Here is a 144,179-nt window from a genome sequence, read left to right as displayed (position 1 = left end):
CTAAAAGCTATCTAACCAAGTCAGGAAGCCAACAATATCACTTAAGAGCGACAAAAGTTGAACAAACTTGGCATAAGACTGGTGACAAAGGTCATATTTTGGGCCACATTATGACCAATCAACCAATCAAATTGCTTATCTCTGCTGATCCTAAACATAAAATGCGCATCTTCGAACTATATCAAGCCATTCACATAATCAAAACCTACATCAATTTTAAAAATTCTACCTCAATTAGAAGAAGAGTTATTGTGTCCCAAATGGCTTGATGAACAGACAGACGAACAGGCCCATTTTAATAGTTCCCTGCTTTCTTCGAAAGGCGGATGACAATAATGTTGATGTCAGCAATAATTATGCACTTGAAAGTATGGCAAAGTTATCAGTACAACAAGGGATTTTAAAATTGAAGAAGACTAAACTTCCTTTAAGGCATTATTCGATTTAAATAAGTAATTCCAGACATAGTTCAATGAGTGAACTGTTTATTGGGTGATTAGCTCTATTCTTTTGAAGAGACAAAATTGGGTCGGAAAGCATATATTATTAATGTAATATGAGTATAAAGTAATATGTTTTATTGTATATTCTAATCAATTGTTAAGCGTGATTGTGAAAGATTGGATAAAGAGCTGACACTTCGCGCTATAATAGTTAAAAATAGATAATGTCAAGAGAATATCACCAAGCATTGTTGAACAGCAGATCAGATTTAAATTTGTGTAAAATCAGACCCATCAGATGTCATCGAGGGTTGATTATGGTCTTGTCATGTTAATACATGTCTAATTAATAGATCATATAACTAATGAAATACCTGCAACAGGCCGATTTAGCTAATGTATAATACATGTTTATTATGTTTGGTGAAATACGCGAACAATTCAAATTGAATGGCAGTCATTTGCGCCTACGATAGTATATTCTACAATGTTTGTTTTGTTCGGTTTTTGACAGTGGTGGGGTGTGTGAAACAGCCATTTTAAATTACTTCCGCATTGTCGATAATGTCTCAGGTGTGTGCTTGTTAAAATTAAAGTATTTATTTATTGTGGACTTATCAATTAGTTTGCGAACAAATTTTCTTATCAACACCCTTTTATTTAACCGAACACAGTTTTTACGGGAAACAATCACAGGTTACTATAGCATACATCAAGCTTGGCAGTACTAGATCCATATTTACAATCGTTAACAATATCATATTATTACGAACAGATAAAAAGCATAATCCAGTTAACGAGGAGACAGAAATGTATGGAACACAATGATGACAATACAAATATTATATCAAAATAATTATCCACTTCGCATACATGTATATATAAATAGAAGTAGCATTGGTGGAATACACAAATCGAATATTGTAATTAATCACAGCTCTAAACTACTTTTGATATCGAGAAAATTGTCATGGGTCGGTATGCCTTCTTTAAGAAGCATCTCTGGTGTTTAATTCGCCCAAAACAGCATCGCAATCCGAAATCCGTGCCTCACTCCACAGTAAATCTAATTTACAATTGGAAATATTTAGGAGCGATCATCCATAATCGAATGGAAATTGATGAAACAAGACTATTAGCCAACAAGAGTATCGCATGTCTGTATGAATGTATTACTTGTGTGTAAATGTATGTGTTTTCTATGTTATATGTATTATTAAATGTATACGTGTTGTCCTAAATAGACGTTTTGATGCAATTAACATCTTATCTTATCTAGCACAAACATCTTGTGAGTATAAGCCAGTCTTGATAGCATTATACGGAAAATAACCTTCCGATTTCGACTTTTTTTTCCGTAAAGATCCATGTAAAGGAGAACACATAAATGTTTCGAATCGTATATGGACTAATTCATAATTTAATTGTCTGCGTTTTTTTAAAACCAGAGAGTTATCAAGTTCTTTACTTCCATACTCAATATATAGAATAAATGGAAAAACTTAACAGTTTTTGCATTTCATTTCCTAGGAATGAGTGATTCGTCGCATAGTTTTTCCGCGTCTCTTTAGGGCAAGCAGAGATAAGAAATTTGATGGGTTGGTTGGTAAATTGGTCATAATGTGGGCCAAAATATGACCTTTGTCACCAGTCTTACGCTAAGTTTGTTCAACTTTTGTCGCTCTTAAGTGATATTGTTGGCTTCCTGACTTGGTTAGATAGCTTTTAGGCTTTGTTTCAGTTATGGACTCTAAATTTTAATTATGGTCACAAATTAGTGCTAATTAATTAGCTCTTAAGTAGCATTGGTACAGCATTTCATGCTCATAAGCAGTCATTTTGTGCAGTGAAACTGATAGAAATGGTGTTAGAAAGAAAAAAAATCCCGGACAAGACAATTTAATCAACGACACACAAACGTCATTATGTGATCTATAATTTGACCTTTGACACCTTTGAACCACTCTTAAGCAAGGTTTGTTCAACTTTTGTCGCTCTTAAGTGATATTTTTGGTTTCCTGACTTGGTTAGCTAGCTTTTAGGCTTTGTTTCAGTTATGGACTCTAAATTTTAATTATGGTCATTCATTAGTGACCTTTGACCTTTGTCACCTTTGAACGAGTCTTAAGCAAGGTTTGTTCAACTTTTGTCGCTCTTAAGCGATATTTTTGGTTTCATGACTTGGTTAGCTAGCTTTTAGGCTTTGTTTCAGTTATGGACTTTAAATTTTAATTATGGTCATTCATTAGTGACCTTTGACCTTTGTCACCTTTGAACGAGTCTTAAGCAAGGTTTGTTCAACTTTTGTCGCTCTTAAGTGATATTTTTGGTTTCATGACTTGGTTAGCTAGCTTTTAGGCTTTGCTTCAGTTATGGACTCTAAATCACTCTTATTGTATACTGAAATGGAATTAAATATCATAGTTTAGTTCCACTATGAAACATGACTTGATACGACCCGGACTGGATCGTTATTCCTTCTCTTCGTCGAATTTCAACTGTCACCGGTTCTTTTTCGATCACGCCAACGTGAATACGGGGAATCGGTTTGACCTACCATCCGAACGAATAGATGATGTGCCTTGTCAATCACTCCGGTCTGCACCACTAACACGGGGAAACCATACTGGAAATTCTCGGAAACCTTCTTGACTGGGATCGAACCCCCGACATCCTTACTCACTTAGCCACCATGGCTTCAAAAAAAATTTAAAATTCTTTATTCTATTTTGTTCTCTTGTAATTCTGGTGATGTCTACGTGTTTCAGGAGGGTGGTTTTCTTCTGGACAGAAAGACAAGAAAGGGAGTCAGGCTCAACAAAAAAGAACAAAGCAATTACAAGATAAGTAAGTAATACTGTATTTGTCATTTTAAGACTGTTTCTTTGCTTTTTTGTTTGTGCAATACGGTTGGGCTTTTCCGTTATATATTCACTCCAGGGAAGCCTACAACTGTCATTCGTAATCTGTACTTTTCGCCCCTTCAGAACGAGAAAATCGAAAAGAAGAAATTACGAATGGTAGTTATAGGCTTTATTAATATTCATACTGTGTGCACTTGCATCGGAACGACATTCGGCTTCAGCCTCATGAAGCGTACACATGAGAAACGAGTTTGAAATATCTTTAGAGATGTCGGCCGGGACGGCGATTCAAACCAAGAAACATTCTAATGGTAAGTCTAAGGTCCTAACTGCACCACAACCAAAAAACTTAAAAATAATACGATGGTTCATTTGGTTAAACTTTTATTATTCAAAAACACTAATCAGGAAAATGAAATGAAATGGGATTTAACGTCCTACTGTTGTGCACCAACCAGGTTAATAAAGACAGGTATGGCCATACAGTGTGTAAAGGAGAAAGTGTTTCCCGGGCGGCAACCATCCTAACGCCTGTACGCTGCCCCTTACCTATTTAGGGTGTTTTCCGGTATTTAGGGTGTTTTCCGGTATTTAGTGTGTTTTCCGGTATTTAGTGTGCTTTCCGGTATTTAGTGTGTTTTCCGGTATTCAGTATAAAATGGTTTTTTCCGGTTGTTTTTCGGTGCCTTCCGGTATATAGAATTGCAGTAAAAACACCCACAGCTATATTATTATAATTATTATCCAGGGTAGATCAGGACCAATGAGCGCCATAAGCACCCCCATACAGGGGCGGATCCAGAGGGGGGGGGGGGGGTCCCCCCTGCTCAGCTACATAATTTTTTTTTTGTAAAACAACCTTTTGTAAAACAACTTTTTTTTTATGAGAAAAGTGTCATAATTGTGCTTTATCCTTTATCGTCAGATAGTGCGACAGGATGGGCACTCAAAGCGCGAGATAATGATATAACATATGTGATATCACAAGTAATGCTTTGCATCAATAATTAAATTGAATCACAATGTCATCGTATTAATTTATAATAAAAATTGACGTCATACAGGATGTTGGATTTCTCTGCTTAAAAAGCTCAATGTGTATGTATATACACCAAAATGACGATAGAGACCATGCATTTCTCAAAACATTTCAAGCCGAGGGTGGGGGGGTATATTTTCTCAGGAACCTTGCAAACCCCCTCCTGCAAAAATTCCTGGATCCGCCCCTGCCATATAGAGAATCTGTAACCTAACAAACACCCATATGTGCAGGAAATACACAAAATTTACTCAGCTCAGATCTGCATAAGAATTTAAGGTACAGAAGAATTATGATTAGCTTTGTTGTTAGGGTTACCGTTTGTTATGATCTGACGCATGCATATCGCTGCACGCAAGAAGAGCCAAATTATATTTTCACCACAATATGCACATTGTAATTAGTCATAATTCATTGCATATTAATCTGAACTAAAACACACTGGTTCCAAATTACGTTTTCTTTCTTATGTCGGATTCTTATTTTTTTTCTCTGATGAATAATGTATCCGTGGTGAATCTAGACTGATATTCGCCATGATAAATCCGAAAACCTAGCTCGCGGAAAATAATTAGTTGCAGGAATTAAATAAAATCGCTTTTAAAATATTAGTTGACATATTGTAAATAGTGTTGTGCTCACCTATTAAGTTGCTCTCAATAATCCAGAAATGAAGTGAAATGAAATGGGGTTTAACGTCCTACTGTTCTGCTCCGACTAGGCTAATGAAGACGGAAAGGGCGTATATACTATATGCATACTGCACGCCATGATTTGATGGTCTCCAACGTAACATGTACTCATGGTGTTCAAACTTGTAGTTTCGATTTCAAGTATGTCCTACTTTGTTCTACTATATGGTATATGATGTATACATCTTTGTCAATTGAAGATTTTCGAAGTTTAGTCAATAATTGTTGATTTGACATGTTTCAAACATACTATAGATTTCAGTTGTATGCAGCAAAACTGTCATCAAATCTGCTCCAAATGTACGAAAATATCAAAATAGGTCATTACATCGAATCGATTATCACATGACTTATTCCCAGTCGAGTATCTGTACAAAGTAATTCGCCATTCTCCGGGAATATCAATCTACCAAGTAACGTAACATGCTATGTTTACTTCATTTGCAGCTTGCCAATGCCGATTCACAAATGAAAATGTTCAGGTATCCTTATTTGTTGCTATTCCACTTACTATATTGAAACAGACATCGCTGGATTGATAGATGCCAAGTAACTCCCAGTAGCATATAAAACACATCAAAACCACTCCCATAAATCCTTTTATAAACGGGCAAATTTGTAAAACAACCTTTTTTATGAGAAAAGTGTCATCATTGTGCTTTATCCTTTATCGTCAGTTGGTGCGACAGGATGGGCACTCAAAGCGCGAGATAATGATATAGACATATCACAATTAATGCTTTGCATCAATAAAATTGAATCACAATGTCATCGTATTAATTCATAATAAAAATTGACGTCAAACAGGATGTTTGATTTCTCTGTTTAAAAAGATCAATGCATGTATATACGCCAAAATGACGATAGAGACCATGTATTTCTCAAAAAATTTCAAGCCGAGGGGGGGGGATACATTTTCTCAGGAACCTGGAAAACTCCCTCCTGCAAAAATTCCTGGATCCGCCCCTGTTCATAGGAATCACAAATGATCAGATCGTGGGTAATTCCGCATTCATACATCGATCAGAAATTAGAGCCAATAACAAATACGTCAATAATAAATAGAGATTTATTTAAGCGGTTCATCAACAAATACTTCAAGTCACTGAAAGATAAATTATCGGTAATTCTAGTTACGTACTGACAATCGACGCAGTAATAAAACCGCATAAAATTGAACACTGTAACCGTATCATGTTTGTTTGTATTTCAAAGCATTAACTTTTTTTGGTTTATCTAATTGACATGTCATTGTTGTCACAATCAAATATCATATTTTTTCTTTTACATCCGAATTTATAAATATTTATGTTCACATCCTATTTGTCTGAGTTTGATCCCCCAAACTCAATTTTAATTGTCTAAGCTGTATCCCCCAAACTCATCTTGATTGTCAACTGCATCTGAGGCATGCAGCATGTGCACAATATGGCTATATAAGCAGATGTGGATGGCACATCAGAGTCAGTCAGTCAGTCAGTCTTTTAGTAAGGTTCGATCAGGCCGAATCGGATCGATTATGTAGGAGGGGCCAATTTAACCTTTCTTCTTTGAATACATAACTGTAGTGAATATCGGACCATGTTTAATTAAATCAGAGGTACATTGGAACTGGGCCACGTTTGATTACGCCCAGTAGGTGAAACTTTTATGTGTGTAGATTATTGTTGGGCAACGTTTGATATGGAGCGGCGTTGGGGCCAAGTTTAGCCGTAGCTGATATCGTGAACAGAACATTTGAGATGATCCCAGAATAGGATCCACAGGCCTATAATTATCTCAACTGTGTTGTGGAGAACTGTGCGGTGTTTAAATGTTTTACGAATAACTTAAATCAGAATAGGTATTGCAGGCCTATGTTTAATGTTTTCGTTGGACGAATAATGTTTTTGTGAATTGATGGTTTGATTCCCACCGGAAGTGACCTATGGACATACTGAACTCTGAAAATTGATTGTTTTACCGATCTGATATAAATATATAAAGTATTAAATTATACTATTAATGCCATTTCGTTTTCTTTATGATTTTGAAGACGCAGCTGGGGGGGGGGGGGGGTAGTTTGCACGAGTGGCAATTGGTCAGGTGCCAAATCGTGACAATGTGACCTTGTTCTATGTCACATTAGCCTTTTCAGAATTTACTAACCACACCCTCGCATAGTTATGAATTTATTGTTTCACTTGACTAAAGAAACATTTTGTAGGAATGTATGCTTTTATAGATTGGACACTTGTTTGCAATATCATTGTCGGTGGAAACTGCCACTATACCTAAAGAATGACTGAACAAATAGCGGAGACGGGGTTTCAGCCGGCTGATTTAAATTATTTCTTTAAATACAGTAAAGCTTGAAATATGTCAGTTTTCACTCTTTAGAATGTTTTTGTAAATAAGTTTTTATTGTAGTTTCCGTGGCGTATTCCCAATAAGCGTTAGAAACAAAGATATACACCCTTAATCCCGGTGCCGATAAATGTTGGGTTGTGTGGAACATGCTAACAAATCTCGGGTACGATATATGTTTGATTCTGGTTGAGAACAGCATGAGAGCAACATGAATGTTTTCATTGGAGATGAGACGCAAATATTCAAAGGGGTCAGACAAACTCTAAACCAACCGCGTTTCCTTTACTGAGTCCCTTCAAATCTGTTAAATTTGTGTGGTAGACAGATTGATATTATTTATATAACGTCTTACCCCAAACAAATTGCAAAAGAAACCATGAAGTTTCTGAGAGCGATATTTCGTAATTAGTGTGCTTTAATGGTGGGAGAATAAATAATTTCTTTTTAAATTTTTCAAACACAAACTGGTCATATATAAAATAGCATTTTCTGACAAGACCAGCGATAATCTCGTAAGATATGACTTTTACTATGTCTATTAAATGGTTTTTCGACGTCTCTTCAAGGTCACCGTCTTGCGCCAAAGTCGTGAAACGCACCGTCGGGGGATTTGTTGGGGCCTGTCTCCCCCAGAAAAATTTCTAGAAATTTCAAGTCGGTCTTGCCTGGCCGTGAATACGGCAACCTGAAAGTGGTCGATTTTAATGTAGACATCTGAACTCCAATCAACAAATCAACCAGGCTGTTGTCGTTGCATTCACATGACACCAGACGTGTCACCGATGAAACAAATATGCCCGAAACAAATGTCGCTGTTAGTGCGACCCATTTGTGACAATTTCAAGGTCCCAAATAATAGTCCTTTTTTACTATTAATAGTAATTCAATCAGTAAGTGCTATTTACCTTATAATAGTCGTCTTGGCTTTTACCCGACATTACACAAAACACCAATGGTAACTGTCGGGTGGTCTCTCCAGTCTTAATGAAGGCGTGGATGGAAAACAGCTGAGACCATGGCTTGTTCACCACCCGAAAAGTTGCATCCATATACCAAGTTTTTGCGCGTGCGAGTAGTTGCATCTGTCTATCAGTACAAAAAATGTGATGGCGCCTTTCCCCAACTTTTACTCTTTTTTGATAAAATCCCGGTGCACTATGATCGATGAAATCTTCGTCAAGCTAAAACAAAAAATAAATAAAAAAGTACATTTAATTACATGTAAATAAATAAAAAAAATTGTACATTTAATTACATGTTAATAAATTCTTATGTACATGGGTATTTAATTGCATGAATACTTACGCTTGACGACACGTCAGTGGGATCTTTTGGTCGCAGAGTCTGTCGGGTTCTTTGTAGCGACCTTACAAGTGCTGCCATGGGTGGTCTGCTATGAATGGGTTCTTCTGCAGAACCGACACTGGATAAAACTCTCTCCGCTATTGAGGAACATGACTTGGTAAAAACATTTCCTTTGGCTTCATGCTTTGCCTGTAATGATAAGATAAAACATATTAAACTACAAATATATTATTGGTTTATTTATATTTTATTTATTTACACACATATATAAATTTTTAATTTAATTGATATATAATTTTTAAACCTACTGTAACTTTTATCTTGTTAGCCGTGTGTATACCGGGTTCTGCTGGGTGAAGATGGAACACCTCCAAATCGTAGTTTTCTTCTCTGTCTAAAATATATTAAATTCATTTATTATTATAGAGTTAACTAGGTTAACTAGAGTTAATTATCTTTACATTTTGTAGCTGAAATACATTTCTATACAAGGTAGTTAACTAGGTAAAATAAATCACCCTACCTTAATTGTATAACTAAACCCTTGGTTGTCAAACAACTTGGACTTGCCACGGGAGGAACCAGCTTCTACCTGCGTATACACCACTACGGGTTCTTCGTCGCAGAAGACACTAACGTCGGCATCGTCTGAGATGGAGGACTCCATGACCGGAACTGGCACATCGTATCGGGTTTCGGCTGTAAACGATTCTTCTACTTCCATAGGTTCAGTTGTTGGGACCTCCATAACTTCTTCTTGTTGTTCGCCCATATCTTCCGTCTGCTTATTAGATTTAAGGTTGTTTTTTTAAACATAAATTAGATTACAATTCAACTAACACAAAAGTGTAAAAAGATTTTTTTCTAGTCTGTGCCCGCGTTTATGTCTACTCTTGGCAAAATCGTTATAATATAAAAAAATCATGAAACAAGAATCAAAATGGCCGCCAATCGGGTCTCCAACGCCAATCCAACCTCCCAAGATATAATTTCAAAACAGATTCTTACCTGCTGGTTCAAGTCGAGCCGTTTCTGCTTTAATCATAATGTGATTCTGTAATGTAAGTATTTGAACAACATCGTAGCGCCGAACAACTAATGTTAATTAAGCATGATTTCAGAAAAATTGAACAGATTTGATAATAACATGCCGAAATTTTTTTCCTGACCGCGCCATATTATAAACATGAACTTCCGGTTTAAATTGTTGGAGTTTTTTTTAAGGAACAAAATACTAACATTATACAGAGAAACAATATCGATGCTAAATTACATACATGGTATTATTTTTTTTATATAAATATTCACAAACCTGCGGTCTTGTATTCTATGTGACCATTAGCTTACATTTGTCAAACATATCACTGCTCCAAAATCATTTCAGCACGTTGTTAAATGTTAAATTAATTGTGTGAAATCACTTCATTTAATGTCCGCTTCCACCGAGATGATATCGCAGACAAAATGTAGCCTATAGTACGTTGATTTTATCAACCAATCACATTCAATAACAGTTTTACTTATTTTCTTGTCAACGCATTTGGAGTCAATTGTTAAAATCACACCGGGCATGAGCGCTCAACAGGCCTTTGATCTACCAGTTTATTGGGCCCAACTTTATTTTAACTACAGACATCTTAACACCAATTAGCATTCAAGTCTGTCTGGCTATATTGTCTGAGTAAAAAATACCTTTCTCTTACTTGTGGACCCCGGATTAAGACTTTGTATGGAGTTCAAATTTAAAAAAATATATATATTTGTTGACGGTACACATTACTTGTGTTAATTATATGGAAAAAACACAAGATTTGTGTTAATGCATTAAAAAGAACACAAGTTTGTGTTAATGCAATGCAAAACAACACATAACTTGTGTAGAATAATTTTCACACAAGTACTTGTGTTGAGATCCAACACAAGTTTTTTTTCAGTGTAATGATACACATTTATATGCTCTAAAACGAGCCGTTTCCAAAATATGGAGGACAGAAAGTCCAATTGGCGGCCATCTTGGATTTATGCTAATTATGAAAAACGCTACAGGGTTTCAGCGGACAATTTTGAGTTGGGAGTCCTTAAGACATCCCTTTACTAGATTCCATTGAAGGAAATTCTTTTGCAATTTGTTCTCGGTACTTGACAAACAGAAATTATATCTCTCCGTCTAGTAGGACGTTAAACCCCATTTCATTTCATTTCATTTACGTTTTACTGAAGAACGCTTTCACTGAAAAACTTCCTTGCTTTGGTTACGATTAGTTTCGGAGTCTCTGTGCATATAGCTGAAAACAAGACTTGCACGCAACATGAGTCACATTATGTTAGGCTATATTACAGCATTATATGCAAAAGAACACATGTAATTCCCTACACGTTTTCAAAACAATAGAATATATTTGGGTATCCAATTTTGGGTATTTGCAGCTTGGTAAATATTTACCAAATTTGTACACGACAATGGGTTAAAGCGGTAATGTTTTGTCGTTTTATACGCTCACATTTTCAAGTGGACGTATATTGTTGTCGTTCCTGTCCGTCCGTCCACAATTTGTTTGTTGACAGTCTACAGTTCACAATTTTTATCCGATTTTGACGAAACTTGAAATTTAGGTTTATCTTCCACAGATCTCGATTCCGTTCGATATTGGCATGTATCGGGCCGTAACTTCATGGATTATGGCCCATGATTATACAAAAAGGTCACACTTTTTATCCGATTTTGAAAACCGTTGCCACATGTAACCGTTACACTATAGTGATGATTGAGTTAGAATTCCGTGAAAATCCGACTAAAACAGCCCTACAAAATCACGCAAATAGTGTAAAAGTATTAATCCAAAGGTTATAGACCTCTAGGAGTCACAATTTGTATCCGATTTTGATGAAGCGTAAAATGTACGTTTATATCTCAAAGACACTGTTTCCTGTACCAAAAACCCATGGAACCTCTCTAGCTGTAACAATTTTTATCCGATTTACAAAGACTCTCGAATTTCGTGAAAATCGGATCGAAACTGCCTGACAGGATGGCCACTCCATGTACGCACTCAGTGTAATGGCAATATTTATTATTTTGACAATCACATTAGCATAGGTTTACATTGAATATACAGATGCTACGAAGGGTAATTAATGGTGGTTTTTTTTCGTTTTTTGTATAATTTTGAAATAAAACACACAAAAAAAACAACATTTGGCGATTTGAATTACCCCGGCTGAATTTGTGGTGTTCCCTAAACCAGAATAATGCCAAACAAGTTGTGTGAGGCTTTCTGAATATAATGGTCCTTTGATACTCAGTAAAAGCACACATCGGACCAGCATCATTCTTTAAATTATACAAGATTTAAAATATCGACATGCAGGCGGGTGTCCCGGGGTTTTGGAGGCTCCCACCGAGTCCAATAGAGTAGGTTAAACGCTGCCCGAAAACACAGCAATCCAAAGCCCGCTGTGTTAACGTTGTAATTCACCATTCCCTGGGAATAAAAAGTAAACGTTACTAGTTTAACAAGTTATTTAGTAAACTGTGTTAGCCATGGAGACGTCATTCGTCGAAAATAAATAGTAGATCAGTTGATATATATCTATAAATATGCGTTCGTGGAAATAGGGAAGTTCGTGGAAACACGGCGTTGTTTCTTTGTGCAAGCTAAGACGTGCCTTGATTGCCAGTCCGACGAATTGATTCGCTCGTTTGTCATATATTTAGTTGTTCCTTCAAAATTAACCGATTTTCTACTAATAGTTTTGTGCATGTAAGTACATCTTTATTTTATGATAAGCCAAAAATATATTTTACAAAGTCTTATGTTACTGGTAGCCAACCTTGACTTCATTTCAAAATAAATAAACTATTCTACTACTATATAATTGGCATCAACGGCAAATTAGGGTATATAATATGTCTATTGAAACCTGTCAAAAAATATAATTTACAAGGTATTATGCTATTGGTAGACAAGTTTATTCCATTTGAAAATTAATTAATTATACTACTATATACAAAGGGCATCAGCAGAAATGATATATATGTCTGATATTATGGCTCACTCTTAGCAGTTTTACAAAATCCCCGTTAAGTTGATAATTTTCCGAGATTTGTTGCCCGAGGTATCGTATGATTCGATAAAATCGGATCGAAACTGCCTGACAGGATGGCCACTCCATGTACGCACTCAGTGTAAAAGCTTGTTTGAACACGCAGTGACCCTGGGTATGTTCCAATTAAATGGTATACAAATAAAATCTTGACGTTTTTACCAGCAGTTGATGAGTTGTACAAAGGGTTTAAAAGTCCCACTAACAATGGCAATATTTATTATTTTGACAATCACATTAGCATAGGTTTACATTGAATATACAGATGCTACGAAGGGTAATTAATGGTGTTTTTTTTTTCGTTTTTTGTATAATTTTGAAATAAAACACACAAAAAAAACAACATTTGGCGATTTGAATTACCCCGACTGAATTTGTGGTGTTCCCTAAACCAGAATAATGCCAAACAAGTTGTGTGAGGCTTTCTGAATATAATGGTCCTTTGATACTCTGTAAAAGCACACATCGGACCAGCATCATTCTTTAAATTATACAAGATTTAAAATATCGACATGCAGGCGGGTGTCCCAGGGTTTTGGAGGCTCCCACCGAGTCCAATAGAGTAGGTTAAACGCTGCCCGAAAACTCCCACCACATCTACGATTGCTCCTTAAAACACAGCAATCCAAAGCCCGCTGTGTTAACGTTGTAATTCACCATTCCCTGGGAATAAAAAGTAAACGTTACTAGTTTAACAAGTTATTTAGTAGCCACGGAGACGTCATTCGTCGAAAATCAATAGTAGATCAGTTGATATATATCTATAAATATGCGTTCGTGGAAATAGGGAAGTTCGTGGAAACACGGCGTTGTTTCTTTGTGCAAGCTAAGACGTGCCTTGATTGCCAGTCCGACGAATTGATTGGCTCGTTTGTCATATATTTAGTTGTTCCTTCAAAATTAACCGATTTTCTACTAATAGTTTTGTGCATGTAAGTACATCTTTATTTTATGATAAGCCAAAAATATATTTTACAAAGTCTTATGTTACTGGTAGCCAACCTTGACTTCATTTCAAAATAAATAAACTATTCTACTACTATATAATTGGCATCAACGGCAAATTAGGGTATATAATATGTCTATTGAAACCTGTCAAAAAATATAGTTTACAAGGTATTATGCTATTGGTAGACAAGTTTATTCCATTTGAAAATTAATTAATTATACTACTATATACAAAGGGCAGCAGCAGAAATGATATATATGTCTGATATTATGGCTCACTCTTAGCAGTTTTACAAAATCCCCGTTAAGTTGATAATTTTCCGAGATTTGTTGCCCGAGGTATCGTATGATTCGATAAATTTTAAACCATTTTCATTCATGGGTCATACAGGGGTTCACAGGAGTATTTTTCTCTTTCAGCTGTCAGGTAGAGCAGCGGAGGACCTGGATCATAAAGAAATGGCGTCATCAAAAAAAGGTAAGCAATATTTTGTCGAATCTTAACTTTATTAAAACTAACCTTATATAAATGAATTAAAATGAAATAGTGTTTAACGCCCTGCTGCTATATGTTCCGTATCAATTGTTGTATTATACAGCTCTAATTTACCCGCTTGCTGGAGGAGTTGGATGGCTGAATGGCTAGCACGTGCGTGTTGTATCATAAAGTCTGTCATTGAGTTAACTGACGTGGTTTCGAATCCCAGATTGTACGTGAAAAGGAGTAGGGTTTTCTCCGGGTCCTCCGGTTTCCTCCCACTGCTAAAGACTCCTACGCGCAAGCGAATTATGGAAATAAAATTGAACAATATGTTAGTCCCAAAATGACCTAGTTGGTGTCGAGTGGACGTTAAACCCCATTTCTCTCTTTCTCTCTACCCGCTGTCTAGTCGTTCGGATGGGACGAAAAACCGAGGTCCCTTGTACAAATTGGCGTGCACGTAAAAAATCCCTTGGCAGTTGGAATTCGATATAAGAGTAGGCCGTAGCGCCGCTGCCCGGGCAAAATTTCCCTCATAGCAGCACACTGTATGGCGTATGTCCGTCTTCATTAGCCCAGGTTAGGAGTAGGACGTTAAACCCCATTTCATTTCATTTCATTTGAATCTGTCTATAAGTTGTTGTATTTACGGTGTTACTGGGCGGGTCTAATAATTTATTACCCTCAAAACCGGTAATGCGAGTTTCTATTTTCGGAATGTATTGATAACTATGCAAGTTATAAATGCAGGCAATTAAAGGCTGCACATGATACATATATCCGGGGGCCGTGATGGCCCAGCAAATACGACACTGGCTCGCTCCAGGAGGTTTTGGGTTCGCTACGGGTTTATCAGTGGTGCAGGGCGGATGGTCATCTACAAAAAGGGTCAAATTGTTTTATTAACAAAAAAGAGATAAAGTTCATACAAAACCCGAATAAGTATATTTATATCTCAGCTTTTGAACCAGTTTGGAACGCACCCTTGGTGTCAAAATATACATTTGAAGGGTCAAGGAATACACTTACACCATTTAGAAAAAAATCAGATTGTTGTTATTAACACACAAAAAACCGAAACGTTTATATATTGAAATTCCTCAAATTCAATATGATTTTAAAGTAGTTTCACTAAAAAAAAACTTCTGTTGAAACATCACGAACTTGTGTTATTTTCAACACAAGTTAGGTGTCTCTATACAACACAAACTTGTGTCAAATGTAGAAACAACACAAAACCTGTGTAAAATTTATCAAACAACACAAACTTGTGTTGAAACTTGTGTGAAAATCTACACATTACTTGTGTTAAAATTTCTGAAACTTGTGTTGAAATTTCTGAAACTTGTGTTGAAATTTCTGGAACTTGTGTTGTTTCATACAAACTTGTGATTAACCACCAACAAAACTTGTGTTGTTGTGTTGTATTTAACCAGTTTATATCCAGTGTAGCAGCCTTTACCATGAAGAGCCTCCCTTTGTTCTGTTTAAACTGTAATGTTTGATAAATGACATAATAATAATTTTGTTTGTTAAATTATTATTTATTCAATAAATGATATGAATAATTAAATTAATGCCAAATTAATATTAATACAGGTTAATAAACAAGTTAATTCCAATACTACTAAAACTGTGTTATACAATGAAAAAATAAAACCCACCCACCCCCCATTCTCAATTATTAAATAAAAAGTAGCTTTTTAAATTGAAAAAAAAACAAGCACTGAGACATTTGGAATATTAATAAACCAAGTTAATTCCAATACTAATAAAATTGTGTTCAATAATAACAATATTCCCGTCCCCCAATCCCAGAATAAAATAAAAAAAAGCTATTTAATTTTTTTTTTACAATTAACCTTAAAAAGAACTGAGAATATAATATAGATGTACACAATATCCATACCCCCATGCTCCCAAAACTTACATTTTAAATATATCTAAATTTTAATATCAACCAAACCAAGCACTAAAGACATTAATTATACACTAAATTGAAATACTTTTAAGAAAAAATATTCCCTTTAACAGATTAGGAATTCAAAATTTTCTACAGTACATAAAAGGAAAATAATAGATAAGGTACATGACAAATAATTACACATAGATAAAATAAATAAAGCATAAAAATCAAATAAAATGGAGAATTTTAAAAATTTGTAAAACAAAAATTGATGAATAAAACCTTTCATATAACAGAGGCATTAACATTCGAAATGTTCACTAAATGTTTAAAACTAAAGGTTGATTTCATCGATATAATTATCGACTGTTACTATTAATTATTGATGATCCCTCTATAATATTTCAAGTTTCAGGCCAAATCCTTAGTGTTTAGGATTACACTTTCCCTTGCTGATGAAATAAAATGGGATTTAACATCCTACTTTTTTATGTTATAAAATGAAATAGGATTTAACATCCTACCTTTCTGGGGTTTTTTTGTTTTTAATGATAAATAGGGCCACCTTTTCAACCTTGTTTTTATTTTTGGAGTGGGGTGGGGGATATGTTGTTGTTATATTATATTATAATTTTAATGGCTATGTTTATTTTATTATTTGTTTTTTTTTGTTTTTGTTTTTTTTTTTTTTTTTTTTTTTTTTTTGGGGGGGGGGGGGTATTTTTTCATTATATCACGATTTTATTAATATTGGATTTACTTTGTTTCTATTACCCATCAAACTGTCTGTTTATTTTTGATTTGGCATTAATTTAATTGTTCATATAATGTTATGAATAAATAATAATTTTATGAATAAATAATAATTTTATGAATAAATAATAATTTATGAATAAATAATAATGTAACAAACAAAATTATTGTCATGTCATTTATCAAACATTACAGTTAAGACAGAACAAAAGGAGGGTCTGCATGGTAAAGGCTGCTATACTGGATATAAATTGGTTAAATACAACACAAGTTTGTATGAAACAACACAAGTTTCATAAATTTTAACACAAGTTTCAGAAATTTCAATACAAGTTTTAGAAATTCCAACACAAGTTTCAGAAATTCCAACACAAGTTTCAGAAATTTTAACACAAGTTATGTGTAGAATTTCACACAAGTCTGTTTTGTTTTATAAATTTTAACACAAGTTTTGTGTTGTTTCAACATTTAACACAAGTTTGTGTTGTTTCAACACAAGTTTGTGTTGTTTCAACACAAGTTTGTGTTGTTTCAACACAGGTTTGTGTTGTTTCAACTCAAGTTTGTGTTGTTAAATTTGCCAAGGTAAAATTACTAAAAGGAATGTTTTTGTCCCTGCTTGGATAATTAGTCCTACACTGTTAGAAAACGTCTGCTAAATTTACATGAAAATTACTGACAGCAAAAGTTGCCAGTAAAATTCCTGTAAATAAACATTCAGCGGTAATATTACAGAGTTTCTGTAATTTGACTTTGTGTGTAACTTTACCTGAAAACAGTAAATGGAAAATAACTATGACTGTAAATTCATCGCAATACTGTAAGTTTGTCTTTTAACTTTTAATTATAACCTAAAAGCAGTAAATGAAAATTTACAGACATATGTTGAAAAACACAATGACTGCAACTTCCGTTTACCGTTTGTTTTCTTTTAGTTAAACAACAATTTGACCGTAATCATATTATTTTAAAGTGAAAGGGAAATAAAATCTCAACTGAATAAGATGCATTGAACACCCGGCTTGTAGCGTAACGAAAACATAAGACTAATCCTGTTTGGTAGACGAGATCAAAATGTCAGCCAAAAGGTAACACAGGTTGAAACTGCCGCTCGTCAGTGATTACGGCGGTTTCAGGCTTTCATATGTAAGCTTGCGGTACTGTCTACTTGCAAGCATTGACACTTTGCTTTAGAGCCAGTCCAGCTAACACTGGCCAATCCGTTTAATTAACCGTCTTCAAGCGAGCTTGATTACGAGATAAATACAACATACTATGAAAGTCAAAGCATTTGTTTAAAAGTTTATGAACATACTTACAATCTGATTTACGTACGATGAATAACAATGCACGTTATAGATCATATAAAATCAAAATCCCAAGAAGGTGACGAAAAAACCTCACACCCGAAGGAAAGGATGGGCGGAAGAGTCCCTATAACAGTTCTGGCAAGTTTGGATCTCAGTGATGCAACCAGTTGCAAACGCCCGAAACGCATCCTGGATTAAAAACTTTTTATCTTCACAGTCTCGTCAAGTTGTTTGCCTGAGATTAAATATACATGACATGCAATATACCAAATTTCACAAAATGCGATTGTCCATATTATGGTTAATAAGTTGGAATGAATACTGTAGGTAGATAATTATTAGGAATAACTACCAATAAGTAAATTTACAAAATAATGTGAATAAACGTAAATCTGTAAAATTACCTTCTGGCATTGCTATTTTCAGTTCAATATTGAAATATGTAATCCTGTATTTTTACCGGATTTTAACGTGCCTTTGATTTCATCAAAGTTCACTACAAAAAAGAATGAAACTTGGTAAATATACATCATTTTGGTAAATATTCCGAACATTTTATGGTAAAGAGAAAATAATTTAACTGCTGTAATTTTACTTATATTTCTAACCTGAAAGTAAATTTACAAATAAGTGTGAATAAACGTAAGATCTGTAATATTACATGCTTGGTGTTATTTATTTTCAATTCAATTTGGAAATATTACATATATGTAAGAAAGTATTTTTACTGATTTTTAAGGTGTCTTTGATTTCATCCCCGTTTATTGTCAAAAAGACACGAAACTCGGTAAACATACACGAAAACTCCGTACAAATACACCAGACTTGGTAAAAGTACTATATTGTGAAGAATATACTACATGTAAGCAACAAAAAAATTCTAACAGTGTAGGTTCGATCCAGGACCTTTCAGCCCAGCATGTAAAACAACATTCGATAATGTAAAGAAATTAAATGAAATGGGGTTTAATGTCCTACTGTTCTGCTCCTTACAATGGAAGGTGGCATGACACCGTCAAAGCAAAATGTCCCACACAACCCAATGTATGACATAAGTCTGCCTTTATTAGCCAGTTCGGTGCATTCAGTCTATTTCTCTAAAATGGATCGACTGCCCACATCAAATTGAGTCGCAATAAGGAAATTTTGGAAATTGAGTTATTGTTATTTGCACTTTCTCCAACTCAATACCTCTAATTTGATGTTTGAATCGGGCAAAAATTGACTCAGCGTGTCCGTTTGAAGCCACCCAACTCACCAAAGTAAGTTTTGAGAAAATTCAAGTCAAAGATTTGGTATGTTTCAAAACAAAATCCTATAGCAACCAGGCCATTTATTTGCTGTTTTGTCGTTGAATACCGTTTTCTAAAGGTTTTCGTGGGTGCTGAAGACGAAAATTGTAGTAAAGTAAAAAATTTGATCCGACAATTTCTGACATCTTCCTTTTGAAAATGGACGCCAAAATGACAAATTTTCGCGTTTTCACAAGTGATGTGTTTATTAATGTCATTGTATGGGTTTTATGGGTACTACATCAAATAATTTACAGTATAAGAATCAATCCGATAATACCCGCCATTTTGTTTTTTCAAAATGGCGACCGAAATGATAATTGTAGTAGTAAAATTTTATCCGACAATATCGACCATTTTGTTTTATCAAAATGGCGACCAAAATGACAATTCTGTTTTGTTTTTTTTCACTGTATATTTCTAACCGTCTGGTGCAATATCACTTTATTGTAGCATCAGGGGTCGACCGGACTGTATCCTCCATCTTGTTTTTCAAAATGGGCACCAAAATGGCAATTATTGGAGTTCTTATACTTGGTACTCTATCGTACTCTTGGTTTTGTGTCGATGCAACAAATATTTATCATTTTACATATTCGATACACCTTAATTGAAAGTACTTGAAGAGCCCCGGGGAAGAACGATCTAAGTCACTTTTTCAACGAACCCCAGTTAATGGCGCCATCTGGCAGCAAATGGTATAAGCTTTCTGTGGAACAATCAATTTCAGATAAAAACGATCGGAGTCACATCAAACCAAGGCCCTTCTGTAATGGCCTTGGTTTGACCTTAATTTGGCTGAAAAGTGGAAGTCAGTTGTTGCACTGGTAATTATGATTCGTATTAAACATCATTTTGAAGTTGTAATTAAACCCACTCGTTGTTCTGTTCGCGTCACGCATTCTCGTCCAAAAGTCTGTTTTGCCTTTTATGCGAAAAGACAAAAATGTGACTTAGATCATTCTTCCCCTGGACTCTTCATTTATTATAGCCATTGTATATACTATGGAGTTTTTCGTATGGCACGGTTACGATACCAGTCTATAGATAACTGTAAACAAACGCTGTTTAAAGTGGATATAATTGCATTACGAGAATTTAATTTATTTATTCATCGGGCAAGGGTGACTGTTTTACGTTCGAAAATGGAAAAGGGCGGTCGCGCGAGCTCTCAGTTAGTTGCAAATGAATTGAATGCACTGAAATCTGCAGTTTTTAGAAAAAGCAAGTTAAAAGTGTCCGTATGTTCTAAAACAATATCACACAGCAACCATGCCATTAAATCATTCGTTATTTTGTCGTTTAATATCAATTTTTTCTTCTTTAGTGGTCAAAGGTCGGGCGGGGGTTGGGGGGTGCGGGGGCGATGTCTATTTGACAGTAAATTTACAATCTTCTGTGAACATAATATTTCAAATGGCATTTCTGGTAATATACAACTCACATAATGTAAACTGACATATGGTTGTAATACTACATTCAATTTGATGTAATATTACATAAGCATTTGTATTCATATGCACTTGTATCGTTTAATTGTTTAAGTTAACAAACCATGTGATTTAACAAATCCGACACTATTTTTGCTATACTTATAATTGTAAATATACATATAATTTTAACAGTGTAAGATATGATGAGCCTGTGTGTTGTAGTCAGTAGCTGCTGTATTATTACTGTACTGTTATAATAAGCTTTATTATTATATCATGGTGTACACACATCAATCTGAAGTCTGTTCCTAAGCTGTAGGGTTATTGTATCTGGCGACAGTTGGTGAACTTCTACAGGTTGTTTCTGACCCCACAAATTAAAGCTTAGTATAATCAAACTTTCAAGATTTATTTACATTCTTATTATTCTGAATAAAGGCGATGGTTCCCACAAGACTGGTGATATGGAAAAACAAATAGAGCAGTTGGAGATTTCACGAAGACGAGCAGCTGAGGACGTTGACCAGAAAGAGGTGGAGGGAATGGTTGTCCCTGAAAAACAAAAAACAGTATCGTGGCTGGGAAGTTTTTTCAACACAATGACTGGACACGTATTTGAAGAAAATAAGTCCGATAGAAACAAACGATTAAGAAGGGAGTTTAAAGAATATCGCGCACAAGAAAGGAGAACCAGGGACCTTAAGAAGTAAGTATATGCCTCTATCTATAAAATCTCAACTTAATCATTCATCTGTATGAACGATATCAAGTTTATTGTTAACCCCTCTTCGTGCCCCATCCCCGGTTATAGATTATTTAGCCATGTGAAGATAAAAACTACGACATGAAATGGGCTTTAGCGTCCTACTTTTTCTGAACCAACTGGGTAAATGAATACAGACATTCATCATGGTGTGTGCTACGCCGCCGACATCCCCGAGCCCACGATCTGATAAGCGAATCAGTTTCTTACTGCTCCACCATGGCTTCCTAAACCCTATGAGATTAGGTAGGCGACCATATCCTCGTCAAACATAAGTGCGTATTCTAAACCGTGTACACATTGGACCACACACGATGTAGATTATTTGCTTGCATAGATCGTCTATTTTTAGCCTCGTCACTGCTATATATTTGGGAGTCAATCACTTCGCCGCAAATATATCATTCGTGTGGGAGTGTCATTAGATAAAGTGTCTAAAGGTTATTTAGTAGACTCCTAGCCTTGTTTGAGAAGATCATACTGTTGTACATTTCAGATATGGTGTCAATCTACTTGGCCCTCACGGTATGTAATTACTAGTTCTTATCATCTTTATAATTTAACCCTTGTGGTGTGCGCCTGTCCAGCCTCGTGGGTTTTCTCCGGATCCTCCGGTTTCCTCCCACTGCTAAAGACCCCTACGCGCAAGCGAATTATTGAAATAAAATTGAACCATGTGTTAGTCCCGAAATGACCTAGTTTGTGTCGAGTGGACGTTAAACCCTATTTCTCTCTCTCTCCCTAGTGGTGTGTTGGCGATTTAAAGAATTTCCCGATTCTTGACCATAATATTAGATCCCCTTTCTAACACGGGACTTTATATCGGCTTTGGAGATCCATTCGTTCGTTTGCTCCGCTTAACACCTATTTCAACAGCGATTGATGGCGGAGACAAAGTTCTGCGGAAACGGGGTTTAATTTTAGCCCCATTCCATTAAATTAAAATCCTCTTTTAGTGTTCTTTATACCAAATGGTTTCAGCGCTGAGGGTACAGCTTTATGATGTACATGCTTGTACATCAACTTAAGAGGTCAACATCCATATTGTACATTGTTCTCTATTTTAGGTGATGTTCGAATTGCTCTACTTGGTAAAACCGGTATAGGCAAAAGCCTTCTTGGTAACAATCTGTTGAAAAGGAAAGTTTTTACATCAACTGTAAGTTTTATATCCGTCACAAAAAAGTGCAAATTTGAGGAGAGGCAACTTGATAAAAATACCACTCTTTTGGTCATTGACACCCCAGGCTTGTTCGATACCAAGGAACCAAATGAGACAACTAGCAAAGAAATAGTACGAAGTATAGCACTTGCTGCTCCTGGTCCACATATCTATATATTTGTCATCGGGGTGGGAAGAGTCACACCAGAAGAATTCAATACTGTGGAAATTCTCCAAGAAGTTTTTGGTGAGCGAGTCATAAAACATGTCATTGTTGTTTTTACACGTAAGGACGAATTGGATGGGGCGCCACCGAAAGATTTCCTTGAAAATGCACCTCCTGAATTGCAAGATCTACTAAAAAAATGTGGACATAGATTCGCCTTCATCAACAACAAGGCAGATGCGGATACCTTACAAGAAGATGTTGACGTCATATTGGATTTGATCTTTAAAACTATTGGCGAAAATCAGGGAGACTACTACACAAACGCCATGTATGAGGAAGCTGAAAAAATTGTTGACGGAAAGAGAAAGGAAATACAACATGAAAAGGAACGCAAACAAGAAAAACTTCTCCAAGAAAAAAATGAAATTCTTAATGCAGTGACAGAATCCTGCGCTGAGGAAATGGATAGACGACTAATTACAGACACTCAAGACACAGAACAGAAACTGGAGAAGAAAAGACGCGAGTTAGAAGAACTTGAAGAGCGGATGCGCAATTAAGAAGAGAACACAAAAGAAGAAGAACTTCGACTCATGACCTTTAACGAAGAACAAAAACGAATTCGTGAACAAGAGGGTATAAGAACTCGAGAGATGCAAAAAGAAGATAGTAGACTAAGAAAGCTAGAAGAGGAAAATAAACGCCTACAAGAAGAAGAGAGAAAAAGAAAACAGGAACTCGCAGAGGAAGAAAAACGTCGTAAGAAGCTAGAGGAAATGGTGCAGAAAAAAATTGAAGAGGACCGGAATTCGGACCTTTCCAAAGCATTAAAAAAAATTGCTGATGTTGAAAACCGGATTTTGGAAAACACACAGATTAATTCCAACAGGCGGGCACTGGAGGAGATTGAATCCAATGACTCATTTCTTGGTCAAATAGGGTCCTCTATCTACAAAGCTGGAGCAGGTACTCTGGGCTGGGTAAAGAGCTGGTTTAGCTAGAGTTTGATATTTGAAACGTTGAAAAGGGTTTCGTGGGTTTGTTGGTGATGTTTAGCTTAGAATTGCAATGCTATAACCTTATAATCAGTTATTACATTAGCTCAACAATTATGATTTTGCCATGTTTAACATATTCATACGTCCTCTTTCCTATTCAAACTGATAGATTAATTAGTAAGCTCATTTATATTTATATAGCCAATATGTAGTGTATGCGCATATAGTCGTCGCTGACGCCCGTCTTCAAGAATTGCTTTTTAACAGTTTCCGACAGAAAACGTTCTTTTTAACGGTATTGAGGCTAGAGTTGTTGAAAGAATATTTTTGAAACATGATATGATCATAAACTCCACGAAAAGATGATTCGCCTCTATTTTCAGTATTCGTTTTAGAGGTATACAGTCCTTGTCACCCAGACAAGGTATTTTTTTTGTTGTGAAGCATTGGAATGAACCGATAGGTATTCCGTGTCTTCTGGAGTTTCCTCAACTTTACTGAAAACATTGTTAATGTCATAGAACAGTTTTTAACATTTAGTGTGTTTCAAATTTGGTGTGATGCATAGCACTTGGGGGGTGGGGCGGGTAGATTAACCGGAAGTAAGAGGATGAAGCTCGTATTGTAGGACGTTGTGTTCCAGGGATATAATATGATTGCAAAAATCTTGTAAACGGAATAAAAATACATATTTTGAATAAGCTGCTGTCTTTGGCTGTATGATAATTATGACAAAACAGCCGTGTGGGCGTATTCCCATGCTTGGCGTGGCTATTTTTCTATCTTATGCAATGTTTTGTTTTAAATAATAATTATAATAATTCAGTCTGTTTGACAGCTCTGTGGCGTTTTACAAACGATATAACATAGACAACAAGCAAACAAACGTAAAACAAAATTATAAGAGATGCACAAACATGACGCGTTTCATGCACAAAATATAACATAAATTTAATTTTGATAATTATAGCGAAAGATATTAGAACGTTTATTGGTGAAGGTTGATATATTGAGGTTATTCTGTACAATTTTGGTATTTTATTCCACCCTTTTTGACCAACTTAAGCGAACGTTCTTTTTCCAAGTTTGGATTTAGGAACAGTACAAACTAATTTAACTGATTAAATTTGATGAACGTAAAGTTCTAGCTGGAACATATTGTGATAATGAATCAGTCAAATAAGCTGGTGCAGAATGTTCGTTGATATAGGTTTTTATCTTAAAATTGATCTTGTGTAGCCAATCTACATCTTTTAAAACGTGTGTAATATGTTCCAATAGTTTAGTACTGGTCACAATTCTGGCACCTTTATTCTGATTTTTTTGTAGTTGATCAAGTAGGTATTTTGGCAGAGAGTATAATAATGAGATATAGTAATCAAAAGATGACATAACAAAAGCATTAATCAGTAATTCTGTGGTCTAAAAATGGTCAAATCTTGCTTTTTTTGCTAATGCTGGACATATGTATATTCGTATTTAGTGCCAATTCATTATATGTCAATTTTTCTAACACAATTAGTTGGTGGTATACTAATGACTATATGATTTAAATTAATGTTGTTGGTGTAGCCAATGCTTGTGCTATCTGTTATCGCTTTCTTATTTAAAGGATTTGTGTGATTAGCTCAAGTTAATATAGAAATTCTTTGATTTAAAATAATATAAACATTCTGTTCAAATGGCGTTTAAGGGTGAATAAAATGAATTTTAACGTCTACTTTTCTGGATCAACCAAGACGGCTGATTCAGAAGGACTCGCAGAAACCTGTCGAAGTAACACATACAGTATATCTACGTTTATTCAGATTGCATGACCAAACAAATAAAATAAAATATATTGTACATGATATAATATCCTATGATTGGCATCGCATATTTTAAATATACAAAATGGTGAACCACACATACCTTTCCGGGAAAGTAGTCTTATCAATCATAGTTTGCTTTTTAATAAAATGTATTTCTTAAGCAAGAATATTTTGTTTAATATCCTTTGTTCCAGACCTGATAAATACTACGAGATGTATTAGTCCAAGGAATATTTTGTATTCGTAGAAATAAGATTGCTGGAATTCGTATAGATTCTGTCAATCAGGAAAAGTGAATGTACAAAATGTAGAGTCGTATTTGATGTATTTTATATTTATAAAACCATGCATGTACATCTTTAGTAATCAAAACAAATTCTGGACGTAATTGTGTCCTGAAGGATTGATAATTTCTAAGGACAAACTTATGTCTAGAATTCGTTGTGATTTTTTTTTAAAGTGGCCGTCATTTTTAATTTTTAAATTCGGTCACTGATTCTAGTGACGTGGTTTCGATTCCCGGCTTGTACGTGACACGGAATAGGATCGTTTGTTCACCAATCAATTATCAGTGAGATTAATACTCGTGTCAGTCCTTGTAGACGGAGAGATATAATTTCTGTTTGTCAATTACCGAGAACAAATTGCAAAAGAATTTCTTTCACTGGAATCTAGTGAAGGGATGTCTTAAGGACTCCCAACTCAAAATTGTCCGCCGAAACCCTGTAGCGTTTTTCATAATTAGCATAAATCCAAGATGGCCGCCAATTGGACTTTCTGGCCTCCATATCTTGGAAACGGCTCGTTTTAGAGCACATAAATGTATATCATTAGATTCAAAAGTGATACCAATGAATCTGAAAAAATGGTTATCACGACGTTATTTTGACGTCAAAACACTTAGTCTGGCAGCACTATATGGCTGAACCGGGAAATTGTATACAAAGTTTTTTTTATGATTGATTTTAGTAGCCTGTGGTGTACTCTTTAAGAATCTGCCGGTTGAACCTGGGTCACCCTTGAGCGTTTTGAGAAATTCAAGATGGCGTCCAAGATGACCGTCATTTCAAATAATCCCCTATAACCCCCATATTATTTTGTCTAGGATGATAATTTTGGTTTCTAACCTATGTGTTTGGGGCCAAGGAATACACTGAAATCATCCATTATGATAGTAAAATGCAAAATACCAGACAATATGACCATTTAACTTCATAGCGGCGACTGGGACAATAATTATTTCACCTAACCAAACTATATATTTCTGGACATAGGAGCATATGATTGATACAATACCACCACATACATGCCTAACAGGGGGTCCAGGGCCATATGGGGCGGTCCTGAAAAGAAGGGCACAAGCTGTGTTTTGAACATTTAAAAAAATAATTTCTACTCGAAAAAATACGAAAATACTCCCATAAAACTAGGTAATATTCAGTTTAATCCTTTAGTCGTGTGTCTGGTTGCAACCTGCGACAGCACAGGTGCAAAATACTATACATTCTAAGCCATCCCTAGTGCAGCTACCAGTGGCGGGGGCAAGGGGGGCCTGTTTGCCCCCCCCCCCCAATAATTTTAAAAAATTTAAAAAAAAGTATTTGTGATACGTTTCGGTAATCAATACCTTCTACAGTGATTAAATCCCACATACCCACTCAGTCATAGACTTGAATGTTGTAGAGCCCGCTGAGTGATTTCTCACCAAGTGATTTCTCACCATCCTGCTGTAAACATACTATAAACAATAACACGTGAATCACTTGAGAACTGCTTTTCATGATCCTCAAAGTTTTTGGGTATATGTTCAACGTACGCGGCTAGAATATGCATTCACTTGATACAGTCACTCCGTTCGTTTGACACCTCCCTCTCTGTTCCGATAAGCTGGAGATTTCGCGACGAACAGTATCTGGTCAGCTCTATTTATATCGACGACCAGTATCTGAAATACTGCCAGACTGCATTTCCCGCAGTCTATTACCAAAAATATTGTAGCGAAAATATTCATTCACTTTGATTCACTCACTCCGTCCGTTTGACACTTTCCTCTCTGGTCGGATAAACTAGTGATCTGGCGACAGGCAGTATCTGGTAAGCTCTATATATCTCGATGATCAGTGCCTGAAATACTGCCAGACTGCATTTCGGGCAGTTTACTTTTCAAATTTTCTGGGTCTTCGTTGAGGTTCGCAAGTCCGTTCATTTGACACTTTCCTCTCTGGGGTCGGATAGATTAGTGATCGGACAACAGGTGGTATCAGACCAGCTCTATTTATCTCGATTATCTGTGCCAAAATACTGTCAGACAGCATTTCCGACAGTCTATTTTTCACAATTTTCTTGGGGAGGTCACCCATACCCCCCACAAGGACTCGCTACTTTGGCGCTCCCTAGGGGACTTCGTTGAGGTTTGCAAGTCCGTTTGTTTGACACTTTGTTTTCTGGTCGGATAAACTAGTGATCAGGCGACGGACAGTATCTGGTAAGATCTATTTATCTCGACGATCGGTGCCTGACTGAATACACAGACAGCATTTCCGGCAGTCTCTTTTTCAAAATTTTCTGGGGGAGGTCACCCATACCCTCCGTAAGGAATCCCTACTTTGGCGCACGTGAGTGGGCTTCGTGGACGTTTGCAAGTCCGTTCGTTTGAGACTTTATCTCAACGATCAGTGCCTGAAATACTGCCAGGCTGCATTTCTGGCAGCCTGTTTTTCAAAAATTTCTGGGGAAGGCTCCCCTACCCCTAGTTGAAGCTCGTGACTTTGCTCCCTTAACCTTAGATTTTGCCCCAGCTTTGTCCCTCCAACCACCAGTGGCTGGCGCCGCCACTGGCAGCTACAAGAGCAAGCGTACTATTTTGGGCGTCACTCGTGCATCCGCATTTGATGAGCCACAGGAGCAATCTTCTCAATTTAGTCTCCTTACCCAGCAATACAGTTCTGGATCAAGTTCCGGTGGATTGCGATCTTCCAGTGAACGCCACTTAACAGCATGGTGGTGACATCTTTTTACTTTCCCTACGAATGCATCATTCGTTGGAGCAAGACTACATGGTTTAAGTGTGGATGATGACGATATATTTTCAGTTTCGGATGCCTATACCCCCCAGCGTGTTTCAGGCGTCGATTTGCAAGAGCTCTGTCCATAACACGCTGACAAGAATCACGTCACAATGGAATCACCAATCAAAGAAAAAACAACCGCTGGCATTGGTCACACTATGGAGAAACACATGTCAATTATCATTGAAATCCGGTCAGCCCATACTCTTACTCGATATGACACGGTTGCATGCTGCTACAGCTTTGGAAGTGGTGAGAGCTTGATTGTATTTTCTTTCTCACTCGTCGGAGTAGTAGAATCGGTGCTTACACGGGCCACTGTATTTATGTCAGCTTGTTATGGACAGAGTTCTAGCAAATCAATGCCTGAAACACGCTGGTGGGTATGGACATCCAAAAGTCATCATTCCCACTCAAACATGGTAGTCTTGCTCAATGAATGATGCATTTACAGGGAACGTAAGAGCTCGTCAACAAGCCATTGTGTGGTGTTCACTGGAAGATGGTAATCCGTCGGAACTTGATCCAGAACTCTATTGCTGGATGAAGGAAACTAAATTGATAACATTACAACCGGCCAACTTGCTCCGGGGTCTGTCATGTGTCTCATCAGATGCGGATGCAAGAATGACACCTCATGAAGTACGCTTGCTTGTAGATGCACTAGGGATGGCTTAGAATGTACAATATTTTGTGCTTGTACTGTTTTAGGTTGCAGGCAGAAATACAACCAAATAAACTGAATATTGTCTAGTTTTGTGGGGGGTATTTTCGTGTTTTGTGGGTAGAATTTGTTTAATTGTTAAAAAAAAAACCAGCTTGTGTCCCCCCCCCCTTTTCAGGGCCGACCCATGTGTCCATGGAGCCCCTAATAGGCATGTATGTGATGTTATCACATCACTCATGAGTCATATGCTCCTTTATCCAGAAATATGTAGTTTGTCTCTAGATATAGTTTGGTTTGGTGAAATAATGGCCCTCAGCCGCCGCTAACGAGTTACAGGGCCATATTGTCTGGCATGTTAGATTTTACTGTCATCAAATCACCCCACAACATAATGAATGATTTCAGTGTATTCCTTGACCAGAATAACATACATTTAGACACCAAAATTATCATCCTAGAATTAAGTTATGGGGGATTATTTGAAATGGTGGCCGTCTTCTTGAATTTCTCAAAACGCTCAAGGGTGACCGAAGTTCACCCGGCAGATTCTGAAAGAGGACACTATAGGCTACTAAAATCAATCATAAAAAAAACTTTGTAGACAATTTCCAGATTCACTCGAAATATGGAGGTTTGACGACCGGACAAACTGCTTTGATACCGAATAAGCGAGTTTGACGTGAGTTCTGATGTCCTAGAGAACTCAGAATAAGCGGACTGTGATCTAGTTTGTTTTTGTGACACTGACTGGTCTGGATTTATGTTAATTATGAAAAACGTTACAGGGTTTCATCGGACAATTTTGAGTTGGGAGTCCTTTAGACATCCCTTTACTAGATTCTAGTGAAAGAAATTCTTTTGCAATTTGTTCTCGGTAGTTTTTTATTTCTCTCCGTCTATTGTTGATATCAACAGAATGACGCAAGAGTAGTTTTAACGTCAAACCCTTTAAACATTCGGCACACCTCGGTAAATTCTATGAATCTTCGGTACAGGATATTACCGGAGTTTAATAATAATAATAATAATAATAAGGGTTCTTATAAAGCGCTAGACCCCAAACAGTACTGTTTGCTCAAAGCGCTAACAAAGTTTACAGGAAACAGTTATAAATATGAACACTGAAACAAGTAAGTTTTGAGTTTTTGTTTGAAGAAGCTTAAAGATGGAGCAGTCCGTAGATGTAGTGGCAGAGAGTTCCGTGATAATATTAGGCCAGCGACTTTGGGTCTAGTGCGAATTTGTGCCAGGGGGAAAATTGGGCCCCTGGTAAATTTGAGCACCTGGTGAATTGGACCCCGGGCAAATTAGGGCCCTTGGCGAAGCCGGGTTTCCTGCTAGTGTTAAATAAGCCCAAAAATTGACAAATATACTGATAGGCGTTTAAGCCCGTTTGGGCTCTTGTTTTCACACCAACAAATCCTTCTCTACATTCAATAGCCTTGCAATCTACAACAATACGTGGGTCATTGAGGTATTCTTTCATTGGAGTTTAGCTGGTTATTCATGCATAAAATTTCCTTGAATTACATCTTCACTGTTAATATAGGGTAGCTTATAACTTGTGTAACAAGTACATCAGTGTCGCTTATTCCCAGGGAATGTAGATTAACCAAAACATGTTACTCCACTTGTTAGGTTGATATTCCCGGAGAATGGTGAATTACATTTTGTACACGTTACCGATATTAGGTCCAATTTAATGGCCCAAAGATATTTTCTCACGATTGGTACAGATAGGGGTGGCATATTGTCTCCATCGGATTTTATTGCACGTGTTGGAATCCTCGACATGGCCATGCTCTGTGCGATGTAGCGGATGATGATGTGTGACTAGAATTAATTATTGTACTCTAAACATTATCTATTGGACAGAATTTGAAAGCACCCCGTTTTTCTTTTGATTTTTAATTGTAAAAACAAAAATCAGCCGCAACGGGGTTATATTGCGAAAGACATAATTATGGTGATTGCAACGAGACGAATTAAACAACATGACAAAATGAAATTAAATAAAATAGAGTTTAACGTCCCACGGCTTTGCTCCTACTTGGCGAATAATAATAATAATGTTATTCCACACAGAGAGTATGTTCAACACGCTTGTGATTCAGTTCTGTAGAATAAAAGTTCAGAGCACCACTAAACATAACGTCTAAATAGATATGTATTCAATAAGGTTTTGAATGTCAATAAGGATGGGCATTTTTTAGGTGGATACGAAGATTGTTCCAGTATATAGTAGCAGTGTATTTAAATAATCGCGCACCAATTGGGAATCGTCATAAGAAATTTGTCATTTGATCGAAGGTTTCTAGATGAAGAATGGTAATGGAAAGTTCTTGTAGGTATGAAGGCGCTGTTCCATTCATTGATTGATATGTCAGACACAGCAATTTTAATTCAATCGGCTCATTTGTAAAGAAGTCAATACAGAAGAAATGTGTTCACGCGGGTTCGTTTTACAGATTATTCTAGCGGCTTTGTGTTGAATTCTTTGTAAACGTTGAGATTGTTCATTTGTTATACCAATTTAAATATTGTTGCAGTAATCAAGTCGGGATATGACCAAACAACAAACCACAGTCGACACAGCATCTTCGGTGATCAGATGGTGCAATGATCCAATATTTCTGAGATCTACAGGTTTTACACAGAGAACAAATTTGGGATTCCATAGAAAGATTATAGTCCATAATCAAACCAAGATTTCTAACTGAAATGAAATGGAGTTTAACGTCCTACTGTTCTGCTCCTAAACTGGGCTAATAACGATGGGCATACACCATACAGTGTGCTATGAGGGAAATTTTCCCCAGACAGCGGCACTACCCTCTACTCTTATATCGAACTCCAACTGTCAAGGGATCTCTTACGTGCACGCCAATGTGTACACGGGGCCCCTTGTCAGGCCCTTCGTCCTGCATCACTGACAAGGGGAAACCCTTGACTGACCATGGTCTGATTTAAAGACGTCGGTGATATGAGAATCATGTGCGTTAAAATGATGGTTCTTATCTTGCCGACTTAAAAGGTTTCCAAGTGGTTTTGTGAACATACAAAATAATATGGAACCAAGCACTGGCCCTTGAGGTACATCACAGTAGAAGGATGCTGATTTAGAGAACGACTTCCTGACAAGATCAGCTTGAGATCTTCCAATTAAGTATGAGGAAAATGAAGACGGGCATACGCCATGCAGTGTACTTTGATGGCAATATTGCCTGGGCAGCGGCACTATGGTCTACTCTTATATCGAATTCCAACTGCCATGGGATATTTTACGTGCACGCCAATGTGTACACGGGACCTCGATTTTTATCCTATCCGACTAGACAGCTGTCCTTGTCAGGCCCTCCTGCACCACTGACAAAGGGAAACTACGCCGGAAAATCCCGATGAGTTTTCTCGGCCAATGCAGGGATCGAACACCCGACCTCCAGGCTAGCGAGCCAGCGTCTTACCCATTTAGCCACGTCATCCCCCGTTTGGATTTGGTCAACTAATATTGTAAGTTAAAATTAGGACTGAAATGCTGATACTTTTTGATGAATTAATAATAGGTTCTACACATAACTGTTTTAAAACATCTCAAATTTGAGGAGTTACAAGATTTTCTCCACGTATGTCGAGTAATCTCCCTTTAATGATCAAAATATCGGATTTACGAATCATATTAGATTTAAATATTGTCATTGTAAAAGGTGACAAATCACAATAAACTATCATAACATGAGAATACTCTGAGCAGAGACAATTAATTGTCAGCTTTACTTATCTAAATTGATTTCATTTATTTATTTCAAAACAAGTTACGATGTTGATGACCGAAAGTGAAAATCGACACAATTTGCAATTATAAATAAATAAATATAGCTATAATATTGAATTGTTTATTGCACTATATATACCATAATATGTTTTATGCATATAATTACTGTTTTAATAAACTATTAATCAATCACTAATTACAATACATTACAACGAAAGTATACATAGTTTCTTGTCAACAAAAATCACATACACGAGTTATCTCTCCCGAACCTCCGATTTGGGCACAAAGCAATGAGGCTTCTTAAACTCAACTAAATTGTTATTTTGTGTTTACACAGTCAACATTTTTGGAGTTACTGGGTGTTGTTTTTGGAGTTTTTGGGTAATTCGACACTCTCTACGTTATCATAATCATGATGCATATATTTGAAATGAATTCAGGTAGTGTTTCAAATATATACACCTACAGCGCCTTCATCTGGCCTGTGGAGGGATCAAAATAGTTATTCGTTACATTATAATGTATTATGCATTTAAAATAAATTAGTTTTGTAAGAGGAATCGGGGGTTTTCGAAGTGAATTCCGGTGATTATATGTAAATTCCGGTGATTACATGTGATTGATTATATGTGAATTCCGGTGATTATATGTGATTCCGGTGATTATGTGTGAATTCCGGTGATTATATGTGAATTCCGGTGATTGTAAATGATTTCCGGTGATTAGTCGGGCGACCAACGCCGGATTAACCACGGGGCACCATGGGGCCCAGGCCCCAGGGCCCCCCACATTAGAGGGCCCCCACAAAAATCTCAGTTGCGCGCCTCGAGCATGGTCGGACCGAGCACTCCATCGGCCAGTGACCTAGTGACGGGGCCCCTCCGATGCTCCGAGATGTTTTCTGAGTGGATCGCCGGAATTCAACGCTATTTACATGCGAATTGTCAAATTCAAATGAGAGTACTGCCTTGTACGTGGTTGAATTTCTGCTCTCATTTTGTTTCAATAGTTTCTTCAAATTATATGCACACAGCCAGAACCCATGTGTAACCGTAGCACAGGGAGTCTGTGCTCAGATGTCACGACACAGGCTCCCTGTGTCGATCAAGCAGCCTGTGTTAAGTACATGTCAGCACTAATTCCCAGTGTCGAGCCGAGTCGAGCGCTACAAAGGGAATAATTTTCCGTCTGAACACTTAGTCCATGTGTCACGCGCTACACAGGGACTATCTCGACACATGGTCGGTGTGCAGTCGTTACACAGGACCCGTGTGCTTTAGTTACACCTGGGTTCTGGGTGTGTATGTTTGTTGTTGTTGTTGTTGTTGATATTTGTTGTGGGTATAAGCTGAATTTGATGAGATGCACATCATGATCACACGAAATATTCAGATTTCTTGATTAAATCTCGTATTACCATTTGGTACTTACAGTGTTAGACGTTCGTCAAAAATCGAGTCCGGCTTGGTCGTAACGTGACGGCCTCCATTCATCAAATCATCGTGGGGGATATAATACGATTCCGAATCAAGTGACCCTGTTATTTATCACTGAGCGGCTTCAAAATTAGGTTTGATGCAGCTCTGCTCACTTACAGTGACGGATTTAACGGGCTCAATGGGCTCCAGCCCCTCCTCTAGAAATGCCATCATTTCATAGCACTCGCATGGATTGGTCCACTGAAATAACGCCAGAATGCGCTAATTTTGTGGCAGAATTTTATTTTTTTCTGGGGGAGCTACTTCTAAATGGCTCCGACACAAGTGCCTGAAATGCCAGGAAATCACGTTTCCGGCCTCCTTCCGGGACTTCGAGCCTTTGGCGATCGCGGTGACCGGCTTAGCCGGCCACAGCTCCGCGATCGATGATCAGGGCCCCCCCCCCACATGTTCCAGGCCCCAGGGGCCCCACCATGGTTAATCCGGCGTTGCGGACGACCCTACGTCTTAATGTCACATTCAAGCGGGGAATCGATACCACGCCACTTGATTCAATGACAGACCTTGTGATTTCACGCGCACGTCAAAATGGCAGCTCCGCTTTACTCAATTATTGTAAACTAAAGCATGTAATACAAAGGCTGTTGACCCTCCAGCGGCCACAATTATTGTCCGAATTAGATGAAACTTAAATTTGTAGTCTGCAGTTGTAAATGTATGCAAAATATGAAATATGTTTGATAGATTGTGGATCCTTCAGAGGTGACAATTTCTGTCCGATTCGGATGAAATTTCTTGGATAAGATCGATTTTGGTACGCATCAGACCCTCCATTCTTATGGACTATAGACTACCCACATAACAATATGATGTTAAATTTACGTAAAGTTTACGTAAAAATGGTCAGTCAGTTTACAATCATTTTGCTCATCTTTTTAACGATAATTGTACGTCAGGAAATGACGGTACAATCTAAAGTAAACTTTGCGTAAATCTAAAGATCAATGTTAACTGGGTATGCATTTTACGCCAAATGTGAAATATGTATGAAGTTTGGTGGTCCTCCAGGAACTACAATATTGTCCGATTTAGATGAAACTTTACAAATCAGTTCGATTTTGGTGCGGATCATAACCCGACCTTTGTTTACAAATGTGTGATGCACCCCCTTTTCCCCATCTATATCTTGCAAAACGTAAGCGCATCTTGTACGCAAGCAAACTATGACATCCAAGAAGAACATTCGCTGTTCGACAACACACAAATTTCAAAATTTCCCGTTTTATCAACTGAGAGTAAATAACATAACAAAACGCAAAATTAAAGGAAAACATTTTATTAAAAACATTACATGTTCCTTAAAGATACATTATGGGAGATAAGATAACGAGATGGCAGTTCTTGCTATAATAGTTAAAAACTAGATAGTGTAAAGGTAATTTGCTAAAAATTTCAGTCAAATTGATCCACTATGAGCCGAGAAAGAAGCTCAATAAATTTTGGCATAGTCTCCGTCATCATTACTTAAATCATTAATATAAACAACAAGTCTCGATTATCCGCTTTTCTTGATTTAATTATCAACGGCCGTTAGCGGCATATAGGAATTTAATCCAGCCAACATCGAAGGCTAGCCTTGACATCGAGAGTTTATTATGGTCTGGATAAGTTAATTAATGTCTAATTGATAATTTAGATAACATTTCAGGCCTAAAGAAAGACTTGTAATAAGCAGATTTTGCTCTTGCATAATGCATGTTTAACTTAAAAGTCAAAAATTAACAATGGTCCATCGTTGTTCCTATATCGTATGTCTTTCTTTTCGTCTAAAATGTTACATAAATTATTATTTAGATATTTATTCACATGTCAAGCCTATAATCAACCCTCTAGACCATCTGGTGGTCGATATATGAATGGATTTGAACACCAAGAAAAATTAACACGCTATGGGTGTGGCATAATAAAATATATTTAATGGATAAACAATCTATAAATGTGGTATAATAGAATATATTTTATTGTTAAACAATCTATGGACGTAGAAATCAATATAATTTATGGATGACAATTCTTGGAATATACAATACAACATATTTAATTATGACTATTTTTTAATTTGTTTTTATGATACAATATATTAATAGTGAGGCTATTCTTTAGATATATGATACAATGTGGCTATTCTTTAGATATATAATACAATATATCATTAGTGAGCCTATTCGTTACATATATAATACAATCTATTAATAGTGAGGTTATTCTTTGGATATATGATACAATATAATATTAATAGTGTAACTATTCATAGATGAAATGAAATGGGGTTTAACGTCCTACTGTTCTGCTCTGAAATGGACTAATGAAGACGGACATACGCTATGCAGTGTGCTATGAGAGAAATTTTGCCCAGACAGCGGCACTATGGCCTACTAATATCGAATTCCAACTGCCAAGGGGTCTTTTACGTGCACGTCAATGTGTATACGGGACCTCATGTTTTTGTCCCATTCGAACGACTAGACAGCTGTCTTTGCCAGGCTCTCCGTCCTGCATCACTGACAAGGGGAATATATGATAAAATATATTAACATCTCACTGCATCATTTAAGTGCAATATGAATCCTTTGTAGAAAAAAAACTATAATGTGAAAGATTATTGGTATTGTATATCAAAAATACTTATTAAGAGATAATACGACTGGTTAAACAAAGTACATTATACTATATTAACAGATGAAAGGACTGGGTGAACAAGACACATCATACTATTATTAAGAGATGAAATCACTGGGTAAACAAGACACATGCTACTATTATTAAGAGATGAAATGACTGGTTAAACAAAGCACATAATACTATATTAAGAGATGAAATGGCTGGTTAAACAAGACACGTGATACTATATTAAGAGATGAAAGGACTGGTTTAACAAAATACATAATACTAAATATACAGATGAAGAAATGACTGTTTGATGGAAACATAATAATATGAGAAGATGAAATAATACCGATGGGATGACTGAAATGGAGATTAAGATATGTGTGTAACAGAGAACCTTAGATTATGACATAGAATGAGAGATTATATTTATTGGTTAATATATTGTTTTCACGATGCTCAGATACTCGATGGTAGGTCTCGTCATCCACATTATTCACAACCAATACACTAGACAACTAGTATACAAGCAGGTCACACGATTTTATTTTCTTACTATTATATCGTCATAGCACTCGGCCGTCATGTGAGAACTTCCTGATAAGTCAACTAGAACTAACAGTAACTGTACCATACAACTCTATAGAACTTACATGTAGTAACTGTACTATACAACTCTATAGAACTTACATGTAGTAACTTTACAATACAACTCTGTGCTGTACAACTCTATAGAATCTACTTGTACGTAACTTAACAAATTATATAGCATTTACTTCGTTAATCGGATCCTAGTCTTTTTTATTTTGATCATTTGTGGAACCCTGTACAAGACGCAATCTCGTGGGTTTTCTCCGTCCGGGTCCTCCACCTAAATACAAGCGACTTATTGAATGAATGAATGAATGAAATGTAGTTTTATGGCACGTCAGCACCAACCGGGCTATATTGCGCCAAACATATGATGAGTTATACGAGACAAACTAAATAATAATCACAACAGTAATCTATATATACATAAATAAAAACAAATATCACAGAGATTATCAATTAAAAACAATTATCACAATACTTTATGTATATAATCAAAATACATCAAATGAAAATTACAAATATATAATTAAAATTTTGTGTAAAAATTTGTCTCTTTTAAAAAGTCTAGCAATCTACAATATAGACCCGGTTGGACAAATAATTGATATTGGTGTAGTGGTTATTTTTATATATTTCAAAATTAGGATATCTAATAGGATCTCATAGCTAACGCCATTCGGGTGCTTTTTGTTGTTCATGTGACAGCCCGTGTTATTCGAAACACCCAACTATACAACCTAAGGTCGACAACCTAGTTCAAATTTCTGCGTTACGGTCTTGTCCAAATATTTGTTCTGACTATTCTCTTACCAGATATTATTGAAGAAGTATTTATAAGGTCGACATATTGTAATCTTTGCATCTTTAAAGATAAGGAACCTAATCTTTTCCATCTTTTGAATCTTTGTTTTAAAACACCAGAGTAAGGCGGTCATATTGTCATTGTCAGTATAATTTACATCGTATCCTGCATCATTCACTAAAACTTTTACTGTGTCTAATGTACCCAGGTAACAGCTATGATGTAGAGGATAACTACATTTACCAGAGTCGTCCTCATCCTTAAAGAAATCTTTATATGTAATCTTTGCATCTTTAAAGATAAGGAACCTAATCTTTTCCATCTTTTGAATCTTTGTTTTAAAACACCAGAGTAAGGCGGTCATATTGTCATTGTCAGTATAATTTACATCGTATCCCGCATTATTGACTAAAACTTTTACTGTGTCTAATGTACCCAGGTAACAGCTGTGATGTAGAGGATGACAACAATTACCAGAGTCGTCCTCATCCTTAAAGAAATCTTTATATGGTCGACAAATTATTATCATAGCACCGTTTGAAATCAGAAAACTGATCTTTTCCATCTTTTGAATCTTTGTTTTAAAACACCATAATAATGGAGTATCATTGTCAAGCGCCTGATTGACATCTAGCCCTTCTTCATTCACTAGATATTCCACAGTTTCAATAGTACCAAATAGACAACTTGACTGAAGTAAAATCACATTAATCAAACTCCCTTTTGATGACAGAATTTTAATTTTTTTGACAGGATCCAAGTTAGACATAGAACAGTGCATACCTGGTGTCACGCCATCATTGTCTTTATGGTTGATATCCAGCCCTATTTCATTCACCAGATATTCAACAGTTTCAACAGTACCATCTCGACAACTAACACCCAGTAAACTCTTATTATTGTTATCTACAGTGTGTAAATTTACCCCTTTTGAAGACAAGAATTTGAGTTTCATGATAGGATTGATGTTAGAAACAGAACAGTACATAGCTGGTGTCCAACCATTATTGTTTTTATGGTTGATATCCAGCCCGATTTCATTCACCAGATATTCAATAGTTTCAAAAATACCCTCTAGACAACTTACATCCAGTAAACTCCTATTAGTGTTATCTACAGCGTGTAAACTTGCCCCTTTTGAAGACAAGAATTTGAGTTTCATGATAGAATGTATATTAGACACAGAACAGCAGAAAGCTGGTGTCCAACCATTATTGTTTGTATGGTTAACATCGAGCCCAATTGCATTCACCAGATATTCAACAGTTTCAACAACACTCCCTTGACAACTAAGATGCAGTAAACTCCTATTATTGTTATCTACATCGTGTAAACTTGCCCCTTTTGAAGACAAGAATTTGAGTTTACTGATAGGATTTATTTTATAACTAGCACAGTGCATAGCTGGTGTCAAATCATTCTTGTCTTTATGGTTGACATTAAGCCCTATGCCATTCACCAGATATTCAACAGTTTTAACAGTACCCATTAGACAACTAAAATGCAGTAAACTCATATTATTGTTATCTACAGTGCGTAAACTTGCCCCTTTTGAAGACAAGAATTTGAGTTTACTGATAGGATTTATGTTAGAACTAGCACAGTACATGGCTGGTGTCAAATCATTATTGTCTTTATGGTTAAAATCCAGTCCTATGTCATTCACCAGATATTCAACAGTTTCAACAGTACCGCGTCGACAACTTACATCCAGTAAACTCCTATTAGTGTTATCTACAGCGTGTAAACTTGCCCCTTTTGAAGACAAGAATTTGAGTTTACTGATAGGATTTATGTCAGAACTAGCACAGTACATGGCTGGTGTGAAACCCTTATTGTCTTTATGGTTAAAATACAGCCCTATTTCATTCACCAGATATTCAACAGTTTCAACAATACCCATTAGACAACTAAAATTCAGTAAACTACTATACTATTCAAAAAAAGTAGGGGATATTTGATTTTTAAGTGTTATTAAAGTCACCTAATGAAACTGACGAAGAAACAAATGACAAAATGAAATGAAGTTCACATTCATCGATTTATTCCAAATGATCGTTAGACTAAGTAAGGCACAGACTGACCATTATAAGGGTAAAATGATACCCGGGGTCAAACAGCAAAGTTACCACAGCATCACAACCAAGTCAGTAACGGATAAATCCTCCTCTGTTTGCCAAACAAGCATTGATCCGACGTGGCATACTCCTAATGAGACGTCTAAGGTCATTTTGGTCCAGATTGTCCCATTCCTCTTGCAACGCAGCAGCAAGTTCTTGGACATTGGCAGGACGTTGTTGACGTTGACGTAACCTCTGTCCAAGCATGTCCCAGACATGCTCGATGGGGGAGAGTTCGGGACTCAGTGCTGGCCAAGGTAATGTGGTGATGTTCTGTTGTTGGAGGTAACCTGTAACGATCCTGGCCCTGTGACATCTTGCGTTGTCATCCTGGAAGATGAAACGGCGGCCATGACGTCGTGCGAACGGCACAACATGGACTGCCAAGATGTTGTCCCGGTATTACTGGCCTGTAACACGCCCAGCAACAACATGTAAAGCCGTTCTTCCAGCAACAGTGATGCCTCCCCCACACCATAACAGAACCACCCCCAAATCGATCATGTCTGATGACGTTAACGTCTTGGAAGCGCTCGTTTCGACGACGCCACACCCTCCTACGTCTGTCCAAAAAATCAACAGTGAACCTTGACTCATCTGAAAACATCACATTGCTCCAGCGTCGATTATCCCAGTGTTGACGATCCCTACACCAACGACGTCTTGCCTGAATGTGATGATCTCTCAAACAAGGGATCACGCGAGGACGTCGGGCGCGAAGGTGACCCCTATGCAGTCGATTCCGAATCGTCTGGCCACTCACTCTCACACCAGTGTCTGTTTGAAGACGAGCGCTGATCTGATTTGCTGTGATGACACGATTTCTCAAGGCCAAGGTACGGATAAATCGATCCTGGGCTTGAGTTGTCGCCCTTGGTCGACCTGAGCGTGGTCTGTCCTGTACAGATTGTGTATCACGGTATCTGGACCATAGCCTGCTTATGACAGACTGAGAAACATTCATCGTCCGCGCCACAACCGCCTGTGTTGTGCCGATCTGTAGCATGCCAAGGGCACGTAACCTTTCATTTTGGGTAAGCCGACGCATATCAAAATTTGTTTTCTGGTCACTAAAACAATTAAACTGATGTTTCCACCCTGGAATTCAATGCCACAATGACTGTAACATTCAAAGTCAGAGTCGTGCAAATCTTGGGTTGGACCCCCATGATGATCCCAAGCATTACCTGCATTCCATGCGGTAGCTATTGGTGCGTTTGGGCGTCACATGTAACTGGAAATGTTTCTTCTGTTAGGTTCTATAGTGACTTTTTTCGTAGTCATTTGCATATTTTAGTATTATGCCCCCAAAATCAAATATCCCCTACTTTTTTTGAATAGTATATTATTGTTATCTACGACGTGTAAACTTGCCCCTTTTGAAGACAAGAATTTGAGTTTACTGATAGGATTTATGTTAGAAATAGAACAGTACATAGTTGGTGTGCAACCAGTATTGTTTTTATGGTTGTCATCCAGCCCTATTGCATTCACCAGATATTCAACAGTTTCAAAAATACCCTCTAGACAACTTACATCCAGTAAACTCCTATTAGTGTTATCTACAGCGTGTAAACTTGCCCCTTTTGAAGACAAGAATTTGAGTTTACTGATAGGATTTATGTTAGAAATAGAACAGTACATAGTTGGTGTCAAACCCTCATTGTCTTTATGGTTGAAATCCAGCCCTATTTCATTCACCAGATATTCAACAGTTTCAACAATACCCATTAGACAACTTACATCCAGTAAACTCCTATTAGTGTTATCTACAGCGTGTAAACTTGCCCCTTTTGAAGACAAGAATTTGAGTTTACTGATAGGATTTATGTTAGAACTAGCACAGTACATAGCTGGTGTCCCACTGTTATTGTCTTTATGGTTAAAATCCAGTCCTATGTCATTCACCAGATATTCAACAGTTTCAACTGTACCGTGTCGACAACTACCGTGCAGTAAACTCCTATTATTGTTATCTACAGCGTGTAAACTTGCCCCTTTTGAAGACAAGAATTTGAGTTTACTGATAGGATTTATGTTAGAACTAGCACAGTACATGGCTGGTGTCAAACCATTATTGTCTTTATGGTTGACATCCAGCCCTCTTTCATTCACCAGATATATCACTGTTTGAAGTATGCCAAAAGTACAACTAAAATGAAGTAAACTACGGTTTCCATCATCAACAACATTTAAGCTACACCCTTCTGACAATAAGAATTTATGTTTTTTGACAGGGTCGATATCCGACCCCACAGAATAAAATACAGGAGTGCGGCCATCATTGTCCTTTTGAGTTATGTTTAATCCTATTTCATTCACCAAATAACGGACTGTGTCAATGGAACCTAATCTACAACTGAGGTGCAGAACACTACGACTATTGCCATCTACTACATTAAAATCCACGCCTTTATTGTGTAAAATTCTCATCTTATCAACAGAAGAACAGCACTTGAATAAAATACTCCCAACTAAATTATTAATATGTATTTCATTTATAGTATTTAAAATAGATCTAAACATGGAGTCATTCATTAACTGTGTTGATTCAAGAAGTATGCTATGGATATACTTGTTCAGGGTATCAACAGACAGCAGCCTGTTAATTAGTAAATCGAAACACTTCCTGTCAACATTAGCTATTACTTTTAGTAATGGAATTCGGCCGAGGTTATCAGCCTCGTGTAATAGTGACCCCGCTTGGATTAACTTATTTAGAACATCGCTTCTACCACCAAATAAGCTGCTAATATTATGAATTGGTAATCTGCCCATATTATCCTTCGCATTAACCTCCGCGCCTTTGCTAATTAAAATTGATACAGTCTGTGGTTTGCCTCGCGCAACAGCCAGGTGAAGTGGCGTATTGCCACTTTCATCTCTAGCATTTACATCGAAAGCTTTGCCTATCAGAAAGTTAATTATTTGACGATTGTCATACTTTGAATCACAAGCATTGTGAAGAACTGTTCTTGACTTAATATCCTGCTTGCTTTTGTCGAAGTTTGTGATATTACTGATATATTCGACAATTTCAAATTTATCTGAGTAAACCGCTAAATGTGGTAAGGCCAAAACGTCTCCAATTTTTTTTTCTTTAAAAAGATTAATTTTTTCGATTGGGTCATGTATCGAAACAGCGGCGAGGCCGATGATATCCCATCCCATATCTGTTTTTTCCTCAACTAATTGAGGAAGCTTTGCATGAAAATAAGAGAGTGCTGCTTCGAGACATCTCATGTCTCCATGAAGTGTAATGTAATGAAGAAAATTGCCACTTTCCTGTATATCACGAATATCTCCCAAATTCATAAATTGTGTGTCGTACAACAAATTGGCTATACCATCCATACCAAGAAAACGTGATAAAAATTTATAGTCAATGAAAGCAGGATGGCTGACGATATCAGCATTCTTATCCCGTAATTCTTTAATAAATCGCTTTAAAAGGTCATCGTAATGAATGTCATCGATTAAAATGCACCGCTCTTCTTGGTGGTTTGTTCTAACCAATGCCATCAATAGTTCAAAAGAACAGTATTGTAAAGCCATTTCCATACATTTATCAGAAAGATGGTGTAAAAATGGAGCCTCAACAAAGTCTCGCAATGAAAATATTTTCATATAATTTTCTTCAATGTATTTGATGAATGTATCCGAAAGTTCATTGAGTTTACTCTTAGCAAATTTCAGTTCAAATTCTTTGCATACTACTTTACAAACTGTCGAAATTACTGACTCGATTCTCTCGGAAGATCTTTGTTTAAGGTCTTTTTCTGAAATCGTATGCAAACAAAATACTAGCAGTAATGTAGCATATATATATTCATTTTCCTCCCAAAACGTTTCTAATTCCAAAAGAAGAAAATCATGCGAACTTATTAAACCCTCCGGTAATTTATCATTCATTAACTTGCCACATAAACTAACAATTGATGGAAAACCGAAGCAGTCAAAAATTTTGGAAATTATCTTTTCAGAAGTTACTCCATAAAAATCTAAAATATGGCCCTTTTCTTCATCGTTTAAAGAAAATTTGCTTTTCTGAAGAAATATTTGAGTTGTCTTTTCTATATCATCCACAAAAAGATCATATTTATCTAATTGGTATTTAGAAGAAAGGTAAATATAATCTCTCATTATATAAATGATAACTAAATTGCCTCTTTCTTTATTAATTCGAAGAGTACCTAAAAGAGTGGGCCATTTATCAATACGTGCCTGTAATTTATTAAATTTACCATACATGTCATCGATGATATAAAGATACTTATCATCTTCAAAGTTCACTTCCTTTAAATCATCAAGGTCATTAATCAACAATGGTTTATATTCTGAATATTCTTCAATGAATTGATTGGCTATCATCATTGATAGCGTCGTTTTACCATCTCCAGCAGCTCCCATTATTCCTAGGATGTGATGACTCTTCAGTATCTTCAAACCTTCACCAAGAGCACGAGTCTTTACATATTCTTTTTCATTAACATCTTGAAGGTTGGTAAGTGCTCTGTCTGAAGAGAAACATTTTAAGTTATTGAAATGATGATTTATAAATGTGAAAAAGATGTCAAATACAGTGCCCTTATAAAGGGGGGGGGGGCGTGAATGCTGATTATCGTTTTCTCATGCTTTAATCACATTTGAAAAAAAAATCTGTAAGGGCAGGGGTGCTGCACCACACACAATAAATTACACAAGATAAACTACGGACACAAGACTCAATATACGGGGCTAGCCGTAAGCGTCTACTGCACTGTACAGTCCAGGGCCTGTAGCGTCAACTGCACTGTACAGTCCAGGGCCTGTAGTGATACAGACTTCACTCAAAATGATAAACGAACTAACAATAAGAGAATATTTCCCAAACGTTGTATAATACCAGTGTGAGTCATGATCTGCTATATGCTACATAAAATATAAATGTTGTCACATTTAAGGAAAATACCTTTACCAATTAGGAAATCGTTAAAGGTTAACAATTAAGGAAAAGATAGGTATTATTCAATTGTATCATTGCTCAAAGTATATACTTGCAAGAAATGTCAAACTTGGTATGTTGAAGAAATGGAAGTTCCGAAATTTCTTTTAGAATATGCAATTTAACATAAATAGATCTTATTCTAGAAAATAAATAGTTCTTTATCGTTACATATTGTTATAATTCCTGTGAATAGAAAACATTATATAGTGTAACATCTGATATGTTACTATAGACTGACGGGTATTTTACAACTTCAAAGCCAGATTTGTCCGTTTTGTCGTAAATACTGCCATTAAATTTCTTCTTATTTATCTTAATATCCAAATCAAGAACAGGTGCAGCTATTGTGCCACGATTTTCTTTATTGAATATTAACAGTTCTGTTATCATTGATAGATGTTATGTCATCAAAATTTTGTAAGGTATAGTTTAGCTTTAGATCTGTTTGTTAAAGCATAGTATATGAAGTAGAAAAGCCAAACGTGTCCCTAGATTTAGCATAAAGTTTATTATTAATTTTCTCTAAAGTGTCCACAATGGATTTGTTGTGATCAATAATGAAAAAAAACAAAAACTTGTTTTTCTTATTTTAACTTCGTCGTCTTGGAAACCTGCGAAGGCACATTAGTGCCAAACACACAAAAGAAAATAATCCGTTGGTATCTCGTCGTCTATGATGAGTAATTCACCATCGTGATTCGCAACAAACCCACCATCAACACCGGTAATCTCTACTCCACCAAACGCATCGTCACCACCAACAGCAGCACACATCTTCAGCATCGAACCGTACCTACATGGGTTATGGACTCTGTTCCCCGTCCATGTCTTACAAATTATTGGTGTATCGTGCATGGCAACCGCTTGACAACTTCGGCTCTTTCTGGTTATAACAATTTTACTTTTAAAAGATCATTGGGTCATTAGTTTTATGGAATATACTTTAACTTGTCTGAACATATATATTGGCATTAGAAAAATGTTTTTTTTTTAATTTGTGTACTTTCTACAAGTAAACCCTACCTTTCATTGCTCTCAATCGTGGACTATCCACACTCCTTTTACCTGAAATAGATGTAAATATTAAACATTCACTTTTTACACGTATATATATCAAAGACAGTGTTAGCTTGTTTGGTTATTCATGGTGCAGTTTTTAATGAATTTGACAAGGATGTCTAAGGGAAAAACTCCATTTGCATCATTGACTCATGCGTATGTTGGGGAGGGGGAATATCCAGCTTTCACTAAACATTTAGGGATACACTCTACAGAAATTTAAGATTTATTTTACGAGTTTCTACGAGGAGTACTATTTTAACACAACTGCAACATAAAATATCTTTCTCTAATACTAAACAATGCCCCTTTGTCAAAATCAGTACATACTGGTCATTTTTTACAAGTAATTTAATTTGTATTTTGTCACTTTGTTGAGTATTGAATGATGGAATTTTGGGATATTGCAACACATTCTTGCTTTGATTGATATGGCTGCAACGACTATAATATGGCAAGAGGATAAGTAGGCTAGACGTTGGGTTTGTTTTGCAAAATTTACAGATTAAATATTAATAAAGAAATTGGTTGGGATAGTTGCTATCCTTACGGTATTAGGAATAAATGATCCAAGATGATCCATTCAGAATTACAATGGGCGTGGTTCTAGCCCTGGGGGTTGGACAAGGACCAATATAAATAGGTACAACATTATGATGGATCATGACTAATTGGACCAAATTCTGTTAATAATTGCAACCTGTAGATTATTTACAGACAAAACATTAACAAAAAATGGGTGTCGCGCCGTCCGATCGGCTCGAATCCTTACCCAAAATCAACCGTTGCCGTCCTTAGGGTATAAGGAATAAATATACAAAGTTCCAAGATAATCCATTCAGAATTGTAGCCTTTAGGTGCTAAACACAAAAATTGCAACCTTTAGATTATTTACAGACAAAATATTAACAAAACGCGGGTGTGGCACAAAAATCAATAGTTGCCATTCTTAGGGTATAAGAAATAAGTATACCAAGTTCCAAGATAATCTATTCGGAAATGTGTCCGTTTGGCGCTAAACACAAAAATTGGACGTGGCTCTTTAACTGGGGATTGTGTAGGCACCACAAATACTAGAGGCGATCCTTGGGGTTTAAGGCATAAGAATGAAAAGTTTTTAAGATGATCTATTAAGAATTGAGTCCTGTAGGTGACACACAGACACGCAAAAGAGAATGTGTGAGTGGCGCTGTCCCTGGGAGTTGGGCATGCACCAAAACCAAAAGGGTATAAGGAATACGTATGCAAAGTTTCAAGACGATCCTTATGAAATGCATCCTGTAGGTGACAAACAGACAAATAGAAAAATGGGCGTGGCTCTGTCCCTGGGGATCGGTCATGCACATAAAACAATAGGGATCATCCTTTGGGTTTAAGGAGTAAATATACTATGTTTAAATACAATCCGTTACACACAATACCCTAAGCCCCACCCCCATCCCAGGGGTGACGGACATCCGCAATATGACGTATACAAAGGTAAATAGATTCTGACCATCGGGTAAAACATGTAGTTCAAATGTTGTGTGAGGCAGGAACAAATGCATCACAAAATCCGTAGAAGCCACTTTTCTGGCCATGCTAAATAACACCGACATTTAATTTACTTACCAAATAAATCTATATGATCTTTCAAGTGATCCATAAACCGAAGAGGGGTTGATCTAAGAAAGCTGTCCTATTAATATAAAATAGTTATAATAACGATAAACTTTTACATTGACGGACGAAAGAGCACATCTATATCAAGTAAAATATAAACCTATGTAATTGTAATCAACAGAATTGATGGATACATGTATTTGGTATGATTTATATGATGTTTAACCGTCCAGGTTTTGGTATATAATGGATGATGGCCGGTGATAAAAATATACCAATCAATACATACCAGCGACCCTGTCAATAATTTATCTGTAGCCATACCTGGTTCGGCTGATCCATCTCCGCCAAAACCTGAGAGTAGAATATATTACATTGTTTATTGAAAGAAAACCTCGATCAGCACATAACAAGCACTCAACACCGTCACTCGAGCACATGTGCGTCCCATGGACATTTTCGTGGAATCAAGTATTTTTCTAGTAACATTGGGCGTTTCCATACCAGATTTGTCATACATTTATTGGAAATAACCACCCGATAAATACTTTCGTGGGAATGCTCCCTTTACGACATTCATACAGGTGTTTTGTTTTCTAGCTAAAAACGTTGAGATATATTGTTTTTAGCTACAATTGGGTGCCTTTAGTTCCAAGTGGCAAACTCAATTTCTTTATTAATGCATGTAACATCTTAAAAATAAGATAATTTTATACTATTATGACGAATTAAACTTACAGAGGCCAATGTAGAGGCACAACTATCGCCTAACTCCAAATATTCACGTTTAAATCAATCTGGTTAAAACACAGATCCTATTTCGTTTCGTTTTTATAGTTCAAAATTTCGTTTTAATTGTCTTTACTACACTTGGATCTGGAAGACTTGTTATTTAACTCGTGTTCTGCTTGAAATCAGGGGTCAGCCAATCAAATGGTCTGTCGAATCGAGTGTTTGACCTTTTTGCCCGGAACTGTGGGTAATCAACTAGTAACATCAATGCTGATTGGTTAATCAAATGTCTGACGTCATAGGTCAAAAGTCGGTCTTTTGACCCCTGACGTGACCTATCGCTATAACTTGTCAGATCTTCATGTAGTGTAGGCCATCGAACGTATAAAACGAAACGAAATATAGATCTGTATTTTAATCAGATTGCGTTTAAATTAATGAAGCGTTGTTTTTATCCGACGTACACCGCCATCGAAGTCCATTCATAGTTACGATGCTTTAGACATGCGCAAACCCTACACGCCCCTTTTACCATAAAGCAAAAACATCCTTCTAGAAATTTATTATCAGGTCCAAAATAATTTCTTCATTTTATTTTCTGAAATGATTCGCGGATAGATTAGAACACGAGGGTTTCATTTTGTTTGTTTACGTTTTCTCCACTTGCGATTGCCTTTTTTGATTGGCTGTTATAAAAGCCTTATATTTAGCTCCGCCTTCATACATCTCATAGCGTCATACGTCTCCCGTTTAAAAATGGCGCCTAGTAACGGCTTAACGCCTCGATTTTATATACGATGATTTATACCCGTTTCAGGTAGGATTATGTGCTTTTATTATAGTTGGATGTGGCAGAAATATTTTAAAAAACAATAATCAATCGTTGTTTTGATGAAAAATATTGTCAATTTTGCTTACCGTGTCCCAATCTGATTCGCGTTGGGATTTGCTATGTGTGGTTAGTGGTTAGTGGTCAAGAGCAAGACATGTTGAAACAACGCGGGTGACATTAGTCACGAGTTGTTGTTTCAATGTATTAGGCAATGTCTTGAGCTCGAGACCACTAGTATAAATAATGTACGCTTGGCACCATTATACGCCAACATTAAATGATGACGTCATATCTGTATTTTAAATAAATATATTGTACATGTACCACTAATTATTATTAAATATTGTTATTACATACTCTGACTGATTTAAACTCGTAGAATCGTAACTAATTTTAATTAATCATAACTAACCTGGTTCCAATCTGAACACAGCATTAAAACATTTGTTTGTATAAAGTGCGTCAAGAAATTTTGTATAACCCGTTTCACCACGGTTTAAAAGAATATCTAACATTTCCCTGGTGGCTGCTATTTTACTACCTTGAGTCATCTCTTCTCTCTTTATTTGTTCCACATCATCCTCACTGATGGCTTTAAAAGTAAACAAACTACACATTACATCCCTATAATCGTTTTTAATTTCGTCCGCGAGGAAATCATAATTGCCTCGGATCTTGCTGTACATATCCTCGGGTGGTTTCCCTTTTTCCACTTTGATATGTAGCTTTTCTGTAACCACCCCTCTCTGTCCGAATCTATCCTCGGGATTCCCATCCTTTGGTTCATGGACTTCTTTCAATTCTTTGTCTGTAATTGAACGTAAATATTTTTTTACCTGTACACTGATCACTGTCACGGTGATCGGTGTCGCAATAATGTTATTACTATTTCGTCGTATTTCATCTATGATCAAATTTATATAACAATAGCAACAAGTCGTGATATTAAATTTATTGTAGATGACAAATTAAACTTTAACTGTAATTAAATATACTAATACGGTTTTATTCTGAACATTTTTGGTTGTGAATTGACATTTAATTTTTAAAAAATCAATTTTATAACAATACAATCAGAACTAACCTAATATTAATCGTCTAGCAGTTTTGGAATAGCCATTTTCTTTCAGTGCATCAATAAATTTTTCATAAGCTGCGTCACCAGAGTTTAGAACAATATGCAACAATTCATCAGCAGCATCGGTTTTACTGCCTTCTTTCTTTATTGTTTTTAGATCATCCTCATCGAAGACACGCTTTTGAAACAATGAACGAGCAAGACCAACAGGGTCATGTTTAATGTCCTCTATAAGATCAGTAGAATTATCCACTATCCTGTAATATTGGTCATCAGGAAGTTTTCCAATTACACGTGGCATTTTGTTTGCGTTTTTCTAATGCACTATAATTATTCTCTCAACATCGATGTTAACTTCAGTTTTAAATAGTTTGGTTTGACCCTTTCTTTTTCTTTGTTTCATTCTATACCTGGAAAGTACCAAAAAAACCTCAAAAAACGTAAAGATGGTAAATAGAAGGTTACATATATATATAAGATAGGGTATCAGGCAACAAAACATACATCAGCTAAGTCGTCCGGAAATTTTATGTGTCGTATTGTGAATCCTAAGGTAAACGTGCAATATCTCTGGCACGCTGAAATCAGTCCATACATAAACAAGGGCAGTAACTCTTTAAGTGAATTATTCTATATATAAATTTAAACATACATTATGCAAGAGCTAAATCTGCCTAATGCAGGTCTTTTAGGCTTGAAATGTTATCTAAATTACTAATTAGACATTAATTAACTTATCCAGACCATAATCAACTCTCGATGGCATCGCTAGCCTGCGACGTTTATTGCATTAGGTTCCGATTTTCTGTTCGACTTCCATTCATAATTAAATCATGAAATGGATAATCGAGACTATGTTTTTTTTTTATCCTACCGAGTTTAGTAATGATGATCGAGGCCAGGCCGAAAATTCAACCGCTAAAATCCCGGTTCATAGTAGATTAATTTGACTGAAATTTTCAGCAAATTCCCTTTACAGTATCTAGTTTTTAACTATACTCTTCACAAAAAGTAGGGGATATTCAGAAACAATACAAAACTGCGGAAATGCACTGCTGTGTTTATTAGAGGTAACCAGTGTATGTTAATAACAGGCCAATTGTCTACATATGATCATAAACAGTTCATATGAGCGGCTTATTATGACGGCCCCATTTCACTCGCAAAGTGATACACTGTCAAAAGTGAAAATGGACGTTTTTGATTTTTGTCTTAATAATGAGTAATTGCTCCACCAATCCTCAGACATATCAGCAATTAGTCGTCGCAAGCTCCTAATCAACCGTCCAAATACGATTTGAGGCAATCTGACTCACTCCTCTTTCAATGCCACGGCAGTGTTGTCGGTTGACGTTGACGAACGCGTCTCCGGATCAAATTAAACGTAATACACTAATATAAATATATGCTAAACAGTAAATCTTATGCAAGAACCGATAGGAAAGCAAACATGTTTAGGATAAACCAGCAACCATGCAGCTAGTTAACATTGATGGTTAGATTTACGTTAAGTTTACGTCAATTTGGTTAGATTTTGGTTAGCGTCCAATAATGGTAAACTTTTACGGTTAAAATTACGTTACTTTTACGTCAGAATGGTTATGGTTACTTTTACGTCAGAAAATGACGTAAATCTAACGTATATTTATGACGGTTTTCTAACCAAGTTTTTTCGCTTTGAAAACTTCTGGATTAAATAACCCTACCAGTGTGTGCATATTCTAACAATTGATAAAAAGTCGTAATTCAGACACAATAATGACATATGTATTATTGGCCATAATACTAACGTTAATCTAACGTAAATTTTAGCGAGCCAGCGTGATCCCCCCGTTAATTTTCTAACGTAAAACAAATGTCAGTTTAATATCAGGGTACTGACAATTAAATTATTGCTAGGTTTTGATTGTTAGTCATCTAACCAAAATGTAAAAATAGTTTTCAAACATGTCAGGATTAATCCAATAAATACTGTTAAGTTACCCAAATTCAAAATTTTAAGCATTCTTGTAGGCAACTTGAACAAAATCTGTTAATAATTCCAACCAGTAGAGTATTACCAGACAAAAAAGTGAGTTTCAGGCCATGCACCAAAATAGATAGTTGCTATTCGTATGGTATAAGGAATAAATAAGCCAAGTTCCAAGATGATCCATTCAGAATTGTAGTCTGTAGACAAAGGACACAAAAATTGTGTGTGCAATTGGAGGTCAGATATGGACCAATATGAATAGGTACAACCCTTTGGTGGGTCATGCCAAAACGGAACAAAATCGGTTAATAACTGCAACCTGTAGACTATTTACAGACAAAAAATTAACAAAAAGTGGATGTGGCACTCTCGGATCATGCTCCAAAATCAATAGTTCCCATCCTTAAGGTATAAAGAATAAGTATACCAAGTTCCAAGACAATACATTCAGAATTGTGGCCTTCAGGCACTGTACACAGAAATTGGGCGTAGCTCTGCCCCTGTGGGTCTTGAATTGCACCAACACCAAGATGATCCATTCACAATTGCGGCCTATATACGATAAAAACAAAAATTGAGCGTGGCTCTGCCCCTCGGGATTGGGACATGCACCAAAATCAATAGTAGCCATCCTTAGGCAACTATTAAGAATTGCGGCCTGTAGGCATAGACACACAAAGAAAATATGGGTGTGGTCAAGGGGGTTGGGCATTCACCAAAACAATACGTCGCCTGTCCATCCTCGTGGGTGTCCTCCCACTGCTTAAGACCCCTACGCGCAGATAATTATTGAACCATGTGTCAGTCCCGAAATGATCTAAGCTAGTTTATGTCAAGTGAATGTTAAACGCCATCTCTCTCTCTCTCTCTCTCTCTTTCTACTCACTGAATCACTGCAGCTCCTTCAGAAAAGGTGGTTGAATCCAAAACAGAAGTTTGCAGAATGTAGGTTTGTTCTCCTGACAACAATGCTTTATACCAAATTTGAAAAAGATCTGTCAACTGTAGCTTCCATTGGAAGATGTGCATATGCAGTGTGCTATGACAGAAATTTTGTCTGGACAGCAAGTGTTCCTTTACGTGCTGACCAACCCGTACAAGAAACTTGCATTTAAACAAGCTAATCCATAACTGAACTAGCCTACTGCAGTTAGGTAAATTAAATTTTATCTTTTTGTGTATGGTTCCGATGATTGGTTGAGGGTGGGTGCATAAAATGAAATGAAATAGGGTTTAATGTCCTACTGTTCTGCTCCGACTAGGCTAATTAAGACAGGCATACATCATACAGTGTGCTACGAGGGAAAGTTTGCCCGGACAGCGGCGCTAAGGCATACTCTTGTATTGAATTCCAATTGCCCGGGGATCTTTTACTTGCATGTCAATGTGTACACGGGACCTGGGTGTTTCGTTCTGTAATGCACAAGGGGAAACCACGTCGGGAAATCCTGATGAACTTTGTCGGCCAACAGAGTGAGCGAACCCACTATCTCTAGGCTAGTGAGCCAGCGTCTTACCCGCTTAGCCACAAAAAAACAAACTCTTGTGCAGTTCACAAACACATTCTCCTTACTATTCCAGGCTGTGGTCCAATAAATAGCATTATTTATCTGGTTTTTCAACAGCAATTAAACCTGTGAGGGAAAACAAATAATGATAATGCATAAAAAAGTGTGTCATACTTAAAGAAAAGTGAATAATCAAGAGTAGGTCTATATAACCACTGTTTATTACTGGAACGCTGATTTTAAATGTCTAAAGTCTGGTGTAGGCTATGCTACAACATAGGTGATTTTTTATGTCGCTGATTACGCCCACATTTTCGAGAGATGGATAGAGAACAAGCTAACAAGAAAGTGATTTTTCCTACAATCACGGGCCATAATTCAGGAAATTACAATTCGATATGCGCGAATATCAAAAGGAACCGAGATCTTTGGGTTATAAATCGCGATTTTTCGTACAATCAGGGGCCATAATTCAGGAAGTTACGGTCCGATATGCGCGGATATCGAAAAGAACCACGATCTTTGGGTTATAAACTTACATTTCAAGTTTCAACAAAATCGGATAAAAATTGTGACCTCTATAGGGTCCACAACCTTGATATACCATATTTTTACGCTATTTGAGAACGAACGGCGCCCATTTTGTCTGTCGATTTTGGGCTGATTTTCACGACATTTGAACTCAGTCCTTAGTGTGTAACGATGATATAATAATACGTTTGTTTAAATCGGATGAAAATTATGACCTCTATAGGGTCCACAAGCAAAAAACGCAATTTTTCGTACAATCAGGGGGCATAATTCAGGAAGTTACGGTCCGATATGCGCGAATATCGAAAGGAACCGAGATCTTTGGATTATCAACTTACATTTCAAGTTTCAACAAAATCGGATAAAAATTGTGACCTCTATAGTGTCCTCAAGCTAAAAACGTGATGTTTCGTACAAACAGGGGCCATAATCCATGAAGCGTCGATCCGATACATGCCAATATCGAAAGGAACCGAGATAAACCTATATTTCACGTTTCGTCAAAATCGGATAAGAATTGTGACCTGTTGAGTGTCCACAAACAAATTGTGGACGGACGGACATTTCAAGTTTCAACACAATCGGATAAAAATTGTGACCTCTATAGTGTCCTCAAGCTAAAAACGTGATGTTTCGTACAAACAGGGGCCATAATCCATGAAGTTTCGATCCGATACATGCCAATATCGAAAGGAACTGAGATCTTTTGGAGATAAACCTATATTTCACGTTTCGTCAAAATCGGATAAGAATTGTGACCTGTAGAGTGTCCACAAACAAATTGTGGACGGACGGACCGACGGACGGACGGACAGGGGCGACGACAATATACGTTCACATGAAAATTTTTTCGTCCTCTCCGAACGACTAGACAGCTGTCCTTGTCAGGCCCTCCTCGACAAATGCCGGAATCGAACACGTGACCTCCAGGCTAGCGAGCCAGCGTCTTACCGACTTAGCGACCACATCAATAAAAATGTATTATTTGGAAGCAGCATAGATCAATAGAATTGAACCAAATTTGACTGATATTCCTATTTGAGGCTTAACTTTCACAACATTGTGGTTTGAAAGGGGTACTGGGGCTACAGTGGCTAAGTTGGTAAGACGCTGGCTCGCTAGCTTGGAGGTCGCGTGTTCGATCCCTGCATTGGTCGAGAAAGTTCATCAAGATTTTCCAACGTGGCTCCCCCTTGTCAGTGGTGCAGGACAGATGGCCTGACAATGACAGCTGTCTAGTCGTTCGTATGGGACGAAAAACCAAGGTTCCATTTGTACATTGGCAGTTGGAATACAATATAATAGTAGAAAATAGTGCCGCTGCCCGCGCAAAAGTTCCCTCATAGCACACTGTATGTCGTATGCTCGTCTTCATTAGCCCAGTTGGAGCAGAACAGTCCCCATTTCATTTCATTTCAGTTTGAAAGTGGTTCTTCTTTTAAGGAATATACTATATTTGTATACTATATACTGTTTATGTTATAGATTTTTTTTATTGTCATATTTTGATTTGGGGTGGGGGTTCCTTTATAGTGCTAATATTCAGTCTATATATGAAACTTCTTTTTATTGATATTACTATTTTAATTTATGGTTTTTTATGCATATGGCTTCTTTATCACAGTGCTAGTATTCTTGTTATTTAAATATTCTTTTATATATGTTGTCAATTCCAACTTTAAGAAGTCAAAGAAAATTAATCTTAATTTTTATTAGTGCTATAAAACTTTTTGTTAGAACCGTTTCTCAATTATCACTATTTCAGGATGTATGAGTGCTGTTAATACTTAAATATATTTTTAAAATAAAATTTAGATAGTATATTGACAGTGTTTGTTGTAATTATATAAGTTTGCAAAGGGATTTGAAAAGGCTATGGGTGAATATCTTTCAGTTATTGGATGGCTGTAGGGATTATTGTTAACATTTAAATGGTTATATTTCCATGACTATGCTCATTAAAGATTTTCAAAAAAGGTGACGTTAATTTAATGTTAGGTTTACATTGAAAGAGAGAGAGGGAGAAATGGGGTTTAACGTCCACTCGACACAAACTAGGCCATTTCGGGACTAACACATGGTTCAATTTTATTTCAATCATTCGCTTGCGCGTAGGGATCTTTAGCAGTGGGAGGAAACCGGAGGACCCGGAGAAAACCCACGAGGTTGGACAGGCGGCCCTACTCCTTGTCACGTACAACCGGGGAATCGAAACCCCCGCCAGTTGACTCAATGACAGACCGTATGATACAGCACGCGCGTGCTAACCATTCGGCCATCCAACCCCCCCTACATTGAAATGAAATGGGTTTTTTAACTGAACCAATGAAGACAGACATGTGCCATGTAGTGTGCTCTGGGGGAAATTTCAAATTCTAACTATTAAGGGTTCTTTTATGTGCACCCCAATGTGTACACGGTACTTACATGTAACTTGGGTTTTTCTTTTATGTGCACCCCAATGTGTACACGGTACTTACATGTAACTTGGGTTTTTCATTCCATCTGAATGACTATACATTGTCGCTTGCCAGGACTGACGGTGGGAAAATCCTGATGAACTTTATCGGCCAACGCAACCGTCAAGCATAGGACTTCCAGGTTAGCAAGCCAATTCGTATTTATTGGGTCACTTTGGCTTCGATTTACATTAAAATCATCATTTTGATTATTGTTTAAAAGTAAGAGTTATATTTACGTAAAATTTACGCAAAAATGTTCGGTCAGTTTACTATCACTTTGCTCTTCTTTTTAACGATAATTTTACGTCAGGAAATGGCGTTAATCTAATGTAAAGTTTACGTCATTTTTACGTTAGATTTACGACATTTTCTGGCGTAAATATAACGTGACGTTTACGTCATTTTCTGACGTAAATCTAAGGTAAATTTTTTTCACGTAAATCTAACGTAAGTGACGTAAACTTAACGCAAAATTTACGTTAGATTTACGTCAGAAAATGACGTAAACTTTACGTTAGATTTATGTCAGAAAATGACGTAAATATAACGTAACAATGACGTAAACTCTACATTAGATTAACGTTATTTCCTGACGTAAAGTTATCGTTCAATAGATGAGCAAAATGATGGTAAACTGACCATTTGTACGTATGTTTTACGTAAATTTAACCTCATGTTGTTATGCGGGTACCAACTCTTTGTCTAATTATTATTATTATTATTATTATTATTACAGCATATTTATAGTGCACCCTTTCATATAACATGTTCAGGAGCACTTTACAAAGTGACAATGTAAATCATACATAAACAACAAGATTATGGACATGTTAACGATTGTATACAGAGTCAGTTAAAAGCCTGATTAAATAAATGTGTTTTAAGTTGTTTTTTAAAAGAATATAGAGATGTACAACATCTTAAACTAAATGGTAGATTATTCCATAAAACAGGTGCTTGATAACTAAAAGAGCGCTGACCATAAGAGACTAGTTGAACAGTTTTGGGCTTTAAAAGTAGTTTATCTGATGTACGTAATGTTCGACCAGATGTATAAAGTTCTAAAAGATCCGAGAGATAAACAGGAGCTAAATTATTTAAACATTTAAAAGTAAGTAATAAAATCTTAAAATCAATTCGATATTTAACAGGTAACCAGTGTAAATTATATAAAACAGGAGTTATGTGGTCACATTTCTTAGTTAAAGTAACAAGTCTAGCCGCAGTATTCTGTACTTTTTGTAATTTATCAAAAGCTTTAAAGGTAAACCAACTAAAAGTGAATTAAAGTTATCTAATCGAGAAGTGACCAGAGAATTAACAAGTGACTTAGTGGCCTCTACAGTTATACATTTACGTATTTTAACTATATTTCTGATATTAAAATAGCACAATTTACAAATATTATTTACTTGAGCTCCCATAAGCATAAAACTATCGAAGATTGCGCCTATATTACGAGCAGAATAAGATGAAAATATATCACAATTATCAATTACAACAGGGGGGTTATCATGTGCAGATTTACTTAATTAATGCCTTGAGCCTAATAACAAATATTCGGTTTTATCATCATTCAATTTTAGAAAGTTCTTTGACATCCATTTTCTAATTTCACTAATACAGTTCTTAAGTTGCAATTTTGATAAATTGAAAGAAGATGGACAATCAGGTGTAAATGAAATATATAATTGAGTATCATCGGCATACAAATGAAAGCTGAGACCATATTTTCTGACAATATCGCCTAATGGTGACGTATGGAGGGTAAATAAAATCGGACCAAGAACAGAACCTTGGGGAACCCCAGATGACAAAACAGATTCAGACGACGATTTGCAATTAACTAAAATACACTGTTTTCTACCCACAAGATAGCTTTCTAAAAGATTTAATGCAGAGCCACAAATACCGAATTTAAATTGAAGTCTACGTAGACGAATGGAAGGGTCCACCGTGTCGAAAGCAGCAGATAAATCTAAAAAAAAAATTAAAAATGTACATTTTCTATTATCAATTTCCATTAAAATATCATTTGAAACCCGGGTTAAAGCTGTTTCCGTACTGTGAAATTGTTTATAAGCACTTTGAAATGGTTCATACAAACAGTTATCATCTAGATGGGCCTTTATCTGAGAAGCAATACATTTCTCCAATATTTTAGAAATAAAACTTAAGTTAGAGACAGGCCTGTAATTTTTAAAAACATTAGGATCTAGTGTAGACTTTTTAATTAAAGGGGTAACATAAGCTCGTTTGAAAACGTTGGGAATAGTAGCGGAGGATATACAAGAATTAATAATATTGGTAAAAACTGGAATAACTTCGTCTAGACAGTCCTTAAGAACAGAAGTCGGAACAGGATCTAATGAACAAGATTTAGGAGCAGACGATTTAATTAGCTTTAAAACAAAAGATTCACTAACCAAGTTAAAATTTTCTAAATAAACAGAATTTTCTAACTTATCAAAATCATGAGCGTTAAAGTCAATAGTTTTATTTAAATCATCAAGTTCAGCTCGTATTTTCAGCTCAGCATTATGGTCCAAAAGGGAATTCACAACTTTATACAGGTCTTTTTGTCTGTTTTCGCCATTTTCTATTTTATCAGAGTAAAATTCAATTTTAGCGTCTTCAATTAATTTATTCACATTGTTTTTTAAAGATTTAAAAATCTGTTTATGGACATGTAGATTTGTTTTCCGCCACAGATGTTCAGCCTTGTTACGGTCCCTTTTGGCTTCTAAAATAGAATCATTAAACCACTGCGTATTGGGACGAATAGTAAATGTTTTCGTTTGAAGAGGAACTAGCGAGTCCAAAATTTCAGCAAGCTTTAAGTGATATTCGGTTGCCTTCTCTTGTATATCTTGAATACGTTGAATGCCATTGAAATTCGAGTTCACTATTTCCGCTTTAAATTTATTAATGTCAAGTGATTTAAACCTTCGATATGTTAAAGTCTTTCTTGTTGGTTGTGGTTTCTGGATCATAAGATTAAAAGTTGCCGGGAAATGATCAGATATAAATCTCCCATAATGTATCTTTAATGGAAATTCAGAAAACTCGATAGGTTTCTTCGGCTCATAACTGGACGGTGCATACTATACATTTTAATCTGGAATTTTTGTCGGTAGCGAGTTTATAAGATTGTCAAAATAGAACAAGGGCCATAATTCAATATGATTCGGCGTCTTATTTCAGTGGAAATGAAACGAAATGGGGTTTAACGTTTTACTTACATGAACAGCGACTAACGACAACTACAAACTATCATACTGTGGAGTTGACACTTATTGTAGTCTTTAACCTGTCAATAACTACGTTTTTGCCCCCCCCCCTCCCGCACACACACACACTCACACACTCTTTGACCACACATGAGAAAAAAGACAATATAACCATTTAAAATTGATGTATGGTACAATATCGCGATAGAACAGTCATTTATTAATGTGATCAACCGAGGACGCACACTATGTTTTAATACCGACAAATTCATGGGGACTTCGTGTATGGTGAACGCCAACAACCGAATATTCATGTCCGAGGACGTTACAAGAAGTGTATGTCAATAATATTCGAGAACGGGCCACCTTTTGACAACAGGAGCTACCCATTGAAAGGAAATTTTAAAAATTAGACGGCCGTAAACACGTTTGCCCTCTTTTTCAGACCTATATGCTCACCCGAATTCCAATCTACCAATCAGTTAGACGGCCGCAAACATAGGCGTACGGGCTAGATGACAGTTAGCGGGGCAGAAACCGAAATGACCGAAAACCGAAAAAATTTCGGGTTACAGACGGCGGCGCCGGTCTTCTGCGAAAGCGGAGGAGCAGAGCTTACCGTGTAGGAACCCCCCAAGGAAATTTTGGAAAATTTGACGGTCGCAAATGCATTTTCCTGCTATTCCAGCCTCTGGATACAGCAACTTTAAAGTGGTCTAATATAGTTACAAAACGAAAATAGAAAATATCAGACCGACAATTATTAATTATCGAAATTACTTAAACGGTAAACAACAGATAGAAAATGAATTAAACGAAACCTTAGTAAATAAATGGGATTATACAATATGATTATTATGCATACCTCTAGTATTCCATTTCTAGTATTCCAATTCCTTGATACCTCTAGCTATTTTTTGTATTTTTTGTTTAGTGTTTAGCTTTTATTTTCTTTGTGAATATATTTGTTCTACTCAATGAAATATAGTATAGCCTTCAACATTAAACCGACGCTATCTGTATGATGTTACACACTATGATTGTAATATGTGAACTATGTACTATGCCGTTATTGATTATTTTGAAATAAAGATTTTGAAAAAAAAAAAAAGATTTAGCTCTTGCATAATGTATGTTTAACCCGTCTGCTCCGAAAAATCGGATTGATCACACCATGGACCTTATAATACAGGTCCATGATCACATGTGTAAAGTAGCTACATGTTGTTCAAAGTTGTTACATTTTTCAGAATGTATAAATGAATTATAAAATGTAAGAAAATAATAATTGCACTACTTATTATCGTAGTCTACCCGCTTTGATTGCTCGTTAGGATATCGGCATATTTCAATGATAAGTTGCCGTCATGCTCTAAAAGGCATGGGGTATTACCCAAATATACTCTTCAAAATAAGTAGGGTATATTCAGAAACAAAACAAAACTGCGGAAATGCACTACTGTTTTTATTAGAGGTAACCAGTGTATGTTAACAACAGGCCAATTGCCTACACATGAACATAAACCGTTCATATGGGCGGCTTATCTGACGACCCCATTTCACTCATTAAGAGATACACCGTCAAAAGTGAAAATGGACGTTTTTGATTTTTGTCTTAATAATGAGTAATTGCTCCACCTATCCTCAGGCATTCAGCAATTCGTCGTGGCATGCTCCTAATCAACCGTCCAATCCCGATTTGGGGCAATCTGACCCACTCCCCTTTTAGTGCCACGGCCAATTCTTGCAGTGTTGTTGGTTGACATTGACGTCGACGAACACGTCTCCCGATGAAAATAAACGTAACACACTAAAGCAAAGATACGCTAAACAGTAAATCTTATGCAAGAACCGATAGGAATGCTAACACATGGATAGATAAACCAGCACGCGGCAGTATTCATCAACCCTCCCTTGAAGTGTCAAATTTGACAATGAACCCCTCCCACGTGTATGGCGCTATTGCGTGTCGCATGTGCAGCTCAGTGGTTCTGTTGGGGCAATAAGTTCTTCCATTCGGCAAACCTCGACAGATTCTACGCATCTAATCTCGGCTGTATGACGAATTCCGCCATATTGGAACTATTTTAAAAATGAAAAACGGCTGTGCCCATGGAGATTTCTGTGGAGAGTGTATTATATCAACAAACGTCAAGTTTGGCATTGGGTTTGGGAAATTACCAGGGAATATCAAACCAGCAGCATTGAGACAATATCTCTGCTCGTTTTTTATATACACTCGACAAAAGACGCCATTTTGGGACTTTTTTGTAAAAGCGGCACGTTTTCCTGTTAAAGTAAACCGGTAGCAGCATCGCAAATGTATGGGCGTAGGTACATATCAATTACGATATAGCCGAGGTTAGATGTAGGGTACCGGAATCTGCCGAGGTTTGCCGAGTGTAAGTTCTTCATCTGTGAACATACTTTCAAAGCATGTCCTAGTCGTTCGGATGGGACGAAAAACCGAGGTCCCGTGTACACATTGGCGTGCACGTAAAAGATCCCTTGGCAGTTGGAATTCGATATAAGAGTAGGCCGTAGTGCCGCTGTCCGGGCAAAATTTCCCTCATAGCACACTGTATGGCGTATGCCCGTCTTCATTAGCCCAGGTTAGGAGCAGAAAAGTAGGACGTTAAACTCCATTTCATTTAATTTCATTTCTCAAAGCATGTCAAGTGTCCATGAATATTTATCATATCACATTTCAATATCCCCTACTTTTTTTGAGGAGTACGTATGGTATAAATAGCATCGGTTGGCGAGCTAATTCTAAGAAAATCTTTTTTATAATGCAAACATTCACGCATACCAACTGGGTCAATCTTGTAAATACATTTTTCAAACAAGAAAAGGTCCTAATCGGGGATTGCATAACCTACCGATTAAAAAAACTAAAGTCATTAGAACCGATGAAATGTAAAACACAACAGTGACATAAATACAATGCTAGCTATATGAACTCTCCAAATGTGCAGTGGTATAAGGTGTTCAGTAAGAAAGTCTCTCGTGGTAAAAAAGATCTAATGTGAAGTAAATCAAAAGGATTATAGGTTAGGTACAATTTGATGACAATTTCAACGTTCTGGGTATCAAAAAGAACCATAATTAGCTACAAAACAATATTGATAAAGAAACGTAACCTAAAATAAAATAGCTTACCGCGGCTTAAAATATAAAACCTGTGATTTTAAAATTCCACGTACTCACAAAATATGTCGTTATGTACACACAATATATTTCTCGTAACTAAATACGCCCACAATCCAGCCAACAGCAAGCAATGCACCGGGGCAGGCTTGTTAGCGGTGAATAAGGATATCTATGGAAGACCAAATGGGATATCTTTTTAACATACATTATGCAAGAGCTAAATCTGCCTATTGCGGGTCTTTCTTTAGGTCTGAAATGTTATCTAAATTATTAATTAGACATTAATTAGATGGCATCGCTAGCCTGCGATATTTACAGGATTAGGATCATACCTGCTGCTCTACGCTCATTAATGATTAAACCAAGAAGTGGATAATCGAGACTATTTGAAAAGTGTTGAATTTTTATAAATTTGTGTCAGATTCAGATATGTTGAGAAATGATTCCTTTAGCGAAAAATAAAGACTCACGGTGAAAAATAGAAGGTAGGGGTTCCAAAATAGCCTGAGAACAGAGGTGGGTGAATTTACCATATTTTCATATTACTGCTATATTGGAAGGGGTAGCAACTGTAAGCGGACATCGTCCGGACAGAGACAGTTCCTAGAGGAACTAGGGGGGTTGGATGGCCGAATGGTTAGCACGTGCGTGTTGTATCATAAGGCCTGTCATTGAGTCAACTGGCGTAGTTTCGAATCCCCGGTTGTACGTGACAAGGAGTAGGGTCGCCTGTCCAACCTCGTGGGTTTTCTCCGGGTCCTCCGGTTTTCTCCCACTGCTAAAGACCTCTATGCGCAAGCGAATTATTGAAATAAAATAGAACCATATGTTAGTCCCGAAATGACCTAGTTTGGGTCGAGTGGACGTTAAACCCCATTCTCTCTCTCTCTCTCTCCTAGAGGAACTACATGTGACATAAAGAAGAGTGACAACTCAAGAGTGGTGCTATATAGTTTTATTACATTGATTTTAACTGCTTTAGATTTTACCCATTAATCAATTTATATACAATACCCGAATTATTGATGTAACAAGTAATGATGAAGCCCGAAAAAAAAATGTCGCCCATAAAGCAGGGTAACTACAGAGTGATACTAAGGTACTGTTTATTAAACCGATTTTCATTTTATTAATCCGATTTTCATCAGTCGATTTAAAGAAAATTACAACTCCCGCAAAAATTGATGAAATAATTAATAATGTTCGATGTCCGAAAAATGTCGCAAAAAATATTTTATCCATAGGCAACCAAGCACTAAATTTGGCTTATTCAAGGAAAAGAAAGTGTATGTGCAGTAAGCTTTATATTTTTTATTTCGAGCGAAAGTTACGGTGGCAACTGCAACTGGCTGCCCCCGCCCGGACCCCCCTCCCCCTCCCAAGCCTCATTTGCATATAAAAGTTGATGCTGTGCGTAACATGCTATGTACTAAGCGTGAAGGACAAATGAGATGCGACAGAACGCAAATGTAAAATGTGATAAGGGAAATGCCAAGAGAGAGGGGGGAAAATGGGGTTTAACTTCCACTCGACACAAACTAGGTCATTTCGGGACTAACATATGGTTTAATTTTATTTCAATAGTTCGCTTGCGCGTAGGCGTCTTTAGCAGTGGGAGGAAACCGGAGAAAACCCACGAGGTTGGACAGACGACCCTATTCCTTGTCACGTACAGCCGGGGAATCGATACCACGCCAGTTGGCTCAATGACAGGACTTATGTATGATACAGCGTGCACGTGCTAACCATTCGGCCATCTAACCCACCTGGAAAATGTCAAATGTAGACACGTCAAAACAGCATTTTCCAATAAAACATTTTACCCATTGCATTTGACGTTTTACATTTAACTTTGGTCTTGGAGATATTTTGACCTGATCATTACCGGTATTAGGACTTTGTACAATGGAAAAGACATTTTAGCAGAGAATTTAATATTGGCAGCTATACTCTTCCCTAGTTTTTATCGTAATCTACCCGCTTAGGTTGCTCGATATATCAGCATATTTCAATGATAAGCTGGCGTCATGCGCTATAGACATGAGGTGTTACCCAAATAGTATAAATCGCACGTAACTAACGTACGAAAATTTAATTGGTGGCTAGCTTTATTTTTCGCACGTATACAGTGAATGGCCATTTTGCTCAGTAATCCCAGCCAGAATTTGGTTATTTTCTAAATTTGCGTTAAAGTTTAAAATATTTGTTTTAGAACTGAAATAAATTAACTATTAGTCAATCCCAACGCTACAAACATCAACAGAATTGATTGTGTATAACTGAAATAGACACGACCGACGCACAAAATAGTGCCAAGATGGCAGCTAGCCTCTATGAACAACCATTCGTGTGCGCTGTCATTGAAGACAACGTCAATTCTATGAGTTGTAGATGTTATTTTTGTGAAAAATCTTTGGAAGAAGAGAGAACATGTTGGGACTGTACGAATTATATAGTCTTTATGGGTGCAAAGGACACAATGCTGAAGATAAACTTATTGTGTACAATGTAGCGGGTTGTTGACCTCATGACCCATTGACGTCAATGTCATGACCTGTGATGTGTAGATCACGTGATATGGATATCATGGCTATTGATTGTATCTGAGATACTTCTCCGCAGGTAGCGTGTCTCAGATGTTCAGAATGAGTATAAATAGCATCGGTTGATGAGCTAATTCTAAGAAAACCTTTTTATAATGCAAACATTTATGCATACCAACTTGGTCAATCTTGTAAATAAAACTATGGATTTAAAAAAGCTAAAGACATTAGAACCGCTGAAATGTAAAACACAACAGTGCCATAAATAAAATACTAGCTATATGCCCTTATGAAAAAGTCCTATAGAAAAAGTACACGTTTCTATAGAAGTTTGTGGGATTCTATAGAATGCTATAGAATGCTGCAGGAAAACGAAATCATTCTGTATTTTTTTTTATATGACTATAGATTCAAAAACATGTACTATAGTTTTGTGTAGGATTGGTAGATGAATATTTTCCAAGTGTAATTTCCTATAGAATTCTATAGAATACTGTAAGAAACTATTGGAAAAAAAATAAACCTACAGATTCATTGGTGCTGCAATAGTTTTCTGTAGAACTAACTTGTATCCTCGAGTCAGATGAGTAATCCTTCAGTTTTCTATAGCCTTTGTGCTAAAAACTATAGTTTGCTATATAACTAACTTGTATTCTCATGTCAGCTGTGATTCCTATAGATTTGGTGGTAAAAACTATAGTTTTGTATAGAACTAACTTATTGTCTCAAGTCAGTAGTATATTCCTATAGTTGTCTATGACATTCTGTTGAAAACTAAGAATTTATATGTATACTGTACTTAAACCATTTTAACAAATAGCCTACTATAGTTTCCTACATAATATTGTAGAAACAATGTTCTATACTACAGATTTCATAAATTGGCGATGTCTTTTATTCATACTATAGTTTACAATAGAATTTAGTGATTCACTTGTGTGAATAATGTAAACTTTTTCAACATAATTTTCCTGGATGCAGTTTTCCTTAATTTATTGTGATACCGAATGACAAACTAAAATAAGCTTTTCACGAAAAATAAAATATAAAGTATAAAATAGTGTATTTAATATGAATGAAATAGTGATACACGTTGACACTCAAAGGAATTCCCCACCCCACCCTCCAAAAAATGCCAGTAAATGTAGATGTTCACAACAAAAATATCAGATAATAAATTATTCTTCAGAAGTCAATGAAATAAAGACACAGTTTATTTAGATTTTAATGACTATAGCAGATTCTGTACTCAGATTCTGTCAACCGCGAATACCTGTCGACAAACCATAATTAACAGCCAATGTACTCTCTTGAAATCTGTTTGGCCATTGGCTGAATTTAAAATTCAAAAATTCAGTGTATAACAACTTTAGTATTAACAAGAAACTGAAGAGAATGGTGGTGTGTTTTCACAGAGTCGATTAAAGATAGAAAGATAAGTATACTTTATTACTTTCTTAACAATAATATTAAATTACTTTTATTAGATAAGATTTATGTGATTTTGTTATTTATTTAACTTTATTACCTATTCTTTTCCCTATATTTCAGTTTTACCAAGAAAAGAATCATCAACAGAATTCAGATTAATCCATGAGAGAAAAAATGAGCTTATCAATTTAGAAGAATCCATGAGAGAAAAATAAGCTTATCAATTTAGAAGAAATCATGGACCAACTATATTTATTCCCAAAATAAGATTTAATAAAAAAAAGTCTATAAAATTCTATAGTACCCATTCCTACAGAAAACTATAGTGGCCCAATTTCCAAACTACAGAACACTACAGTATTCATTCCTATACATAACTGCAGAATTTCCTACAGAAAGTGCAATAAAAAAAACCTATAGAATACTACAGTATTTTCCTATAGAAATTTTGCCATAAATCTGTAGGAAAAACTATAGGATGTGCGCTACAGAAACTGTAGAATATTTGGGGCCGTTATTTCCTACAGGCCCCCAAAATTCTGTAGAATACTATAGAATTTTATCCTATAGAACATGGGACACGCCCCCCAAAAAACTCTATAGATTTTCTATAGAATTCTACACTGCTATTCTGTAGGACTTTTTGCTAAGGGTGAACTCCCCAAATGTGCAGTGGTATAAGGTGTTCAGTAAGAAAGTAGAGTTATTATCGTAGTTTACCCGCTTAGATTGCTCGATATGATATCAGCATATTGCAACATGTAAGCTGGCGTCATGCTCTAAAAGGCATGAGGTATTACCCAAATAATATAAATAGCAACGGTTGGTGAGCTAATTCTTAGAAAACCTTTTTATAATGCAAACATTTATGCATACCAACTTGGTCAATCTTGTAAATAAAACTATGGATTTAAAAAAGCTAAAGACATTAGAACCGATGAAATGTAAAACACAACAGTGACATAAATAAAATGCTAGCTATATGAACTCCCCAAATGTGCAGTGGTATAAGGTGTTCAGTAAGAAGGTAGAGTGTCTCTCGTGGTAAAAAGATCTAATAGGAAGTAAATCAAAAGGATTAAAACGATATATTACAGGTAAAATTTGATGACAATTTCAACGTTCTGGGAATCAAAAAGAACCATAATTAGCTACAAAACAATCTTGATAAAGAAACGTAACCGAAAATAAAATAGCTTACCGCGGCTTAAAATATAAAACTTGTGATTTTAAAATTCCACGTACTCACAAAATATGTCGTCATGTCACACAATGTATTTCTCGTAACTAAATACATGTACAACCCCGAAATCAACCCAGCCAATAAAAAGCAGGGCATGAGTTCAAACTGATCAGCAGTGAATATTCGCTAGGCCGCTTTCGTAGTCCTCTGTGAAACATACATTATGTAAGAGCTAAATCTGCCTACAGGTCTGAAATGTTATCTAAATTATTAATTAGACATTAATTAGACCATAATCAACCCTCGATGTCATCGCTAGCCTGCGATATTTACTGGATTGGGATCATATTTGCTGCTCTACGCTCATTAATGATTAAATCAAGAAGTGGATAATCGAGACTATGTATTTTATTGTACCGACTTTAGTAATGATGATCGAGACTAGGCTCAAAATTCAGTCGCAGACCGCATGTTTATTTAATCGCTAAATTCTACTTGAAAAGTGTTGAATTTTTATAAATTTGTGTCAGATTCAGATATGTTGAGAAATGATATTTTTGCGAAAAATAAAGACTCACCGTGAAAAACAGAAGGTAAGGGTTCCAAAATAGCCTGAGAATTTTCATATTGCTGCTAAGGAACTAGGGGGTTGGGTGGCCGAATAGTTAGCACGTGCGTGCTGTATCATAAGGCCTGTCATTGTGTCAACTGGCGAATCCCCGGTTGTACGTGACAAGAAGTAGCGTCGCCTGTCCAACCTCGTGGGTTTTCTCCGGTTTCCTCCCACTGCTAAAGACCTTTACGCGCAAGCGAATTATTGAAATAAAATTAAACCATATGTTAGTCCCGAAATGACCCAGTTTGTGTCGAGTGGGTGTTAAACCCCATTTCTCTCTCTCTCACTCTCTTCTATCCTTTGTGTAGTCGGCAATGCGAAAATGGTTTTGGAATGTTTTTTTTATCTGTTCTTGATTAAGTGGGGGACAGACGAGCGTATTTTTTCACCCGATCGCAGCGATTTTTAAAATCGCTCGAAAAATACGCCTGTGTGCCCCTTCAAGGCGACGACGATTCTGCTCGGCGAACTATTCGCCGGATCAGTCGCTCGTATCTAGCATGTTAGATATTTTCGGCCGAATATTTTTCGCCGGCGATTAAATTCACTTGTGTGCCCGTGCCCAGCGTATATTATCGGGCGATTCATTTTTATAAGCCAATCATCGACATCGTTTATATCACATGATCTCGAAATGGCTGCCATTTTGATCGACATAATTACTCACAGAGTGGCGTATGCTCTGGAGACGATCGCTACGTGTGCCCGTTTGTTATCGGACGTAAAAAAATACGCTCATCTGTCCATAGCATGAAGAATATTTAACGTCCACTCGACACAAACTAGGTCATTTCGGGACTAACATATGGTTTAATTTTATTTACATAATTCGCTTGCGCGTAGGGGTCTTTAACAGTGGGAGGAAACCGGAGGACCCGGAGAAAACCCACGAGGTTGGACAGGCGACCCTACTCCTTGTCACGTACAACCGGGGATTCGAAACCACGCCAGTCGACTCAATGACAGACTTTATGATACAGCGCGCGAACGCTAACCATTCAGCCATCCAACCCCCCTCCCTCCTAGAGGAACTACACATGTGACATAAAGCAGAGTGACAATCCAAGAGTGATGCTATATAGTTTAATTACACTGATTTTAACTGCTTTAGATTTTACCCATTAATCAATTTATATACAATACCCGAATTATTGATGAAACAATAAAAATGATGAAGCCCGAAAAAAAAAAAATGTCGCAGGTTAACTACAGAGTGATACTAAGGTACTGTTTATTAAACCGATTTTAATTTTTTGCATCAGTCGATTTAAAGAAAATTACAATTCCCGCAAAAATTGATGAAATAATTAATAATGTTCGATGTCCGAAAAATGTCGCAAAAAAATATTTTATCCATAGGCAACCAAGCACTTAATTTGGCTTATTCAAGAAAAAGAAAGTGCATGTGCGGTGTGCTTTATATTTTTTATTTCGAGCGAAAGTTACGGTGGAAACTGCACCTGATCACTGCGCCCATCCCCGTTCAATACCCCCCCCCCAGCCTTTCCCCCTCCCCCCCCCCCTCGATATAAGTACTTTACACGCCTACCCGAAAATCCAAAGTGCAGAAAACTGATGAAAGTTAATATTTAGTTGAACGCTACTATCATTGAAGGGGTGGCATCGGGGCGAGTTGACTCACAGCACACTGCATGTATGGCGTCTGCTCATAATTATGACCATTAGCGCTGTGTTAGACAACTCGACCACCCAAACACCAGCTATTTGAGACAGAAATTGAATTAAATGAAATTGGTCTTAATGTCTTACCATTTGGTGACAGATAAAACCATTGTCGTATATGTCAATTAATATAGACGGAATAGCCTACCCATTTAGTAAAAGAACAAAACGACTGGTGGGCCGAATGAATTTATGCGGCGAAATGCGGGTGCAAGGCACGAGTTGCGTCTTATTCAAGTGGCTCGTGACAATAGTATTATAGATCCTGGTTTCATGATCGCAGGGTGTGAAAGGTTGTTCTGGTTGGAATTAAGTTAAGTTTAAACCGACCATGTAATAACAGCATCGACGATAACAGGCTGTCTAAAGGTAACGTGTCATTAAAATACTTTTGTTGCCGATTAACAAATTATTTCTAGAATATTTTAGATACTTTTATTGAAGTCAACGAAAGGGTAATCCCCTTATATACCGTATTATCTCAAATAAAGTCATCCGTAAGAATACTAAGAAAAACAGGCGTAATATGTACATACCATTGAAATAATTTTATTGTCAATTTACAAATTAGTTCGGACTACACTACGTCCTCTCCGATCAGACACCGTTTAAGGGTAATCCCCTTTATCCATACCGTATTATCTGAAATAAAGTTACCCCATACTAAACTTAAACTGTCTGTCTACATAATTAGCTCCACCTGAGAATAGACACTAAGTAGTTGACCAACATTTTAAATCCTAAATCTGCAATTTTAATCAAAAATCGGAAATGCGAAAAGGGGAATCCCCTTTTACCATACCGTATTATCTGAAATAAAGTCACCCCGTATTAAACTTAAACTGGCTGTCTACATAATTAGCTCCACGTGAGAAGACACTAAGTAGTTGAACAACATTTTAAGAACTAAATCTGCGATTTTAATCGAAAACACTAAATATATTTTAGAATTTTGAGAAGTATCTGCTTTCATTTAATAAAATAGAAAATTAATTATTCTTTTTGTTGCAGATGTGGAGCCATGAGAGTAGGACAGCATTTTGAATAACATGTAGTCAGGTAGCAGGTGTAAGTTAACATTAAGATTCAAGCCTATAAATTAAACATATCAAATTATGTGAAGACAAAAACAGTATACTAATTATTGGATATGGCGGCCATTTAGGGCAGAGATTTATTCTCAAGATAGAGTAGATAGTTCTCTCTGTTGCTCGTACTGACTCTAGTGAGGTAAGCAACGTCATATTTTCTCACTAAAATGTTCTTTTATGCTGTACAGGCGCTCACAGGGACTGACATGCGACCGTTGACCAGTAAAAAGTTGCCCAGTAAAATTTACTGGGGACAGAAAATTTTCCTATAAGGTGTTCACATGTGACCGTTTACCAGTAAAATGTTGCCAGTAAAATTTACTGGGGGCAGAAAAACTTTCGACAAGGAGTCAATAGACTGGTTCCAGAACATACAGTGCGAGTGTAACAGGAACTTTCGTTCAGAGCTGAACTAACCTTGACCTTGATGTTACTGGATAGAAACAAGTTATTCTTCTGTAGGTAGCTTGATCATGTTCTGAGACAGAAAAAGATGAAGTCAGGAACTCATAGAAAATTTAGACGATAATAACTTATTGTAGGATTTTAATGATTTTTTGAATAATGTGTCTTTATACATATTACTTGATTTCAATTTACAGAGTGCTGAGAAGGAGTACCACAGCTATACCAATTACAGTAGGCCTTGTCAGTACTTAGAGTTGGAGAAGTTACAGTAGAGTTGGAGAAGTTACAGTAGGCCTTGCAGGTACTTAGAGATGGAGAAGTTACAGTAGCCCTTGCAGGTATTTAGAATTGGAGAAGTTACAGTAGGCCCTACAGGTACCTGGTACTTACGAGTTTGAGAAGTTACAGTAGGGCCTGCAAATGGGGAAGGCATACCACCATGCTATGTCGATAATAAACCTGAACTGTTACCATGGAAATCTGTAATACAGAAGCGAAGTACCAGATTTGATATTTAAGAGTTCAGTTTAAATGGACAAACTTTTCCTCCATTGAAGACAGGTGATTGCAAAATTAGTCGCAAATCGCTAGTCATTTTTTACTATATATTGACAAAAATATTGAAATAGGCTAAAAATATGAACAAAAATAAAGAAAAATTACTTTGCTCCACCGTTCACGGACGTATGCTCAGGGGTTGGGAGGGGGCCCCTGTTTTCACCCCCTACCCCTCTCCCCAGCTTCTGGATATGCGCCTGCCCAATATGCTTTTAATTCTAAATTTTTAAGTTTTGAAATTTTAAACTAAAGTATAATTATCAAGACCCTGAAGAACAGAAATTTGTTTGACCTTAGCCAATAAAAAGGCTGCTTTCTTAAAGGGACAATAACACTCTTGCTGGCTTGAAAGCTCCAGAAAATAAAAAATATCTCTATCTAAGTACTAGATGTTTAAGTGTCCTACCTGTTGTGTAAATTATCCATTACATCCTATTTTACTTGTCCAGAGGGTTCGAAAATATTTTTAAATCGAAGTTTCATTTGAAAAGGTTTACGTTAGACGTTTCAAACCATTCTGTTGAATTTTTCAAAATTTTTAAATAAGGTGTGTTAAGATGAAATTTGTATCATCAATTAATTGGAATATTGTAAAATAGTACAATTTGTTGACCAGAATAAAGATTGGGGCATATTATTCAGTTACAACAAGAGTGGTATTGAGACTTTAAAGTGGTGTAAGATATAGATAAAGAGCTGATAGTTCTCGTTATAATAATTACAAACTACATAACTTAAACAGAATATGCTGAAAATTTCAGTCAAATGGCTTCACTCTGAACCAAGTATTACCTTTTGAATTTTGGGCTAGCCTGAATCATCATTACTAAGTCAGTACGATAAAAACCAAAGTCTCAATTATCCATTTTTACGTTTAATCATCCTTCACAAAATGTATTCCAATCCGCTAAATATCACAGGCTAGCGATGACATAGAGAGTTGATTATGGTCTGGATAAGTTAATTAATGTCTAATTAATAAGTTAGATAACATTTCAGGCCTAACAGAAAGACCTGCAATAGGCATATTTAGCTCTTGTATAATGTATGTTTAAGATAACTGTTGCAAACTACTACATTTGTGAAAGGTAGATCTCTAATAGGAATATCCATCCAAGAATTGTTCAATTTCAATTTTATTTAGTATGAAACTTTCATTGATCTATACTGCTCGCTATGTAATAAGCCTGGGAACAGAATTGACAGGCCTGTCTTTAATCCAATTGAATCCAAGTTAGGAGATTAGTATTTTGATTTTATTTCTTAATTAAATGTTCTGACAGCTGTCTAGTCATTCGGATGGGATGGAAAACCGAGTTACCGTGTACACATTGGCGTGCACGTAAAAGATCCCTTGACAGTTGGAATTCGATACAAGAGTAGGCTGTAGTGCCGCTCATCCGGGCAGAATTTCACTCCTAGCACACTATGGCATAGGCCTGTCTTTATTAGCCCAGTTCGGAGCAGAACTGTTAAATGTTAAATTATCAGTATATTTTCTTCATTAAAGATACATTATGTAAGATTTAGATAAAGAACTAGCCGTTCTCGCTATAATAGTTCGACAGTAGATGATGTAAAATGAATAATTTAAAAATTTCATTCAAATTACTCTATTGCAAGCAAAGATATTAGCCTTTGAAGGTTTGACAGACGTGTGCAATAATTTCAACCACCGTACTGGTTGATCAAAGCTAAGTCTCGGTCCTCCATATTTGATTAAATCAAAGTATCGCTGAACCATTCTAATCTATTTAATATTGGAGAAATCTGATGCCATCGAGAGTTGATTAAGGCCTGGATCAGTTAATTAATGTCTAATTAATACTTTAGAAAACATTTCAGGCCTAAAGAAAGATCTGCAATAGGTAGTTTTAGCTCTTGCATAATGCATGTTTAAATGTTTATTTATCAATCGGATTATATAATACGTAGATTAAAGAGAAATTTGATATTTTCCGAGAAAATGCAAATCGTGCATCATTAGTTTAAAGCTCAGAAGAGAACAGTCTGATTAAAACACAGATCCAATTTTGTTTCGTTTTTATAGTTCAAAACGTCGATTTTACTTGTCTTTACTACACATGGATGTGGAAGCGTTGTTATTTAACTAGTGTTCTGCCTGAAATGAGGGGTCAGCCAATCAAATGGTCTGTCGAATCGAGCGTTTGACCTTTTTTGCACGGATCTGTGGGGAGACATTAGCGGCAATAGAAATCAAAACAAAGCAAAAGTAGATAAAAAATACATGGCGGTCGCTAATTGGTTAATCGAATGGAATAATACTAGATCATTGTGTCATCTGGAGAATATCTTTTCAAGGTTAGGGTTCGGGTTAGGTTTATAAATTACATGTCAAACGTACAAATTGAAGCTGTAACAACGGTGGATTGTGGCTAAAACTATTCTGAAGGGTTAGGGTTAGAATTGTGGGTATAAACACTGACAGATATTCTACAGATCGGTCAAGATCCAGTAGCGTGCAATCGAATGACTGACATAATCAGGATAAATGTCGCTTGCTTGGTACCTGACGTCATAGAACGTGAACTCCCACTATAACTTGTTAGATCTACATGTAGTGTAGGCCATCGAAAGTATAAAAAAACGAAACGAAATATAGATCTGTAGTTTAATCAGATTGAATTAAGTCTTGTCAATACTTTGGTTATTTTGAGACTAACAAATGTTATTTTTTCTTATTATAAATTCGTACTTTCCACAAAAATGTCCTAGTTATTGGATTGGAGAACTTGATAAAATTTGGTTGGCCATCTCGATATCATTTGGCTAGTCATCTAGATATAATTTGGCTGGACCACTCAATATCATTTGGCTGGACCACTGTATGGCGTATGCCTGTCTTCATTAGCCCAGTATAGGAGCAGAACAGTAGGAAGTTAAACCCCATTTCATTTCATTTTATTTCTAACCAGGGACATACCAACAGATTTTCTTGGGGCTCCCATCAGTAACAGATGACGCCTTGAGAATGAAAAATGAATTAATTTCCCACACACCTATAACATATTATTTTTCTCTGTGGATTATCACATTTTTTATTTAAGTGATTATCATTGTTTTTGATCCTTTGTTTCTGATTGCCTGAATTCAGTGAATAGTTCCCATATCTTTGTAGTCTACAAAGTACGAGCGAATTATTATTTTAATTGTCTCGACATGGTCTTTAGTTCTTTTGTTTTTGCTTTCCTGAATTTCAGTGAATAGTTCCTGAATTCTTGTGTCTTTATGTAGTTTGCAATGTGAAAGTGTTTTTGTCGGTGGATGTTGGCTAGATTTTTTCTTTTTTTTGTGATCTGAAAAAAATAAAATGTATAGAAACCATTTTAGGACTAACACATGGTTCAACTCCATTTCTTGTACGTGGCAAGGAGTAGGGGTTTTCTCTGGGTCCTCCGGTTTCCTCCCACTGCTAAAGACCCCTACGCAAAAGCGAATTATTGAAATAAAATTAAACCATATGTTAGTCCCGAAATGACCTAGTTTGTGTCAAGTGGACTTTGAATTAAACCCAATTTCTCTCTCTCTTCTCTGAACTCCATTTCAATAATTCGCTTGCACGTAGGGGTCTTTAGCAGTGGGAGGAAACCGGAGGACCCGGATAAAACCCACATGGTTGGACAGGCGACCCAAATCCTTGTCACGTACAACCGGTGATTCGAAACCACGCCAGTTGACTCAGTGACAGGCCTTATGATACAGCACACACGTGCTAACCATTGGGCCATCCACCAATCCCCCAAGGCCCTCCCCGACTTATTGGGATTGAATTGAAAGGTCTCCCCCTTGCCTCCCCATGCCTGATTCTGAGGTGTATAATCTTGACTGAAATGAAGCCTGTTTATGGTTGTGGGGGGGGTGTATGGCCGAATGGTTAGCATGTGCACACTGTATCATAAGGTCTGTCATTAAGTAAACTGGCGCGGTTTCGATTCCCCAGTTGTATGTGCCAAAGAGTAGGGCCGCCTGTACAATCTGGTTTTCTCCCACTGCTAAAGTACTTGTTTGTTCCACTCAAATGGTTATTAATCCATTTTGAAAGTTTGATTTCCACAAAATATATGAAAATGGTCACTGCTTCTCGATAATGTATGTAGGTAATTCACGTACCGGTTGTAAGTTTATGTAAAGTTTATATCATTTACTTTAAACAATAAACCTATATTATTGATTTTAAACAATAAGTTTATAACAATAAACTTATATGAATGAATGTAATATATAATAAGCTGGAATCCTGACATTTCCATGTATATATAGAGACTAATTCTCATGTATCTTCACATAGTCAGCTTCAGGCATCTTTTTATCCTTTGTTCTTGATGGGGGGATCATGTGGCTAAGTGGGTAAGACGCTGGCTTGCTAGCCTGGAGGTCGGGTGTTCGATCCCTGCATTGGCCGAGAAAGTTCATCCAGATTATCCGGCGTGGTTCCCCCTTGTCAGTGATGCACGACGGAGGGCTGTCTAGTCGTTTAGATGGGACGAAAAACCAAGGTCCCGTAAAAGATCCCTTGACAGTAGGAATTCAATATAAGAGTAGGCCGTAGTGTCTCTCTGTCCGGGTAAAATTTCCCTCATAGCACACTATATGGTGTATGCCCGTCTTCATTAGCCCAGTTCGGAGTAGGACGTCAAACCCCATTTCATTTAATTTCATTTGTTCTTGATGGGAAAGATTTATTTCAGACTTTCCATACATCTTCAACTGTGAAAAACTTGAGATATGCCAAACAAATAGTTCTTGAGTTTGGAAGATATTTGGAAGAAGTTAATTATCCTACCCGTTTTTCATGTACACATTCAGGCATTTTTTATTCTCTGTAAAAATTAAGAGAGGCCTAAAAATGTTCTTAAAGGTTTATTAACCTGTCAAGTGCATAGGTCGTTATATAACGTCCTGGACAATTGCCACTCACTGTGTGTAGGGCGTAATATAACGCCTTGGAGGTATTTTTCCCAACCTATTCTTGGAACATAGTACATAGTTCTTCGTCACTTCGTCAAATTAATTACACAATAGGGGGTAGTTAGCGTTTTAAAAACTTCACGCTTAACGGGATAAAATTTGTCTCTCAATGTCTACTCTCTGTTTCTCATACAATTAGTGTTGGCCGAGAAAGTTCATAGCGATTTTCCAGCGTGGTTTCTCCCTTGTTGGTGGTGCAGGACAGAGGGTCTCATCATTGTGATGGGAAAAAAACTGAGGTCCCATGTACACATTGACGTGCTCTTAAAAGAAATGAAATGAAATGGGGTTTAACATCCTACTGTTCTGCTCCTAATCTGGGCAAAGTTGAATCAGAAAGTCTGTCATCAAGTCAAGTTGTGTGCATGCGTGCATGTGCGCTGGGGGATGGGAGGGAGACGATTAACGCGTGTAAGTTGAATCAGAAAGTCAAGTTGTGTGGTTTAGATTCCCTGGTTGTTTGTGACAAAGAGTAGGGTCATTTGTCAAACCTCGGAGGTTTTCTCCAGGTCCTCTGGTTTCCTTGCACTGCTAAAGACCCGTACAGTTATTGTATCTGATTTCTTTCTATTTTGGGGGGTTGGATGGCCGAATGGTTAGCACGTACGCGCTGTATCATAGGTCTGTCATTGAGTTAACTGGTGTGGTTTCGATTCCCTGTTGTACGTGACAAGGAGTAGAGTCACCTGTCCAACCTCGTTGGTTTTCCCCGGGCCGTCCAGTTTCCTCCCACTGTTAAAGACCCCTACGCGCAAGCGAATTATTGAAATGAAATTAAACCATGTTAGTCCCGAAATGACCTTGTTTTTGCACATTGGAGTTAATCCCCATCCCTCTCTCTCTCTCTCTCTCTCTCTCAAATAGAATTGAATGTTAATCCCACAGTGTCAAGTGGACTGTTAAACCCTGTTTGCTCTTGGCACAGGCACAAATCTGTTGCAAAATGTTGGCATATGTTGCATGGCAACCACTTGAGACTGTCAAATTTAAATCATTTCAACTAAATATTATCTGGTACAATTGAAACTATTCAATCTTGTAGGCCTATATTTAGAAACATTATCTAGTACCTACATTTAAAATATTATCTGGTATACATTTAGAAATAATATCTTGTACATTAAGACTGGTACATTTAGAAATATTTGCTTTGATTAATTTTTTAAAGATACAGTTATCTTGACAATTTCAAGTCTGATAAGTAGGAAAGAATAATTTCTTTGAAGTCCATCGAATTGTTGTTGTCCTCTGGTGTCGTGGATGTTATTGCCATCTTGTCCACATTGTTTTATCAGCTTGTGAACCATATGTTAGTCCCAAAATGACATAGTTTGTGTCGAGTGGAGTTAAACTCTCTCTCTCGCTTTCTCGGGGAATCACGTGGGTAAGATGCTGACTCGCCAGCCTGGAGGTCGGGTGTTCGATCCCTGCATTGGCTGAGAAAGTTCATCCAGATTTTCCAGCGTGGTTTCCCCTTGTCAGTGATACAGGACAGAGGGCCTGACAAGGACAGCTGTCTAGTCGTTTGGATAGGACGAAAAACCAAGGTCCCGTGTACACATTGGCATGCACGTAAAAGATCCCTTGGCAGTTGGAATTCAATATAAGATAAGGCGATAGTGCTGCTGCCCGGGCAAAATGCCCCTCATAGCACACTGTATGGTGTATGCCCATCTTCATTAGCCCAGAATAGGAGCAGAACAGTAGGACGTTAAACCCCATTTCATTTTTCTCTCTCTCCCCCCCCCCCCCACTAGAATAACCATGGAAATCTTTTAATAATGATCTCATGGATAAAGGGATTAAGAATTAAGTATTTTACTACAACTGAAAATAAAAAAAAAAATTATAGTACAAACTTTTGACTGTATTTAGAATACGTTTTTTCCCACATATTATTTGCATAATATATCTGACGACAAACAACACAATATGGTTGGTTATAAAACATATTGAAAGGAAAATATTCATCCTCTGTATTCCCAGTGATATTCTACAGTCTTTCTGAGACTGCCTGACAAGGACAGCTGTCTATTCATTTGGATGAGATGGAAAACTGAGGTCCCGTGTACACATTGGCGCGCCTGAAATGTTATCTACATTATTAATTATACATTAATTAACTTATTCAGACCATAATCGACTCTAAATGTCATCGCTAACCTGCGATATGTACTGGATTTGAATTCACTTTGCTGCTTAAAGATACATTATGGGAGATAAGATAAAGAGATGGCAGTTCTCGCTATAATAGTTAAAAACTAGATAGTGTAAAGGTAATTTGCTGAAAATTTCAGTCAAATTGATCTACTATGAGCCGAGAACGAAGCGGATGAAATTTTCGCATAGTCTCGGTCATCATTACTAAAATCATTAATATAAACTGCATAGTCTTGATTATCCACTGTTTTGATTTAATTATCAATGGCCGTTAAGCGGCGTATAGGAATCTAATCCAGCCAACATTGAAGGCTAGCCTTGACATCGAGAGTTTATTATGGTCTGGATAAGTTAATTAATGTCTTCTAATTGATAATTTAGATAACATTTCAGGCCTAAAGAAAGACTTGTAATAAGCAGATTTTGCTCTTTTCTACCTGAAAATATACGAATGATGGAGAAGGATGTCAATATTGTGGAGACAACCACTGATCCTCTGGGACAGAATGACCTTTGACCTCTGTCTTCTCCAGACTTCTTAATTAACACAGGATATTTGATGGGTGGGGGAAAGGAAAATTTGGCATCTGACCTCTGCCTTCTTAAGAGCTTTAAGAATTAAGCATTTTTCTACATTTGCTATATATTGTACAAACTTTTGACTGTATTTGGAAAACATTTTTCACAAGTAGCATAAAAAATAATTAATTTTTTGTTTTCATTTTGATAATGACAAACTTTGTGTAGCACCGTTGCGGTTGACAAGGAAAGTGATGCTAGTCATTCGGATGGGACAAAAAAAAATGAGACCCATCTGCTGTCATAAAAAATAGTTACCCTTGACAGTCATTGACCCTAAAAAAAAGGATGAATTAGTTTTCTAGAAAAAAAAGGAAAAAGTGAGTAACTGACAGGAAAAAAACCATACAAGCAGGTGATGGTCGGGGTGGAATGGTCTAAATCTCCAATGGTATCATCTATAATGGATTGTAGTGTGTCAATTTCCATTGGGGATTTGTCCCCTTCCTCAGCGGGCTTAGTGCCTTTGCAGCGGTGTTTCTTAAGGTATTCTTTTCTGCTGAATTGTTTTCTGCATTCTCCACACTCTAGTAATATAGATCGATGTCGAGGTAAATGACACCCTTTTGAAAAGATTTTTCCATATTCCTTTCAAGCTTTCATTTTGTTTTAGAAGAGGTTGCTAATGACGTCAACTTGGGCACCCCTCACATTTTTCTTTATTTTCTTTTTCAAGAAACTGGACGAGAAGGAATAGAGTTTCTGGAGTCATCGATTTGTTGTTGTCCTCTTGTATTGCGAATGTTACTGCCTTACCTTCCTTTCAAGCTTCCATTTTGTTTTAGAAGAGGTTGCTATGACGTCAACTTGGGCACCCCTCACATTTTTTCTTTATTTTCTTTTTAAAGATACTGTAACAATAGTTTATTTGAAGTCGTCGAAATGTTGTTGTCCTCTGGTGTTGCGAATGTTACTGCCTTACCTTCCTTTCAAGCTTCCATTTTGTTAATAAGAGGTAGCTATGACGTCAACTAAGGCACTTCTCACATTTTTTTCTATCTTTTTTTTTTTTAAAGACACAGTAATCTTGACGATTTCATGTCTGATAATTAGGTATCAATAATTGTTTTGAAGTCATCAAATTGTTGTTGTCCTCTGGTGTTGCAGATCTTTAATACTACCCTCTGGTCCACATTGTTTTATCTGCTTGTGCTGGGAGAGGGAGACGATTAAAGTGTATAAGTTGAATCAGAAAGTCTGTCATCAAGTCAAGTTGTGTGCACGCACGTGCGTGTGCGCTGGGGGAAGGGAGGGAGACGATTAACGCGTGTAAGTTAAATCATAAAGTCTGTCATCAAGTCAAGTTGTGTGGTTTAGATTCCCTGGTTGTTTGTGACAAAGAGTAGGGTCATTTGTCAAACGTCAGAGGTTTTCTCCAGGTTCTCTGGTTTCCTTGCACTGCTAAAGACTCCTACAGTTATTGTATCTGATTTCTTTCTATTTTGGGAGGTTGGATGGCCGAATGGTTAGCACGTACGCGCTGTATCACAGGTCTGTCATTGAGTCAACTGGCGTGGTACATTTAGAAATATTATCTTATAAATTTAGAAATATTATCTGGTATATTTAGAAATATTATCTGGTACATTAAGAAATATTTGCTTTGATTAATTTTTTTTAAAGATACAGTTATCTTGACAATTTCAAGTCTGATAAGTAGGAAAGAATAATTTCTTTGAAGTCCATTGAATTGTTGTTGACACGAATTGTTGTTGTCCTCTGGTGTCGCAGTTGTTATTGCCATCTTGTCCACATTGTTTTATCTGCTTGTGAACCATATGTTAGTCCCAAAATGACATAGTTTGTGTCGAGTGGAGTTAAACTCTCTTGCTCTCTCTCTCTTTCTCGGGGAATCACGTGGGTAAGACGCTGACTTGCCAGCCTGGATGTCGGGTGTTCGATCCCTGCATTGGCCAAGAAAGTTCATCCAGATTTTCCAGCATGGTTTCCCCTTGTCAGTGATGCAGGACGGAGGGCTTGACAAGGACGGCTGTCTAGTCATTCGGATGGGACAAAAAACCAAGGTCCTGTGTACACATTGGCGTGCACGTAAAAGACCCTTGGCAGTTGGAATTCGATATGAGAGTAGGCGATAGTGCTGCTGCCCGGGCAAAATTTCCCTCATAGCACACTGTATGGCGTATGCCCGTCTTCATTAGCCCAGTATAGAAGCAGAACAGTAGGACGTTAAACCCCATTTCATTTCATTTTTCTCTCTCTCACCCCCCCCTCCACCCCCCCCCACTAGAATAACCATGCAAATCTTTTAATAATGATCTCATGGATAAAGGGATTAAGAATTAAGTATTTTTCTACAACTGAAAATATAAAAAAAATTATTGTACAAACTTTTGACTGTATTTAGAATAGGTTTTTTCCACATATTATTTGCATAATATATTTGACGGCAAACCAAACAATATGGTTGGTTATAAAACATATTGAAAGGAAAATATTCATCCTCTGTATTCCTAGTGATATTCTACAGTCTTTCTGAGACTGCCTGACAAGGACAGCTGTCTAGTCATTTGGATGAGACGGAAAACTGAGGTCCCGTGTACACATTGGCGTGTCTGAAATGTTATCTACATTATTAATTATACATTAATTAACTTATTCAGACCATAATCGACTCTAAATGTCATCGCTAGCCTGCGATATTTACTGGATTTGAATTCAATTTGCTGCTTAAAGATACATTATGGGAGATAAGATAAAGAGATGGCAGTTCTCGCTATAATAGTCAAATTGATCCAATGATGATCGAGGCTAGGCGTAAAATTAAAAAGCTAATATCTAGGTTCAAATAATGCGAACAATTTTGAGTAAATTGTTAACTTAAAAGTCTGAAAAGAATGTTTTGTGAAACAGGGACTCTGTTAAAATTATATAAATATAAATATTATTTGAAATGTAAGAAATCAGTGTAACGAATAAAAAAAGGTTTGTGTAGCATTTACCAGATTCGAGGAAAGAGCTCCTGATTTGTACATAGATGTAGTCCACATCTTTTATTATCTAATCTTCGTTATTTACATATAAAATATTTTTTTATACATTTAGAAACATTATTTTTTAGGCCTACATTTACAAATATTATCTAAATAGATAGTAATATTATCTAAATAGATAATATTTAATAAATAGATAGTAATATTATCTTAAAAATATTATCTAAATAGATAATATTTACTAAATAGATAGTAATATTATCTTAAAAATATTATCTAAATAGATAGTAATATTATCTTAAAAATATTATCTAAATAGATAATATTTACTAAATAGATAGTAATATTATCTTAAAAATATTATCTAAATAGATAATATTTACTAAATATTATCTAAATAGATAGTAATATTATCTTAAACATTTAGAAATATTATGTTGTGAAGCCTACATTTAGAAATATTATCTTATGAGGCCTATATTTAGAAATATTATTTTGTGAAGCCTACATTTAGAAATATTATGGGGCCTAAATATTTAGAAATATTATCTTTTAGGTCTACATTTAGAAATATTATCTTACGAGGCCTATATTAAGCAATATTATCGTATAAGGCCTACATTTAGAAATATTGTCGTATAAGGCCTATATTTAGAAATATTATCGTATAAGGCCTATATTTAGAAATATTATCATATGAGGCCTATATTTAGAAATATTATCTTGTAGGTCTACATTTAGAAATATTATCTTATGAAGCCTACATTTAGAAATATTATCCTATAAGGCCTATATTTAGAAATATTATCTTTTAGGTCTGCATTTAAAAATATTATCTTGTAGGCTTACATTTAGAAATATTATATTGTGGGCTTACATTTAGAAATATTATCTTGTAGGCCTACATTTAGAAATATTATCTTATGAAGCCTACATTTAGAAATATTATCTTATAAGGCCTACATTTAGAAATATTATCTTTTAGGTCTACATTTAGAAATATCGTATAAAACCAACATTTAGAAATATTATCGTATAAAACCAAAATTTAGAAATATTATCTTATGAGGCCTACATTTGGAAATATTATCTTTTAGGTCTACAGTTTATTATCTTTATGTAAGGCCTACATTTAGAAATATCTTGTAAAACCTTCATATTATCTTAAGAAACCTACATTTAGAAATATTGTCTTGTACACATAAAAATATTATCTTGTACATTTAGAAATATTATTTAATTTTTGTACATTTTAACATATTTAAAAATATTGCCTTGTATATTTAGAAAAATAATCTTTTTTTTTTCTATTGGAGAGAAATTTTGTATGTTTTTGAGTAATAAAAATGATTTGATGAATAAAATTGTGTATATCTGTAGAACTATTTGTTCTGCTGGGGTTTGGTTGGAGAATAGGGGATCCAAACGCTGTAGAACTATTGGGTGTGGGGTGGGTAGAGGGGGTGTGGTGGGTTGGAGGGGGTGGGGGTAGGTTTGGTTGGAGAGAGTGGTCAGGAGTGGGTTGGGTGGGGGGGTGGGTGGTTGGATGGTATGAGGGAGCCACAGTGGCCAAAACATTCCTCAGCATTTTGCGACGCAGTTTCCCCTTGTCAGAGGGCCAGGCAAGGACAGTGTCTTGTCCCGTGTGTACCTACACATTGGTGTGCACGTTAAAGAACCCTTGTCAGTTGGAATTCAAAATTAGAGTAGGTCGTAGCGCAGCTGTCCGAGCAAAGTTTCCCTGTATCTCATAAGCCGCTCTTCATGATCCCAGTCGGAGCAGAACAGTAGAATGGTTAACTCCATTACATTGTCAGTGATGCAGGACGGAGGAGCTGACATGGGTATCTGTCTAGTCATTCGGATGGGACGAAAAACCAAGGTCCCGTGTACATATTGGCGTGCACGTAAAAGATCCCATGGCAGTTGGAATTCGATATAAGAGTAGGCTGTAGCGCCGCTGCCCAGGCAAAATTTCCCTCATAGCACACTGCATGGCGTATGCCCGTCTTCATTAGCCAGTAGGAGCAAAACAGTAGGACGTTAACCCCATTTCATTTCATTTCATTTATTACATTTACGATGCAAACAGGCTTCTTTAAAGAGCGGGGGATTGGATGGCCAAATGGTTAGCGTGTGCTCGTTGTATCATAAGGTCTGTCAGCTGTCGGGGTTTCGAATCCCCTGTTGTACGTGACATGGGGTAAGGTCGTCTGTCCAACCTCGTGGGTTTTCTCTGGGTCCTCAGGTTCCCTCCCACTGCTAAAGACCCCTATGCGCAGGTGAATTGAGGAAATAAAGTTGAATCATGTGTTAGTCCCGAAATGACCTAGTTTGTGTCGAGTAAACGTTAAACCCCATTTCTCTCTCACTTTATATAAAGACTGAAGAATAATCAATCAAGGTAAAAATAAATATTTGAGGTATTAACATAGTGAAGATATCAGTTATAAGGTATTTTTGAAACCAAAATCTGCGAATATCTTAATTGTCATTTCCATGTAGAATCGTCTTTTGATGGGTTGTTAGAGTACCTAGATTTGTTTTCAGATCTAATTTCTAGAATGATCAACAGAACAGATTAGGCACTCTGATGGCCGAATGGTTAGCACATGCGAGCTGTATCATAAGGCCTGTCATTGAGTCAACTGACGTGGTTTCGAATCCACGGTTGTATGTGACAAAGAGTAGGTTTGCCTGTCTAACCTCGTGGGTTTTCTCCGGGTCCTCCGGTTTCCTCCCACTGCTAAAGACCCCTGAGAGCAAGCGAATTATTGAAATAAAATTAAACCATATGTTAGTCAAATGACCTGTATTGGCCGAGAAAGTTCATTGGGATGAAAGATTGTGTATACATTGGTGTGCACAAAAAAGATCCCGTGGCATTTGGACTTCAATATATAAGAGTAGGTCATTGGTGCAGCTGTCCGGGCAAAATTTCCCACATAGCACACTTCATTAGCTCAGTTCGGAGCAGAACAGTAGGACGTTAAACCCCATTTCATTTCATTCCATTGAATAACTAAAACTTTAAAAATGTTATCCGGATGCTTCAATTCAATCAAATGTGGTTTTCACCAACTGGTGACAGTTGTAATTTGATATATGAGTAGGCCGTAGTGCTGCTGTCCGGGCAAAATTTCCCACATAGCACACTGTATGGCATCTGTTAGTCTTCATTAGCCCAGTCGGAGCAGAACAGTAGGACGTTAAACCTCATTTCATTTCATTTCAGGTCATTCCAACCTCTTGCAGAGACTCAGTATAAGTAAGTTGCTGATCTCGGGTCTGCTGCTGTTGGTCGAGAAAATTCCTCAGGTAAACCCATATTCCTGAAGCAATGGCCCCAGACCAGCGAGCTACAGTCTTATCCACTTAGGCACCGTGGCTCCCGACCTTACAATAGAAACAATGGGTCCAACAAAAGTGCGTAAGTGTCAAAATACCAAGGGATGTACTCTTTAATTTAGCTTTAATTTAACAGGAAAATTATTTATCAGCCACACTATAAGCCAGAACACTATAGAGAATTTGCTGGATGACTGTGACTTCAATGAAATCATGTGATTGGTTTGATTCTTAGACAAATAACATAACATAAATAGTAGGACAGAACGTAATAACAATTATACACATGTTTAGGTATTTAAACGACACGCATATAATCTAAACCTCGTCATATTTTCTAAAACCTGGCAATAGAATCTATTAAACCTGAAAAACTAAACCCCACTGCATTAATGAACATGCTGTCCGTTTTTGCACCGCATACGGTTAAATAAACATTTGGCTGCTAAACTGACCAACGACGTACAACTATAACACATCGTTAAAATCTGAACAATTAGATATATGACGACAAATATGAACATCTTGCGTAATTGGACACATTGGCTAATTTTAATCACGGCTCAGGAAATTGAACCGTTCAATTAAAGATACATTATGTAAGATTAAGACAAAGAACTAGCCATTCTTGCTATAATAGTTCGAAAGTAGATGATGTAAAATGAAAAATTTGAAAATTTCATTCAAATTACTCTATTGAAGCGAAGATATTAGCCTTTGAAGGTTTGACAGACGTGTGCAATAATTTCAACCACCGTACTGGTTGATCGAAGCTAAGTCTCGGTCCTCCATATTTGATTAAATCAAAGTATTGCTGAACCATTCTAATCTATTTAATATCGGAGAAATCTGATGCCATCAAGAGTTGATTAAGGCCTGGATCAGTTAATTAATGTCTAATTAATACTTTAGAAAACATTTCAGGCCTAAAGAAAGACAAGCAATAGGCAGATTTAGCTCTTACATCATGTATGTTTAATAATTGATCAGCCCTGATAATTTTATAAGCTTATAATTGAACACATATCGGCAAAGTAAACAATAGTTAATTGGACAGTCGTTATCAAAATCAAACGGTGAGATTTAAATTGGACACAAGTGCAAATTGAATGACATTACCCGATAGTTATGAATTTTTCAACGCCTTAAAGAAATTAACGCAGGATTAAACGATAATGTGCAAATATTCCTACACAAAAATCATTATGAAAATTAAGTGTATACTAGTTTACAGAGAAATGCAACTACAGGTACCTCAAAATATTATTCAAATTCTTTATCCCAACGATCAGATAACTTGTAACTGTTGAAACTCATCTATATGAGTTACTCGGGTTCGATTGATCCGTGTCCAAACTGAGAGATACAACCAAATGTTATTTGCAAAGATGGCCGCTTTGTTTATAATGAAAACGAACTCTTGGATTTGAAGTGAAATTGTATAGTCTGTGTTTAAAGGTACATGCTACGTTAACATTCATTAGATTTACCAAGTTCTAGACCAACCCCCTCCCCCCTCCTGCAACCCCCACCCCCTCAAACGGTTGCACCTTTTGTTGAGTGGCATCCTTAGAAACGATCTGAATAACGATCGCCTTCCTTTATTCTCTGTTTTTAAATGAGCTAAACCCCTAACTCAGTATTATCCATATTATTCGAAATTAAAACTTGAATTTGAATTCTATAGGATCCAAATACCGTATCCAATATGTAAGACACAATTAACATTTTATAATCAGTTGTGTACCCTTGGCCTATATGGTTTCGGGTGCCATTTGTAATGAACAAAGAAAAATCCCCCCCCCCCCCACAAGACAATGTGGAAGTAATTAGTAATGGCTGATTCACAAATGTCAAAATAGTATTTTTAGTAATAAAAAAAACCAAAACGTGTATAATGGACTAAACAGCCATAAATTAGTTCAAAGTTTTGAAATTTGAAATTTAAAGTCAAGAACAGAAAATTGAATTGTTGTGGTCTTACGATAAACATTTTATTTTGAAGATGGGGACTAAACGGACAAAGTAGGCTACTACATGTATGACCCATTGTTTTTAATCCATTTTGAAAGAACCAACCAGAATTGGGTCAGATGAGGTCCCGATAGTATAGTAGGTTAATTATAAGCTTCCATTCCCTTTAATATATTGAAACTTCAACAAAAATATTTCTTGTTAATGGAGAATGTCGTAGGCTATTCTAACGTACGTCGTATGTGGTTACCACAAAAGCAGCCGGTTAAGAACAGTGCTGTGACCATTGCTGTCCCATTCTATTAACAAGTAATATGAAATTAATGAAAATAATGCTCTACCAACCAACACCTCTGTTCAATGGCTATTTTGAAACCCTTACTTTCTATTTTTCACCGTATTTCTTCTTTGTATGCTAAAAGGAATGAAATGGGGGGACCACGGCATAAAATCCCAACAAACTTCTCGGCCAATGTCGATTCGAACATGTTACCGCCAGGTTAGCGAGCCAACATCCTACTCACTGAACCACAGTGGCTCCCTCAAAAGGAATCATTTCTCCCCATATCTGACATAAATTTATAATAATCCAACACTTATGATAAACATTTTTTTTTTTGAAGATGGAGGTTGATGGCGTGTACCCACCAGATGACTTAGAGAAACTACTAACAGCCGTTACCTGTAACGATCTACAATCATTGGATTATTTATTACGTGTGAAAAAAATTTCACCCAACTTCATGATCGACTGTCAGAGTCCGATCTGTATAGCAGCATGTAGTGGTACCACAGAAGTCGTGAAACTACTGCTGGATTTTAATGCCGATCCTAACCAGGCTGATCTTACCGACTTAAAGTGGTACCGTCCCCCAATACACTTGGCTGCTTCGAAGGGCCATTTAGAGGTGGTGAAAGCACTAGCGGATCATGGTGTCGATGTCAACAGCCGCGATAGTGATCAGAGAACGCCATTGCACTGGGTAGCAACTTACGGCCATGTGAAATTAGCCGAATATCTTCTATCCGTTGGAGCTGCCATCAATATGGATCAAGTCGACGGATTTGCACCTCTTCATGCGGCAACTTGTCTGGGACATACGGAAATGTGCCGATTGTTGATCCGAAGCGGAGTGGATATTAATCATGTGGATCACGATAATTGGTCAGCGTTACATACTGCCGTCTGCTATGGCCACGAGGACGTGGTTGTCACACTATTGGAATCTGGTGCAGACGTCAAACAAAAAACAAATGATTTAGAGACACCGTTTCATTTGGGAGCCATTTGTGGACATTTAGCCATTTTGAAAATTTTGTTCCAATACGGATCCGAACCGGATCTGAGAAACAAGAATGGATACACAGCATTTCACTTGTCGATTTTTTACAACAAGTTCGAAATCGCTAAATATCTTCTGCTACTCAATGTAAATATTCAGACGCAGAACAACAGTTTTCAGACACCATTTTACCTGGCAGCAGTTCGCGGGGAAGAGAGATTAATGCGACTGATGTGTCTGTCTGGAAATTGTGACCTAAATCAAGAGACTTGGATCAAACGTGGCGAGTATCCAATGGCGATAAAAGACAGCCTGATTGTGAATTATTTGTTGAACCGATTAAAACAACCACCTTCTCTGCGTGATATTAGTAATCGTTGTATCCGATCCGTTTTAAAGCATCGATTATTGAGTTCCGTCAACGAGCTGCCCATACCAACCACTCTTAAACATATTCTTATATTTCAATATTTTTAGATCAGTGGGAGATAGAGGCCCCATTTCACTCAGTTAAAGATGCATTTAGTAATCTGATTAAAACACAGATGCTATTTCGTTTCGTTTTTTATAGTTCAAAATTTCGTTTTTACTACACTAGGATCTGGAAGAGTTGTTATGGATTAGCCAATGAAACAGTCTGCTGCGACAAGTTCTTACTACACTATGATCTGGAAGAGTTGTTATGGAAGATGAGAGGGATTAGCCAATGAAACAGTCTGCTGCGACAAGTTCTTAGCGTGCTGTGCACGGAACTGTGAGTATCCTACTAGAAACATCAATGCTGATTGGTTAATCAAATGTTTGATGTCATAGGGTCAAAAGCTGTGCATGGAACTGTGAGTATCCTACTAGAAACGTCAATGCTGATTGGTTAATCAAATGTTTGATGTCATAGGGTCAAAAGCTGCTCATATGACCCCCCCCCCCCCCTCCCCGACGCCAACTTCCACTACAACCAGTCAGATCTTCATGTAGTGGAGGCCATCAAAAGTATAGAAATAACGAAACAAAATATAGATCTGGGCCCTTATTCACGAAAACTTAAACTAAGATACAATCGAAATTTTAAGAAATACTGCAATTCGATTGGCTGATCAGTAAAATCAATTTGCATATATCCAATTTGCATATTGGTCAGCCAATCGAATTGCAGTATTTCTTAAAATTTCGATTGTATCTTAGTTTAAGTTTTCGTGAAACAGGCCCCTGTACTTTAATCAGATTGATGCATTACATGTGTGAAAGATTTATATAAAGTGCTGGTCGTTCTTGCTATAATAGTTCAAAAATACCTTATCCTGTGTGAAGTTATGAGTGTTTGAAGTTTTGTTAATTGTCTTGATTGTCAAGTAGCATTGCTACAATAATAAACAAAGTCTTGATTATCCATTTTTACATTAAATTATTTATTTCTGAATGTGTTTTAATTCATTTGAAATCACGGCCATCCAATGGCCCAGAGAGTTGATCGTGGGCTTGTCATGTTAGTTAATGATTTAATGATGATTAATATAACATGTGAAGGCATAAACAAGATCCGTCTTCATTAGCGCAGTCAGAGCAGAACATTGGTGTGCACGTAAAAGATCCCTTGGCAGTTGATATTCGTTTGATTCCCCGGTTGTACGTGACAAGGAGTAGGGTCGCCTGTCCAACCTCGTGGGTTTTCTCCGGGTCCTCTGGTTTCCTCCTACTGCTAAAGACCCCTACGCGCAAGCAAATTATTGAAATAAAATTAAACCATGTGTTAGTCCCGAAATGACAAGGAGTAGGGTCGCCTGTCCAACCGCGTGGGTTTTCTCCGGGTTCTCCGGTTTCCTCCCACTGCTAAAGACCCCTACGCGCAAGCGAATTATTGAAATAAAATTAAACCATGTGTTAGTCCCGAAATGACCTAGTTTGTGTCGAGTGGACGTTAAACCCCATTTCTCTCTCTAGTTGATATTCGATATAAGAGTAGGTCATAGCGCCGCTGTCCCGGCAATATTTCCTTCATAGCACACTGTATGGCGTATTCCCGTCTTCATTTATAGCCCAGTTCAGAGTAGAACAATAGGACGTTAAACCTCATTTCATTTCATTTCATAAAGAAGACCTGCAAATAATAATCAGATTTAGCTCTTACATAATGAATCTTTAACCCTTTGAACGCCGACACCCTGAATGATATTGGGCCTATATACTAGCCTCCCAGGGTAAAAATAACCAACATTTTTTGATGTAATATTATGAACCCTTTGGACCAAACGGCAAAAAAACAGCTAGGATAACCACTGCCACAGGCACCTGTTTGTTACTGATTGGCTGACCAGGTACCCATTATGGGAGATTAGATAAAGAGCTGGCAGTTTTTACTATAATAGTTAAAAACTAGATAATGTAAAGGGAATTTGCTGAAAATTTCAGTCAAATTGATCCACCCCGAACCAAGTATTTAGCGATTGAATTTTGTGCCTAGCCTCGATCATCATTACTAAAGTTGGTATGATACAATACATAGTCTCGATTATCCATTTTTTGATTTAATCAGAAACAGCAGACCGAGTTCTAATCCAGTAAATATTGCAGGCTAGTGATGGCATTGAGAGTTGATTATGGTCTAAATAAGTTAATTAATGTCTAATTAATAATTTAGAAAACATTTCAGACCTAAAGACTTGCAATTGGCAGATTTAGCTCTTGCATAATGTTTGTTTAATACTCAGACCACATCCATTTCTATTAAAAAATTTACATGTACTTCCCATTTCTTGCAAAAAAGTATGGCAATTTAAAAATGAAAAATACTTGTTTGTGCTGTTAAAAAGCTTTTAGTTCCAAATTTTTATATTTTGAGAGAGAGAGAGAGAGAGATGGGTTTTAACATCCACTCGACACAAACCAGGTCATTTCAGGACTAAGATATGGTTCAATTTTATATCAGTAATTCATTTGCGCGTAGGGGTCTTTAGAAGTGGGAGGACCAAAGAAAACCCACGAGGTTGGACCCTACTCCTTGTCACGTAACATGTACAACCAGGGAATCAAAACCATGCCAGTCGAGTCAATGACAGACCTTATGATACAGCGCGCACATACTAACCATTCGGCCATCCACCCCCTCTTTAAGTTTTGAAATTGAGGATGCTGATGCAACAAGGTGGACGAGTACCATTGTTTTTAAATTAGATCATTTGATTTTTTCAAATAAATCCAATTTTAGCAGATTTCTCAACATCTTGTTCTTTTTTATCACAGTTTATGTAAATTTTAGTTAGAGAGAGAGAGAGAGAGAAATGGGGTTTAGTGTCCACTCAACACAAACGAGGTCATTTCAGGACTAACACATGATTCAATTTTATTTCAATAATTCGCTTACACGTAAGGGTCTTTTGCAGTGGAAGGCAACCGAAGGACCCGGAGAACCTACACCTTGGCACGTACAATTGGGGAATCAAAACCATGTCAGTTGACTCAATGTCATATCTTATGATACAACGCGCATGCGCTAACCATTCAGCCATCCAACCCCCTGTCAATTTTAGTGTTCTGGTGTTAAAATATGCAAAAATACTATTTTAGGCAGATTGTGTGAAATAGCCCTTGTCCACTTTTTTTTCAAAGAACAGTCAATTTCTTATTAAAAGTAACTTTTTTTAAATTAAAAATGAACTATTGTTATTCAATTGACCTTGATGGAAACACTGGGTCAATATAAAGGACTTTGCAATGGTTGGATTGCTGTCAAAAAATGATGTATCACTACGCCGTAATGTTTAGTAAAAGTGAAATCTACAGCAAAGAATTATATTTATCTATTTGTGCATGTAAGAAGGGATTGGGTGATAAATAACATCTCCTACTCGTTTTTTGTTACTTTATCAACTTGTGCTGATATTTTTTGATATCAAAAAAGACTGGTAGGAGATTCTCTATATGTATTCATGAATACCCTGAAGTTGGTGGGGTCTAAAAATATATGATTATTTATGAAGTTTTGTTTGTTGTTGTTCCAGTATATTAAAGATACATTATGGGAGATTCGATAACAAGTTGGCAGTTCTCACTATAATAGTTAAAAACCAAATAACGTAAAGGCAATTTGCTGAAAATTTCATTCAAATTGATCCACTATGAACCGAGCACTAAGCGGATAAAATTTCTGCCTAGCCTCGGTTATCATTACTAAAGTCAGTAAGTTAAACAGCATAGTCTCGATTATCCATTCTATCCTTTAATCGAGAAGGAAAGTTATGCAGTAAATTGAATCACAATCCACTTAAGATCGCAGGCTAGCGATGCCATCTAGAGTTGATTATTGTCTGGATAAGTTAATTAATGTCTAATTAATAATTTAGATAACATTTCAGGCCTAAAGAAAGACCTGCAATAGACAGATTTAGCTCTTGCATAATGTATGTTTAAATAAATACATGTAAATCATCCCACAATTGAACAAAGTTAGGGGAGTGATATTGAAATCGACTATGTATGTCTGTTCAGGTTTTGATTCATTTCCTGAGCATATGGGGGGTTGGATGGCCGAATGGTTAGCACGCGCACGCTGTATCACGAGGCCTGTCATTGAGTCAACTGGCGTGGTTTTGAATCCCCAGTTGTACGTGACAAGGAGTAGGGTTGCCTGTCCAACCTTGTGGGTTTTCTGCATGTCCTCCGGTTTCCTCCCACTGCTAAAGATCCCTACGCGCAAGCGAATTATTGAAATAAAATTAAACCATATGTTAGTCCTGAAATGACCTAGCCTGTGTCGAGTGGACGTTAAACCCCCTCTCTCTCTCTCTCTCTCTCTTCTCTTCTCATCTCATCTCATATTGATGACGGAACCTTCATGTAGTTGGATTTGAACAGTATTGAAATGAGCTATGCATTTCTATGTTTTTACATGTATAATAATTATTGAGAGTAAAACATATTAAAATGTGTGGTGTTCATATTTATTGGGGTAAAGAGAGAGAAAGAAGGGGGGGGGGGAGAGCATACATACACATGCCACGCAGTGTGCTATGAGGAAAATTTTGCCAAGACAGTGGTCAACTCACCAACTTTTTGTCAAGGGTTCTTTCACATGCACACAGGGCCACAGAATTTCATCCCATCCAAATGGCTAGACACTGTTCTTTGCTGGGAAATCCTGAGAAACCTTCACGGCCAATAATAATAGTATACTGCGCTAGTATGCATGCTCAAGGTGCTAGTGTCTGGGTGCCATAATAGAGAGAGAGAAATGGGGTTTAACATCCACTCCACACAAAGTAGGTGTTTTTGGGGACTAATATATGGTTAAATTTTATTTCAATATGCTTGCGCGTAGAGGTCTTCAGCAGTGAGATGAAACCGGAGGACCCCTGAGGCTGGACAGACACCCTATTTATTCTCACTCACAAGCAGAGAATCGAAACCACTTGACTCAATGACAGAGAGAGAGAAATGGGGTTTAACGTCCACTCGACACAAACTAGGGCATTTCGGGACTAACATATGGTTTAATTTTATTTCAATAATTCGCTTGCGCGTAGGGGTCTTTAGCAGTGGGAGGAAACCGGAGGACCTGGAGAAAACCCACGAGGTTGGACAGGCGACGACTAAATGACAGACCTTATAATCTAAAGTGCACACATTAAACCATTCGGCCACCCGACCCCCCTAAAGAAGATACAAGTTACAAAATGAAATGAAATGAAGTTTAACGTCCTACTGTTCTGCTCCTAAACTGGGCTAATGAAGACGGGCATACGCCATACAGTGTGCTATGAGGGAAATTTTGCCCGGGCAGCGGCACTATCGCCTACTCTTATATCGAATTCCAACTGCCAAGGGATCTTTTACGTGCATTCCAATATATACACAGGACTTCGGTTTTTCGTCTCATCCAAAGGAATAGACAGCTGTCCTTGTCAAGCCCTCCGTCCTGCATCACTGACAAGGGGAAACCACAAGTTACAAACATTTTATAAACAACTTTATTAAACCAACAGATAAACAATACAAAAACTGGCCTCTGTCACAAAAAATATACATTATGTAGCCAGGGGCCTTGATATTAAAGGGCCCCCACTGGCCTCTGTCACAAAAAATATACATTATGCAGCCAGGCGTCCTGATATTACAAGTCCCCCACTAGCCTCTGCCACAAAAAATATACATTATGCAGCTAGGGGCCCTAATATTAAAGGTCGTCCACTGGCCTCTGTCACAACAAAATATACATTATGTAGAAAGGTGCCCTAATATTATAGGGTCCCCAAATTAGTTCTAACAAAAATAACTTGTGTGAGTGTGTGTGATGGCATATGCCCCTTTTTCACTGTTGATGCAAGGGTCCTGTGACATTTTAAACAAGCTAAGGGTTAGGGTTGCTTCGGTATTATAAAAGTGAGAATTTAACAACGAAATGAAATATGTTTTATACATAAGATTTTTTTAAACTAAGAGAACTCATTTGAAAACTTGCCATCCTAAAGCTATTTTTTCCTATGATTTTATGACAGAGGCCATTCAAATCAACAAGAGGAATGTGTTTTTTCCAATTTAATTCAAAATATAATATTAAATATTTAATTAAATATTTTCATAAATATTGTCATAAATTTTAACAAGAACTTTTTAAAAACATAACAAGTATATACAACACAGCACTAATATCTTTAGTACTAGAATTTAGAACAACAATTATAACAACTTAATTAAAACAGTGCCAGTTGGGTAGCATGATATACACAATTCCACCATTATTTCAACTGAGTGGTGCAGGACACATTATCATTTTTAATGGAAAATTCTAGCATATTTGGAAGTTGTATCCAAGGGACATAACTCTTGTTTTACCCTAAATCACTTGATTGGAAATCTCATTTTGAGGAACATTTTTTAAACAAAAAATGCTACAATTTTAAATTAAAAATGTCAATTTACAATACGAAAGGTAGATTATCAAATATAGATATAAATTAGTTGAAATAAAGGTGGATTTGGGTAGATTTGGTTGCATTTGGGTAAATTGTGCTACTAGGTTATTTCAAGCTCTGTGCAGGTTGTACAGGCTCTCCATGATAAGTCAAATTGTTTTTCAAACATCCACATCCAAAATCAGGCAACAAAAAAACCCAACCAAAAATTTTCAAATTTAGTTAGGATTTGAAAGATAAATTTCTGAAAAGTTTTCTGGAGTTCCCCAGACTTGCACTTCTTAAACATAAATTTAACAAATATTTACAGTAACAAAATTTAGGTACAATCATTGATATGTTGGCCTAATCTGATTATAATACAGATCTATATTTCGTTTCCTTTTTTTATACTTTCGATGGCCTACACTACATGAAGATCTGACCGATTGTAGTGATAGGTCGCTTCAGAGGTCACACAAGCGGCTTTTGACCCTATGATGTCAGACATTTTATTAACCAATTTGCATTGATGTTACTAGTGGATTACCCACAGTTCCATGCAAAGCATGCCTAAAGTCCACCGTAACAGACTGTTTCATTGGGTAATCCCTCACACCATTCAGAACACGTCATTGATAACAACTCTTCCAAATCCTAGTGCAGTAAAGACAAGTAAAACAAAATTTTGAACTATAAAAACGTAACGAAATAGGATCTGTGTTTTAATCAGATTGTGATATGTCAAAATCTCTAAGATTTGGAATGGGTACAAGATTTTAGTGACTGAGGAATTGACAAGAAAATAAATCTAAAAAACTCTTGTTTCAAAAGCACAGTTAAACCATGGTGTTTAAGATCCACTCAACACAAGTTAGGTCATTTCAGGACTAAAATATGATTCAATTTAATTTCAATAATTTGTTTGCGCATTGGTAGGAAACTAGACAACTCGACTCCCAGTCAGGTACAACCAGGGAATAGAAACCATACCACTTGAATCAATGACAGAGAGAGAGAGAAATGGGGTTGCGCGTAGGGGTCTTTAGCAGTGGGAGGAATAGCCTGAGGGGCCTCTTTTCATTTTAATCAGAGAGAAAAAAATGGAGTTTAGCGTCCACTCGACACAAACCAGGTCATTTCAGGACTAACATATGGTTCAATTTTGTTTCCATAATTCGCTTGCGCGTAAGGGTCTTTAGCAGTGGGAGGAAACCGGAGGACCCGGAGAAAACCCACGAGGTTGTACAGGCAACCCTAATCCTTGTCACGTACAACCGGGGAATCAAAACCACGCCAGTTGACTCAATGACAGGCTTTATGATACAGCGCGCACATGCTAACCATTCAGCCATCCAACCCCCATACTCAATGGCAGACCTTATGATCTAAAGCACCTGTGTCAGACTATTTGGCCACACAACCCCATAATTTTATACAACATATTTCCTAAAAAAGTATAAAAACAATATATCATCATTGTTTTAATTGTATGTGAGTATTCAAAAGGCTTTCCAGTTAAGGTAAATCAAGTTATTTCAAAACATCATTTTTTCATGTTTTGGGTAACAAAATGCAAAATTTAATAATTTTAACATATTAACAACAAAAAAAACATGAATAATAATAACATGTTAACAAAAACAAAACCAAAAATATAAATAATAATAACGTATTAACAAAAAAAAATAAATATAATAATAACAACATATTTACAAAAAAAAAAAACCAAAAAAGAAAATATATAAATAATAATAACATATTAACAAATGGTTACAATATACTGTTGACAAATTTGGTCATATTTCAGTATTTTATCAGAAAAAAGCTTAATGCATTTTATCAGCCTTTTGTTTTTGATCAAGTAAACAGCTTTATGCATTTTATCAAGGAAACAGCTCTATGCATTTTATCAAGGAAACAGCTCTATGTATTTTATCAAGTAAACAGCTCTATACATTTTATCAAGAAAAGTTAAAGCTTGACATGTTCTTCATAATCAAATCTGACTTCAAACATTAAACCACAAACATCGCATTCATGAACTTTAAAGATGGGTTCCCGTGTACAAACTGGGTGATTTAATGGTTTATATGGACCAAAAATATATTTAAACTTATTAATTCGTCATAATTATGCTTCAAATCCTTCTCAAACATTGTAATTGCGAAGGAATGCCCTGCTATTAAAATTCGATCAAACCAGGTCATGTTTACGTCACGTCTTGGGAGTCCGAGGAGAATTCATTGCATACATAAGACGATGTTGTCTTGAATCGCTTACTATTTATTACAAATATCGAATCCTAATTAAATTCTCGGATTATCCACAACCCGCGTCTTTTTCTGTCATTTTTATCTCAGAAAGTATTGGACATCACGCGTGCAGAAGTCCCTAATCGTCGGGCTGTTGATTAGGGGAACCCTTACATTTTTGTCCTGTATACGCTCCCTGAATGTTTTTCGGGGAATCCAGTATTTTTCTAGTAAGATTGGATATCTCTACTTTCCATATATACCAAAATTGCCATACTTTCATTGGAAATAACCACCCGATAAATACTTTTCTGGGAACCCATCTTTAACATCTCCGTGTCACAATCTTTGTAAAATCTGCCACTTTATCTTTAAACATCCGTTTCTCTTTTTACAAGATACTCATCTCCGTGGGTTAATAAATGTCTTTTTAATGATCGTTTGTCACATAAATATCTTTCACATATTTCACATTGGTAATCTGTCACGCCCTTATGATGATTGACATGGGTGAGTAGTGACGAAGGATATTTAAACGATTCACTACATAAATCACATTTATATGGTTTTACTTCTGAATGGATTCTCATGTGCGATTTCAAACTATCAAGTCGATTAAACATTTTGTCGCATTCTTCACACTTGATGTTCTTCTCTCCTGAATGAATTTTCTGATGTCTAAGTAATCCACCAAGCTGGGTGAATGATTTATTACAAACATCACATTCATGTGGTTTCTTGCCAGAATGAATCATCCTATGCTCTTTGAGATAACTGTTGGAGCTGAAATATTTCGTGCATATTTCGCATTTATAGCGCGTCTCTCCGGTATGAATTCTCATGTGGGAATGAAGGGTGATTTCAGAAAGAAAGGCTTCATTACAAATTTCACATTTGAAATCTTTTTGTGGGGTTCCATGTCTTCGATTTATGTGAAGCTTCATTGCTGGTTTCGCAGCGAAGGCACGATTACAAATTTCACATTTAAAAGGTGTTTCCCCTGTGTGCGTTGTCATGTGACGTTTAATATCTTTACGTCTAGCGAATGGTTTATGACAGACGTCACATTTATAAGGTTTTACGCCAGTATGCGACATAATATGCATACGTAACTCCGAACTGGCTTTGAAGGAATAATTACAATGTTCACATTTATATGGTCGCTCACCGGTATGCACTCTTTTATGTTTCGTCAGACACCCGCTTCGGATGAAGGTCTTATGACAGACGTCACATTCGTACGATCTTTCTCGATTGTGGCATTTCATATGATTATTAAGAGTAGTAATGGAACTAAATGATTTACTACAAACATTACATTTCTGGGGTCTTTCTGCTGTATGGACAAAGGCATGTTCATTTAAAAAATAATGCTTCGAAACGAAAACTTTGTTACAGATTTTACATGTAAAGGCTTCTTTACCACCGGTATGCATTGAAATATGAGATTTCAAATTTGCTTGGCTATTAAATGATTTTCCACACACATCACATTTGTGTGATTTATCTTCAGTGTGCGTTTGCTTGTGTGCGCTAAGCTTATTTTTCGTGATAAAAGACTTGCCGCAAAAATCACATTTGTAATTTTTCTCAAACGTGTGTGTGTAAATGTGTGCTTTTAGAGTTGTAGAGTATTGGAAATGTTTACTGCAAAAATGACATGAATATGGCATCTCTCCTGTATGAATTCTAACATGTATCTTTAAGTGATTTTTACTAATAAATGTTTTATTACAAACATCACATTTAAAAGGGTTTTTTCTGGTATGAACGCGCACATGGGTTTCTAAACATTTAGGGCTATTAAATGTTTTACTACAAACATCACATTTAAAATTTTTTCCTCTGGCATGAACTTGCATATGGTTTTCCAGAATTTCAGAATCTCTAAACAACTTATTACAAATATCACATGGGAAAGTTTTAACTTCTTTAATTTTTTTCTGAGATAATTTGATAAATTCATTACCTTTATCAATAAACGACTTCTTCTTTTCAAGCTTGGGTATTTCAAATTCTAATTCATCAGCCATTTGTGGTCACTAACTGTATATTTCTGCTCTTTAGAATTTTGTTGTTTTTCTGGTCGTTTTCATTTTCTTTGCTAAAATAAGCAAATTTTTACTGTTTACTTCGATTTTCAGGATTACTGTAAATTTTTCCACCTTCTAAGCTAAAAAGTTGATTTTCAGGATTACTGTAAATTTTTCCACCTTCTAAGCTAAAAAGTTGATTTTCAGGTCGACTATAAATTTTACCACTTTCTACGCTACAAAGTCGATTTTCAGCATCACTGTAAATTTGTCCACCTTTTAAGTTAAAAAGTCGATTTTCAGGTTTACTGTCAATTTGTCCACCTTCTAAGCTAAAAAGTCGATTTTCAGGACCACTGTAAATTTTCCACCTTCTACGCTACAAAGTTGATTTTCAGAATTACTGTCAATTTGTCCACCTTCTAAGCTAAAAAGTAAATTTTCAGGTTTACTGTAAATTTGTTCACCTTCTAAGCTAAAAAGTTGATTTTCAGGTTTACTGTAAATTTTCCACCTTCTACGCTACAAGTTCGATTTTTAGAATGAATGTAATTTGTCCATTTTCTTATCTAAAAGATCAATTTTCAGGATAATTGTAGAGTTTTAATATTCTTGGCTTAAAAGTTGATTTTCAGGAGTTTTTTTGTAGGTTGTCCATCTTCTGTTTAGCTGAAATAAAATGTTCATATTAATATCAGAAACATGTGTTAGGACACTCCAAAATGTCTGACTTTTTAAAGACTGTTTTTGATGACAGAAAACCAGTAGAGTTCAACAGTGCCATATTTAGATGAAGCGAGGCCCTAGGCTATTTCACTTATGAGGCACCTCCCAATCTCACAACTTGTTATAGATATAGATTAGTAAAGATAATCCCCCAGGAACAAACTAGATCAACACTGTGTGAATTTAAATCAGTATAATCTTCACCAAAACGCGTTTCAGGCTAATAGCCCTTCATCAGTTGGCAATTTGAACAATATTAAAAAATAATCCCAGATTAGTGGTATATATACAAATTTTGGTGCATGCACCTTAAAATAAATTGGGATTAAATAATCCTTAGGTTAGGATTATTATTTAAAAGATTGAAAAAATAATCCCTATACTGGGATTAAAAAATGTTGAAAATTAAAAGATGTAGAAATTTAATCCCTGTACTGGAATTATATTAAAAAATCAGTGATCAAATTAAATTTTTCTGCTAACTGCTTCCAGGATTCTTCATATAGGTCTGGATCTATATGAAGAATCTTGGAAGCAGTTAGCAGAAAAATTTAATTAATTAATTAAAAAGTTAATTAATGTATAATAATTTAGACAACATTTCAAGCCTAAAGACAGAGAGAGAAATGGGGTTTAACGTCCACATGACACAAACAAGGTCATTTCGGGACTAACATATGGTTTAATTTTATTTCAATAATTCGCTTGCGCATAAGGGTCTTTAGCATTGGGAGGAAACCTGAGGACCCGGAGAAAACCCATGAGGTTGGACAGGCGACCCTACTCCTTGTCACGTACAACCGGGGAATCGAAACCACCCAATTAAAGCCTAAAGAAAGACCTGCAATAGACAGATTTAGCTCTTGCATAATGTATGTTTAAAGATGAAAGTATGTTTAAAGTCACAATAGAGTAAAGACAAGGATGATGACAGATGTTTAATGGAGTAAAGTGTGTGTCAGAAAGATTTATGACAGAGTTAAAAACATTATACAACTTGGCCGGAGTCCCCCCACTAGATCTTGAGTCTGCCAAGCCTATAGGTCCTTCAGGCACTGAAGATCTAAATTGTCATTAAAATATCCAGAGAAATGAAATGGGGTTTAACGTCCTACTGTTCTGCTCCAATTGGGTTAATGAAGAAGGGCATTCGCCAAGCAGTGTGATTTGAGGGGAATTTGGCACATACAGCCTACTTTTATATCAAATTCCAACTGCCAAGGGATCTTTTACATGTACACAGGCCCTCAGTTTTTCATCCCTGAAAATATTGATTACCCCGGCCAGTTCCTTGAAAAAAATTTAAAGTGGTACAGCCTTAACAACTTCAAGAATATCCCAATTACCAGTTGATACATTTATAAAATGTGGTTTAACGACCTATTTTCCTGCTCCGAACTGGGCTAATGAAGACAGGCATACACCATACAGTGTGCTATGAGGCAAATTTTGCCCAGACCTCCAGGATAGCGAGCCAACGTCTTACCCACTTAGCCATGATTAGCCATGACACCAGACTTCTCTTTTTTTTTGTCCCATCTGATTGAGTAGACACAGCTTCTCGCCAGGCCCTTCATCCTTCAACATTGACACGAGGAACTTTATTCAGCCAACATCAGGATGGAACACACAGGAAGTTCTGGTTAATGAGCCAGCATCACAATCACTGACTCTCAAATTGTGTTAAAGATCAGGCAATTAACAGCCAACATCAGGATGGAACACACAGAACCTTCTGGTAAATGAGCCAGCGTCTCAGTCACGGAACCCTCGTGACTCCCAAATTGTTTTAAAGATGACACAATTAACAGCTAATACCATGATGGAACACACAGGATGTTCTGGTAAAAGAGCCAGTGTCTCAGTCACTGAACCCTTGTGGCTCCCAAATTATTTCAAAGATGACACACTTAACAGCCAACACCATGATGTAACACACAGGACGTTCTGGTAAATGAGCCAGCCCCTCAGTCACTGAACCCTTGTGGCTCCCAAATTGTTTTAAAGATCACGCAATTAACAAACATTTTATAAATAACTTTATTCAGCCACCAAATAATGCAAACAAATAAAACATTATCAGTAAAATTATACCATATAACTAAACGATACATTACGGAAGATAAGATAACGAGTTGACAGTTCTCACCATAATAGTTAAAAAAATAGATAACGTAAATAGAATATGCTGAAATTTGAGTGAAAATGCTCCATTCTGAACCCAGATAATAGCGCATAAATTTTAGGCCTAGCCTCGATCATCATTATTAAAGTCGGTATGATCAAAAACAAAGTCTCGATTATCTATGTTGACGTTAAATCATCCATCAAAAACTGTATTCAAATCCACTAAATATCGCAGGCTAGCAATGGCATCAAGAGTTGATTATGGCCTGGATCAGTTAATTAATGTCTAATTAATAATTTAGATAATATTCCAGGCCTAAAGAAAGACCTGCAAATTGTACAGGATGCCTCCTCACGACTACCGAAACAGTCTCAGTAATTCTAGCCTGTTATAAAGAATTTAATTTTTGATGGAAAAGCAATAAATTTTTATTTTGAATAGCCGACAAATCCGAAAAAAATTTGAACAAAAACCTAAATAACTCTGACCTGAAGAGCCTTTACAAGAATTTTGAAATAACAAACATACACGTGTGATGACAAGTGACTTCTAACAATAAAATAAGAAACAAAAGAAAAATATAATCATAAATTAAAAAAAATATAATTTAAATAAATCTTTATAATCTAGACCAGAGTGTACGCGGGACCTCGATTTTTCGTCCCATCCAAACAACCAGGCCCTCCACCCTGCACCACTGACAAGTAGAAACCATGCTGTATACTGAAGATCTTTGTAAATTCTTCCACTGTGCTACAACATACTCTTCTGTTTGATAATAAACTCCCCTTTCATTTTCGTTTTTATTCTCTTCTATTTTTACAACACAACAGTTTTGCTATTTCAAAATTTTCTTGTCAGACATTTTTACCGAAAATAAAGGGGCATAACTCTCATCGTTATTCAAGCAGACCACAATTAAAAATCATGTTTCAACAAAATTCCAGCAAAGATGAAGCAATGACTTCTATTAAGGATTGGATTGATGAATTGACTGACATAGGATTAACGCAGCCGATAAACCAAGACATATTAATTAGTTAATCAAAGTAGGTGTATAGACATGCAACATAATAAATACATTGATCACATAGTAGTAGCTATACACTCAGTACAGTCAATTAATTTTGGAATTTTGAATATTATTCACCATATCTTGATGTGCGATTGGGCATATTCCTGGTCCTACGTTTAAAAAATACTGTAAATGTCCAGAATGTACAAGCGAAATAGCATGAAATGAAATGGGGTTTAACGTACTACTGTCCTGCATAATTGACAAGGGGAAACCACGCCGGAAAATCTGGATGAACTTTCTCTACCAAAGCAGGGATCGAACACCCAACCTCCAGACTAGCGTCTTACCCACATAGCCACCGTGATCCCCCTAGTCAAATAGCATTAATGCTTCACAATCTTTGTAAAATCTGCCACTATATCTTAAACATCCGTTTCTCTTTTTTCAAGATACTCATCTCCGTGGGTTAATAAATGTCTTTTTAATGATCGTTTGTCACATAAATATCTTTCACATATTTTACATTGGTAATCTGTCACGCCCTTATGATGATTGACATGGGTGAGTAACGACGAAGGATATTTAAACGATTCACTACATAAATCACATTTATATGGTTTTACTTCTGAATGGATTCTCATGTGCGATTTCAAACTATCAAGTCGATTAAACATTTTGTCGCATTCTTCACACTTGATGTTCTTCTCTCCTGAATGAATTTTCTGATGTCTAAGTAATCCACCAAGCTGGGTGAATGATTTATTACAAACATCACATCGATGTGGTTTCTCGCCAGTATGGATCATCCTATGAGTTTCGAGATAATTCTGCGAGCTGAAATATTTCGAGCAGATTTTGCATTTATAGCGCGTCTCTCCGGTATGAACTCTCATGTGGGAATGAAGGGTGTTTTCCGAGAGGAACGATTTCGTACAAACTTCACATTTAAAGCATTTTTCTTTCACATGTGTCTTTCGCACATGAACTTTAACGGCAGCTTTGTCGCGGAACGATACATCACAGATTTCACAATTAAAAGGTTTTTCACCAGTATGGCTTCTCATGTGACGTCTAACATCTTGCCGTCGAGTGAATGATTTATGACAAATGTCGCAAGCATGTGGTTTTTCGCCTGTATGTTTCACAACATGACCGCGAAGATCGCTATTGCTTCTAAACGATCGATCACAAAATTTGCAATCGTACGGCTTCTCTCCCGTGTGAATTCTTTTGTGAGTTACCAAACAAGAACTTCTTATAAAAGTTTTATGACAGATATCACATTCATATGACTTTTGTCCGGAATGCGTTTTCTCATGCATGTTAAGTGTGCTTATGGAATTAAATGATTTACCACAAACATCACATTTATGCGGTCTCTCCCCCGTATGAATCATGACATGCTTAGTGAGAAAGTAACTCTTTGAAGTAAAGGTTTTATCACAGATCTTGCATGTATATGTTTCTGCGCCTCCCGTATGAATCAACATGTGTGCCCTCAAAATGTATTTATTTCTAAAGGTTTTGTCACAAACTTCACACTGATGGGTTTCGTCGTTGAGATGTGTTTTCTTGTGGTTGTTCAGCCTGCTCAGCGTTATGAATGAACTGCCACAGACATCACACTTGTGATTTTTCTCAAAGTTGTGCGTATACATGTGTGCTTTTAGGGCGTCTAGACTTTGAAATGATTTACTGCAGTGACTACACGAATATGGCATCTCTCCAGTGTGTATTCGAAGGTGTATTTGTAAATTGTATTTAGTAGTAAATGATTTACTACAAACCTCACATTTGAATGGTCTCTCGCCCGTATGTGTCCGCATATGGACCTCAAGTCTTTTAGGCCCACTAATTGGTTTACTACACACCTCACATTTTAACGACCCCTCTCCCGTATGTGTCCGCATATGGATTTCAAGCCTTTTAGGCCCACTAAATGATTTACTACATACATCACATTTAAATATTCTCTCTTTAGTATGTGTCCGCATGTGGATTTCGAGCAGTTTTCGTCCACTTATTGATTCGCTACAAATCTCACATTTAAAAGTTTTTAGCCTTGTACTAATTTTAAGTTCTTTTGTTGTATTATTTTTCTGCTTGGAAGACTCGGCCATATTGTAAACTGCGTCTGTTAAGCTATGTTGATTTATATCTGGTAGTGCATCAGGTTGATTTTCTTTGTCTTCCATCTTCAACTTCTTTTGTAACTAAAAAAAAAAACCAAACAATAAAAATAAAATAAAAAATCATCAACAAGATTAAATATATTAGTGTGTTTTCTTATAAAATACATGGAGGCCATGGTGGCTAAGTGGGTAGGTGACTGGCTCGCTAGCCTGGGGGCAGGGTGTTCGATCCCTGCATTGGCTGAGGGCCTGACAAGGACAGCTGTCTAGTCGTTCAGATGGGACGAAAAACTGAGGTCCCATGTACACATTGGCATGCATGTAAAAGATCCCTTGGAAGTTGGAATTTGATATGAGTAGGTCACTGTATGGCGTATGCTTGTCTTCATTAGCCCAGTTTAGGAGCAGAACAGATGGACGATAAACCCCATTTCATTTCATTTCATTTATATATATATATATTAGTGTGTCTTCGATCATATGATGCATAATTTGCATTTTCGTTAAAATATTGAATTCCTCATGGCTTAACCCACGTTAAATATGTACTCAAACTGATTATTTATCATTAAGGAAATCAAAATACCAACACTAATCTCCCAGCTTGGTTTTGATCAGATTTAAACTAGAGAGAGAGAGAGAGAAATGGGGTTTAATGTCCACTCACCACAAATTAGGTCATTTCGGGACTAACATATGGTTCAATCTTATTTCAATAAAGTCACTTGCTTGAAGGGGTCTTTAACAGTGGGAGGAAACCGGAGGATCCAGAGAAAACCCACGAGCTAGCGAGAGAGAGAGAGAGAGAGAGAGAGAGAGTTTAACATCCACTTGACACAAACTAGGTCATTTCGAGACTAACATATGGTTCAATTTTATGTCAGTAATTCGCTTGCACATAGGGGTTTTTAGCAGTTGGAGGAAACCAAAGCACCCGGAGAAAACCCTCGAGGTTGGATAGGCCACCCTACTCCTTGTCACGTACAACCGGGGAATCGGAACCACGCCAGTTGCCTCACTAACAGACCTTATGATTCAACGCACACACGCTAACCATTTGACCATCCAACACCCCCCAAGAGTTTCAATAATCCACAAGACCACGACAATGTTCTGACAGATAGGATAACTTTAACCTCTGTAGCTGTCCACATTACAGCGTGGTCCCCCCTTATCAGTGATGCAGGACGGAGGGCCTGACAAGGACAGCTGTCTAGTCCTTCGGATGAGATAAAAAAAAACAAGGTCCCGTGTATACATTGGAATGCACGTAAAAGATCCCTTGGCAGTTGGAATTCGATATAAGAGTAGGCGATAGTGCTGCTGCCTGGGCAAAATTTCCCTCATAGCACACTGTATGGCGTATGACCGTCTTCATTAGCCCAGCATAGGAGCAGAACAGTAGGACGTTAAACTCCATTTCATTTCATTTCCACATTACACAGTACCTTCAAAGGGTCCTTGTGGTTTATTAAAGATACATTATGGGAGATTAGATGAAGAGCTGGCAATTCTCACTATAATAGTTAACCAGCGGCTGCCAGGCAGGATACGAAAAACATTTTCGAGAGATGGATAGAGAACAAGCTAACAAGAAAGTGATTTTTCCTACTATCAAGGGCTATAATTCAGGAAATTACAATTCAATATGCGCGAATATCGAAAGGAACTGAGTGAGATCTTTGTGTTATAAACTTACATTTCAAGTTTCAACAAAATCGGATAAAAATTGTGACGTCTATAGGGTCCACAACCTTGATATACCGTATTTTTACGCTATTTGAGAACGAACGGCGGCCATTTTGTCTGTCAATTTTGGGTTGATTTTCACGAAATTCGAATTCAATCGTCCTTAGGGTGTAACAGTGATATAATAATACAGTTTTTTAAATTGGATAAAAATTATGACCTCTATAGGGTCCACAAGCTAAAAACGTGATTTTTCGTACAATCAGGGGCCATAATCCAGGAAGTTACGGTCCGATATGAGCGAATATCGAAAGGAACCGAGATCTTTGGGTTATAACCTTACATTTCAAGTTTCAACAAAATCGGATAAAAATTGTGACCTCTATAGGGTCCACAACCTTGATATACCATATTTTTACGCTATCTGAGAATGAACGGCGGCCATTTTGTTTGTCAATTTTGGGCAGATTTTCACGAAATTCAAACTTAGCCGTCCTTAGGGTGTAACGGTGATATAATAATATGTTTTTTTAAAACGGATAAAAATTATGACCTCTATAGGGTCGACAAGCTAAAAACGTGATTTTTCGTAAAATCAGGGGCCATAATTCAGGAAGTTACGGTCCGATATGCACGAATATCTAAAGGAACCAAGATCTTTTGGGTTATAAACTTACATTTCGAGTTTCAACAAAATCAGATAAAAATTGTGACCGTTATAGGGTCCACAACCGTGATATACCATATTTTACGCTATTTGAGAACGAACGGCGGCCATGTTGTCTGTCAATTTTGGGCCGATTTTCACGAAATTCGAACTCAGTCGTCCTTAGGGTGTAACGGTGATATAAAAATACGGGTTTTTAAATCAGATAAAAAATATGACTTCTATAGGGTCCACAAGCTAAAAACGCGATTTTTCGTACAATCGGGGGCCATAATTCAGGAAGTTATGGTCCGATATGCGCAAATATTGAAAGGAACCGAGATCTTTGGGTTATAAACTTACATTTCAAGTTTCAACAAAATCGGATAAAAATTGTGACCTCTATAGGGTCCACAAGCTAAAAACGTGATTTTTTCGTACAAACAGGGGGCATAATCCATGAAGTTTCGATCCGATACATGCCAATATCGAAAGCAGCCGAGATCTGTTGGAGATAAACCTATATTTCAAGTTTCGTCAAAATCGGATAAGAATTGTGACCTCTAGAGTGTCCACAAACAATTGTGGACGGACGTCCGGACAGGGGCGACGGCTTAACACGTCCACATGAAAATGTGGGCGTATAAAAACTAGATAATGTAAAAGCAATTTGATGGAAATTTCAGTCAAATTGATCCACTATGAACCAAGATTTTAGCGATTGAATATTGGGGCTAACCTTGATCATCATTACTAAAGTCCGTAGGATAAAAAACATAGTCTCGATTATCCATTATTTGATTTAATTATGAATGGAAGTCGAACAGCAAATCGGAACGTTATCCAATAAACATCGCTGGCTATAGCGATGACATTGAGAGTTGTTTATGGTCTGGATAAGTTAATTAATGTCTAATTAATTATATAAAATTTCAGGCCTAAAGAAAAGACCTGCAATAGACAGATTTAGCTTTTGCATAATGTATGTTTAATCAAAAAATTACTCCGTTAAAAAAGCTCTCCCAGTCTCGATAAGAGAAATTAAGGAGAGTGATTAGTTGTGTGCATGGGAAATGATTCTGAAGATCAATAACTGCATGTTAGGGTGTCATTCCTATTTTCATAAATGATAATAAACCCCCAATGACTTTGTAAAGGAGATTGATTTTCAATTTTAAAGGGAGGATAACTTTAACCTGGTTTCATAAATGATAATAAACACCCTTGACTTTGTAAAGGAAAGCGATTTTCAAGTTTAAAGGGAGGGAGAAAAACATCCCCTTGGGCGACATTCAGGTGAGGCACTCTAGAGCGATCGCTCGCCTTAAAAAACAATGACTCATGCTTCCTTTAGTTTTTAGTTTGGCTTCATAAGCGGCAATACTATATACCTGAAAACAACCGGAAAACACCATTTTATACCTAATACCGGAAAACACAGGAAAAACACTAAATACCGGAAAACACACTAAATACCGGTAACCCGGAGACTAGCACCCTAAATAGGTAACCGGGAGCCTGGTCCTCTGTTAGGGTTAGGGTTAATTTCTGGTTTATAGTATAGCCCTTCTCCGGGTTACCTATTTAGGGTGGTTTCCGGTAATTAGTGTGTTTTCCGGTATTTAGTGTTTTTCCGGTGTTTTCCGGTATTCAGTATAACATGGTGTTTTCCGGTAGTTTTCCGGTAGTTTTCCGGTGTTTTCCAGTTGTTTTCCGGTATATAGTACCGTATTGCCGCTTCATAAGTGGAATAGCCTAAGGGGTCTCTTTTCATTTTAATCAGAAAGAGAGAAAAATAGGGTTTAACGTCCACTCGACACAAACCAGGTCATTTCGGGACTAACATATGGTTCAATTTTGTTTCAATAATTCGTTTGCGCGTAGAGTAGGGGTCTTTAGCAGTGGGAGGAAAACAAAAGACCTGGAGAAAACCCACGAGGTTGCACAGGTGACCCTACTCCATGTCACGTACAACCGGGGAATCAAAACCACGCCAGTTGACTCAATGACAGACCTTATGATACAACGCACACGCGCTAACCTGAACCATTCGGCCATCCAACCCCTCAGTTCCATGGCCATGGTCATGGTGCAGGTGAAGTCTGCAACTGGTGGTCAACAAGTTAATTTGATTGTCATTTATTCTTAATAATTATGTACAAGTTATGTTTTATGCTGTTAAGTTAAACGTGACTGTTTACTCCTAACTTCTCTTTGCCACAAAAAAACAAAAAACAAAAAAAAAAACGGATCGTGCCAACACTTTCAACTTGAGCGCTTCAATGAACTTTTTGCATGCCTTGCATTGAGAAGATATTACGTTACTCATTAGCTCTGCTGGGAAGAGCTTTCGCACCGATGTATGACAATTAATTATTTGTCCCTACAGGATACTTTTAGACGACTATTTTAAAGTTTTTCAAATTAGATAACCAATTCTATATCGTGTTTCGTAACTGAAAAACAGTAAAATCATGATGAGGAGCAAGTTGCGAGTAAAGCCGCAGGCTGGCACGAATCAACTTTCCTTCCACGATTCGGGTACGAAATGGTAATTTCAGAGTTATTTCCCTTTAATCACAAAATTTTATTCTTTGAGTTTTCAGGATTTGTTAAGAATGTGCGATGTTTTATCTAATTATTGGACAGAAAACACAGGAATAATGAAGAGACAACAGCGAGAAGACATTATGTCGTCTGTGCATCAATATTTAAAAAGAAGGAAATTTGAAACCGTATCCTCTGTAAGTTGAGAAGAATCAGTTTTGTGTCAAATGCGAAGTGGTCCGCATTTGAGTGACTCGCACTGAGTGTATGGCCTTTTTTTTTTTATTCCCAACCGCTGTCGGGATTTTTTGCTGGCTTTTTGTTCAAATAAAGTTATTGGATAAATGATGAAATCAGACGTTGATCTTATAAATATTACATGAAACTTGTCAGCATCATTCCTTCTGTGGAAGTGGACATTAATTTATTAAAACACTAACAAAACAATCAACAAAAAACTCCAACCTCGTCTCTCTCTCTCTCTCTCTCTCAACAAAAAACAACCTTCCTTTGATGACTTGATAAAAATAACTGGGATTTGTTTAGCTTCAGAAAAATTCTGATATACAATTTTGCTTAACAAAGATACAATCCATATCTTTCTGTCTCTTTATCACTAATTTATTTGTTGAAACTTTTAAATATATGTACCGTAGGCCTATAACAATCGTGTCATGAGGCATTTTAAAAAAAATAACACAAAGGTGAAAGAATAGGACTGTGAAACCACATGATTTCAATGATAATAAACACAATATTAGGTTGATGTTTTGACGAGGGTTCTCTCGTCTTTATCACGCAAAGGATCTTAGAATATTAGAATCTGTCCACCATTTGTTTAATCTAGCATATTTTAGATGTTTTCTGCAGATTGCTAACATTCTATAGAGTGCTGTTCGGAAAATTTGGCCCAGACAGCCGTAGTGCTCGCAAGATATTTCGCAGAATTTATGTATAGTGATTTACATTTGTACCTTCTCACTATTCACGTATTTAATTGAGAGATGCTGAATCGATGTAACGCAATTCTTTTTTACGTTTTTTTTGTCGCTTCAGTAAGTAACCTGTCACTCTTAATTATCCACATCATACATTATCCATACATTTGTAGGTATACAAACACTCTTAAATTGTTTTTGTCCTTATTTTGATCTACATCAATATCATGACATCAGCAGGAATAAAAATATCTATTATTCATTTATCCTGTTGTTTTCTTGGTAAAGGTTTTCACATAGATATTCATTCTCCTTGCAGTGTTTTGTTTGAATATACCTAATCAGTCCTAATCCCACTTAACACTGCTGTTCCAAACTATGACTGGTCAATAGTCTGATTAACAACCAATAGCTAACTGCGTAACAATATCATTACGCTTTAAACAGAGATCCAAATTGGACCAAATATGTTTACATAACGTTATGTCATGACTCACGATTTTATTATTCCCAATTAACCAGTGCATAGCAGAATATTGCAGAAAAACTAATTGCGGGAAAAACGAGGTTATCAAAACGAATACAATCTAAACAATACTTTTTGGAGGCAAACAATACTTTCACCGTTTTTAATACCTTAAATCACTGTCCAAAGTTTTAGAGAGACCCCTGATTAAAGGAAGGGTTGTCATGTTGCTGTACTTGGGTAGATTTTATTGAATGGGAAGAATAGACACACTCCCAAAAAGCTCATGTATCAGAAGCCAATCCAGCAACATATTCCTGAAGCAATGGACAGAGAGATGATCATCGGAAGTATAAGAAACGAAACGAAACGAAATATAGATCTGGGCCCTGTTTCTCGAAATCTTAACTAAAGATAAAATCGCAATTTTAGTAGATACTTCAGTTTTGATTGACTAAGCACTAAAATCAATCTAATATTATCCAATCAAATTACTAAAATTTGGATTTGATCTTAGTTAAAATTTCGTGAAACAGATCCCTGTATTTTAATCAGATTGTAGTCATGTGTTAAAAAAACCCAACCATTTGTAACATTCACTTTTTTTTGCAGTTGAATGGAAAACTTGGGGAAATTGTTTAGGTCATTTCTCTCGAGCTCATTTAGTTTTTTTTATTATGTTTTTGAGATTCCCGGTTTTTATATTTAGTAACACGTTTATACAGTTTTTTCCTGCTGTAATAAATTTCTCTTAGTTATTGTGTGGGTTATTATTCGAGTTGGGTGTTCGATCCCTGCATTGTCCGAGAAACTTCATCCAGATTTTCCGGCGTGATTTCCCCTTGTCAGTGATGCAGGACGGAGGGCCTGACAAGGACAGCTGTCTAGTCATTCGGATGAGACGAAAAACCGAGGTCCCGTGTACACATTGGAATGCACGTAAAAGATCCCTTGGCAGTTGGAATTCGATATAAGAGTAGGCGATAGTGCCGCTGCCTGGGCAAAATTTCCCTCATAGCACACTGTATGGCATATGCCCGTCTTCATTAGCCCAGTATAGGAGCAGAACAGTAGGACGTTAAACCCCATTTCATTTCATTTCATTTCATTTCTTCAGTCCACTACAGTCCAAGTTTAATTTGGACTAATTTGACACATGCTCTGAGGGCATGAATTAGAATATTACTTATATCGCAATTAGCTTTGTCAATATCATAGTTCGTGATTTCCTGGATATTGTCACCTTTCGTGGGATTGAGAGAATCACCCATTATAAAAATTTGTTACATTTATTTTGTTTTTGCAGGATAATGGAGAAGATAAGACATCCGTAAAAAATAAAAGAGTTTGTAAACAAAATGAGAATCTGTGTGAATTGAGTATCAGAAGACATGTTAAATGTAGCAGTGTAACTGAAAATGTTTTATCTTATAGCAGTATATCAGGTGATGTCACAGCTTGTGATCAACAATTTACAAGGTACGGTACCAGGGCTTTTGAGAGGAAAAAACTGTGCTGGGGCAAGACCTCTCTTTGTCCTGTAAAAAACTCAGTTTTGAAATGATGTTAACATGTGATCATGACCCCCCCCCCCCCCATTTTAGGGGGAATTTCAAGTCCATACATTCTGATGGATAAATCCCATTGACTTAATCATGATCTTTGAATATTTTGTTAATAAAAATAAACAGCCAAAAATCTTGATGTTATATCTGAAATATGGTAGTCGGTACTTACCTATAGAGTGATCCATGATGATGGTTATTTGAAATTTAAAATGGATATTAATTGTAGGCTCTCGTCTTTACCACAGAACAAAAAGGATGGCACACACACACACATACATGTATAGCAATAATGAATGCACATATCAGTCCCTAATTAGCCCCTAAACTGTTGATTCTTGAACACAGAAAAAAGGCAAGAAACATACATTCATAGCAATAACAAATGAACATATATTTAGGAGAGATCTTTACTCTAAAAGAACCGGATGCATAGGGCATAGTTATTAGTTCCTATAATTAAACTGTTGAGTCTTGAACACAGAAAAAACATTTAGGAGAGATCTCTATTCTAAAAGAACAGGACACATATTTACCAGTCCCTATAATTAAACTGTTGAGTTTTGAACATGAAAAACATTTAGGAGAGATCTCTACTCTAAAAGAACAGGACACATATTTACCAGTCCCTATAATTAAACTGTTGAGTTTTGAACACGAAAAACATTTAGGAGAGATCTCTACTCTAAAAGAACAGGACACGCATATTCATCAGTCCCAGTAATTAAACTGATAAGTCTTGAACACAGTAAAACAATTACAAGATACATATATTTAGGAGAGATCTCTCCTCCTCAAGAGTATGTGATATATGATATCTCGAGGCAAATTCTTTAAAGTTATTTAATAGATAGAGGTGTTTGATATCCACCCACCATAAACTAGATAATCTCTTCAAAAGATTAAAATCACAGAATGATAAGGCAATTAAAGATTAGATGTTGACACATAGACAAACAGGATTATCTCTAAGTGATTGATGGCTGACAGTAGCCATTCAGTAGCTTGTTGACAAGTTAATGGCCAAGTGTATGTCCAAAGGTTCAATAAAGTTGCATTATGTAAGATGTAAGGGTTAGATAATGAGCTGGCTGTTCTGACTATAACAGTTCTAACATAGATAATTCAAAATTAATATGTTAAAAATTTCATTCAAATTAATTTATTCTGAGAGAATGTTTGAAATTTGACATAGATTGTTTATTTTAGGGATAATTCACCTGTAATTGTTTAGTTGAAGATATAGCATGTAATGTTTAGATAATGAGCTGACTGTACTGGCTATAACAGTTCTAACATAGATAATTCCAAATTAATATGTTAAAAATTTCATTCAAATTACTTTATTCTGAGCGAATGTTTGAAATTTTGACATAGATTGTTTATTATTATGGATAGAATGCACCTTTAATTGTTTTCTTAAAGATGCACTATGTAAGATTTAGATAAAGCGCTGGCCGTCCTGGGTATATTACATGTAGTTCAAAAATACATAATTCAAAATCAATATGTTTTTGCAAAATGAAATGAAATGGGGTTTAAGGTCCTACTCTTCTGCTCCTAACCTGGGCTAATGAAGACGGGCATACGTCATACAGTGTGCTATGAGGGAAATTTTGCCCAGGCAGCGGCGCTACGGCCTACTCTTATATCGAATTCCAACTGCCAAGGGATCTTTTACGTGCGTGCCAATATGTACACAGGACCTCGGTTTTTCGTCCCATCCGAACGACTAGACAGCTGTCCTTGTCAGGGCGCTCCTTCCTGCATCACTGACAAGGAGAAACCACGCCGGAAAATCTGGATGAACTTTCTCGGCCAATGCAGGAATCGAACACCCGACCTCCAGGCTAGCGAGCCAGCGTCTTACCCACTTAGCCACGTGATCCCCCTTTTGCAAAATGAATTCATATGTAATCAACTATGAATGGCTACCACCCCCAAACTCTCTAAAGCGTCCCTTTCCCCATCCTTTTTTAAGTAACCATTTTGTTGAGTACAATGAATAATCTTTCCTTCAAGAACCATGTAGAAATAAACATTTTGAGGTTGTCAAAAGTCAGCAAGACGTTGGCCACTAACCTGGTGGACTTGTGTTCGATACCATTGTTTGCCAAGAAAGTTCATCTGGATTTTTCGGACGTGGTTCCCCGTTGTCAGTGGTTTAGGATGGAGAGTCTGGCAAGGGACAACGTATATTGTCGTTCAGATGGGATAAAAACTAAGGTCCTATATATGTACGCATTGGCATGTGCATAAAAGATTTATTGACAGTTGAAATTTGAAATAAGAGTAGGCCATAGCGCCACGGTCCAGGCAAAATTTCCCACATAGCACACTGTATGGTGTATGCCCGTCTTCATTAGCCCAGCATAGGAGCAGAACAGTAGGACGTTAAACCCCATTTCATTTCATTTCATTTCCGGGCAGAATTACCTTCATAGCACACTGCATGATTTTATATATATATTTCAGATTAAAGAATTTTCTATTAGAGGCTGTAGAACCCTATCGCGATGAATTAAAGAATCTCTTATATCCAATGTATGTACACGTTTACCTTGAGATGTTGTGTAATGGACATAAAACTCCAGGTAAGGCCAAACCAAATTGATTTTCTGTTCGTCGGGAACACCTGTTAAAAGTTTTATTCCTCAGGCGTGCGGGGGGGGGTCTACTAGTGGTTTAATGCATGCACTTGAAACCATAAGATCTGTCATTGAGTCAAGTGGCATGGTTTTGATTCCACGCTTGTACATTTTAAAATTTTGCTTCTTATTTCTTTAAACTAAAAGTAGGCCTACTTGGTTGCACTGTTCAAAATCTTTTAGTTTCAAATTTTTAAGTTTTAAATAAACAAAACATCTGTCACATGATTCAAACCTCTGAAGAACTGAAAATTCTTGTACCTCGTGACAAGGAGTTGGGTCACCTGTCTAACTAAGCAAATTATTGAAATAAAATTGAACCATCAGTTAGTTCTGAAATGGCCTAGTTTATGTCGAGTTGACGTTAAGCTCTATTAAGAAATGATATTGTCCGAAAAACACGAATGATGATTAGCAGCCCGTAAGAATTAATATTTGGAAATAATTTGATTTTCTATTTTGGCACACAAGTTTTATTATCGTCATGTGGCCTTTTTTCATGTTCTATTTTAGCACACAAGTTTTATGATTTCAGCACACAAGTTTTATGATTGTCATGTGACATTATTTCTTGTTCTATTTCAGCACACAAGTTTCTTGATCGTCATGTGGCATTATTTCTTGTTCTATTTTAGCACACAAGTTTTATAATCGTCATGTGGCATTATTTCTTGTTCTATTTCAGCACACAAGTTTTATGATTGTCACATGGCTTTATTTCTTGTTATATTTTAGCTCACAAGTTTTATGATCGACATGTGGCATTATTTAAAGATGATGAAGTACATAAAACAGTTATTAAAACGTTACGTAAACTTGAAGCTAAAAGCGATGTCCCTGGATGTAAAGATATAGCCAACTTCCGGGAACATAAATTTTCTATAACCATGTCCGAAGAATCACTGTCTTACCTAATGAGACATTTAAAGGTAGGTCTGCCAGATCAACTGGCATGGTATCGACATATTTCATTGAATCATATCTTTATAACGTTGAGTATCCTCAGGGGGGGTAGGATGGCCGTATCATACGGTCTGTCATTGAGTCAACTGGTGTTGTATCGATTCCCTGGTTGTATGTGACAAGGAGTAGGGTGGTCTGTCCAACCTCACATGTTTTCCCTGGCTTCTCCAATTTCCTCCCACAGCTAAAGACCCCCTAAGCCCAAGCGAATTATTGAAATAAAATTAAAACATATGTTAGTCCTGAAATGACCTAGTTTGTGTTAAGTGGACATTAAATCCAGTTTCTATCTCTCTAGCTAGGCTTACCAGAGTACTATGTTGAAATCACTTCTGAGGAATAACAGTTACTGATTTATTAACTTGCACTGTTCCACGATGATACCCATTTACTTGATAAAGACCAGATTATGTTAAAGATACATTATGTAAGATTTAGATAAAGAGCTAACCATTCTTGCTATAATAGCTCAAAAATCAAATTACTTCATTCTGAGCCAAGTTATCACTATTTGTAGTTTTGACAAGATGTGTGCATTGTGGTAACCAGGGCACTGGTATATTCATGACTTAGTCTCACTTTCCCATTTTCAAATTAAATTTTTAAATGGCGAACCCCTCTAATCTAGTTAAAATCTTGAGTATCCGATTCCATCGAGAGTTGATTATGGTCTTGTTTTGTTAATTAATGTCTAATGAATAATTTATATAACATTTCAGGCCTAAAGAAAGACTGGCAATAGACAGATATAGCTCTTGTATAATGTATCTTTAATAAACCAGTAATTGTAAATTCTGTGAATAATTTTAGCGAGTTACTGTTCAATTAGTAAATGCCACTCAATGAATTTGGAACTTCAATATTCTGTTGATAGTTTTTTCAGTAACTTGTGAATTGGTTTCTACCAGAAATGACTCAAATGTGGGCGTATTTTGCATTGCAACCGCTGGTTTCAGTGATTTGTGAGTTGGTTTCTACCAGAAATGACTCAAATCCTTTCATTCAAAATGTCGTCTAAAAGAGAATTCTTATGTCGATACTGACACCAATGTTGACGTATATTTTTCAGACAGAAGATAATATGATTATGTTACAGATATTCAACCATTATTTACAAATAATAGGTAAATATTGTAAAACTTCTAGTGGTCTGATATATGTTAGGAAATGTCAAAAGTTGTTTCCCTCTGTAAGACGTTGGCTCGCTAACTTGGTGGTCCCGTGGTCAATCCCTGTGTTGGCCGAAAAAGTTCATCGGGATTTCCAGCGTGGTTTCCTCTAGTCAGTATTGCAGGACGGAGCACCTGGCAAGGGACTATGTATAGTCGTTCAGATGTACACATTGGCGTGCATGTAAAAGATTTCTTGGTAGTTAGAATTCAGTATAAGAGTAGGCCGTAGCACACTATATGGCTTGTGGCCATTCTTTTTTTAGCCCAGTCGGAGCAGAACAATAGGACGTTAAACCCCATTTCATTTCATTTCAAGGTTATTTTATTGTAATTTCACTACCTACCATTGACAGTCAGATAGAATTACAAGAGCAAGGTTATTTGATTGTAATTTCTGTACATCTATACTAGCTATAGTCAGATAGAATTACAAGGTTATTTTATTGTAATTGTAATTTCAGTACCGACGAGTGATAGTCAGATAGAATTACGAGAGCAGGATAAGAAAGAAGATAAAAAAGAAGAAGGATGTAGTAAAGTTTGTAGTGATGTCACTATTACATCATTAAAACAGTGTATAGCTAAAGTACAAGATGGCCCTTCTAATATATCATCTATATGTTGTTTTACATTTCTTAATACTTCATCTGGGTATGTCTTTTAAATATTTTTTTCACTTTACTTTCATGTGTGGAGGCCGAGGTGGCTCAGCGATTAGGGTGCTGGCTCACTAACCAGGAGGTTCAGGGTTCGATTCCAATATGGACTGAGAAATTAGTTCCTCAGGATGTCCGACGTGGATTCCCCCTTGGCAGTGGTGCGAGATTGAAGGCCTGTCAAAAACAGTGTCTAGTCATACAGATGGATGAAAACCAAGGCATAAACCTTCTTGAAAGCTAACTGCCAAGGATTATTTTAGTGGACCTCAGTGTTTTGGTCAAACCAAAAAAACTAGACCCCCTTTCTTTAACAGCCCATGCTGGGTTCTAACCTGGAACATTTTAATCAAGAGGCCAGTGCCCTATTCTTCTGGCCCCTTGATGAAATAATGACATAAATTTTGTTATATTGTAGGTTATATCAGCAGATAATAAGTTACATAACTTTATATATCAGCAGATAATCAGTATATATGTAACTTTATATTGTAGGTTATGTAGTGTGAATATATTTGCAGATAATGAGTATATATGTAACTTTATATTGTAGGTTATGTAGTGTGAATATATTTGCAGATAATGAGTATATATGTAACTTTATATATATCAGCAGATAATGAGTATATATGTAACTTTATATTGTAGATTATGTAGTGTGAGTATATCAGCAGATAATGAGTATATATGTGGAGGTTTTGAAGATTCAACAATATCATTATGGAGTAATAAACCTGATTTATTACATACCCAACCTATGAGTAATAATCCATCGGTTATATCAGTAGCTGCTGATTATTATACTATATCAGATGATGATTCCACTACAAATAGGTAATTATAAAATCATATTACTAGTTGGGGGTAGGGTGGCGTTAGATCATAACACGTCTGTCATTGAGTCAAGTGGCATGCTATCGATTCCCCACTTGTGCGGGACAAATAGTAGAGTTGGGTCGGCTGTCCAGCCTTGTGGGTTTTCTCCACGTCCTCTCTCTCCCATATTAAAAACAATAAGAACCATATAAAAAAATTTGGATAATGCATGGCTGCCCATTGTCCGTGGTGCTGGACAGAGCAGAGGGCTGACAAATAGAGCATCTAATTGAAAAAGGAGGCATGGTGCAGTCGTTGTTTTTTGTATTTCAGAGGAGAGCCAAAAAAGCTCCTCTCAATCAACAAATTGAAAAAATCGCTCCCCTAAAAAAGCTCACCCAGTTTTGATAAGAAAGGCGATTTAGTAATTAAGGAGAGTGATCTGATATTAAGGAGATTGATTAGTTATGTGTATGGGAAATGGTTCTAAGATCAATAACTGCATGTAATGGGGTCATTCCTGGTTTCATAAATGTAATAAACCCCCAATGACTTTGTAAAGGAGAGCGATTTTCAGTTTTAAGGGGAGGGAAAACACCCTCCTCTCGGTCGACATTCAGGTGAGCGGCAGGCGCTCGAAAGCAATCGCTCGCCTTAAGAAACAATGACTGATGGTGGCTCAGCGAGTAAGACGTTGCATTGCTAACCTAGAGGTTCTGTGTTCGAGCCCTGCGTTGGCTGAGAAAGTTCATTGGGAAAATGCATAGTCATTCGAATAAGACTAAAAACTGAGGTCCGTGTGCATATTGGCGTGCATGTAAAAGATCCCTTGTCAGTTGGAATTCAGTATAAGAGTACGCCATAGTGCTGCTCTCCGGGCAAAATTTCCCTCATAGCCTGTCTTCATTAGCCCAGTCGGAACAGAACAGAAGGATGTTAAACCCCATTTCATTTCATTTTTGTATCAGTGGAGAATTTTGGGACTGGTCGTTTAAATATAATGTTTGATTTTACAGGAAGAAGGACGTAGAAACGTTAAAGATGAAAGGTCATAATGGTGCTGTATATAAAACATGTTTTACACATGATTCTCAATATTTACTCTCTTCATCACAAGATACAACAGGTAGATCTCTCTCTCTCTCTCTCTCTCTCTCTCTCTTCATCACAAGATATTACAAGATAGATATCTTTGTCTAGCATGTGATGAGGGGGGTTGGATGGCCGAATGGTTAGCATGTGCGCGTTATATCATTGAATCACCTGGCGTGGTTTCAATTCACAACAGGTAGCTGTCTTTGTCTTGTAAGTGATGAATCTCTTTCTTTAGGTTTTAAATGTGATATAAACTATTAATTAGACATTAATTAACTTATCCAGACCATAATTAACTCTTGATGCCATCTGATGGGTCCGATTTTAAGTAGGTTTGAATCCGATCTGCGGTTCAACAGCTGTTGATGATTAAATGGATAATCAAGACTTTGTTTATTATTGTAACAATGACAATCGAGGCTACAGTGTTTTTGAAATAAGTATATTCCTGTTACATTATCTAGTTTTTAACTATTATAGTGAGAACTGTCAGTTTTTTATCTAATCTTCCATAATACCGCTTTAATATATCAGCATATTCCCTTTACATTATCTATCTGTGTATTATTTCAGTGAGATTATGGGACATGACAAGTCATACGAATGTAGTTTTATATAGAGGTCATAGTTCATCAGTTTGGAGTTTAGATATCAGGTAAAATCTGTCAATATCAAAAATATGTTTCAACCGATGTTAATCCTTTAACAGTTAGAATGCCCCAGACTGACGTAACTGGGGCTCCTCCTTAGACTTACCCTGTCACATGTAATTGGTTGGAATGTTTGTTCACATGTCAGTCATTGTTTTTTTAAGGCGAGCGATCGCTCTCGAGCACTTGCCACTCACCCGAATGTCGACCGAGGGGAGTTTTTTTGCCATACCCTTAAAACTGAAAATCGCTCTCCTTTACATAGTCATTGGGGGTTTATTATCATTTATGAAACCAGGAATGACCCCATTACATGCAGTTATTGATCTTCAGAACCATTTCACATACACACAACTAATCACTCTCCTTAATATCAGATCAAATTTTTTAATTCAATTTTTTTTTTTTTTTTTTTATGAAAAATTTATTTCAATTGAAGGGGGGAGGCTACCTGAAAATTTTTGTTCTGAAAATGTAAAGCTATTGAATTGTTAATGCGTGCGTGTTGCATCACGAGGTCCGTCATTGAGTCAAGTTGTCTCTGCTTGAAACTTCAAATGGGGGTGGGGGGGCTGAATGGTTTATGTGTGCTTGTTTGATCACAATGTCTGCCATTGAGTCAACTGGCGTGGTTTGATTCCCTGGTTGTAAGTAACAAGGAGTAGGGTTGCCTATCCAACCGCATGGGCTTTCTCCGGTTTCCTCCCACTGCTAAAGACCCCTACACGCAAGCAAATTATTGAAATAAAATTGAACCGCATGTTTGTCTCGAAATGACCTAGTTTGTGTCAGTGGATGTTAAACCCCATTTCTCTCTCTGATAACTCTGGTACCTATTCATAACAAAACACAACACAAGCTATATATGGATATATATGAAATTAACTTGAAAACGTGACCTGTAGTTATATCCATATATACCTTGTGTTGTTTTATTATGAATAGTTAACCATGCTTCTAGGTGTCATTTAAAGAACTCTGCTACCAACAGCACATTAGAAATTTAGAATTATTGTTAGGGTGGCCCATGCACCTACAGAAATACAGTCAACCGCTGATAGTTCGAGACTACCACTGAAGCGTGCACATTCGCCGTGTCGAGGCCAACTTTCTGACAGTATGATACTATAAATAGCCATGGCACGTGCAATTCTCTACAAATCTATTAACTATTACAGCCGTAAAAAATTTATTGTTGACGATTTTGAATAGCAGTAAAATTAAGCTTCTTGGTTATTACAGCAGATTTAGAAATTACGTTCGTTTCATTTTTAAATCGCTTTATCATTAACTGTACCGTTCAGAGCAGCATCTTTTGGTTTAGTACAAATAATATCTCTGAAGCACTCGGGTTAGACAGGAACATGATACTAGCAGTAGTTTCATTTTACTTTTACAAGCTTCTTAAAACAATTGTTGAGCTAGCTAACGTGCTCATTTCTAAATTCAATTTCTTGTTCTAGCTTTCTGTTATGTTTCGTAAAAAAGTAGTCTTGATTATCCCGACCTGTCAATCAGCCCTTGAATGGTCGATAGACTGGTTAAGTGAGACTAATTTCAAAACAAGGGCACGTAACCTATTTTTTACTCAAGAGTGTCTGGATGTTATGGACGACACATGGAACCAGTTTTCAGTCTATTATTTATAGATGATTAATGGTCATAGCTTCTTAAGTACAACATGATCGTTTATTTAGTGACTATAATTGTGTGAAACTGATTTGAGGCTTGGCATATATATAAATATTGTGGCGAAATTGTCGAGATATATGGAGATATTTATTTATGGTGGGTCACCCTATTTATGTTGTTTAAAAATGTTGATATATTATTTTCAGTCCATTAGGGTATTTTGCAAGTTGTTCACAAGATAGAACAGCCAAACTTTGGTGCCTTGATAGAAATTATCCAATCAGATCTTTTATTGGTCATACATATGACGTAGATGTGAGTGTTTTTTTTACCTTTAACCTTATTTCAGTTCATTTTCATTTCTAATGGCCAAAAAAACTTAAAAGTGAAGACTATCAGAAAGTCATCTTACAAATAGCTTTGTATAACATTAATGGCCGAATGGTTAGCGTGTACGCGCTGTATCATAAGGTCTGTCATTGAGCAACTGTCGTGGTTTCGATTCCCCGGTTGTATGTGACAAGGAGTAGGGTCGACTGTCCAATCTCGTGGGTTTTCTCCGGGTCCTCCGGTTTCCTCCTACTGCTAAAGACGCTAAACCCCATTTCTCTCTCTTTCTCTCTCACATTTTGTATATTTTGTATTTAAGGTGGTTAAATTTCATCCAAATGGTAATTATATAGCAACTGGTTCGGGTGATAAAACAGTCAGATTATGGAGCGTACAAAATGGCCGCTCTGTCCGTTTGCTTCAAGGACATCATGGTTCTATACTAGCTATGGCTTTTTCACCAAATGGAGAATTTCTTGCTTCTGCAGGTATAGTAAGACTATTTATAAGACAGAACTTCCATTTTCTTTATAATTTTTGGATTGTTTATTTCAGAGCCGTAGTGGCTAAGTGATTAAGACGCTGGCTCACTAAGCAGAAGTTGTCGGTTTCGCTCTCAGTGTTGGCCAAGAAGTTCTGCAGGATTTTCTGGTATGGTTTCCCCTTGTCATTGGTTCAGCGCATCAGAGCTCACATGGACCCTGTCTAGTCGTTCGGATGTGGTAAAAAAAACGAGGCCACATGTGCAGATTGGTGTGCAAGTAAAACAAACCTTCACAGTTGGAATTTAAAATAAGAGTAGGCCGTAGTGCCGCTGCCCTGGCAAAATTTCACTCATAGCACACTGTATGGCGTATGCTCGTCTTCACTAGCCCAGTTCGGAGCAGAACAGTAGGACATTAAACCCCATTTCATTTCATTTCATTTCATGTCCAACAGTGTAACTTTGGATTATTTTTTTATTTCAGGGGAAGACAGACGAATCAAAATATGGGATTTGAGTTCAGGAACTCTGTTTAAAGAGTTCAGAGGTCACAGTGATACTGTTTATGATCTGAGTTTTAATCAACAATCTACGCTATTAGCTTCTGGTGGTATGGACTGCTGTGTCCGAATGTGGGATGTCCGGAAAAACCGCGAACCAAAACCAGAAAGTAAAATGTCTAGTGGGTCAGTATTTACTTTAATAACTTAACGAGTAGCCAGGGTGACCTTCGGTTGCACGGATTTTCGTACTATAGATTAACCTGTGGTCGTGTCCAGCCACACCATACGATAGAGCACGGTCGGGATGGTTCCGACTATAATCCGAACCATAGTCTGCATCTGAAGGTCACCTAGGGGTTGTGTATAAGGCAGAGCATGCGAAATATTGGAGGGGAGAAATGGGGTTTATTATCTTCTCAACTCATTGACAGACCTTATGATCTGCAAAGCACGTTAAACTTTAATAACTTTATGAGTAGCCAAACAGGCCGAGAAAGCTCATTGCAATTTTCCAGCATGGTTTTCCCTTGTCAGTGGTGCAGAATGGAGGGCCTGACATATAACATGGAGCCACAGTGACTCAGTGGGTAAGACGCTGGCTCCATAACCTGTAGGTTCCATGTTCGATCCCTGCACTGACTGAGTAAGTTTATCAAGATTTTTTGGCGTGGTTTTCCCTGGTCAGTTGTGCAGGACGGAGGGCCTGACATGGACAGCTGTCTAGTTGTTCAGATGGGATGGAAAACCGAGGTCTCAGGTACACATTGAAGTGCATGTAAAAGATCTCTTGGCAGTTGGAATTCGATATAAGAAGTGGCCAATGTATGACGTATGCCTGTCTTCATTAGCTCAGTTCGGAGCAGAACAGTAGGACTTTAAACCCCATTTCATTTCATTACGTATAAGGACGAGCATGCGAAAATATTGGGGGGGGGGGAGAAATGGGGAAAAAGGAGGACCCATGAGGTTGGACAGGTGACCCTATTCCTTGTCACGTACAAGCAGGGAATCAAAACCAGGCCACTTGACTCAATGACAGACCTTATGATCTGAAGGGCACATGTTAAACTATTCAGCCACCCCCACCACCCCACACCAAAATAGGGGGAAAGTTAATACAACTTACAATGTTCGAAATAAACCACAGAGACCTCAAACTGAGTCAAACTAGAAATGAAATAAATCAGAAAATAGCTGGCGCTCTCAAATATGAAATAAATCAGAAAATTTCACATAGTATTATTTTATATTTTTGATATTTTGTTAGTTTTATTTCCTTCGATTTACGGTGGGATGTTGGATGGCCAAATGGTTAGCACATGCATGCTGTATCATAAGGTCTGTCATTGAGTCAACTGGTGTGGTTTCGAATCCCCGGTTATACGTGACAAGGAGTAGGGTCGCCTGTCCAACCTCATAGGTTTTCTCCGGGTCCTCCGGTTTCCTCCCACTGCTAAAGACCCCTACACGCAAGCGAATTATAGAAATAAAATTGAACCATGTGTTAGTCCCGAAATGACCTAGTTTGCGTTGAGTGGACGTTAAACCCCATCTCTCTCTCTCTAGATTTACGGTAGGTAATACATTATAAAGTGGAATTTTTATATTTTTATAAAAATATATTTTATTTTATTTTCTCTTTCCAGTATTGGGGAAGGTCATACATCACCAGAGCTACAAGGTGCCTTCTCGACCAAGTCTACTTCAATCACATTCCTCCAGTTCACAAAAAATAACCTTTTACAAGTAGCAGGTTCTATCTTATAGAACAGTTTAAATTAAACAGTGTTAAATTTGTTTTATTAAAATGATAAAAGTTGTCTGATATTAGCAATAAATACTACACAACCACACAGAGATAAAAGAGAGAGAGAGAGAAATGGGGTTTAATGTCCACTCGACACAAACTAGGTCATTTCGGGACTAACATATGGTTAAATTTTATTTCAATGATTCGCTGGCGCGTAGGGGTCTTTAGCAGTGGGAGGAAACCGGAGGACCCGGAGAAAACCTATGAGGTTAGACAGGCGACCCTACTCCTTGTCACGTACAACCGGGGCACAGAGAGATAAACCAATAATGCTTGATAAACTCTGTTCTCAAGCAGAGCTAATTGTAGACAGGCAGCCTAAGTTTAGTATGTAAATTACATATAGCCAAGAAACGGTCAGGCTGGAATTCTTCGGGATGGCCAATGCATGGATTTGCGGCCAAACCGCACTTTTGAGCTTTTCCGTGTCTGAGTTCTCGTCTCTCTCGGCTATGGGCTGAGCAGCAATATTATGCTCCATTTAAAGTGGTTATTTTTGGGACAATGGTAATAAAGATCAAATAGGATGTGGGAACAAGTGGTGCAGACAAATTTACGAGGAAATATGTTTTAAGCCTTTGCTGGGTGACTTCAGATTTTAACAATGTTATGTACTTCGATAGGTTTTAAAAACCTTATCTCCTTTTGATGTGGGGAGCCACAGTGATTAAGTCGGAGCAGAACGGTAGGATGTTAAACCCCATTTCATTTCATTTTCTTTTGATGTATATTTAGTATCAGGAGCCACGGTGGCTAAGGGAGTCAGATGTATCATTTGATATTACAAATGTATGTTTTTTTAGTTAAAACAGTTGATGTATATAGTGTTTATAATGTAAATATGTAAATAAATCTATGCAAAATGATGTTATATTGCTCATTTGTCAGAATTTATCAGTCTTCATAATAATAGTCCGGCAATTTTTGCGGTGGACACACTATTCGAATGATTCGCCTGAATCAAACATGCTTGATATATTCGCCTAGTGTGTCCGCTTCGCCAAAGCATTCGCCTGAATGTAGAATTCTTTAGCCAATGACTACTCATCATCCACTCATATCGAGAAGTCACATGATTGTTTGAAGACATGGTTGCCGCCATGTTTAATCATGTGATGTGAAAGGTGATGCAATCGACTGGTAAATTGGGTGAAGAGTTCGCCTAGTGTGTCCACCCAATCGGCCAAATAAAAATTTGGCGCATATTGATTCGACTAATGTGTTCACCGATTTAGGAACAGATTTGAGATGGATGTGCACTTTCCTCCTAAAAAAGAGCCAATTTTTTCACAAATGCTACTTACGACCATAGCTTTTCATTTTTGATAGGCACTATATTTCCTCCAAATGTGGTTTGGCAGCCATCTTGGATTGTCAGTATTTTGCTTCAAACTTTCCTCAAATACTACCAACTACCTTAGTTTTTTATTCTTGAAAGGCACCACTTCCTCCATATATGGTATGGTAGCCATCTTAGACCATCATGATCTCTTCTTTGCAAAATTTATATCACAGCTTCTTATTTCTCCAACACACACTTCTTGACTGCTCCACTAGAGTTACTTATGACAATTAATGGCCGTTTCTCGTTGAGGTCATGCCTGGACTAATACTAGGGAATTCTTAATTAAGAGTCCAATGTGCAAAGCACTTGATTTCCGAGACCCTTAATAACCTATAAACATAAAAAGATAGTGACATCACGTACCTCTATAAAAGGTCCATGGTGAAACAAGGGTGCTATCATTGTACTCAAATAATTATGAGTAAATTCTCATCGGGATAAATAGGTGTTTAACACAAGAGAGAGAGAAATGGAGTTTATCGTCCACTCAATACAGACTAGGTCATTTTGGGACTAACATATGGTTCAATTTTATTTCAATTGCACGCTGGGGTCTTTAGTGGTGGGAGGATACTGTAGGACCCGGGGAAAACCCAAAAGGTTGGACAGACGACCCTACTCCTTGTCACGTACAAACAGGGAAACCGCGCCAGTTGACTCAATGACAGACCTTATGATGCAGCACCCACGCGCTTAACCATTCCGCCATCCAACCCCCTTGTTTAAAATAAGAGAGAGAACTGGGTTTAACTTCCACTAGACACGGCACAAGATTATACTGACAAAATACAAAATGACAAAGTGCAGATGGCAATCCTCTGGCATTTTAATAAGATACAAAGTTATGGTATCCTCCATTCTATGGAAATAAATTTGTCAGTGTTCTGTATTGATTTGATTGGTTTATGCCTTTTGTTCATAAACAGTTGGGGTTAACATCCACTAGACACAAACCAGGGCATTTCGGAACTAACACATGGTTCAATTTCATTTCATTAATTCGCTTGCACGTAGGGGTCTTTGGCTTGGTCATGTATAACCATTTGTTAAACCATTGGGCTACACATCCCCCCATTTAAAATAAAAAGGGAGAGAGAGAAATGGGGTTTAATGTCCACTCGACACAAACCAGGTCATTTCAGGACTAACATATGGTTCAATTTCATTTCAATAATTTGCTTGCATGCAGGGGTCTTTAGCAGTGGGAGGAAACCGGAGGACCTGGAGAAAACCCACAAGGTTGGACATGCGACCCTACTCCTTGTCATGTACAACCAGGGGATCGGAACCCCGCCAGTTAACTCAATGACAAACCTTATGATACAGTGCGCACCTGCTAACCATTCAGCCACTGAATTCCCCCCATTTAAAATAAAAAAAGAAAACAACCATCTACATGTAAGTTCTGTAGTTCGGAATAAAATTTATTTTGAATTATCGAAACAAACTGAATTAATTAAATATATACGTAATAGCATTAATTAAACAGGTAATTACACATATATAGGTGCTTCATAACGTTGTTGACAGGTTTATTATATTCATGGAAATAATCAGACAAAACAACCATTGATAAACAAAAACAACCAGTGATAAACAAAAACAACATTTACAACAACCATAGAATTATGAGATCTGATCCACCTTGGGCAAATTTTTTGTCCAACGGAGCAAATCACTTTGGATTATTGATTATAATTTTTCTGTTGTAATGGGATCACGTTGTATTTACAATTTGTTTAAGCAACATTTAATATCTGAATAGAAAAACGGGACACAATTATAAAGATGAGAAAACTCTTGTCAAAACATCATCGGAGATAACGGCTATTGATCTATTTCTAAAGGCCAACTCAAGATTTCGTCAAGGTCGCTGAGATGTAAATAAGATAAGGGCACATGATTATTGGCAGTAAGCTTTAGGCTAGGTCCAGGGTTAAGGTTAAGGTTGAGATTAGCACTAGCCCTGTTTACATCTCGTGACCTTTGACCAAACTTGAAGTTGGCCTTATCATTTAGCAGTAGCCATCATAAATTTATGAAGTTGGCCTTATCAAATAGATCTAACCAGAAATAACACCATAACTCTGTTATGATGTAGTATCTAATCTAGACGGACCATTTTAAACTATGTGACAGTAGGAAGCCAATAGTTTTTGATGATTGTTATTGAATTTGAACAACCGTTTGAAATTAAACATTAAATACAAAAACTGCTAAAACAGCAAAACATTCCCAGACTTAAGTTAAGAATTTACTCAAAATTGTTTGCCTTATTTTAACATCGTTTTAATGTATCAAATACATCAAAAAGAAACTATGTGTTTCTGGATCAAAGATATTTGTCATAAACAGTGATTGAAAGTTGAGTAAATTCTAAACTTAAGTCGGAGAATGCTTTGTGAAACCGGAGCCTGGTTTTACAGACATGTTGTCAATAACAAAAGGCTCTTGATTAATATTCTTACCATAAGGCCTGATTTCCATGTACGCGTTCCTGCCAGAAAAAAGTTGGTTTAATGTAAATGAAATAGAATCATTTCCATATAACCGACGTAAACGCAGCAGGAAACGTGTACATGAAAAATGGTCTAAAGTATCATAGAAACAGATCTGTAAAAATTGAAAGTTTTCTTAAATACAAAATAATCACAAAGCAATTTAAATCTGTTGACAAAAAACGACCATTAGGTGACTAAAATTAAATTTTTACACTTTCATCGTACCGCTATAATTATTAGATGAATATAAATATTACACAGGCTAATATATACATATAGTTTACAACCAAAATCAGACAATAAAACAAATCTAATATTGTATATCAATAATTGTCGACCAACTTGTGAGAGATGCCGTTACACGACACACAGCAAATTGACTATTTTATCGGTCTTGGTTACACGACAAACAGCAAATTTAATCTGTCTCGAGACGCGCTTTATCAATAATCGTGGACCAACTTGTGTGTGTGAGAGATGTCATTTACACAACTGACAACACACAGCAAATTGACTATTCTATTTGTCTTGAGACACGCTATATTGATAATTGTGGACCAGTTTGTGAGAGATGCGGTTACATGATTGACGACATACAGAGAAATTATTGACTATTTTATCTGACTTGAGACGCGCTATATCAATAATTGTGGACCAACTTGTCAGAGATGCGGTTACACGATTGACGACACACAGCGAATTAACTATTTTATCTGTCTTGAGACGCGCTTTAACAATAATTGTGGACCAGTTTGTGAGAGATGCAGTTACATGACACAGAGCAAATTAACTATTTTATCTGACTTGAGATGCGCTATATCAAATCCAACATTCATATCAATAATTTTGGACCAATTTGTGAGAGATGCAGTTACACGACTAACAGCAAATTTGATCTGTCTTAAGACATGCTATATCAACAATCGTGGACCAACTTGTGAGAGATGCCATTTGCACAACACACACAAAGCAAATCAACTTTTCTTATCTGTCTTAAAACACACTTCTCGTCAAAAGAAGGGGACCAATCATATGAGTTTACACTAAATAAATATCATTATTTCATTGGTCTTTCAACTTTTTAGTTTGAATATAACATTTTTATTAGGATTATAAGCTAAACAAAAGTGTATGAAATAAATTTTGGTTGCAAAATGTGTCTTTCACCGCCAAAAGGAAACTGAACAACGAAATTCGAAAAGACATGTTTCCTTTTCTACTGATGTTAAAAGACATTTTGAATAAATTGCATTTTTTACAACCTATTTAGGCCACACAATTTGAATTTCTGTTTTTCAGGAAAACCTGTTAAAATTTACCTTATTTCTTCAAGAATTGAGGTTAATATTAGAAACCAAAAGTTCTTGGTTTTACTGTTTAAAACCTTTTAGTTCCATATATTTAAGTTTTGAGATTTTAACAAACCATCGTACACAACAAGAATTGAGTGAGTTATCTATTCAACAAGAACTCTAAGAAATTAACATTAAATTGTAAACTGGCCTTAATGATGTAAAATCTATGTTAAAGTCTGAGATGTCCAAGATGCTGACAGTAAGAATCAATTGAGAGCAAGCATTTATTAGGTAAGGGACCATCGCAAGATTTCAACACTGGCATCAAAAAGAAAGAGAGAGGGAGAGGAAGAGAGAGAGATGGGGTTTAAAGTCCACTCGACAAAAACCAGGTCATTTCGGGACTAACATATGGTTCAATTTTATTTCAATAATTTGCTTGCGCGTAGGGGTCTTTAGCAGTGGGAGGAAACTGGAAGACCCTGAGATAACCCACGAGGTTGGACAGGTGACCCTACTCCTTGTCACGTACAACCAGGGAATCGAAACCACGCCTCTTGACTCAATGACAGACCTTGTGATTTGTTTGGCTCCAAATGTTGAATATGGGGGCTTGGATGGCCGAATGGTAAGCACATGTGCGCTGTATCATAAGGTCTGTGATTGAATCAAGTGGTTTTGATTCCCCGCTTGTACGTGACAAGGAGGTTCATCTTCATGGATTTTCTCAGGATCCTCCCACTAATAAAGACCCCTACGCGCAAGAGAATTATTGAAATAAAATTGAACCATGTGTTAGTCCCGAAATGACCTAGTTTGTGTCGAGTGGGCGATAAACCTGATTTCTTTCTCTCCCTCCATCTGTGTCAGCATTGGTGGGTGGATCAAGATCTATTTAACGAGTTATTCGTTTGGATCGAAATGTTGAAATTTTGCGATGGGTCCATAATAAGACATTGTGTGTTAAAATAAAGTTGATTTTATGATAAAATACTGGCAGTGTTAGCTACAGTAAGCAATAAATCATTTGATTGGATAAGTTATTGAGAATTATCATTACATTCCCACATGTTAACACTAGTTTTAAACATATACCCTATATTATCAGGACTATGAGATACACAATAATGAAACAGACTATAGACAAAACTAAATTTAAAGGACCAGGGGGCTGTTTCACGAAATTTTAACTAAGATGAAATCCAAATTTTAGTAATTTGATTGGATAATATTAGATTGATTTTAGTGTTTAGCCAATCAAAATTGAAGTATCTTCTAAAATTTGGATTTTATATTTAGTTAAGATTTCGAGAAACAGGGCCCAGGGCCCAAGTTCACGAAGCATTCTCAGACTTAAGTTAAGAGTTTACTCGGGGGGTGGATGGCTGAATGGTTAGCGTGAGCGCGCTGTATCATAAAGTCTGTCATTGAGTCGACTGGCGTGGTTTCGAATCCCCGGTTGTACGTGGCAAGGAGTAGGGTCGCCTGTCCAACCTCGTGGGTTTTCTCCGGGTCCTCCGGGTTTCCTCCCACTGCTAAAGACCCCTACGCGCAAGCGAATTATGTAAATAAAATTAAAAACCATATGTTAGTCCCGAAATGACCTAGTTTGTGTCGAGTGGACGTTAAACCCCATTTCTCTCTCTCTCTCTTAAGAGTTTACTCACAATTGTACACCTTATTCAAACTAAAATATAGTTCTTTATAAAAATTTTGTTTTAATGTATCAAATACATCAATAAAAAACTGCAAAGTTTTGTGTTCCTGGATCAGAGATATTTCTCATCAACAATCTGAGAATGCTTTGTGAACTCGGGGCCAGTCTTAAATGCTTTGTGAACTCAGGGCCAGTCTCAAATGCTTTGTGAACTCAGGGCCAGTCTCAAATGCTTTGAGTTGATTCCTAATATACCATTTCATTCATACAGAGACAAGTCAGTGATTTCGAGGAAATCGGAAACTCTTTGTATAATTTATTTGTCAAGAATTGATCACCGACAGCATGAATTTTTCCAAGATTCCGAAACCCAAAATCTTTTTTATATCTTTCATCCACCTTGCCTTCACTTTGAAAAAAAAAAAGACATTTTTTCAAAATGGATAACACTATTAGAAATGTGGAAATTCAGGCGACATTTATGATTAGAGAATAATAAAAATTCTTGTCCAGTTTTGATTTTCTTTCCCATTAACTTGTAACCACAAACTCTCCATTTTATTTAAAAAAAAACTAACAACTAACAATCTGATTAAAATACAGATCTATATTTCATTTCGATTTGTTATACTTTCGATGGCCTACACTACATGAAGATCTAACCAGCTGTAGTGGGCGATCGCGTCAGGGGTGATATGAGCGGCTTTTGACCCTATGATGTCAGACATTGATTAATCAATCAGCGTCGACATTTCTACTGGTTTACCCACAGTTCTGTGCATCGCATGTCAAGAACTCGCCGTAACAGACCGTATCATTGGCTAATTCATCCAGAATGTGGGTTATATAACAACCCCTCCAGATCCTAGTGTAGAAAAGACAAGTAAAACAAAATATTAAACTGTAAAAAACGAAACGAAATAGGATCTGTGTTTGAATCAAATTGATCAACCTAATTGACACTAAAGTCCTTTACACATAATATACATATATATATACAACGATCTAAACTTAAGCAATAAATTCCACAAAAAAATGTTCACAAAACTTTGAATAATAATAATAATAATAATAATAATAAAAACAACTCAACAGAATTAATATGATAAATAGATCACTATATTTCACAACAAAATTTAATTCATTTTAATTAATCACAACTTCATGTACAATTTGGAAGAAAATAATCACAATTTTTATAATATTTGGAAATAAACAGACTTCATTGTTCAGCGAACTCCGAGCAAAGCAATATATATACGTTTTTTATCACATCGTTATCATATATTTGGCATTGCCCAATCCTAATTACGTAAACTATTCTAATTAGTGCTTTTAGAGGATGTTCGATTGTCTGTCCGGGACGTCCAGAATTACAATCAAGTGACACAGAATTGAGTCCTGTCAATCCATACATGGGAGGGTAACCTATTCTAATTAGTGCTTTTATTAGTAACAGATAGGGTATGTTTGATAGTCAGTCCGGAACGTCCAGAATTACAATCAAGTGACGCGGAATTCAGTCCTGTCCGAGTTCTGTCAATCCCTACAGCGGAGGTGGTGCGAGTTGACTTTGGACGTAATTAAACACAACAAATATGTTTTATCCGTCATGGTTGGTTGAGATATTTTCTAATGAAGTCGATGCATGCGTTGTAGCTGAAAATTCCCCTTTTCACTCGATTGTCACAATTTTTGGGATTGAGAGACTTCATTTCCGGAACGTTAAAACAAATATCCCCATATTAGGAAAGGACTGATAATTCAAAGGATCACATATTTAATTAAATTCACAGATTTTTTTTTATTATCATATAGTTGGGAAGTGATTGATTATTAACTATTCTGACAGATAGTTGTGTAGGGATTGATAATTAACTATTCTGACTGTGTTTTATAGTTAGGGAGGGACTGCTTTATTATTAACAGTTAGTTCGGAAGGAATTAATAATTAGGTTCATAGTTATGCTTACAAGCATTTACACATTTAATTAACAGAAAATTTGTGTCATATATGTAATTGGCATTGCCCTATCATAATACTAATTTGTGCTTTTATTTCTATCAGATAGTTGGAGAAGAATTGATAATTAAAATATTCATAGTTATTCTAATGAGATAAAACATGTATAACTAATGGTATATATCTCGTATTGCCCAGTCCTAATGTTTGTATGACTATTGGTATATATCTCATATTGCCCAGTCCTAGTGTTTGTATAACTAATGGTATATATCTCATATTGCTCAGTCCTAATGTTTGTATAACTAATGGTATATATCCCGGCATTGTTCAGTCCTAATGTTTGTATTACCTGGTATATATATATATATATGGCGTATTGCCCAGTCCTAATGAGAGTATACATGTATAACTAATGGTATATATCCCGGCATTGCTCAGTCCTAATGTTTGTATTACCTGGTATATATATCGCGTATTGCCCAGTCCTAATGAGAGTATACATGTATAACTAATGGTTATAAGCTGGTATTGCCCAGTCCTAATGTTTTTAAATCTATTCTAATTATCTACTGTTCATGAGCACTAATTTGAATATGTGACAAAAATAGGAAAAATATCAAAATCTTTAATTAAATAACATGCAATTAAATCATTTTATAATTAATAAAATTAAAACAATTTATTTCGACAGCAACATCATAAACATGCAAATCATACTAAGCTTTATAATATCCAAGTCAACAATCTACTCACACTTCAATTATACAAATTCAGATTTACACATAAAAAATAATTGAAAATGCCCAAGTTTCCTGTTTTCTTAAAACCAGCCCTATAAAAGATTCTTGAGTTTTTCCTATTCAAGTTATTTTTTCAATATTTAAAAGCGAAGTTGTATTCTTCATTCACTGCTGGTCATTTTCTAATTGGTTTTTCTACATTCAAAAGAAAAAATGTGACCTACTCCCACAAAACCAGGCGTTTGTCACACAACTTCATTTTGTACTACAGGCACAAAAGCTTAGGCTGTGGACTATTCAAATGACCAAGAACCTGGTTTTGTGGGAGGAGCTCACAAATAACATGCATGAATACAGCTTTAATCACAGTGATGGTCTACATAAGCATTAAAAGTTTTGTAATACACTAATAGCAAAGATTTCACTGTGCCCAATTTAGCTCAGCAGTTTAATAAGGCCACACAAAAAAAATACTCTGGTTGCCAGATACGACCGTGCCAACAGAAATGGTCTGTGTCATTTGTTTTATTTTACGATCAAAATGAATTCTCGAGTTGACCATTATATCCTTCCCGAGAACTATGACCAAAAGTATTTTCCATGGGTAGGTCTGCGCGCATTCTTTGATTTAAATCGCCAGCACTATCAATGCTTTGACAATGAAAATGGGGTTTAACGTCCTACTGTTATGCTCCGACTGGGCTAATGAAGACAGACATACGCCATACAGTGTGCAATGCCAGAAATTTTGCCTGGGCAGTGGCACTATGGCCTACTCTTATATCGAATTCCAACTGCCAAGGGATCTTTTACGTACACATCAATGTATACACAGGACCTTAGTTTTTCACACGGTCCGAAAGACTATATGTTGTCCCTTGCCAGGCCATTATTTCAAAATCTTTTTCATTTTTCATATTAAGCCTTAAATAAATATCAAATCTGTAATAATTTTGTATGTTTCTTAAAATTGCTCTAAAAAAAATAGCCAGATTCTGACAAAATGATTGTCGAAGGACGAGAATATTTTTTTTTTGTGTGGCCTCGTGTGCAGCAGATATATCCTATGTCAGCCGTGATCTGGTGTAAAAAAAAAAAATATTTGTGCATGATTTTACTAATGATTTTAAAAAGACTTATTCCTGATTTTATACATTCAAATTTAAAGTTACTAAAAATAAGCTAAAATAGAATTCGTCGAAATATTACAACATTTCAATTACAATAACATGTATCCAATCAAAATGATTATTATTTAGAATAGTTTTATGACATCAAATATGTTGCATCCAATCAAATTACAGCTTTATGAGTATTATAGTATTTTGCAATAAGCCAAAATTAGCTGTAGAGTTGTACGAAATTATTGGAGAAATAAATTTTAGAATATCATAGGTCAGTGATTGCTCTATATATAGGCTCTAGACTTTTAATGTAAATTTAACTATACCTATAGCCATTCAAATTAAGTCACGATAAGTATCAATGGTCAGTGAGCTAGGATGTGAAATAAATAGAATCTGGACTTTTAATGTAAATTTAACAATGATATATCTATAGTCATTTAAATTAAGCATAAATATCATAGGTCAGTGAGCTAGGGTGTGAAATAAATAGAACCTGGACTTTTAATGTAAATTTAACAATGGTATATGGAGTTAGGATATGAAATATATAGAACTGGGTATTTTTAATGTAAATTTGATCAGAATCCAGTCATTAAATATGAATGAATTGATTTGTTTTCAGTAGATGATCTAATCTAAATTAATACACAACTCCTTATTCATCCATAATGGTATCTCTAACTTAATTTTTTATCCGTAAACATTGTTTTAATCATCTTAATTTGTAATGAAAACTACCCAGCTTTTATCTTAATTAAATTTGAATAAGCAAAATGTTTATTGACCTTGTCTAAGGCATGTCTCTCAAAAAGAAACTATAATTTACTATCTTGCTTCTACCCTATTTTTGTGTAATGGCAGTGCTTGTTTAAAGAATTCAATAATCCTAGTCACAATTTCAATAGAACTGTCATTGTATAAATATATCTGCTTTTGGATGTTTGTTTCTGTATATTCAGATTAGATGATATCAAATACATAATTTTGGTAAACTAATAGATTAACTATAAAGCTAAGTTCTATACCCAGGGGCCTGTTTCATAAAATTTTAACTAAGATAAAATCCAAATTTTAGTAATTTGATTGGATAATATTAGATTGATTTTAGTGCTTAGTCAATCAAAATTGAAGTATCTACTAAAATTTGGATTTTATCTTTAGTTAAGATTTTGAGAAACTGGGTCCAGTTAATTTCATGATCTGTCAGTCAATACTGGCAGATAAGTCTGAAGCAAGAACCCTGATATGATCCGAGGATCAACTTAAAAATGATATGGGCAGAGGAGTGTATTTTTTGGCCTGATCGTGGCGATTGAAATTCGCCAGCGAATTTTTACGAACAATCACGAGTGGGCACATGTAAACAGACACACGTGCGATTTTAAAAACTGGCGCGATTGGGCGAAAAGATACGCTTGTCTGCCCTAGGTATTAGTCAAAAACCTTTAATATCTTGCCATTATTATTATCAATCATACTATATTTTACACAATTCTCATTTAAACTTGAATTTCATATTTCATAATATCATTCTAACTTATAAAAAATTGCACTAGCCTAATCTATAAAAGGAATATTTAATTCTTAATTAAAAGGCTAGATGCGCCATTACCATTTTTTGCTAAAATATCTAATTTTTCACTGCATAATCCACGCTAAAATATCGAATTTCTCACGGCTTGAACCACGCTAAAATATCTGATTTCACATGGCTTGAACCACGCTAAAATATTTAATTTCTCACGACTTGAACCATGCTAAAAGATACTCAGATTATTTAACATTTAATTAAGACAAAACAATCTAAATACTGTACTAACATTAGATAATCTGCTTACTTAGAATCAATCTAGGTCCATTAGGTTTCTCATCTACCAATAAAAGATGGCGCGCTGTCTTGTCATAGTGAATAGCATGATGGATAAAATTTTAATTTATCATAACTTTGTAAATACTGAACTGAATTGAAGCATATTTAGAATGATATTCCATTAATGAATGGAATCGAACCATATTTAGAATGATATTCCATTAATGAATGGAATCGAACCATATTTGGACTGATATTCCATAAATGAATGGAATCGAAACCATATTTGGACCGATATTCCTATTAGGGATTAAACTGTCACAATAGTGAATACTGTAAACCTGGGTATTATTTAATCTTGTGTATCTAGCACTAATTTCTTTAACATTCATTCAATATCAAATCTTTGTTTAAAAATTCATAAAAATCATTTAAAATCATCTAATTTTTACTTGTGTCCAGTTTAAAGCTGACCATTCAATTTTGATAATGAGCATTTAATTTCTCGATCACTGTTAAAAAAAACTAAACAACCCAATTAATATATCATTGATGTATACCCGGGTTACAGTGATAGATTACAATGGAATCCTATAACGCATCTAGCCTTTAATTAATAAGTCTAAAAACTCCTTACTTACCCTTGTGAGCGACATCTTCTATATGGGTTAGTATATTGAGCTGCAGCTAGATATAGTCTATTTCATAAAAGGGTATCTAGTTCATGTTCAGTATATAGTTTATTTCATAAAAGGGGTACCGACATATATAATTCATGTACAAATTATCTTGGTAAACGGTTCAATTAAAGTTTATTTCATAAAAGGGATATTACCTATATATATATATAATTCATCCTACGTAATTCAATTATAATCTATTTCATAAAAGGTGTACGTACATGATTCACTTATAATTTATTTCATAAAAGGGTTACCTATACATATATATATCTATAATTCATCGTACGTGATTCAGTTATAATCTATTTCATAAAAGGTGTACCTATATATAATTCATGTACCAAACTATAATCTTGGTACAAGTTTAAGTTATAGTTTATTTCTAAATAAATCATAGCTACAAAACGTATATCATTAAATAATGTACATAAAAATTCTTACTATTTGACAGTGCTGACGTGACGTAAACTAAATTAGTGATGACATAAGAATCTATATTACAATAAACTATCGACAAGTTTCTCTATTTACATACATACCATACTTATTATGATAAAACGGATCAGAGACGAATTGGGGCGACATTGGGCCTTAGGCCTTAAACAAAGTTACAGACTATTCAATGTGCACCCGATTTCAAAAAAATTCTTGAATTCGGGCGACATTGGGCCTTGGGGCGTAAACACAGTTATAAACTATTCAATGGCTTGTTTACATTAAGCAGTGCCAAGCGAAGCACCACATTTTAAAACAATTGTTGAATTGGGGCGACATTCGGCCTTAGGACGTATACAAAGTTATAGACTATTCAATGTCTTGTTTACATCAGGCAGAGCCAAGCGAGGCACCACATTTCAAAACAATTGTTGAAATTGAGGCAACTTTGGGTCTTGGGACATAAACAAAGATGTCTTGTTTTGAGGGATCATTTACATCATGCAGAGCAAAGCGAGGCACCAAATTTCAAAACATTTATGAAAACAATCAAACAATTTCATCAATCCCTAGATAATGGCATCCCGAAACCCGTTGCCAAATAGTAAACTCTGGGCTGCGGATCTGACGGCCCAATGTCAAACTCGCCCCTGAAAACAGTGAGCACATAGTACTATTAAATATATATATAAATCTAGCAAGTGATTGGCAGACAGCTTTATTTTTTCTTCGATCCCGCTGTTTTTGACTTGGATGCGGACAGGTTGGAGTTCGACGACGAATGAGCTAAGCCACTGGAGCTACGACGACTTGTCGCTGAATTATTAAGATTTTTTGTGCCTTTTCGTTTTTTGTCCCATATTAGTTTATCGGGTCTGACGAAAATTCCGTGTCGGGACCGACATTTAAAATATCTCTGTTTGTTCACGGAACCATCATTCTTTCCTGCAAAAATTTTAGAAATTATTATAATCTTTGAATGGAATTTAGCAATGGCCGCCCTCGTTAGAGGTAAAGGGTCATAATTTATAGGTGTCACCATAAAATGAAATGGGGTTTAACGTCCTATTGTTCTGCTCCGAATTGGGCTAATGAAGACAGGCATATGCCATACAGTGTGCTATTAGGGAAATTTTGCCCGGACAGCAGCACTACGGCCTACTCTTATATCGAATTCCAACTGCACGCCAATATGTACACGGGACCTTGGTTTTTCGTCCCATCCAAATGACTAGACAGCTGTCCTTGTCAGGCCCTTAGTCCTGCATCACTGACAAGGGGGAACCACGTCGGAAGATCTGGATGGACTTTCTCGGCCAAGGCTAGCGAACTCAAGGCTAGCGAGCCAGCGTCCTACCCACTTGGCCACTGGGACCCCCTGTCACCATAAAGCAGACAGTCCCATGTGACCTCATTGTTTACCTTACAGCATTGTTTTCCTGTACATACATTACGAACCCTTGTGTTGACAAACGTTAGTTATTGTCGTTAATATGGAATTTAATCACGATACTTCGATAGACGGTACTTTTACCATCGATAAGGTCACATGGAACCAAGTTTTTACTAGCGACGTCTGGCGGGAATTTTTTCAGCTAGGACACCAATTTAACATAATATAACACAACACAGTTTTTAGCAGTGGGAGGAAACCGAGGACCCGGAGAAAACTCACAAGGTTGGATAGGCAACCCTACTCCTTGCCACGTACAAGCAGGGAATCGAAACCACACCAGTTGATTCAATGACAGACTTTATGATACAGCACGCACGTGCTAACCATTTGGCCATCCAACCTCCAACACCATACAGTGTGCTATGAGGGAAAGTTTACCCAGACAGCAGCACTCCAACCTTAATTCCATCTGTCAAGGGTTCTTTTATGGGCACGCTAATGTGTACATTGGACCACATTTTTTCGTATCCTTCTAACACTG

The 144,179-nt window shown here is 36.6% G+C and overlaps 5 protein-coding genes and 3 long non-coding RNA genes across 10 annotated transcripts in view; 3 read left to right on the top strand and 5 right to left on the bottom strand.

Moving 5' to 3' along the window:
- Positions 1-8,254: 8,254 nt before the first annotated feature.
- Positions 8,255-10,428, bottom strand: LOC126808873 (uncharacterized). 2 transcript variants are annotated; one of them, XR_007674804.2, is made up of 5 exons: positions 10,005-10,428; positions 9,216-9,746; positions 9,001-9,086; positions 8,693-8,881; positions 8,255-8,568 (listed from the first exon to the last, which is right to left on the bottom strand). It is a non-coding gene; the product is annotated as an uncharacterized LOC126808873 (long non-coding RNA). The 2 variants fall into 2 exon arrangements; XR_007674803.2 differs by having other exon boundaries at positions 8,265-8,568; positions 9,216-10,428.
- Positions 10,429-10,710: 282 nt separating this feature from the next.
- Positions 10,711-23,813, top strand: LOC126808861 (GTPase IMAP family member 4). 2 transcript variants are annotated; one of them, XM_050533909.2, is made up of 5 exons: positions 10,711-12,453; positions 14,165-14,222; positions 21,358-21,625; positions 22,179-22,207; positions 22,750-23,813. In XM_050533909.2, the coding sequence occupies exons 2-5, from the start codon at positions 14,204-14,206 to the stop codon at positions 23,571-23,573; spliced, it is 1,140 nt and encodes a 379-aa protein (XP_050389866.1). In that variant the 5' UTR covers positions 10,711-12,453; positions 14,165-14,203; the 3' UTR covers positions 23,574-23,813. The 2 variants fall into 2 exon arrangements, with proteins under 2 accessions (XP_050389866.1, XP_050389867.1); XM_050533910.2 differs by lacking the exon at positions 10,711-12,453 and adding an exon at positions 13,523-13,728.
- A 24,794-nt stretch (positions 23,814-48,607) lies between these two features.
- On the bottom strand, positions 48,608-69,402 carry LOC126807695 (uncharacterized). Its single transcript, XR_008788657.1, has 5 exons — positions 69,276-69,402; positions 51,251-51,654; positions 50,579-50,974; positions 48,892-48,956; positions 48,608-48,678 (listed from the first exon to the last, which is right to left on the bottom strand). It is a non-coding gene; the product is annotated as an uncharacterized LOC126807695 (long non-coding RNA).
- Positions 69,403-72,662: 3,260 nt separating this feature from the next.
- Positions 72,663-76,958, top strand: LOC130013264 (uncharacterized). The gene is made up of 2 exons (XR_008788654.1): positions 72,663-72,786; positions 73,250-76,958. It is a non-coding gene; the product is annotated as an uncharacterized LOC130013264 (long non-coding RNA).
- A 14,081-nt stretch (positions 76,959-91,039) lies between these two features.
- On the bottom strand, positions 91,040-101,304 carry LOC130010901 (putative zinc finger protein 876). The gene is made up of 2 exons (XM_056099082.1): positions 101,098-101,304; positions 91,040-91,138 (listed from the first exon to the last, which is right to left on the bottom strand). The coding sequence occupies exons 1-2, from the start codon at positions 101,302-101,304 to the stop codon at positions 91,040-91,042; spliced, it is 306 nt and encodes a 101-aa protein (XP_055955057.1).
- A 5,059-nt stretch (positions 101,305-106,363) lies between these two features.
- On the bottom strand, positions 106,364-108,144 carry LOC126808854 (zinc finger protein 600-like). Its single transcript, XM_050533900.2, has one exon. The coding sequence runs from the start codon at positions 108,134-108,136 to the stop codon at positions 106,364-106,366; it is 1,773 nt and encodes a 590-aa protein (XP_050389857.1). The 5' UTR covers positions 108,137-108,144.
- A 4,855-nt stretch (positions 108,145-112,999) lies between these two features.
- On the top strand, positions 113,000-129,549 carry LOC126808853 (TAF5-like RNA polymerase II p300/CBP-associated factor-associated factor 65 kDa subunit 5L). The gene is made up of 13 exons (XM_050533899.1): positions 113,000-113,152; positions 115,666-115,838; positions 118,400-118,518; positions 119,308-119,501; positions 120,605-120,659; positions 121,169-121,358; positions 122,012-122,197; positions 123,196-123,305; positions 123,848-123,929; positions 125,763-125,871; positions 126,206-126,374; positions 126,855-127,056; positions 128,520-129,549. Exons 1-13 carry the CDS (start codon positions 113,027-113,029, stop codon positions 128,638-128,640), a joined length of 1,836 nt encoding a protein of 611 aa, XP_050389856.1. The 5' UTR covers positions 113,000-113,026; the 3' UTR covers positions 128,641-129,549.
- Positions 129,550-140,679: 11,130 nt separating this feature from the next.
- The window catches only part of LOC126808857 (centrosome-associated protein 350), a 21,138-nt gene continuing 17,638 nt past the window's right edge, over positions 140,680-144,179 (bottom strand). Inside the window, exon 5 of the mRNA XM_050533904.2 lies at positions 140,680-143,187. Within this exon, the coding sequence (XP_050389861.2) occupies positions 142,961-143,187 (227 nt within the window). The 3' untranslated portion in view covers positions 140,680-142,960. The remainder of the gene's footprint in view (positions 143,188-144,179) is intronic.

Source organism: Patella vulgata, chromosome 1, assembly GCF_932274485.2.
Source record: "Patella vulgata chromosome 1, xgPatVulg1.2, whole genome shotgun sequence".
NCBI lineage: Eukaryota > Metazoa > Mollusca > Gastropoda > Patellidae > Patella > Patella vulgata.
Note: the sequence above shows the minus strand (reverse complement) of the source record. Positions and strands in the feature narration are given on the sequence as shown.

Bases quoted from the DNA above. Each gene is read 5' to 3' on its own strand.
- LOC126808861 (XM_050533909.2), top strand. The intron at 21,626-22,178 runs GTAAGTATATGC...TGTACATTTCAG, and splicing joins AGAACCAGGGACCTTAAGAA to ATATGGTGTCAATCTACTTG. The intron at 22,208-22,749 runs GTATGTAATTAC...TCTCTATTTTAG, and splicing joins CAATCTACTTGGCCCTCACG to GTGATGTTCGAATTGCTCTA.
- LOC130010901 (XM_056099082.1), bottom strand. From the start codon at position 101,304: ATGAAATGCCACAATCGAGAAAGATCGTACGAATGTGACGTCTGTCAT. The intron at 91,139-101,097 runs GTCTGTCATAAA...CACAATTTCCAG, and splicing joins TAAAACCTTATAAATGTGAC to ACAGACACATCAGTCGCATT.
- LOC126808854 (XM_050533900.2), bottom strand. From the start codon at position 108,136: ATGGAAGACAAAGAAAATCAACCTGATGCACTACCAGATATAAATCAA.
- LOC126808853 (XM_050533899.1), top strand. From the start codon at position 113,027: ATGTGCGATGTTTTATCTAATTATTGGACAGAAAACACAGGAATAATG. The intron at 113,153-115,665 runs GTAAGTTGAGAA...TTGTTTTTGCAG, and splicing joins AATTTGAAACCGTATCCTCT to GATAATGGAGAAGATAAGAC. The intron at 115,839-118,399 runs GTACGGTACCAG...TATATATTTCAG, and splicing joins TGTGATCAACAATTTACAAG to ATTAAAGAATTTTCTATTAG.